A 124,474-nucleotide genomic window follows, 5' to 3' on the forward strand; every position below is an offset into this window, starting at 1 on the left:
ATGTATCTTATATTTCTTCATTATACTGTAAACCATTTTAGTTTCGCGTGCGATTTAAGATACCGCGAAATTGTTCTGGTCATAGATAAAGTAGCACCACGTGACTCTAAACCGCGAAAAAAAAATCGGCGTGAAAACGTTTTTAAGCATGAAAACGCGAAATTAAAACATCACAGAAATCCAGGAATGGACTAGACAGGTTAGCTAGGCTATATATATAGGCTAATACCTATGTATCAAACATGTTACGGTACATTCATAATGAGAACAGATAAGGTAGGCTAGTATCTTAAATAGGTATCTGTATTACATAATGAGAACAAATTAGGTAAGCTAGTATCTTAATTAGGTATCTGTATTACATAATGAGAACAGATAAGGTAGGCTAGTATCTTAATTGGGTATCTGTATTACATAATGAGAACAGATTAGGTAGGCTATTATCTTAATTAGGTATCTGTATTACATAATGAGAACAGATTAGGTAAGCTAGTATCTTAATTAGGTATCTGTAGTACATAATGAGAACAGATTAGGTAGGCTAGTATCTTAATTAGGTATCCTTATTACATAATGAGAACAGATTAGGTAGGCTAGTATCTTAATTAGGTATCTGTATTACATCATGAGAACAGATTAGGTAGCTAGTATCTATTACTGTTAGTATTGTATACTTAATAGAACGATTAGGTAGGCTATTTAGTGCTATATCTTATTAGGTATCTGTATTACATAATGAGAACATTTTAGGTAGGCTAGTATCTTAATTAGGTATCCGTATTACATAATGAGAACATTTTAGGTAGGCTAGTATCTTAATTAGGATTGTATTACATAATGGAACAATTAGGTAGGCTAGTATCTTAATTAGGTATCTGTATTACATAATGAGAACAGATTAGGTAGGCTAGTATCTTAATTAGGTATCTGTATTACATAATGAGAACAGATTAGGTAGGCTAGTATCTTAATTAGGTATCTGTATATCTGTATTACATAATGAGAACAGATTAGGTAGGCTAGTATCTTAATTAGGTATCTGTATTACATAATGAGAACAGATTAGGTAGGCTAGTATCTTAATTAGGTATCTGTATTACATAATGAGAACAGATTAGGTAGGCTAGTATCTTAATTAGGTATCTGTATTACATAATGAGAACAGATTAGGTAGGCTAGTATCTTAATTAGGTATCTGTATTACATAATGAGAACAGATTAGGTAGGCTAGTATCTTAATTAGGTATCTGTATTACATAATGAGAACAGATTAGGTAGGCTAGTATCTTAATTAGGTATCTGTATTACATAATGAGAACAGATAGGTAGGCTAGTATCTTAATTAGGTATCTGTATTACATAATGAGAACAGATTAGGTAGGCTAGTATCTTAATTAGGTATCTGTATTACATAATGAGAACAGATTAGGTAGGTAGTATCTTAATTAGGTATCTGTATTACATAATGAGAACAGATTAGGTAGGCTAGTATCTTAATTAGGTATCTGTATTACATAATGAGAACAGATTAGGTAGGCTAGTATCTTAATTAGGTATCTGTATTACTTAATGAGAACAGATTAGGTAGGCTAGTATCTTACATTAGGTATCTGTATTACATAATGAGAACATTTTAGGTAGGCTAGTATCTTAATTAGGTATCTGTATTACATAATGAGAACATTTTAGGTAGGCTAGTATCTTAATTAGGTATCTGTATTACATAATGAGAACATTTTAGGTAGGCTAGTATCTTAATTAGGTATCTGTATTACATAATGAGAACAGATTAGGTAGGCTAGTATCTTAATTAGGTATCTGTATTACATAATGAGAACAGATTAGGTAGGCTAGTATCTTAATTAGGTATCTGTATTACATAATGAGAACAGATTAGGTAGGCTAGTATCTTAATTAGGTATCTGTATTACATAATGAGAACAGATTAGGTAGGCTAGTATCTTAATTAGGTATCTGTATTACATAATGAGAACAGATAAGGTAGGCTAGTATCTTAATTAGGTATCTGTATTACATAATGAAACAGGATCTAGGTAGGCTAGTATCTTAATTAGGTATCTGTATTACATAATGAGAACAGATAAGGTAGGCTAGTATCTTTAATTAGGTATCTGTATTACATAATGAGAACAGATTAGGTAGGCTAGTATCTTAATTAGGTATCTGTATTACATAATGAGAACATAGGTATAGCTAGTATCTTTAATTAGGTATCTGTATTACATAATGAGAACAGATTAGGTAGGCTAGTATCTTAATTAGGTATCTGTATTACATAATGAGAACAGATTAGGTAGGCTAGTATCTTAATTAGGTATCTGTATTACATAATGAGAACAAAGCTAGTATCTAATTAGTATCTGTATTACATAATGAGAACAGATTAGGTAGGCTAGTATCTTAATTAGGTATCTGTATTACATAATGAGAACAGATTAGGTAGGCTAGTATCTTAATTAGGTATCTGTATTACATAATGAGAACAGATTAGGTAGGCTAGTATCTTAATTAGGTATCTGTATTACATAATGAGAACAGATTAGGTAGGCTAGTATCTTAATTAGGTATCTGTATTACATAATGAGAACAGATTAGGTAGGCTAGTATCTTATTAGGTATCTGTATTACATAATGAGAACATTTTAGGTAGGCTAGTATCTTATTAGGTATCTGTATTACATAATGAGAACATTTTAGGTAGGCTAGTATCTTAATTAGGTATCTGTATTACATAATGAGAACATTTTAGGTAGGCTAGTATCTTAATTAGGTATCTGTATTACATAATGAGAACATTTAGGTAGGCTAGTATCTTAATTAGGTATCTGTATTACATATAATGAGAACATTTTAGGTAGGCTAGTATCTTAATTAGGTATCTGTATTACATAATGAGAACATTTAGGTAGCTAGTATCTAATTAGGTACTTATAATATAAATTTAGGTAGGCTAGTATCTTAATTAGGTATCCTTATTACATAATGAGAACATTTTAGGTAGGCTAGTATCTTAATTAGGTATCTGTATTACATAATGAGAACAATTAGGTAGGCTAGTATCTTAATTAGGTATCTGTATTACATAATGAGAACAGATTAGGTAGGCTAGTATCTTAATTAGGTATCTGTATTACATAATGAGAACAGATTAGGTAGGCTTAGTAGTATCTTAATTAGGTATCTGTATTACATAATGAGAACATTTTAGGTAGGCTAGTATCTTAATTAGGTATCTGTATTACATAATGAGAACAGATTAGGTAGGCTAGTATCTTAATTAGGTATCTGTATTACATAATGAGAACAGATTAGGTAGGCTAGTATCTTAATTAGGTATCTGTATTACATAATGAGAACAGATTAGGTAGGCTAGTATCTTAATTAGGTATCTGTATTACATAATGAGAACAGATTAGGTAGGCTAGTATCTTAATTAGGTATCTGTATTACATAATGAGAACAGATTAGGTAGGCTAGTATCTTAATTAGGTATCTGTATTACATAATGAGAACAGATTAGGTAGGCTAGTATCTTAATTAGGTATCTGTATTACATAATGAGAACAGATTAGGTAGGCTAGTATCTTAATTAGGTATCTGTATTACATAATGAGAACAGATTAGGTAGGCTAGTATCTTAATTAGGTATCTGTATTACATATGAGAACATTATTAGGTAGGCTAGTATCTTAATTAGGTATCTGTATTACATAATGAGAACAGATTAGGTAGCTAGTATCTTAATTAGGTATCTGTATTACATAATGAGAACAGATTAGGTAGGCTAGTATCTTAATTAGGTATCTGTATTACATAATGAGAACAGATAGGTAGGCTAGTATCTTAATTAGGTATCTGTATTACATAATGAGAACAGATTAGGTAGGCTAGTATCTTAATTAGGTATCTGTATTACATAATGAGAACAGATTAGGTAGGCTAGTATCTTAATTAGGTATCTGTATTACATAATGAGAACAGATTAAGGTAGGCTAGTATCTTAATTAGGTATCTGTATTACATAATGAGAACAGATTAGGTAGGCTAGTATCTTAATTAGGTATCTGTATTACATAATGAGAACAGATTAGGTAGGCTAGTATCTTAATTAGGTATCTGTATTACATAATGAGAACAGATTAGGTAGGCTAGTATCTTAATTAGGTATCTGTATTACATAATGAGAACAGATAAGGTAGGCTAGTATCTTAATTAGGTATCTGTATTACATAATGAAAACAGATTAGGTAGGCTAGTATCTTAATTAGGTATCTGTATTACATAATGAGAACAGATTAGGTAGGCTAGTATCTTAATTAGGTATCTGTATTACATAATGAGAACAGATAAGGTAGGCTAGTATCTTAATTAGGTATCTGTATTACATAATGAGAACAGATTAGGTAGGCTAGTATCTTAATTAGGTATCTGTATTACATAATGAGAACAGATTAGGTAGGCTAGTATCTTAATTAGGTATCTGTATTACATAATGAGAACAGATTAGGTAGGCTAGTATCTTAATTAGGTATCTGTATTACATAATGAGAACAGATTAGGTAGGCTAGTATCTTAATTAGGTATCTGTATTACATTCAATTCAGACTAATAGAAAACTTTGTATAACTTCATGATTTATATCCGAGTCTACACTGTTTTATCGTGATCAGCTATAACACCAGAGACATATTGAAAACAAACTTTCTGTTGTATTTAAAAGAAGTTGATTTCAGTAAATATAAGAAAAAAAACATGCATTGTACATGCTTCTATTAGATTAGAATGTTGACAATAAGTGAGAACGGAGATGAACATGACAGACAGGTATATTTTGTTATGAGCTTATGTTATATATAGTAAGATAGACACTTTGTAAAACATCGATCGCATATATTAACAAGGCAACGTCATATACATATTTATGAGGTAAAAATCAACAGAATGAATTATGACTTGTATGTAATGTTACAGTCGTATTAAAAATATTTAAAAAAATTCTGAATATTTCTTTATACAGTTTACATACTTTATGTAGTTCATATTGACTTGCAATCTTTATGCTTAAAACAGCAACCATTTTCCCGAAAACTCCTTCAACACTATTTTTATTATATATTTAGATTATACTGTATTTACTTCTATTTATCTTCTTTACAAAGTTTTTACTGACATGTTCCTCCAAATTATTTACAATGTATATTTTTAGTATCATTTAACCTCCCTGGACGTAGTCCAATGGGTCGCATTTTTTGTTGCAAAGTTTGACTTTCTCCAGCGATTATTCCGGCAGCACTTACCAGAATAATTAGCGAGTAATTAGGACAAACTTTTATAAAATTTACGCTACAGTATGCATTCAGCGTATAAACTATATTGGAAACTGCTGTACCTTTAAGTTTACAGGGCTTCTAACTCTGGAAATTAGATAACATACATATCCATAATTATGTAGGATGTGAAGTAAATGCTAATTTGGCCACAATTTTTTTTTTCTATGAAACTATAAAAAAATCTTGTTGACTTGTCCAGAGCGGTATGAGGCCAGTGGTCTCTTGTTTAAATATTTGTTATTTTTTTCTCTTCATATTCTTAATGATTATATAACTATATTTTAATACTTGTGTTAATAAACGTATAATCAGCTTAGTTTTTTGTTTGTTTTTGTATGTTTAAATATCAATCTGGTTAAAATACAGATCCTTATAACCACTACGTTCAATAGAGGATGCGACAACATCCCATCAAAGGTCATGTTAGGACGACCTTTTTAACATGTGTACTTCAGATCAAATGCATTTTCCACACATTGTTATGTCAATTGGTATTTCCATTTCGTCCCAGTATGCATATACATTTAGCTTTGTTGTGCTCTTTGGGCGAGATGACTATATACAGGAAAATAATTATGGAAGCTTTTTCAAACTATTTCGTCCCCAGTCAAGATTCTGGCAGTAGCAATTTGAATGTCCATTTTCAAAGGTCACCAGATGTCGATGTCGACGATTATTTGAATCACCTTTGTGGATTAACGCAAGATATTTTGAGCAAAGTCAAACAATAAATCATGTTGCTTTTAACAACCGCTCCAGACGAATTAATGAAATTTTGATTGCATGAAATTGAGTTTTTCGATAGAAATACACGGCCATGGTTTGTAATATTGTTATACATTGCACGGATGATACGAGATCTACTAATGAGGTACCTGAATAAAGTGTCTTAATGTCAATCTTGACGTGCCATATGTCTAGGAGGTAGCGGAAAGCCGGAGTACCCGGAGGAAAAAAAGTCCTGTTGATAAGAAGCACTGAATAACTCATCTCCTCGACTAAAAACCCTCACCTGTTGATACGGAGATCTCATATAACATCAATGGCTGGGATAGCCGTGGTAGTAGTCCTTGTTGGAATATCCATGCCTTGAACTTCCCTTGTAGACCTGTCTTGTCGATATTCCTCAGTCCTTCCCAAACTTGCTGCTCTACCTTGCTGTTATGTTACATGTATTGTTGGAGTCTTTCAAACTGTCGTACCATTTCCCAAAACACTTGATAGGATTACCCACTATAGATCGAGTTTCCTCTCCCCGAGTAAAAAAAAGCGAAATTGTTTCGTCACTCGGCCCTTCTTCATGATCAGACATTTGTATTTTACCGACTTAACTTTCATCCTGGCCCAGGATACTGTATCATCCAGTGCTGTCAGGGTCCACCTTGATTGGACATGTGTTGTTGCGGTGAATGTCAGATCATCCACTATAAATCCCCTGCTAGGTGGTTGTCTGATGTTGGTTCTGGACAGCGAGCCTCTCTTCTGTTCCTCATATTGGTACAAAACGCGTGTTTTCTTTGTAGTAAAAACGTAGTAAAACAAGTCACGTGCTTAAACCTCATTCATGCCGAAATGAGGTACCTGAATAAAGAAATCACAAAAAAAACGTCTGTCAAAAAGTACGAGTCCTACATCAGTTGTACATTTCTAATACTCACGGTCAAGGTCATAGAAAGTTAAACGTTGGGCAAGGGGACAAGGGAGATTATTGAATAGTCGAGAGAGAATAGTAAAGAGAAACAAGTATATGTAATGGACAGAGAAAAATATACTGTAGTACCAAGAAAAATGATTTGATTGTAGCTCAAAAGTAAGGAGTGGATACCATGATAACAGTATGCAGGTATCGTGATAATGCTAGGGGATAATTATAACACGACACTAATGTAATTATTTACAATGGACATGAATATTCAATATTCGGTCTATACATTTAATGTAGCTAAAACAGTCCCCCACTGGTGAACAACTTGTAAATATGAGAAAACGTACCAGAAGATACCGACATCTATATACATAATAATAAATAATATGTACTCAAATATTCATGTGTCACGCAAATTTTACAATACGTATGGTTAGGGATATTATTCAGATGTAAAGTCTAAAATCGACAGACTAGAGACACGGACGGAGATAGACTGACACGTACACAAACAGGCACGGACGCACAACACAGATAGACACTGAGATAATGAGTGTAGACAGACACGGACAAAGACACACAAACAGACACACCGACATCTGACGTGGATACAGACAGACGGACACAGATACTTGCATACTTAGGGACAGACATATGCACAGAGACACATACAGACAAGCACATACAGATATATACGTACGAACATGCGTACATACAGGCATGGACAGATAATCTTGCACAACTAGCTAGTCATTTACATTCTGTACGTATCATTTTATTATTGTAGGTAGTATTTTTTGTTGTAGTATTTAAGACGGAAGTAACATATTTCATTAAATTATATTGAACACAATCATTTTGCATTGTGGTATGGTATTATCTCCCAATATTGTGATATTACATAGTTAGTATCACTAGTAGGTCGTGTCATGGAACTTCATTCCATTATGCGAAAGCGTCGTGCACAATGGATACAGGAAGGACGCCCTCGAGGGCATACCCATCCTCGATACTCCAGGGGTTCCGATCACATACGATCTCTACACCCCTGGACTATCTCATAGTAAAACTGAAGGCAGTTCAGAAGAAAATATCTGACCAATCACAGGCCTGCAAAGATTTCCTTTGAAGACTACAGAGAGAGCGACGCCCAACTTCAAAGCCACACAGTCAACCACAGTGTGCCGTTATACGGTTCTTTTGATGTACATCAAAGGACTAAATTACCTGGTCTTTCCAGTTGCCTCCAGTTTTACTATGAGATAGTCCAGGGGTGTAGAGATCGTATGTGATCGGAACCCCTGGAGTATCGAGGATGGGGCATACCTATTCCTCATACAAGCTATATAAACAGTCGAAACGCGAATTTAGAGTGGCACTGGATGAAGCGCGAGAATCATACGAGAGACAGCAATTAGACGAACTGCAACTTTCTACAAAAGTATCAGAGAGAAGAAGAGTAAGGCATATACAACGTCAGTCGCGATTCAGACGCAAACAGGAAAGCGTGGGCAGAACATTTTAAAAACCTGTCAAAACGAGGTACAAGTCCACATTTTGATGCTGAATTCAGACAAAAAGTAGAACGCAACACCAAGGAAATTTACGCGAACAGCTACAATAACCAAAACACTATATGCAAACGATATATCAGTCTGGACAAGGTTACGCAAGCTATCAACGGAATGAAAAATGGAAAAGCAGGTGGGCATGATAGTATTACTGTGGAACATATTCATTACGGTGGCATCGTGTTGAAGAAAGTGCTGGTCTTACTCTTTAACATCATAATTGACCAGGAAGACTATAAAAAGCACTTCAAAAAAAGGAATCGTCATCACACTGTTCAAAGGTGGGAAGAAAGATCGACTTGATATGAACAATTATCGCAATATAACACTGACACCAGTATTACAAAAGCTATTCGAAAAAATAGTATACCAACGAATATCGAAACAATGCACACGTATTGGATTTCCTCATAAGTTACAACAGGGATTTCAACCGCAATGTGGTAGCATCACGGCTGCTTTTACCGTCAAAGAATCAATTTGTCATTATCTTGAGCGTAATTCAAAGGTCTTCGCAGCGTTTCTTTATAATGCAAAGGCCTTTAATAGTGTTTGGATACCGGGACTGTTATTGAAGGTATATCAACTGGGTTTCAATGCTAAATTTTGGCGGATTCTTCATAGGTGTTGATGTAACTGCATGCGTTCTTTACGATGGAAACACAAGTGAGGAGTACCCTGTAGAGCAAGGAGTCGGTCAAGGGAGGACTCTCTCATCAGCTTGGTTATTTTTGGTCATTGTATATAGAGAATACATGGTTAGTATCTTACAATACAAGGTTTATTTTGGTGCGAGACTTAGGAAAGCCGAGATGACGAGGCTTTGCCTAGTCATCCCGGCTTTCCGTGTCGAGCACCAAAATAAAACTTGTATTGTAAGATACTAACCGTGTATTCTGTTTATCCTGCAACCATTTTGGCATTCAAAACGAAAGCAAATTGACAGTTATTTACTTGGTTTCGCTCGAAGTGAGACGCTTCCTTGATGCGGAGGTAAAGATTCATTCAGTAAACCGAATGAGAGTGTACTCCTTTTTACTGCCGTGGGAAATTAAATAAGCGCATTCACAAACAGTATCCGTAATATTATTCAGTGTGATATATCATCGAAACAAAACGAAAATACTAAAAAAACAATAAATACCCATTAAAGAATTACTTTACAATACATACCTTTGCCATGAGCCAAGAAAAAGACGACGCCGCCATACGAGATTTTCGATAGCGTAAAAATGACGTCATTTCGGTGAATGTTACGTCACGTTTTAGCGGGACTGAATGACGTTTCATTCACCGGAAGGTTCAAGTTCTGGGTCAGGTTAGAAAAAGTTCCGTCAGATATGGAACAAATTCACGTGATCGTTTTGACGGATAAAGCACAAGTTTATCCGGCAGTAGTTATCGGTCAGTATGTGGGACAGTTGCAGGATAAACACCAATGTTAATGTTATAACATTTCATTCATGACATGTAATCTCAATATTGAGGAAATAAAGAACCTGTCTGTCTGTCTGTCTGTCTGGTAAGCCTACAAGTTTAATACCTAAAATGAACATTATAAGTCGCTTTAGACAGGTTTCATAGTAACTCAAGGGGTTTCCTTAAAGTATTATGCCTCTAATTCAGAAGCGGTTACCTCCCTTTCCACATAGCCTAAGGTGATGTACGCGTGTTTTCATTTTACACAGCTACTGTACGTAAACAAATAAATAAAATACTATCTATGTAGATTTTATGAATAAAAAGTGAACCAAAACCGATGTAAAATATAACGACGATTAAGGATGAGGATTGGGCTCGAAATTCTACCGCTTGACTAGGCTTAAATGGGTTATTAGCAGCGCTAGTAGCGGCCGCGGCCGGAAGTGGTTTTGTTGATGTGCACATGGTTCGGACAACAACCAAGTTTGGACCAGGAAAGTGACCCAATGTTTTCCAAACAACAACAATGACAACTTCAAATCGGGAGCTCAATGTTTGGTAATAACTGTTCCATAACTTTATATGGAATCTATTTGTCCCTAAATCATTTGTTTCTGTTTTAACAGTGTTTTACACTGTCCATAGAGCTACAAATTATGTACAATGACTTATAGGGATGATGTACAATGTAAAGGTTTTTGCTGAAAAATGCACAAGGTAATTCTATGGTAATTTCTCAGGTTTATTTTAATGTATTTTGACACTGAAAGAAGTAGACAGATTAAAATTAAATATTTAGCATAAGATTGGCACTTCCCAAGAAGACTTCTGACTTGGTAAGCTAATTAATAAGGTGATGACAATATTGAGTTGAGTTGACCTGAGCCAAAACCTTCCACTTGGGTGTATATTTCTCTTTCATATATGGATATGATCGAAGGCTGCCCTATGATTACAAAATGTAGTAAAACCGAAGACTTCGTTGTACAATGGACCCTCGATATGGCAGATTATTATTATAGGAGAGTCTAGTAAGATTTCAGTATTAAACGTTGGGTACAATACCCTATCATTCATATCCATATATGAAAGATTCTCACATTGCTAGCCATGTAAGATAGAGTTGTCCCATGAAAGACAGCTATGTAAGATAAATCTATCTTACATAGCTGTGACGTCACAATTGCCGAACAATCAGATGACGTCATATCAGCCAAAGTTGACATCATTTTCTTCTATTTCGATTGATTTGCCGGATTTATTTACCATTTCATTTGTTTAATTTGCATTTCAAACCGTTTTACCTAAGATTTCTTGTTTATATTTATTAATATAAACCAAACTTTGATGAGCACTTTCGAATGGCGTTTTTATTTTTAAAATCGATCAATTATTTAAGAAGTTAAGATTTTGTCACAAAATGACTGCCTCACCTTTCGTGCAAGTAACTCGACAAGCAATGTGAGAAAATAACTCTTTCATATGTAAATTATGTAGGATAGAACTATTCCACCCTCGGGTACAGAATTTTGGGTCAGAAACCTCGGCAAGCCTCGGTTCTGACCCAAAATTCTGTACCCTCGGGTGGAATAGTTCTATCCTACATATGTTCATATGAAAGAGTCATACAGTCTTATCTATATTCTTCCACCTTTGGATGCAATTTTGAATCTGATGTCACAGTGGGGCAGATGTAAGGCATGATAAATAGATCACTAAGAGCAGCATGTGAGACAGGACACCTCAATTAACTTCAAGCCTTGTGACGTCATAATAGTATTATTACGCATTTGTCTTACAATATTCATGACATGGCTGTATGACATAGCTGGACAGGCCAGATATCTGACATTATGTACATATACCATGTATATTTGTTTTTCAGATTATATACAAATGACTGTTCCGAGACCAAGAAAGTATACCAATGTTTTAACAGAGACCAAGAAAGCATGTACCAATGTTGAAGACAGCTTCCTTTATCATCTTTAAGGTATGTACATCCATCTTTGTAAAAACTGATAACTGAATGTGACTCGCTACAAATGTCACTGTCCATCTACACATGAATTTACACTAACACATTCAAGTGAACAAGAGTGTGATAGTCAAAATATGCCTTAAGTTATGAACTCAAATTATGGAAAATTTGAAAGTTAAATGTGATATTGTTTGTTAACCAGCTGTATGCCTTGGTGTTTATGACATAAAAATCATGGGTAGGAAAATCCAAATAGAAAAATTAAATCAATTTTTGGTAATCACAGTTTTAAAATGACCCTTCTCAAAAAACAAATGGAGTCCATACAAAAATTGCATGAGTACACAGCTCATGATGCACGTAATAAAAACATGTCCAATTTAACATGGAAATAAATTCATCAATAAATATCTTGGTTGGGTGATGGGTTAAAAGAGGTCTCATATCCCATCCTACCTCACCCCATCACATCACATGCCACCTCGACCCATAACATCACATCCTACCTCACCCCATCACATCACATCCTACCTCACCCCATCACATTACATCCTACCTCACCCCATCACATCACATCCTACCTCACCCCATCACATTAGCCACCTACAATCACATCACATCCTACCTCACCCCATCACATCACATCCTACCTCCACCCCATCACATCACATCCTACCCCACCCATCACATCCTATCCTCACCCCCATAACATCACATCCTACCTCACCCCAACACAATCACATCCACCTCGACCCATAACATCATATCCTACCTCACCCCATCACATCACATCCTACCTCACCCCATCACATCACATGCCACCTCGACCCATAACATCGTATCCTACCTACCACCCCATCAAACATCATATCCTACCCCACACATCACATCATACATCACCCCACATCACATCCAACCTCGGACCCACATAACATCATATCCTACCCCACCCCCATAACATCACATCCTACCACACCATCCATCACATCACATCCTACCTCACCCCATCACATCACATCCTACCTCACCCCATCACATCACATCCTACCTCACCCCATCACATCACATCCTACCTCACCCCATCACATCACATCCTACCTCACCCCATCACATCACATCCTACCTCACCCCATCACATCACATCCTACCCCACCCCATCACATCACATCCTACCTCACCCCATCACATCACATCCTACCTCACCCCATCACATCACATCCTAACCCCACCCATCACATCACATCATATCCTACCTACCTCACCCCATCACATCACATCATTACTCACCCCATCACCCCTTCACATCACATCCTACCTCACCCCAATCAACATCACATCCTACCCCACCACCCCATCACATCACATCTACCTCACCCCATCACATACATCCTACCTTTCACCCCATCACATCACATCCTACCTCACCCCATCACATCACATTCTACCCCACCCCATCACATCACATCCTACCCCACCCCATCACATCACATCACCTACCCACCCCAATCACAACACATCCTACCATCACCCCATCACATCACACATCCTCCCACCCCACCCCATCACATCACATCCTACCTCACCCCATCACATCACATCCTACCTCACCTCCATCACATCACATCCTACCTCACCCCATCACATTACATCCTACCCACTCCCATCCATCACATCACATCCTACATCCTACCCATCCCCATCACATCACATCCTACCCCACCCCACCCCATCACATCACATCCTACCTCACCCCATCACATCACATCACATCCTACCTCACCCCCATCACATCACATCCTACCTCAACCCCATCCATCACATTCCTACCATCACCCCATCACACCTACCTCACCCATCACATCAACAAACCCTACCATCACCCCATCACCATCACATCCTACCTCACCCCAACCACATCACATCCTACCTCACCCCATCACATCACATCCTACCCTCACCCCATCACACACAATCCTACCTCACTCCCCATCACATCACATCCTACCTCACCCCATCACATCACATCCTACCTCACCCATCACATCACAATCCTACATCACTACCTCACCCCATCACATCACTACTCCACCCTCACCCCATCACATCACATCCTACCTCACCCCATCACATCACATACCCTCACTCGCAATCACATCACACCCTCACCCCATCACATCACATCCTAACCTCACCCCATCACATCACATTAACATCCTACCTCACCCCATCACATCACATCCTACCTCACCCCATCACATCACATCCTACCTCACCCCATCACATCACATCCTACCTCACCCCATCACATCACATCCTACCTCACCCCATCACATCACAATCCTACCTCACCCCATCACATCACATCCTACCTCACCCCATCACATCACATCCTACCTCACCCCCATCACATCACATCCTACCTCACCCCATCACATCACATCCTACCTCACCCCATCACATTACATCCTACCCTCACCCCATCACATCACATCCTACTCCTCACCCCATCACATCACATCCTACCTCACCCCCATCACATCACAATCCTACCCACCCCATCACATCACATCCTACCCCACATCACACATCACATACATCCTACCTCACCCCATCACATCACATCCTACCTCACACCCCATCACATCACATCCTACCAATCACCCCCATCACATCACATCCTACCTCACCCCATCACATCACATCCTAACCTCACCCCATCACATCACATCCTACACCCTCACCCCAAGTCACATCACATCCTACCTCACCCATCACATCACATCCTACCTCACCCTACCATCACATCACATCCTACCCCTCCCCATCACATCACATCCTACCCCACCCCATCACATCACATCCTACCTCACCCCCATCACCCATCCCACCTTACCACATCACATCACATCCTACCTCACCATCCATCCAAACCCACCCACCCCATCACATCACATCCTACCTCACCTTCCATCACATCACATTACATCCTACCCACACCCCATCACAATCACATCCTACCTCACCCATCACATCACAGTCCTACCTCACCCCCCATCATCACATCCATCACATCACACCTCACCCCATCACACCACCTCACCCCATCCATCACACACATCCTACCTCACCCCATCACATCACATCCACCTCACCCCACATCACATCACATCCTAGCCTCACCCATCAACATTACATCCTACCTCAACCCCATCACATTCACCTCACCCCATCACATCAACATCTACCCACACCATCACATATCACATCCTACCCCACCCCATCACATCACATCCTACCTCACCCCATCACATCACAATCCGTACCTCACCTCACCCCAATCACATCACATCATCTACCTCACCCCATCACATCACACCTCACCCCATCACATCACATCCTCACCTCATCACTTCCTATCACCCCATCACATCACATCCTACCTCACCCCATCACATCACATCCTACCCACACCCCCCATCACATCAACATCACCTACCTCAGCCCCATCGACATCACAATTCCAACACCTATCGACTCACACCACATCACCTTCATCACATCACATCACATCTACCTCACCCCATCACATTACATCCTACCTCACCCCATCACATCACATCCTACCTCACCCCATCACATCACATCCTACCTCACCCCATCACATTACATCCTACCTCACTACATCCTACCTCACCCCATCAACATCACATCGCTACACCTCACCCCATCACATCACAATCCTACCTCACCCCATCACATCACATCCTATCCTACCTCACCCCATCAACATCAACATCCTACCTCACCCCATCACATCACATCCTACCTCCACCCCATCACATCACATCACATAACCTCACCCCATCCCATCACATCACATCCTTACCTCACCACCACCATCCCATCACATTCACATCACTACACCCACCCATCACACATCACATCCTACCTTACCCCACACCCCACATCACATCACATCCTACCCACACCCCATCACAATCAACATACCTACCTCACATCACATCACATCCTACCCCACCCCATCACATCACATCCTATCACGACCAACCCACCACATCACAGCCCACCTAACCTCCATCACATCTCATTCCTACCATCACGCCCATCACATTCACATCCTACCTACGTCACCCCATCACATCACATCCTACCATCACCCCATCACAATCACATCCTACCTCACCCCATCACATCACATCCTACCTCACTCCCATTCACATCACATCACATCCTACCACTGCCACCCCATCACATCACATACCTACACCCCACACCCCATCACATCACATCCTACCTCACCCCATCACATCACATCCTACCTCACCGCTCACATCACATCCTACCTCACCCCATCACATCACTACTTCCTCACCCCATCACATCAACTTCTACCTCGACCCCAATGACATCACATCCTACCCTCACTCCATCACATCACATCCTCACCTCACTCCCATCACCTATCCCCTCACCCCATCACATCACATCCTACCTCACCCCATCACATCAACATCACCCCATCACATCAATCCCCACCCCATCACATCACATCCTACCTCACCCCATCACATCACATCCCTAACCTCACCCCATCACATACGTCATCCTACATCATTTTCCCCATGAAACATCACATCCTACCCCACCCCATCACATCACATAACCTACCTCACCCCATCACATCACACTCCTACCTCACCCATCAACATGCCATCACATCACATCCTACCTCTCACCCCACATCCATCACATCATCAATCCTACCTCACCCCATCACATCACATCACATCCTACCTCACCCCCATCACATCACATACTCACTACCCTCACATCACCATCACCCCATCACATCACATCCTATCACTCACTCCCCATCACATCACATCCTACCTCACCCCATCACCACATCACATTCACATCACCTCCTACCCCACCCTCACACAACCTATCTCACATCCTTACCCCACCCAATCACATCACATCCCTACCTCACCACATCACATCCACATCCCTACCTCACCATCATCACATCACATTCTCATACCTACCCCACCCACATCACACCTCACATCACTATCACTCTCACCCATCACATCACATCACACACCACCTCACCCCATCACCACATCACCATCCTACATCCACCCACCCATCACATCACAACCCCACACATCACATCACCATCACATCACATCCTACCTCACCCCATCACATCACATCCTACCTCACCTCACCCCCATCACATCACATCCTACCATCACCCACCCCATCACATCACATCCTACCTACCCCCACCCCATCACATCACATCCTACCCTCCCCCCATCACATCGACATCCACAGTCCTACCTCACACCCCTCCCACACATCCACATCCTACCTCACCCATCACATCACACATCACCCCACATCACACTACCTCACCCCATCACATACATCACATCACATCCTACCTCACGCCCATCACATCACACATCCTACCCACCATCACCCCATCACATCACATCCTACCTCACCCCATCCACATCACATCCTACCACACCATCGACACCACCACCCCCATACACCCCAACCCCATCACATCACATCCACCCATCCACCCCATACCACCCACCCACACATCACCCTACCACCTCCGATCACCCCATCACATCACATCACCCATACCATCACCCCATCACATCACATCCACCCCACATCCTACCCCTACCCATCACATCACATCATCCACATCCACCCCATCACCCATCCTCACCCCATCACCCCACCCCATCACATCACATCCTACCTCACCTCACCCCAACCATCACATCACATCCTACCTCATCACATCACATGAACATCACTACCCCACCCATGACCTCAATCAGCACATCCTATCACATCCTCTCCACCCATCATCACATCACATCCTACCTACCACCACCCATCATCACATCACATCCTACCTCACCCCATCACATCACATGTCCTACCTCACCCCATCACATCACATGCCTACCTCACCCCATCACATCACATCCTACCTCACACCCCATACCACATTACATCACATCCTACCCCCACCCCATCACATCACATCCATACCACCACGATCCCCATCACATTCACATAATGCCTAAATCCTCACCCCATAAGCATCACATCCTACCTCTACCTCACCCCATGGGCACATCACATCCTAACCTCACCCCATCGAATCACATCCTACATCCTGTCAATCACCTCCACCCCATCACAATCACATCCTACCTCACCACCATCACATCACATCCCTACCTCACCCCATCACATCACATCCTATCCTACTCACCACACCCCATCACATCACATCCTCCTACCTCACCCCATCAACATGACACTCATCCTACCCCACCCCATCACATCACATCCTACCTCATCCACCCCATCACATCACATCCTACCTCACCCCATCCACATCACACTCCTACCTAACCCCACCCCATCACATCACATCCTACCCCACCCCATCACATCCTCACACCCCACCTAACTCCTCACCCCATCACATCACATGCACATCCTACCTCACCCCATCACATCACATCCTAACCCCACCCCATCACATCACATCACATCCTAACCACACCTCCATCACATCACATCCTACCTCACCCCATCACATCACATCCTACCTCATCCCCATCCACAATCACATGCCACCTTCACCACAACACATCCTACTCACCCCATCACATCACATCCTACCTCACCCCCATCACATCACATCCTACCTCACCCCACCCATCACATCACGCCAACATCACACACATCCTACCCCACCCCCACCCATCACATCACATCCTACCTCACCCCATCCACATCACATCACATTCCTACCTCACCACATCACACCCATATCCCATCACATCCTACCTCACCCCATCACATTACATGCCTCACCTCACCCATAACATCATACATCATACCTCACCCCATCACACCCTCACATCTCTCAATCCTACCTCACATCACATCACCACATCGACATCCATCACCCCATCACATCACCCATCCTATCCTACCTCCCGACCCCATAACATCACATTCCTACCTCACCCCTCACCCCATCACATCATCAGGACCTCACTCGACTCCATAAACATCTTACCTCACCCCACCCATAACTTCATCAATCCTACCTCACATTCATTCCTACCCACCCATTACATCACATCACACATCCTACCTCACCCCACATCACATCACATCACCTACCTCACCCCATCACATCACATCATACCTACCTCACCCCATCACATCACATCCTAACCTTCTACCCCATCCGATCACATCACTATCCACTATCCTACCTCACCCCATCACATCACATCCTACATCACATACCCCATCACATCACATCCTACCTCACCTCCTACCCCACCCCATCACATCACATCCTACCTCACCCCATCACATCACATCCTACCTCACCCCATCACATCACATCCTACCTCACCCCATCACATCACATCACATCCTACCTCACCCCATCACATCACATCCTACCTCACCCCATCACATCACATCCTACCTCACCCCATCACATCACATCCTACCTTCCACCCCACCCATCCATCACATCCTACCTCACTCCATCACATCACATCCTACCTCACCATCACCCAACAATCCATCACATCACATCCACATCCTACCTCACCCCATCACATCCATCTACCTCACACACTCACATCCTAACCTCACCCCACATCACATCACATCCTACCTCACCCCATCACATCACATCCTACCTCACCCCATCACATCACCAACTACCTCACCCATCACATCACATCCTACCTCACCCCGAATCAACATCACATCCTACCTCACCCCATCACATCACATCCTATCCTACCTCACCAACATCCTCATCACATCACATCCTATCCTACCTACCCCCATCACGATCACATCCTACCTTCACCCCATCACATCACATCCTACCTCACCCCATCACATCACATCCTACCTCACCACATCACATCACCATCCTACCTCCACCCCATCACATCACATCCTACCTCCCCCACCCCATCACATCACCTATTAAAACCTAACCTCACCCCATCACATCACATCCTACCTCACCCCATCACATCACATCCTACCTCACCACCCATCACATTCACATCCTACCTCACATCCATCACATCCATCACCCCATGCATCACATCCTCTACCTCACCCCACCCCATCACATCACATCCTACCTCACCCCATCACACATCACATCCTACCTCACCTACCCCATCACATCACATCCTACCTCACACCCACCCATCACATCACATCCTACCTCACCCCATCACATCACATCAACTATCCTACCTCACCCCATCACATCACATCCTACCTCAACCCCATCACATCACATCACATACCCCATCACATCACATCCACCCCAATCACATCACACACCCCTCACCTCACACCACCCATCACATCACATCCTACCACTCCCATCACATCACATCCTACCTCACCGAATCACATCACATCCTACCCTCACCCCATCACATCACACATCCTACCTCACCCCATCACATCACATCCTACCTCACCCACCCCATCACATCCACCTCACATCACATCACTCCTACATCACATCACACATCCTACCTCACCCCATCACATCACATCCTACTCACCCCATCACATCACATCCTACCTCACCACCATCACATCACATCCTACCCCACCCCATCACATAACATCCCTAACCTCACCCATCACATCACATCCTACCTCACCCCATCACATCACATCTACCTCACCCACATCACATCACATCCTACCTCACCCCATCACGATCACATCCTACCATCACCCCATCACATCACATCCTACCTCACCCCATCACATCACATCCTAACCTCACACCCCCATCACACCTCACATCCCACCTCACCTCACATCACATCACATCCTACCTCACCCCACCACCCCATCACATCACATCCTACCTCACCTCCACCCCATCACATCACATCCTACCTCACCGCCCACCCCATCACATCACATCCTACCTCACCTTATCACATCACATCCTCACCCCCATCCACACACATCCTACCTCACCCCATCATCATCCTACCTCACCCCATCACATCACATCCCTCACCCCATCACATCACATCCTATCACTCACCCCATCACTTAACATCCTACCTCACATCACATCACATCCTACCTACCCCACCCCATCACATCACATCCTACCCCACCACCCCATCACATCACATCCTACCTCCCACCCCATCACATCACATCCTACCTCACCCCATCACACATCACATCCTACCTCACATCACACACCTCCACCCACCCATCACATCACATCCTACCTCACCCCATCACATCACATCCTACCTCACCCCATCACATCACATCCTACCTCACCCCATCACATCACATCCTACCTCACCCCATCACATCACATCCTACCTCACCCCATCACATCACATCCTACCTCACCCCACCACATCACATCACATCCTACCTCACCCCATCACATCACATCACATCCTACCTCACCCCATCCCATCACATCACATCCTACCTCACCCCATCACATCACATCCTACCTCACCCCATCACATCACATCCTACCTCACCCCATCACATCACATCACACCTCACCCCATCACATCACATCCTACCTCACCCCATCACATCACATCACATCCTACCTCACCCCATCACATCACATCCTACCTCACCTCATCACATCACATCCTACCTCACCCCATCACATCACATCCTACCTCACCCCATCACATCACATCCTACCTCACCCCATCACATCACATCCTACCTACCTCACCCCATCACATCACATCCTACCTCACCCCACATACATCCTACCTCACCTCACCCCATCACATCACATCCTACCTCACCCCATCACATCACATCCTACCTCACCCCATCACACATACATCCTACCTCCCACCCCATCACATCACATCCTACCTCACCTCACCCCATCACATCACATCCTACCTCACCCCATCACATCACATCCTACCTCACCCCATCACATCACATCCTACCTCACCCCATCACATCACATCCTACCTCACCCCACCACATCACATCACATCCTACCTCACCCCATCACATCACATCCTACCTCACCCCATCACATCACATCCTACCTCACCCCATCACATCACATCCTACCTCACCCCATCACATCACATCCTACCTCACCCCATCACATCACATCCTACCTCACCCCATCACATCACATCACTACCTCACCCCATCACATCACATCCTACCTCACCCCATCACATCACATCCTACCTCACCCCATCACATCACATCCTACCTCACCCCATCACATCACATCCTACCTCACCCCATCACATCACATCCTACCTCACCCCATCACATCACATCCTACCTCACCCCACCACATCACATCACATCCTACCTCACCCCATCACATCACATCCTACCTCACCCCATCACATCACATCCTACCTCACCCCATCACATCACATCCTACCTCACCCCATCACATCACATCACATCCTACCTCACCCCATCACATCACATCCTACCTCACCACATCACATCACATCCTACCTCACCACATCACATCACATCCTACCTCACCCCATCACATCACATCCTACCTCACCCCATCACATCACATCCTACCTCACCCCATCACATCACATCCTAACAAACCACAACACATCACATCCTACCTCACCCCATCACATCACATCCTACCTCACCCCATCACATCACACACATCCTACCTCACCCCATCACATCACATCCTACCTCACCCCATCACATCACATCCTACCTCACCCCATCACATTACATCCTACCTCACCCCATCACATCACATCCTACCTCACCCCATCACATCACATCCTACCTCACCCCATCACATCACATCCTACCTCACCCCATCACATCACATCCTACCTCACCCCATCACATCACATCCTACCTCACCCCATCACATCACATCCTACCTCACCCCATCACATCACATCACATCACATCCTACCTCACCCCATCACATCACATCCTACCTCACCCCATCACATCACATCCTACCCCACCCCATCACATCACATCCTACCTCACCCCATCACATCACATCCTACCTCACCCCATCACATCACATCTTACCTTGGCGAGCAAAAATTAAAACTTTTTCATAAAATATCATATGAAATGAACACAAATTTAAGATGCTTTTTATCACATATTTACAATTACCAACATATTAAAGAATTTAACGTCAAAATGTATTTAAAAAATCCAGAGACCGGTATTTCATATTTTCTCACCTCATTTTATTGTTTTTGTCTGACGTCACAATGAATTTCCAGCCAATGAAAATCGCTCCAGGTCATATTACACTTGTGACATATGCAAAAATATTACACAGGCGAAATCGCTGGATATCAGGCGGATTATGCGATAAATTGTTAGACTGAATATGGTTTTGGATAATGATAAACCTGGTCTTAATAGCTGAAATGGAATGTCTTTTGTATTGAACCTTGTTCACCCAGGGACACATTTGAACTCTTCTAATTTAAATGATAGATTAGTTCATTGTGAAATTTCAGGGATGAAGTGACCCAGACACTGGAATATTACTATAGGGGTTAATGGCTTTATGTATTACAATGTTCTTTACTAGAATAGAGAGATTTTATTAATCTAGTTGTCATGGTAACAGACAAGTTATATGAAATGTCAAAAGTGTATACTGAAAGGCCTGTTGATCAAGTCTTAAGTGCCTATTCTATGACAGGAAACTGCCTATGTAAAAAAGATCCATTAAGTTTATTGTTAAATTAAAGTCCCGATTCCTCTTGATCTTTCACAGGGTATAAAGGTTACATTACAAAGGTTTCGTTTTTCTTTTTTTTCTTTTTTTGATGATATAAAGAGATTTTGTAGCATCAAATTTCAAGCATGTACAGCAAAGTACTTTAGGTACCTTACATAGTACTTTAGGTATCTTACCTGGTTCAAGGAGTGCATCAGTACCTATACATGTAGGTGCTGCCTTCGTCCTCAGTACTTATACATGTAGGTGCTGCCTTCGTCCTCAGTACCTATACATGTAGGTGCTGCCTTCGTCCTCAGTACCTATACATGTAGGTGCTGCCTTCGTCCTCAGTACCTATACATGTAGGTGCTGCCTTCGTCCTCAGTACCTATACATGTAGGTGCTGCCTTCGTCCTCAGTACCTATACATGTAGGTGCTGCCTTCGTCCTCAGTACCTATACATGTAGGTGCTGCCTTCGTCCTCAGTACCTATACATGTAGGTGCTGCCTTCGTCCTCAGTACCTATACATGTAGGTGCTGCCTTCGTCCTCAGTACCTATACATGTAGGTGCTGCCTTCGTCCTCAGTACCTATACATGTAGGTGCTGCCTTCGTCCTCAGTACCTATACACGTAGGTGCTGCCTTCGTCCTCAGTACCTATACACGTAGGTGCTGCCTTCGTCCTCAGTACCTATACATGTAGGTGCTGCCTTCGTCCTCAGTACCTATACATGTAGGTGCTGCCTTCGTCCTCAGTACCTATACATGTAGGTGCTGCCTTCGTCCTCAGTACCTTTACATGTAGGTGCTGCCTTCATCCTCAGTACCTATACATGTAGGTGCTGCCTTTGTCATCAGTACCTATACATGTAGGTGCTGCCTTCATCCTCAGTACCTATACATGTAGGTGCTGCCTTCGTCCTCAGTACCTATACATGTAGGTGCTCGTCCTCAGTACCTATACATGTAGGTGCTGCCTTCGTCCTCAGTACCTATACATGTAGGTGCTGCCTTCGTCCTCAGTACCTATACATGTAGGTGCTGCCTTCGTCCTCAGTACCTATACATGTAGGTGCTGCCTTCGTCCTCAGTACCTATACATGTAGGGTGCTGCCTTCGTCCTCAGTACCTATACATGTAGGTGCTGCCTTCGTCCTCAGTACCTATACATGTAGGTGCTGCCTTCGTCCTCAGTACCTATACATGTAGGTGCTGCCTTCGTCCTCAGTACCTATACATGTAGGTGCTGCCTTCGTCCTCAGTACCTATACATGTAGGTGCTGCCTTCGTCCTCAGTACCTATACATGTAGGTGCTGCCTTCGTCCTCAGTACCTATACATGTAGGTGCTGCCTTCGTCCTCAGTACCTATACATGTAGGTGCTGCCTTCGTCCTCAGTACCTATACATGTAGGTGCTGCCTTCGTCCTCAGTACCTATACATGTAGGTGCTGCCTTCGTCCTCAGTACCTATACATGTAGGTGCTGCCTTCGTCCTCAGTACCTATAATTAGTGCTGCCTTCGTCCTCAGTACCTATTCTAGGTGCTGCCTTTGTTCTATCTTGAATTTAAATCTAGGAATTTGATGTCAGATCATCGAGATTATTACTTTGATGTCAGATCATTGAGATTATTACTTTGATATCACATCATCGAGATTATTACTTTGATATCAGATCATCGAGATTCTTACTTTGATATCACATCATCGAGATTATTACTTTGATATCACATCATCGAGATTATTACTTTGATATCACATCATCGAGATTATTACTTTGATGTCAGAACATCGAGATTATTACTTTGATGTCAGATCATCAAAATGATTAAATCAGACCTTGATTCTCCACCATCTACCAGAAGAGGTGGAGATTACCACTGGATTAACCAGTTACATACATTACATCCTGTCGGGATCAATGCCTTGAACTGGGATCCCAGTCATTCCACTTGAAGATATGAATTTACCATAAAACGATCATTGTTTTTTTTATTTTGTTTCTTTTGCAAATTTGTTTGTGGGCTAGTTAATGTGCTTATTATGCCAAAATCCAGCGATGGCTGCTCTTTTTTCCTGCCATCCTAGAAATCCTGACGTCATTTTTCCTGATGTCATTTAATTTTTTCTGTTTTGACATTACAACGAATTTCCAGCCAATGAAAATTGCTCCAGGTCTGTATTACACTATAGTGCCAAAATATTACATCACTGGATATCAGGCAGATTATGTGACAAATAGGGGATGTTACATGAGTGACTATTTGATATGAAATTTATCAAAGAGCTATAACTGGTATGTCATGAGCCTTTAGGCAAGTGGCATATCAAATTATTTAACAAGTTTGATAGATTTCATATCACATAGTCACGAGTGTAAGATTCTATTTATCATATAACTTGTATTAAGAGAAATATATGTGAAACTTCTTAATTTTGTCTTTATATAATAGAATTAAGAAATCCGGCTTCGTCTTACTGATCATGAGACTATCATGTGACATCATATAACGATTATGATATCAAATCTAGATGTGACATCACAATAGTGTGATTACACATGTGTCTTAATTACCATATTTATGACGTATGACTGTATGACTTGGCTGGACGGGACAGTTATGTGTTAAAAGAAGACACAACATTGATATACCACAGCCTCCCAAATCATACAGATTTTCACACACACAACTCATTACATACTGAGGAAATCGTCTTTAACTCACTCATTCCTGAAGACTCATTTAGGCACTTCTTAATCACAGACCAAGGCAGACGATAGTGAAATGTCAGGGGTGAATGATGGTTAAATTATTTATGTTAATACTGGGCAGGTATATTCAACTTCTCTCTTGATCTTCCTCAATACTCCAGGGGTTCCAATCACTTAAGATCTCTACACCCCTGGACTATCTCATAGTAAACTGGAAGCAGGTCGGATATGTAGAGATTACATGTGATCGGAACCCCTGGAGTATTGAGGATACCTCTCTCTTAATCTGTAAACTTTTCACATTATACCATGGCAGTTATATTATATTTGTACTGAAACTATAAACACAGGAATATAAGCCAATGACAAAGTCTTATTTTATCACATGATCTGTCTACATGATAATCCTGCAGTGATTTCGCCCGTGTAATATTTTTGCATATTTCACTAGTGTAGCGATTTTCATTGGCTAGAAAATCACTTTGACATGACGTGACAGGAATGATAAAGTGAGGTCTGCAACTTATTTTCCATTGCTAACATGCAGAGCTGATGTAGGAGTGTTATTATAATTAAGATGTAATGATATTTCTTATCGAAATATAAAAAGGTATTATGTTGATGTAAATTATATGTTATATTGTGATCACTTATAAAATACATTTTGAAGATATATATATAATGAACGTACAACTGGTACAGTGCGTTAATATTGATAACTGTTAAATTTTCTGTATTTAGAAATATAATTATTAGCCTAAATTAGCTAATTATACACATAAGAGTATAATGGGATTTCAAATAAAATGAATTGATCAAATGAAAAATATTGGCAGGATTTGATATAAACACATGAACTTAATTATCCTGGTATGTATAATGGTACATAGCTTCTACAATTAAAATGATTATTTGATCTATCTGTTCTTATTCTGACCAATTCATCCATCATTTTATATGAATGAATGTACACTTATCTAAATGTCTCAGATTGATGCAATTCCTTAAAGCTAAAATTATGATATTTAGAATAAATGATAGAAATTTTTGTACAAATTTGTTCAACATAATTATTAGATGATAATTTATGTTTTTATACAAAATTAACTGAAACAAAAGCTTATTAATTTAATTTGGAAAATGTAAAGATAAAAATATGTTCCGTCATTATTTAAACTTCTTTTCTAACTGTGCTGAATTGATTTGTTACCTATATATAATAAAAGCAGCTAGAATACAATGTTTACCTTCTCCAGAATCTGTAAACAATTACCCCTTGTGGAGCCCCTAGCCTCACATTTCAACAACACTCTTTGATAAGAACATTGTAACCACTCCCTGTTCAGCCAATGGGAGCCTGGTTACCATGACTACAGCCCTTTAATCAATAGAGATTAGAGCTAAGCTCCGCCCATTTGACTCAGACTGACACAGCAGATATTTATAACAGCTGAACTAGCCTGAGCCACAGACCAGGGTCAAGGTCAACAGAGCTGAAAATCTAACACATGTGTCTGCTAGCTAGCTGAGTACATAGACAAGATGGAAGACTGCAAAGAAGAGTAAATCAGGAAAGAAATTTGACAGTCACAGAGTTACTGACGACTTATAAATGGTATAGAATGCTAAGTATTCAATGTAAGGTGTAATAACTGTGTGTTAAGTGATACATATGTGAGAGTGATATTTATATACACACAGCATGGTATAATGTATTAGTGGACCCGGGGATTATTTACAACATATACAGGGACACATGATAGAGTTGTAGTCCAAAAGTGAAAGGATCTTTTATACTGCTAATAAGTCCGTTTATATCTGTAGGAAAAGTTGAATTGATCAAGATACAATAATTGTTTTTTCTAGAACATTTTGCCATTTCAATGTTGTAATATATATCGCACAATTAAACGCATTATATGGTTAATTTCCTGTATTTGTTTAATTATAATTAAGATATGTCATTTAAATGCATAGGTATGATATATTTATGGGTATTATATGAAGACATTTATTATGTCGATTCAATATCTGTTATGAAAATGAAATGATTGATATATATATATTTCAGATGTGAAATTATCAATATTTCGCCTGCAATTTAAATTCGTAAATTTGCAATTTATCATTATATTGCAGAAAGAAAGTATGGAATTTGGGATACATTTACTTGCGGCATATGATAAATAATAATTATTCAGGTCTGAATATTCCGTATAAATATTACACAATTTTAATTCTTATTATATTTTTAATACATATTACATATGATCATGATCTAGATTACCAAATTGGGGCCATATGGCATGTTACTTACGTGTTTCAAAAAATAAAATAATGTTACAGATCTTCATAGCAAATTGTAATCCAAATAAAATTGATTAGGCAATTAATGGAAAGCATCGATGATTGATATATTCTTGCATCACTTCATATAGAAATATATTTCCAAAACAAATCTAAGTAAATTTTTCAAAGTTTATCAGGATTATTTATCTGTCAAACCTGTCTTAAGTGACCTTCCAAGGGAAGTTTAAAACAAGTTAAGCATAAGACAAGTGGTCGCTTAAGACAGGGTAAATAATGAAAATGATTACGTACCAGATGCATGTTTAAAATGCTCCATTCGGACACATAATTGCGTTGTGATTTACATGTGAAAATCAAATGTTTTACTCACCGATTTATCATTTAAAGTTATACATCAGAATAATCTAGGTAAAAGTGTCTAAAAGAAATATAATCAAGGTGGTGGTAGAATACAGGTCATTTATATAGTAAATATTATTGGGAGGAATAATTAAGATCGCATATATAAGACAGGAAGTCGGTGAATACAAGGGGCTGTTAACACACGTTTGACTGTATTGTAAAACGTTTAACATACAAACATATCTCTGAACAATATTATAGCTAAACTAACAAAAAACTGCTCCGGTCCAATTAAAATTGAGATAACACAAAATTACACTTCCTTACTGTATATCTTTTGTTATCTTTTGTCAGAAACATCTTGTGTGGATGTATACATATGTGTCGGACAGTCCAAATGTGTGTGTGGCATGAACTTAATTGTAGTTATGTTGTAGACTTTGACAAGTGATGAATAAATACAGTATACCTGCAGGGCATAAATAATATATCAATAATTACTGGTACATGTGATCAATAATTACTGGTACATGTGATCAATAATTACTGGTACATGTGATCAATAATTACTGGTACATGTGATCAATAATTACTGGTACATGTGATCAATAATTACTGGTACATGTGATCAATAATTACTGGTACATGTGATCAATAATTACTGGTACATGTGATCAATAATTACTGGTACATGTGATCAATAATTACTGGTACATGTGATCAATAATTACTGGTACATGTGATCAATAATTACTGGTACATGTGATCAATAATTACTGGTACATGTGATCAATAATTACTGGTACATGTGATCAATAATTACTGGTACATGTGATCAATAATTACTGGTACATGTGATCAATAATTACTGGTACAATGTGATCAATAATTACTGGTACATGTGATCAATAATTACTGGTACATGTGATCAATAATTACTGGTACATGTGATGAATAATTACTGGTACATGTGATCAATAATTACTGGTACATGCGATCAATAATTACTGGTACATGTGATCAATAATTACTGGTACATGTGATCAATAATTACGTCATGTACATGTGATCAATAATTACTGGTACATGTACAAGTGATCAATAATTACTGGTACATGTGATCAATAATTACTGGTACATGTGATCAATAATTACTGGTACATGTGATCAATAATTACTGGTACATGTGATCAATAATTACTGGTACATGTGATCAATAATTACTGGTACATGTGATCAATAATTACTGGTACATGTGATCAATAATTACTGGTACATGTGATCAATAATTACTGGTACATGTGATCAATAATTACTGGTACATGTGATCAATAATTACTGGTACATGTGATCAATAATTACTGGTACATGTGATCAATAATTACTGGTACATGTGATCAATAATTACTGGTACATGTGATCAATAATTACTGGTACATGTGGTCAATAATTACTGGTACATGTGATCAATAATTACTGGTACATGTGATCAATAATTTCTGGTTCATGTGAGTATGCATCCAGTGTTGTCCTCTTCACCCCTAAACATTCATAATGAACTGTTCCAGCCTTTGATTTATGAATGAGTTCAAATGTGTCTTCAGTGATGAATGAGTTAAAGTCATGTATATAAGAAATGTATATTTTAATTAGCCAATTGCCCTTGACCTTGGTAACACAAGTTCAAATCCCATATGAGGGAGTAATGTATATTTGTCAGGTACTAACTGCAAGACAGTGGTTTTTCTCTGGGTACTCCATGTTTGTTAACCGGGCATGTCCATGAAGGACCCTGTATAAAATCATCACTGTGTCAAGTTTTTCAAAATAAATTATATCAGTTTTGATAAGGGCAGCTAGTTTTCATGCTGTGAAGATTTATAATTATGACAAAATTGACATTATACTAAATTGGTAAATACAATTATTATTTAAAAGTTTGGATGTAAAATAAATTGATAAGATTGAAAGTAATGATGAGATAGAGTATTATGAGTCACAAAGTACCATTACATACCAAGCTCACATGTGGGGTTACTGACAAGGTGACTCTGCTTATAGAGACCTCCTTACTGTGATCAAAGCAGCTAGGACATATTCTTGCATCTTTTCTGTGTTATATTCATCCTCGATACTCCAGGGGGTACTATCACTATCATTATGTCAACTCCTGGAATATGTCATTGTAAACTAGTGACAACAGAAAACACAGGCAATTTGGTCCTTTGGCGTATATCAAAAGAATTGAATTAGTACACTACTGTGGTTGACTGTGTGACTTTGAAGTTGGCCCTCACTCTCTCTGTAATATTTAAAGGGAGTCTCTGCAGGCCTGTGATTGGTCAGGTTTTTTCTCCTAAACTGCATACCTTCAGTTTCACAGATAGTCTAGGGGTGGATATGATAGTAGTGATAGTAACCCCTGGAGCATCATAGATGTCTTATCCTTAGCTTTGTGTTTATGTCCTCATAACACCAGTCATTTACCGACGTTTCAGGTTAAGAAGGCAGAAATAAACCCAGAGTACCTGGAGAAAAAACCACCAGTTATGGTCAGTCAGTACCCTAAATGTGTAGGTTGTGAACTCTAACCTATAGATTATATAAGGGTCCGTGCAGGCTAGAGGTCAGTGGCTTAGAATTAACTGACCACTGACCAATTCAGACCCTGCTGTGTGACATCGGCCAGTAGCTGGTAAAAGAAAATTAAATGGACTCCCACTTGCTTTAAAAGGTGATACTACTGACCTAGTTAGTACCATTAAAAATCTCCTGTTATCATTCTGGAGTCAGAAAAATGGGGTCTGTGTGAAGAAGAAGGATGACCTGGGGTCAGTTTCTAACCCCTTTTGGTGAAACTCCAAATCCCCTCCCCTTGATCTCTCTGAACCACATGCATACACTACACTTACCCCAAATCTCATGTCCTATAAAAACAGCATTAAAATGCTTCAACCAATTAAAATGCTATTCTTGATATATCTTATTTTAGATGTTCTAATGCAGAAGAGAGTGATACAGATATAATAGTGGCCCATTGACCTCTGACCCTGAATAATTATTAGATCTTTAATGTGAAAATAAAACCTGAAGGTGAATTTAACTGTGTATTATAGTTGGGTTATACAATATTTGAGTGGGTGAGAGGTTCACAGCTGGATCAATGTGACTTAAACACCACTACATTACCAAATTACAATACCAAGAGTATATAACTGACAGTGCTTTCAGTTTCCTCTGACCCTAATAGCAGATTTTGACGTTCTGATGAATATATATATATACTACTCAAAATTTGTTAAGGATCAAGTTTATTTTGTAGTATATCAAATTCATTTTATTGTACATTATTCATAAAAAATAATTTATTGATGTCTTTAAGATGTCTAAACACAGGTTCCAACAGAAAAATTATGAAATTTCCACGAGTGTTCGATACATTTCTTGCGAAACAGATCTACCCCCAAAAATGAAAAAAAGGACAATGGGAGCGAAAATGAACTATATGCATTAAAGACAGTTTTCTCTTGTAATTTTCTTTTCAGTATCTTGAGTGACGTCCCCTAGCTTCAATAACACTGCGACATCGCCGACGCATGCTCACAATTTACTGGATGGATGTCCATTCCTCTTGCAGGGTAGTTCCATGTTTCTGCAGTGACCTTTACTTGGCTGGCAAACACGAGAAGAAATGGATTCCTGTAGAATGTCCCACACGTGCTCTATCGGATTTAGATCTGGGGAATGAGCTGGCCAGTCCATGTGTTCAATATTTTCCGTTTGAAGCTCGTCGTCAGAGGTTTAGTAACACTACCTTACTATGAAATGACTTTATAAACGCCACTAGAACTGGAATATCCACGCAGTCTGTGCATAATAGACTTCATCTGGCAGGTCTGAGGCCCTGTAAACCTGCAGTGAGGATTTCTGTGACCGGTAGGATGCTCAGGCTTAACTTACATGAGCCTGCGATCATGCGAGATGGACTATGGTAGACTGAACTCCTTTTCTGTTCGCAGACGAGTTCAGATTCTGTCTCAACTTCACAGACAGAAGTGCTAATGTGTGGAGACTGCCGACATGGCGATGGGTCTGTAATGGTCTGGGGCAGTATACAGTGTCCAAAATGAAACAAACCGCCATGTCTTGATTCAAATGGATGATAAGGCTCACCCACATAGAGCTTGGGTCTCTGATGCCTATCTTCAAAGGGAAATTATTGAACACATGGACTGACCAGCTCATTCCCTGGATCTAAATCCAATATAGCACATGTAGGACATGCTACAGGAATCCATTTCGTCCTGCGTTAACCAACCAAAGACACTGCAAGAACTTGGAACTGCCCTGCAAGAGGAATGGACATCCATCCAGCAAAACCGGAAACGGGACTTAATTGCGAGCATGCTTTGGCGATGTCGCAGTGTAAATGAAGCTAAGGAATGCAACACAAGATAATGAAATGAAAATTACACGATTTAAACTATCTTAAACGCGAATTTCATTTTTGTCCTCATTGCCATGATTTTGTCATTTTTGGGGGTAGATCTGTTTCGCAAGTAATGCATCGAGCACTCGTGAAATTTTCAGAGTTTTTCTGTTGGAACCTGTGTTTAGACATATTAAAGACATAATTAAATTATTTTTTGATCCTTAGCAAATTTTGAGTAGTATATATACACTCCCGATACTCCAGGGGCTTGATCACCTACAATCTTACACTCCTGGACTATCTCATAGTATAACTGAAGGCAGCATGGGGGGGGATCTGAACCAATAACAGGCCTGCAAAAAATTCTTTGAAGAATACAGAGAGAGCAACACCTAACTTCAAAGCCACACATGTAGTCAACCACAGTGTACAGTTATATGGCTCTTTTGATGTACAACAAAGGACTAAATTACCTGGTCTGTTGCCTTCAGTTTTACTATGAGATATATGTAAAGTCCAGGAGTGTAGAGATTGTAAGTGATGGAACTCCAGGAGTATGGAGGATGGGGTTTCCTTTCATGAAAATTGTGAATTAACTGCAGTACTTTCAGGTTCCTTTAACCCTAATTACCACAGATTGGGACATTCTGAATAATATATGTATTTGATGTAGTCCGAGTTTCTTGATATGAATATTCTAATTGTGTTAATGGTAAAAGAGGTAAAATCATAGAAAATGTACTGTACTACATCCTCAATATTCCAGGGGTTACTATCACTGTCGATATATCCACCCCTGGATTATGGCATAGCAAACTTAAGGTATTTCAGGGGGAAAAACTGACCATGCAATCACAGGCCTATACAAAGACTTCATTTGAGGATTACAGAAAGCTATACCCTTAATTCAAAGCCATATACACACATGTACAGTTTATAATAATTTAATTCTTTTGATGTTCATCAAAGGGTCAAAGTAACTGTCTATCTGTTGTGCACACAAAGCCTTCAGTTTTGCTATGACATATGAAAGTTATAGTAGTAATTCCTTGAGGATGACTACGTCTTTGTGGACCAAACTGAACCGATACAAATGGTTCATGTCTTGAGGATGACTACGTCTTTGTGGACCAAACTGAACCGATACAAATGGTTCATGTCTTGAGGATGACTACGTCTTTGTGGACCAAACTGAACCGATACAAATGGTTCATGTCTTGAGGATGACTACGTCTTTGTGGACCAAACTGAACCGATACAAATGGTTCATGTCTGGAGGATGACTACGTCTTTGTGGACCAAACTGAACCGATACAAATGGTTCATGTCTGGAGGATGACTACGTCTTTGTGGACCAAACTGAACCGATACAAATGGTTCATGTCTTGAGGATGACTACGTCTTTGTGGACCAAACTGAACCGATACAAATGGTTCATGTCTTGAGGATGACTACGTCTTTAATATTACAATATTTGATTTATTTTAAATTTATTATTTTTCAGATTCAACATGAGCCAGGGACGCCAAGACAATAGAGGTGAGAAAAAAAAACAATAGAAAATTAACTAGGAGCAAAATTTTAAAATGTTGTTTACATGCAGGTACATACAAATCTGAAACAGCTTTAAATTTTTGTTTAGTTATTTACCAATACCGTATTCGCTGTATTTTAGTGCCCCTCCCCTTTTCTGGAGAAAGAGTTGAAGTTGTAAAAACGCCCCCATCTGATGAATTTAAGGATGTTTTACAACATGTGATGCCTCTAATATCAGCATTGTATTCCATATTACATGAACTTGTGAGACTTTTACATGTGAATCATGGCATAATATAAGACTCTTTCATATGTGGATATGGCGGATAGGGATATTCTACCGGAGGGTCACAAAATGTAGTAAAACCTGAGGCTTGCCAAGGAACCTGAGGCTTGCCGAGGGTTCTGCAACATATTGTGATGCCGAGTGTAGAATATCCCTATCCTTCATATCCACTTATATGCCGAGGGTAGAATATCCCTATCCTTCATATCCACTTATGAAAGAGTATTTTTCTTTCATACCTTGACGTTTTATTGCAATTTTACAACTATAATATCCTGCCATTTTGAAACAAATTCGAAGAAATCCACGGCTAGAGGTCAATTTTTCATACATGAAAAATAATGTGATATTTTCAACAAAAATGCTGTTGTTTGAATCTTTTATAGTAAAACTAGTAAAGTTTGTGAAAAAAATTAAAAAATTTATTTGATCTATTTGTTACATAATATATCTCGTCGGTCGCCCCATTAACTTTGTTTATAAATTACAAGTGCAGTATTAAAGACCAGTCCAAAGCATAGTCATATGAACATATGTTTTTATATAACATCATTGGCAGCCTTGTGACACGACGTCAATGATCATGACGTGATGATTTGACGACGCTAATTTTGTCATTATGAACGAATGTACATGTTAATTGCTTCATTTAAAGTTGCATATCTCTGAAATGCTTCGTCCTACGACTTTAATATTTTGTGGACGTGATCTACACACCATGAAGTAAATAAAAATGTGAAAAAATGAAAATGTGATTTTTCCTCATCTGGCCTGGGCCCATTTTGTCAGTCGCCGTCACATATATGAATATGGGATTACCGTTATTTGTTTTCAGTGTAGCTTTTGTACGTTTCTAAAGAAAATGTGCAAATATTCATAGCCTTTAACTGACTTAATTCAAAATATTTGGATAAATTATATACAGGTACTCAACTAACTAATTTGTCAAAAGTATTAAGGGGGAAAATAGGACAGGCTTTGTCATTGGAAAATTTGGACTGAAGTTTAATTAGCTCAGCTTAGATATTTCATATAAATTCCCTCAATTATTAAACTGATTATTGTTTCTTAGCAATTAAAAAAATTAGATAAATATAATGTTTTCTGGTGTCAATAATTATGATTATCATATGATAGCTTAGTTATAATTACTGTAATATAAGCCAATAAGTGCCCAGGGTGCTCAGTAAGTCAGGGGGCGCTTAAAGGAAACACATATGGACTTGCCTTTCATAAATTTATTTTACAAAGTATGCCATAAATCAATTTGCAAAAGATATCAGTCAGAAAACCAACACAGTTTTCATATTTTCAGTCTGCAATTAATTCAAAATATTTATAGTTTGCACTGACATGGACTCAATAACCATGCATGCTTTCTTGTATGATCGATTCCATTGTTACGAGAATAGTCGCTGGCGAAGCAACGTGGGGTCATGACCTCACTTTTGGTGGGAACATATGAATGACTCGATTCCAACAAGCTGTTCAATAAAATTCGTTGACGATGACGGAAGGGTAAAAAATATGTGTATTTTAATAAAAATCATGCAACTGTTGCGAGAATAAATAATATTCATATTCAACAGGAAAAACTGTAAATATAAGGAATATCTATAGATTTTTAATTTATTGAGGTTATGAGGGTATGATGATAATGGAGCCTGTGTAAATTTTATGTAACCCTGTCTGCCGGGGTTACATAATTTACATGTACTCCATTATCATTATACCTCATATAACTACAACAAAATAAAATCTTTTCCTTACGTAAGTGAAACTGAAGCCTAAAAAAGAGAGGGGTCGCTTATAGGAATGTGGGTGCTTATTGAGTCAAATACAGTATGCCACATATAATGAACTGTTAATATTGAGATCTGATATTAGCAGTATATATCTATAGTTACCCCGTTGGGGGCCCCTATCACAGATTCACATTACTAGTCTGACTGGTAGCTGCCAGGGTCCTTGTATACATGTGTTTGTTTGAGCCCCTGGAGAAACTAGAGTATAAGGACTTCAGCACTATAAATAGCTTCTGATCTGGCCATATCCAATAGCCCCTAGCCTGTCTCCTTAGGTTTTGGGTGGCGACTTTTCTTATCGATAACAATTCATTTTCAAGCAATATCAATAGACATAGATTTTCAGATGACAGAGAATACAGAATTATCAATGACCTCAAAAACATGCTGTGTATGCATTAAGAAAAAAGTCGAGGCTTTTAAATAATTTTCACTCAGTATGATTATAATGGATATGTGATTCATATGGATAAATAGTCTGTACCACAGTCTGTATAAAATACTGTATTTGTTGTAGTTATCGGTTATTGTGTTAAATACCCTATTTGTTACCATATTTGTTGTAGTTATGGGTAATTGTGTTATATACCATATTTGTTGTAATTATGGGTAATTGTGGGTGTAATATACTGTATTTGTTGTAGTTATGGATTATTGTGTCAAATACTGTATTTGTTGTAGTTATGGGTTATTGTGTCAAATACTGTATTTGTTGTAGTTATGGGTTATTGTGTCAAAAACTGTATTTGTTGTAGTTATGGGTTATTGTGTCAATTACTGTATTTCATTTAGTTATGGGTTATTGTGTCAAATACTGTATTTGTTGTAGTTATGGGTTATTGGGTCAATAACTGTATTTCTTTTAGTTATGGGTTATTGGGTCAATTACTGTATTTGTTGTAGTTATGGGTTATTGTGTCAAATACTGTATTTGTTGTAGTTATGGGTTATTGTGTCAAATACTGTATTTGTTGTAGTTATGGGTTATTGTGTCAAATACTGTATTTGATGTGAATACCAGATATTCTATAAAATACCGTATTTGATTGTAATTACCACATATTCTGTAAAATACCATATTTGATGTAGCTAATACACTTGCATGTGCATGCATGCAACGTTTATATTTATTGTATCACAAGTGCTTTCGTAAACAGGGTTTTTTTCACCAATGACAATTATAACACTTCTAAATATTTTCCCAATTGAAACCTTATATTTCTAAAAATTAAAGTAATGAACATCAAAGGACCAAACAACTTGCTCATCTGTTGTCACACACTGAGCCTTCAGTTTCACTATGACATAGTCCAGGGGTGGATATAACCTCTTACAGTGATAGTAACCCATAGATTATTGAGGATGATCAATTAAATGGTAAAAGAGCATTATTTGATAGAAAATAAAACGTTATTGTAACCATTACCTCAGAGTTATGAATACTTTTTATCAGCAATTTTTTTTTCTCCATTTAGCAGATTCTATATCCCTTCGTAAACGTCCAGGATTACAGAGATGTGTTACAAAGAAGGAAGCAGAAAAACCAAAAGATGCAGAAAAACCAAAAGAAAAGGAAAAAGAAGTAGAAAAAGGTGTGAAGAAAATTTGTACAAATTATTTTTAGTCTTAAAAAAACTTGATAGTTAAGAATAGTTGAATATTTCTATTTTTGTTTCACAAAAAAATTTAAAGATGCTCCACCGCCGTCAGAGCATAAACGATGTTAATCATTTGAACAATAATTGGTGTTTAATCGTGTATATATATGCCTAATTAACAGAAAAAATAATATAAAATAATTCATTTCGCCTTTGGTGCATGCGTAATCAGTACTTCATTCCATATAGGATATAGTGTCACGGATTTTTTTTCGGGATGCAATTAATTATTTTTCATATTTTTAACTTGAAGTAAAATTAGAAGCTCAAACTTTTCAATGGTGGTAATGGTGTAAAGTAAGTAGCTATTGTAACTGGAGAAAAATACTAAATTGTCTGCTCCGGTTTTTTATAGTGAAAAAAATACCATTTGACAGCGGTGGAGCATCTTTAAAGAGATCTTCAGAAAGTAGAATCATTGAATATTTCTTTTATCTTTTAACCAAAAAAAGGAGATCTTCGGAAAGAAGGAACAAAATATAAAATGTTTAGAAATACTTTGAAAACCAGTTTCACTTTGAGTTAGTAAATTGCAATAATTATTGTTTTTAATTCACTTTATTTCTTTACAGTTGAACAGATCCATGAATCTCCACCGACGGCTGGAGGTCGTGGTATACGGACACGACTTTCCACGGGGAGTATACACATGAATGGTACATACACCGTCGCTGTCGCCAAGGAGATAGAAAACAACCAGAATTTAGGTAAAGGTAAGCCCAGTATATACACAGTGGCCTCGTGGCATAACATGTACCGATAGACTCTATCAAGGATTTATTAGTGAGAAGGATTCGTGTCTGTCTCTTTACACTACTAAACACCACGCGCGACGCCTATGAACCGGTAATACAAACCGTTTTTCTCAACAAGTACTTGTCTTATCGAGTCAAACGAAACACCTATGTAAAGTTTATTAAATTTCACAACGTTTATAACTTGTTTTAAGGACGGAAGATTTAGAGGCTATGTCTTAAACTTTCGTTAAAAAAATACGACAGCTCATGAAATGACGGCTCGCTTCAGAAAGTAAGACGGTAACCCTCGCACCCGCAAGCTACATCAAAGGCTGCGTCGGCGGATATCAAAGGAAAATCAGTCGTCGCCCAACGTCACGGTCACTGCACAAACACAAAAACTCCTGCCTTGTACTCCCCCAAAACCCAGTGTGACTTATCCTTCTCATATACGTCCTTGACTCTATAAAGCATAAAATGTGTATGACCGATTGCAAATTGAAATTCTGTTTGTTTGTAAGCTGACAACTCTTATTTGATCATGCTTGTTTGATTTCTGTAGATCCTGACCTGGATCAGGCAGTCTCTGGCTATGATTCATGGACAGCGGAAGAAAAACTCAAAATGGTGGACTTCGCGGAAAAATTCGGAAACAGAGCAGCTGGGCGCAGGTTCAATGTTGGTGAAGGAAACATACGAAACTGGAGAAAGCAAGAATCTGAACTGATGGCCATGCCGCCGGGCAAAAGGTCAAATCGAGGTAAACAGGCCGCACATCCAAAAATGGAGGAAGAGCTTTTTGTTTGGATTCGTGATCGCAAAGCAGAAGGCATTGATGTGGGTTCGACAGATATCAGAAATTATGCAGTCAAGCTCTGCAAAACCAAGTTCCCAGACCCCAACTTCAAAGCTTCACTTAATTGGTGCTACCTGTTCTTACAACGCCACCATCTTAGACTGCAGAGTATGTTGATTTGAGTGATTACTGACAGTAAAGTTCTGGTCTGTCTTAAAGCTGAGGGAGCTGGGGGCTCAAGAGCCTTTGTCCAATAAGAGGCTGCCTAAAACTGAGAAATGGGAGGTGGGGGCTAAAGAACCTTTGTCCAATAAGAGGCTGCCTAAAGCTGAGAAATGGGAGGTGGGGCTAAAGAACCTTTGTCCAATAAGAGACTGCCTAAAGCTGAGAAATGGGAGCTGGGGGCTCAAGAACCTTTGTCCAATAAGAGGCTGCCTAAAGCTGAGAAATGGGAGGTGGGGGATCAAGAACCTTTGTCCAATAAGAGGCTGCCTAAACCTGACACATGGGGGGTGGGGGCTAAAGAGCCTTTGTCCAATAAGAGGCTGCCTAAAGCTGAGAAATGGGAGGTGGGGGCTAAAGAGCCTTTGTCCAATAAGAGGCTGCCTAAAGCTGAGAAATGGGAGGTGGGGGCTAAAGAACCTTTGTCCAGTAAGATGCTGCCTAAAGCTGAGAAATGGGAGGTGGGGGCTAAAGAACCTTTGTCCAATAAGAGGCTGCCTAAAGCTGAGAAATGGGAGGTGGGGGCTAAAGAACCTTTGTCCAATAAGATGCTGCCTAAAGCTGAGAAATGGGAGGTGGGGGCTAAAGAACCTTTGTCCAATAAGAGGCTGCCTAAAGCTGAGAAATGGGAGGTGGGGGCTAAAGAACCTTTGTCCAATAAGATGCTGCCTAAAGCTGAGAAATGGGAGGTGGGGGCTCAAGAACCTTTGTCCAATAAGAGGTTGCCTAAAGCTGAGAAATGGGAGGTGGGGGCTCAAGAACCTTTGTCCAATAAGAGGCTGCCTAAAGCTGAGAAATGGGAGGTGGGGGCTAAAGAACCTTTGTCCAATAAGAGGCTGCCTAAAGCTGAGAAATGGGAGGTGGGGGCTCAAGAACCTTTGTCCAATAAGAGGCTGCCTAAAGCTGACAGATGGGGGGTGGGGGCTAAAGAGCCTTTGTCCAATAAGAGGCTGCCTAAAGCTGAGAAATGGGAGGTGGAGGCTAAAGAGCCTTTGTCCAATAAGAGGTTGCCTAAAGCTGAGAAATGGGAGGTGGGGGCTCAAGAGCCTTTGTCCAATAAGAGGCTGCCTAAAGCTGAGAGATGGGAGGTGGGGGCTAAAGAACCTTTGTCCAATAAGAGGCTGCCTAAAGCTGAGAAATGGGAGGTGGGGGCTCAAGAACCTTTGTCCAATAAGAGGCTGCCTAAAGCTGAGAAATGGGAGGTGGGGGCTCAAGCACCTTTGTCCAATAAGAGGCTGCCTAAAGCTGAGAAATGGGAGGTGGGGGCTCAAGAACCTTTGTCCAATAAGAGGCTGCTGAAGCTGAGAAATGGGAGGTGGGGGCTCAAGAACCTTTGTCCAATAAGAGGCTGCCTAAAGCTGAGAAATGGGAGGTGGGGGATCAAGAACCTTTGTCCAATAAGAGGCTGCCTAAAGCTGAGAAATGGGAGGTGGGGGATCAAGAACCTTTGTCCAATAAGAGGCTGCCTAAAGCTGAGAAATGGGAGGTGGGGGCTCAAGAACCTTTGTCCAATAAGAGGCTGCCTAAAGCTGAGAAATGGGAGGTGGGGGATCAAGAACCTTTGTCCAATAAGAGGCTGCCTAAAGCTGAGAAATGGGAGGTGGGGGATCAAGAACCTTTGTCCAATAAGAGGCTGCCTAAAGCTGAGAAATGGGAGGTGGGGGCTCAAGAACCTTTGTCCAATAAGAGGCTGCCTAAAGCTGAGAAATGGGAGGTGGGGGCTCAAGAACCTTTGTCCAATAAGAGGCTGCCTAAAGCTGAGAAATGGGAGGTGGGGGATCAAGAACCTTTGTCCAATAAGAGGCTGCCTAAAGCTGAGAAATGGGAGGTGGGGGCTCAAGAACCTTTGTCCAATAAGAGGCTGCCTAAAGCTGAGAAATGGGAGGTGGGGGCTCAAGCACCTTTGTCCAATAAGAGGCTGCCTAAAGCTGAGAAATGGGAGGTGGGGGCTCAAGAACCTTTGTCCAATAAGAGGCTGCTGAAGCTGAGAAATGGGAGGTGGGGGCTCAAGAACCTTTGTCCAATAAGAGGCTGCCTAAAGCTGAGAAATGGGAGGTGGGGGATCAAGAACCTTTGTCCAATAAGAGGCTGCCTAAAGCTGAGAAATGGGAGGTGGGGGATCAAGAACTTTTGTCCAATAAGAGGCTGCCTAAAGCTGAGAAATGGGAGGTGGGGGATCAAGAACCTTTGTCCAATAAGAGGCTGCCTAAAGCTGAGAAATGGGAGGTGGGGGATCAAGAACCTTTGTCCAATAAGAGGCTGCCTAAAGCTGAGAAATGGGAGGTGGGGGATCAAGAACCTTTGTCCAATAAGAGGCTGCCTAAAGCTGAGAAATGGGAGGTGGGGGCTCAAGAACCTTTGTCCAATAAGAGGCTGCCTAAAGCTGAGAAATGGGAGGTGGGGGCTCAAGAACCTTTGTCCAATAAGAGGCTGCCTAAAGCTGAGAAATGGGAGGTGGGGGCTCAAGAACCTTTGTCCAATAAGAGGCTGCCTAAAGCTGAGAAATGGGAGGTGGGGGCTCAAGAACCTTTTTCCAATAAGAGGCTGCCTAAAGCTGAGGAAAGCCTTTTGTCCAATAAGAGGCTGCCTAAAGCTGAGAAATGGGAGATGGGGGCTAAAGAGCCTTTGTCCAATAAGAGGCTGCCTAAAGCTGAGAAATGGGAGGTGGGGGCTAAAGAACCTTTGTCCAATAAGAGGGTGCCTAAAGCTGACAGATGGGGGTAGGGGGTCAAGGAAGGGCTATGAAGCCGTTGTCCAATAAGGAGCTGCCTAAAGCTGAGAAATGGGAGGTGGGGGCTCAAGAACCTTTTTCCAATAAGAGGCTGCCTAAAGCTGAGAAATGGGAGATGGAGGCTAAAGAGCCTTTGTCCAATAAGAGGCTGCCTAAAGCTGAGAAATGGGAGATGGGGGCTAAAGAGCCTTTGTCCAATAAGAGGCTGCCTAAAGCTGAGAAATGGGAGGTGGGGGCTAAAGAACCTTTGTCCAATAAGAGGGTGCCTAAAGCTGACAGATGGGGGTAGGGGGTCAAGGAAGGGCTATGAAGCCTTTGTCCAATAAGGAGCTGCCTTAATGCAGAGAGAAGTGAGGTGGGGGGAGTAAAGAGGTAATGTTCTGGTCAGTCATAATGCTGAGAGATGGTGGGTGGGGGGTGGGTGGGGCTAAAGAGCTTTTGTCCAATAAGGGGGTTGCCTTAAAGTTGAAAGAGGGGGAAGGGGAGTGAAGGTTATGTTATGCTCTGCCTTAAAGCTGAGAGAAACATGTGAGTGGGGGTTGGAAAAGGGCTATGGAGCAATACAGGGTTAAGTTGAGAGAAGTTAGGGGAGAGAGGTCATGTTACGCTCTACCTTAAAATTGAGAGAACTAGGGAGAGTCAAAACTGTCGTATTGTGCGCTGTCTTTTTACATCATGTTATGTGTCATGGTCGTCACCTTGAAAAAGAGACATGAGTTGCCACTAGGTTAAAGTTATTGCCATGAAAGTGAGGACGAATATGGTGTTGTAAGTCCCGCATCTGTATCTTCTTGTCCCATCCCGTCCCACTTTAGTAGATAGAGTCTAGGTGGGGACAGTTATGCCCTATAGAGGTTTAAGGAGCCTCAGATCTCTTAGTCTTGGTCCTCGGAGACTTATCGGTTAAATTTAGCATCAGTCTGTCAAGTGAATATAGGGATAAATCGATTGTATAATGTTAAAAGTATCCGCTTGTCAGCATCAAGCTTGCTGAATGCTAACCTGTCAAAATCTCACTTTGTTGAGCACAGGTTGTGGGTTAAACAGAATATTTGAGACACTCTTATTAAAGTCCTGTAAGTTGATTGATTGATTGATTAGATTAATTGATATAATGTCTTCTTCAATTTATCTATGTCCATGTTTCAAGTTTCCTAAGTTTCGCTATGACCAATTTGTCAAAAGTTGTCAACATAAAGTACAAGATCAATGGAAACTATAAGTTACTGATGCTGCTAGAAATATTGCATAAAAGCTGCAAAAGATTTCTGACATGTATTATTACATCTGAGGATCATTGTTTTATAAAGTTGCAAAACAGGCATACATGGTATATACCATACTGTACTGTAAAACAGATATATATGGTATATACCATACTGTACTGTAACAAGGTGCCAACCAAGATTAATTGATGGCATTTGGAAGAAGTCAAAAATATTTGTATCAACCATTTAGTCACCAAGTTATAATGAAAGTGTGAAGAAACATTCAGGAATTATTTGAAAGAAAAAGACCAACATATTGTATTTCTATTGAATCTTATATTCATAGAGCCAATCACTCCACCCTCATCAGCCTCCAGTACTCCTACAGCAACCCCGAGTGGCAGCGGGAGGAAACGTACACAGACTGTGGAGGGGATCCACGCCCAGGGCCCTGGGGGCCACACGGTGCCACCCAAACGCCGCAAAATTGGACGAAACGATGGATCAGGGGAGGTATATGTCGCGTAATGTTTGATATCACATTCTGCAGCAATTTTCTCAGAGATAGAATAACAATCATTGTCAAAAAGATGCTTAGAATACAGGGAAGGGTCTTTGCTTGCAATTTTTTAAGGACGTGTCATTATTTGATTCAGTAAGCTAAGAAAGTATAACAAGAATCAACTTTTGATAAAACAAGAACGTTATGGTCAGTCATGACTTAAAAAGGGTATGGTTTTTCATAAAACTCTCCACTATCAAACCTGGCACATCCTTACATGTCCTAATGGCTGTTCATAGGATGTAAAACTAAGTAAATCAATTGCTACAAATGTGTTTATCTTCAATAGAAATAGTTACCTATACCCTGTATTTATTTACAGCTTGTCTTGTTTATTATTACAGGATAATAGAAACGATTACTTCTGCTGGCTCTGTCACAAGGAGGGAACAGTGATCTGTTGTGAACTGTGTCCTCGTGTGTACCATACAAAATGTCTCAACCTCGGACTCAAGCTTCCAAAAGACTGGGTCTGTCCGGAGTGTGAAGTAAGTATCTCGGACACAAGATTCCCATTGACCTTAATGAATAAATAATCTCAATAATATTTTGTCTTTTCTTGTAATAACACAGGCTACTGACACATTTTCATGTTTGTTTTTACAGAAAATAATGCGAGCAGAGTGTATTGATACGCGTTCTAAGGCGATGTCGATGATCAGCATAGATACACTGTGTACGCTGCTGAAGTATGCTTTAGAAAGGATGACGCACCAAGGGGTAAGTTGTATGGAGCGTGATATCAGTATAGATACACTGTGTACACTGCTGAAGTATGCCATATAAAGGATACAGCACCAAGGGGTAAGTTGTATGGAGCGTGATATCAGTATAGATACGCTGTGTACACTGCTGAAGTATGATCTAGAAAGGATGACGCACCAAGGGGTAAGTTGTATGGAGCGTGATATCAGTATAGATACACTGTGTACACTGCTGAAGTATGCTATAGAAAGGATAAAGCACCAAGGGGTAAGTTGTATGGAGCGTGATATCAGTATAGATACGCTGTGTACACTGCTGAAGTATGATCTAGAAAGGATGACGCACCAAGGGGTAAGTTGTTTGGAGCGTGATATCAGTATAGATACACTGTTGTGTGCACTACTGAAGTATGTTCTAGAAAGGATGACACAAAGTTGTGGAGTGTGATATCAGTATAGATACACTGTGTACACTGCAGAAGTATGCTCTAGAAAGGATGACGCACCAAGGAGTATGTTGTGTGAATTGGAGCACAATATCAGCATACTGTTTTGTAAATTATATATATATACAACCATGACTTTAGTGAGTTATCAAATGATGCGAATTTGGGTGAAAACATCATTTTAGCAAAATTGAAACCCCCAGTAATATTGCTGTATGGGGTATAATTTCAGAATAGATATGCTGTTTAATTTTCTGAAATTTACTCCAAAAATGAAAACTTATAGTTTTGTGGCAGATATGATATCAAATTATATGTTTCCTCTGTACTGTTTACACAATTATTGATGATTTCATCTGTTTTGTAGAGTAACCTGTTGACCTATTTTACATCATTATTGATGATGCCATCTGTTTTGTAGAGTGACCCCTTCACGAAGCCTGTTGACCTCAGTGCTGTTCCCTACTACACAGACTATATCTACAATGCTATGGACCTTGGCCAGTTAGAAAGGGTAGAGTATTACTTGAGTTGATTTAAACTTTGTTTTTGTCAGCAAATTGTCAGTATAATTTGTTTTGAAGGTGTCTTATCAATCTACTTGCTCCAGTGAGGTCAATATTTGTATGGTGTTTTAGTCTATTGAAAGTTAATGTCATTTAGGACTGAAACATAATCTTTGAAAAAACCTCAGTGAGATTACATTTTCATTCATGACTACTTAATTTCATGATTCTGTTTCAAAGCATTTTTGCAGAGATCAAGTTTCCCAGACTTGAAATTGAATGGGCATACAATGTACTTTTGAATGTAATTGTGCAAGAGTTGTGGAAGATGTTAGTTTGCGTAGATAAACTTCTGTGAATTTACTTTGATAGCAAGATACACGAAAAAAAATTGCACACGATAAAAGGTTGTACATTATACAATTTATTTATTAGACCCAGTTTCACAAATATTCCTCAACTTTATGGAAATTCCTTTACTTGATATTTGCCATCGTAAAGCATTTGTTAAGGGGAAAACAAATGTTTAGTACTCATCCACCCCTGAATTTTTATAATGGACTCTCCCAGGTCTTGAAAAGGAAGATTTCAAATGTGACTTCAAGGGTGAATATGGAACTTTAAAAATGATCTATTTATATGGGCAATAGTAAACTCTAATTTTTCAGAACATCAAAAAGAAACTGTATGGATGTACTGAGGCGTTTTTGGCGGACGCGAAGTGGATCCTTCATAACTGTATAATCTTCAATGGCAGTGAGTATTGATTTCATGACAGCAAAATGTCAAACTATGTTGAGTTATATCTCTTTACAAGAACTCTTTGCTATTGTGATTTTGTGATAATAGTGGTTCGCTCATGAAGATATAAAATGTTAATGATGACATCTTAAATAACTTTATATTGATTCCTATGGTGCCTCACTTTGTCAATCATAATTGGAATTAACTGTAAAGTTCTATGATCTTATCTAGGTACAGGAACATATTTCATTGATGGATTAATGTGTCATATGAATGGAAAGTGTTAAAACAAAGTACAGGTATATTTCAAATCCTTTTTAGCTCACCTGGTCCGAAGGACCAAGGTGAGCTTATGCCATACCGTGGCGTCCGTCGTCCGTCATCCGTCGTCCGTCCGTCCGTCCATCCGTCAACAATCGACTTCTTCTCCATAACCGCAGGTCGGATTTCAACAAAATTTGGCTGGTAGCATCCTTATGGGCTACTAACTGAAAATTGTACAAATGATGGGGCTGACCCCCCAGGGGCCTGAGGGGCGGGGCCAAAAGGGGTCAATTTGGCTATTTCCATATAAACGACTTCTTCTCTGAAACCAAGCATGGGATAGCACCCATAATGCAATGGTAGCATCCTTATAGGGTGGGGATTCAAAATTGTACAAATGATGGGGCTGACCCCCCGGGGGCCTGAGGGGCGGGGTCAAATGGGGTCCATTTGGCTATTTCCATATAAACGACTTCTTCTCTGAAACCAAGCATGGGATAGCACCCATAATGCAATGGTAGCATCCTTATAGGGTGGGGATTCAAAATTGTACAAATGATGGGGCTGACCCCCCGGGGGCCTGAGGGGCGGGGTCAAATGGGGTCAATTTGGCTATTTCCATATAAACGACTTCTTCTCTGAAACTAAGCATGAGATAGCACTCATAATGCAATGGTAGTATCGTTATAGGGTAGGGATTAAAAATTGTACAAATGATGATGGGGCTGACCCCCCGGGGGCCTGAGGGGCGGGGTCAAAAGGGGTCAATTTGGCTATTTCCATATAAACGACTTCTTCTCTGAAACCAAGCATGGGATAGCACCCATAATGCAATGGTAGCATCCTTATAGGGTGGGGATTCAAAATTGTACAAATGATGGGGCTGACCCCCGGGGGCCTGAGGGGCGGGGTCAAATGGGGTCAATTTGGCTATTTCCATATAAACGACTTCTTCTCTGAAACTAAGCATGAGATAGCACTCATAATGCAATGGTAGTATCTTTATAGGTTGGGGATTCAAAATTGTACAAATGATGTGGCTGACCCCCGGGGGGCCTGAGGGGCGGGGTCAAAAGGGTTCAATTTGGCTATTTCCATATAAACGACTTCTTCTCTGAAACCAAGCATGGGATAGCACCCATAATGCAATGGTAGCATCCTTATAGGGTGGGGATTCAAAATTGTACAAATGATGGGGCTGACCCCCCGGGGGCCTGAGGGGCGGGGTCAAATGGGGTCAATTTGGCTATTTCCATATAAACGACTTCTTCTCTGAAACTAAGCATGAGATAGCACTCATAATGCAATGGTAGTATCTTTATAGGTTGGGGATTCAAAATTGTACAAATGATGGGGCTGACCCCCGGGGGGCCTGAGGGGCGGGGTCAAAAGGGTTCAATTTGGCTATTTCCATATAAACGACTTCTTCTCTGAAACCAAGCATGGGATAGCACCCATAATGCAATGGTAGCATCCTTATAGGATGGGGATTCAAAATTGTACAAATGATTGGGCTGACCCCCAGGGGGCCTGAGGGGCGGGGTCAAAAGGGGCCAATTTGGCTATTTCCATATAAACGACTTCTTCTCTGAAACTAAGCATGGTATAGCACCCATAATGCAATGGTAGCATCTTTATAGGGTGGGGATTCAAAATTGTGCAAATGATGGGGCTGACCCCCAGGGGGCCTGAGGGGCGGGGTCGAAAGTGGCCAATTTTGCTATTTCCATATAAACGACTTCTTCTCTGAAACTAAGCACGGTATAGCACCCATAATACAATGGTAGTATCCTTATAGTGTGGGAAGTCAAAATTGTGCAAATGATAGGGCTGACCCCCTGGGGGCCTGAGGGGCGGGGTCAAAAGTGGTCAATTTCCATATAAATGACTTTTTCTCTGCAACTTAACATGGGATTACGCTCATAATGCAATGGTTACATCCTTATAGGGTTTGATTCAAAATTTTGCAAATGATGGGGCTGACCCCCCCGGGGGCCTGAAGGGTGGGGTCAAAAGGGGTCAATTTAGCTATTTCCATATAAACGACTTCTTCTCTGCAACTAAGAATGGAAGAGCACTTATAATGCAATGGTAGCATCCTTATAGGGTTGGGATTTGAAATTGTACAAATGATAGGGCTGACCCCCGGGGCCTTAGACGGCAATAGATGCGAGGTCAAAAGGTCAATTAGGCTACTATTTTCATATAAATTACTTTGTCTCTGAACCTATGTATTGGATAGCATATTTGTATGGTATCAATAGCATCATTGTATGGTTGTGATTCAAAATTAAACTTTGGGAGTCAATTTTGCTTAATTTTCTTATTGTCTGAGTCTTGTGATAATTACTAACAAAAAACCAGGTGAGCGATACAGGCCCTCTGGGCCTCTTGTTATTAAATTTGAATACATTTTATGGGGTTTTTTTCTCTGTAGCTCATCATAAACTGACAAGTAGTGCCAAGATGATCATAAAGATTTGTAAACATGAGGTAGGTATTGTCTTTATTTATGGCCTCAGAGTCACAGACAAAATAATTAACAAGTAAATTCCCCAGGTGCTTAAATACTTGTAGAAAAACATTGAAAAATATACACGATTGCTGTCAAGTGCCCTGACCAGAAATTGAACCAGGGTCGTTGGTATGAAAAACTACAGCTCCACTGACTGAGCCAAAGAAGCATGCTCCGTCAGCTGAGTGACAGAGACCGTATTTTACACTATGTACAACATTACTATGAAAACAAAATAACTTTTGGCTATTGACAGGACCAAGTCTAGAAATATATACCGTATTCGCTGTAATTAGCGCCCTTCCCTCAATAAGTCCCCATCCCCTTTACTGGAGAAAAGATGAAGTTGTATAAACGCCCCTTTCAATGGATTTCATAATGTTTTACAACATGTGATGCCTCTAACATCAGCATTGTATCCCATGTTGCATGAACTTGTGAGTCTTTTACATGTGAATCGGGACATTATTATGCATCTCAATGGATAAAAGACATATGAATGTTTACTGTAACAGATTAATGTACCATGAGTACAAAAAGATTTGACATATTGCTTATTTTTTCGTCCACAACTTACATTTTGGTTCATTAATATGCGCCCCCCTTTTTACAATTATTTAAGCGCCCTGGGCGCTAATTTCGGTGAATATGGTAGTTATTTCTACCTTTCTGTGCAGAATTGTGATGTTTTTACCTATATATATAATTTATACAAGATCTAATTTTTAGACAAAATTTCTTTTCTCAGATGAATGAAATTGAGTTGTGTCCTGACTGTTATTGGAATTCCTGTGTACGAAAGAATGACGAGTGGTTCAGCGAAACTTGTGTAAGTATTTCTGTAGATTATCAGTATATTTTTAGCAAAAAAAAATCAACTATTTTATTCAACTTAAATTGCAAGAGCAATAATTTTTAAAAGCTAGATTTATAATTATAAGCATTTCCTAAATATTGGTTGTAAATGTAATTATAATCCATACAAAATTGATTTATTTAATCCAAATTGAATTTTCCTGGAAAATTTAATGGAGGTTTGTTTGAATCAAGTATAGAATTTCCTCATGTCAAGACAAAAACATCAGTCAGTTTCAGTTGAAATTTTTTGCAGATAATTAAGAATAAAGGAAGGTAATAATCTAGCACATAGAAAAGATATAATATGGGTGTTTATTATTGCAGAGGACTCCTCACACACTTGTCTGGGCCAAACTCAAAGGCTACCCATTCTGGCCGGCAAAGGTAAGTACTGACCAAAAACAAGGTAAACACTAAGTGTAGACGGTAAGGCGACGGGGAGGGGGGTGTAGACGGTAAGGCGAGGTAATCACTTGTACAGTGGGGGGCTGTAGACGGTACTGCGAGGTAATCACTTGTACAGTGTGGGGGGGGGATGTAGACGGTACTGCGAGGTAATCACTTGTACAGGGGGGGGGGGTGTAGACGGTACTGCGAGGTAATCACTTGTACAGGGGGGGGGGGGGGGTGTAGACGGTACTGCGAGGTAATCACTTGTACAGGGGGGGGGGGGGGTGTAGACGGTACTGCGAGGTAATCACTTGTACAGGGGGGGGGGTGTAGACGGTACTGCGAGGTAATCACTTGTACAGGGGGGGGGGGGGTTGTAGACGGTACTGCGAGGTAATCACTTGTAGGGGGGGGGGGGTGTAGACGGTACTGCGAGGTAATCACTTGTGGAGGGGGGGGGGGGGGTGTAGACGGTACTGCGAGGTAATCACTTGTACAGGGGGGGGGGGTAGACGGTACTGCGAGGTAATCACTTGTACAGGGGGGGGGGGTAGACGGTACTGCGAGGTAATCACTTGTACAGGGGGGGGGGGTGTAGACGGTACTGCGAGGTAATCACTTGTACAGGGGGGGGGGGTGTAGACGGTACTGCGAGGTAATCACTTGTACAGGGGGGGGGGGGTGTAGACGGTACTGCGAGGTAATCACTTGTGGAGGGGGGGGGGGTGTAGACGGTACTGCGAGGTAATCACTTGTACAGGGGGGGGGGGTGTAGACGGTACTGCGAGGTAATCACTTGTACAGGGGGGGGGGGGGGGACGGTACTGCGAGGTAATCACTTGTACAGGGGGGGGGGGGACGGTACTGCGAGGTAACACTTGTACTGCGGGGGGGTAATCACTTGTACTGCGAGGTAATCACTTGTACGGGAGGGGGGGGGGTTCATTTCAACATTATCACAGGAACGTTGTTATGTATCAAGATTGTTACCGTCTTTGACAATGAATGCAGCTCATACTGATGATGTTACATCATTGTCTAGTGAATCAGCAGGATAATCCTGTGTCAAGTATGGGAGAGATAGTCATCTTTCCCTAGCAACCACAGCAAAACCCTGTAACATATGGGAAAAAACATTCTCAATGAACTTGTGCTTAATTCTTCCCAGTCTCTAAGAGTGCTAGATTCTGCTTCTGCATAGTGCTCAGCATTAAGGGCATTTGGACAACTGGCTTGCCCATTATCAGTATACAGTCAAATCTGTCTTAAGCGACCATTCAATGGAAATTGAAAAGTGGTCTATTAATAGAGAGTGGTCTCTTAATAGAGAGTGGTCTCTTAGTAGAGTAGCTCAGGTTAACGAGGATATATGGCTGTTAAACCTAATAAAACAAACAATTAAAACTCTTCATTTGTTAATTTTTACAGGCCCTGAGAGAAGAAGATGACCAGGTGGATGTGAGATTCTTCGGCGCTCATGACAGGTATATCTTACAATTCACTAAAGGTACTGATTGGTTATCCTGGGGTATTCTGACCATCAATAGACAGGCACACTAATTTAATGTTTAGGGGGGGGGGAAGCAATGAGAGACCCACGGTTGATCGCACAACTCTTATCACTAATTGCAGTGCAGCATAGTGTGATCAACTGTGGGTATCTGACGATGGCAGGCGGTCAGTTGGAGGATAGGGGGTATTGGAGGAATGCATGTTCTCGTTAGAGGGGATATACTGTATTACAGAGGTAAATAACTAGCTATCAGGTGATTACATGTTATGAATTTGTTTTGTTTTATAGGTCGTGGGTACCTACATCACAGGTGTACATGCTATCCAAAGATATCCCGACTCCGGCCAAAAACAAAAGGGGAGGATTTGAGAACGCCATGGACGAGCTGGAAATACACATCAAGAAGATAAGGTACTGAACACTCTTCACATTTTATTTGCAATTTTTTTTTTTAATTCCTTATAATACTTTCATGCATTATGAATAAAAATCATAATACTGTATTCGACCCAATAGGCACCGAGGGCATTTAAAACTAAAAAAAAAGAGATGAAAATGCTTAATAAGACAAAAATTTTGCAAACCTATAAAGTTTTGGCCTTTATTTATGCCTGGGCAATTGAAATTGGGGCCTCAAAGGGGAATTGGCGCTTATAGGGACATGGGCGCTTATTGGGTCGAATACAGTATGTTGTTAAATCATTTTTAGTCAAGCATATATACAAAGCTTTCTATGAAGGACACGAAAGGGTCACTGCAAGAATTTTCTTTATAGACAGAGGTTGATTATATAGTAAATTGTACTGTATTGGGTTGATGAGTCATAAATTTATAGAAAGATGTCTTTTACAAACATGTGTCCTTTATAGACTGGTGTCTTTAATAGACAGGTTTCTTTAATAGACATGTGTCCTTTATAGACATGTGTCCTTTATAGACCGGTGTGTTTAATAGACAGCTGTCCTTTATTTTAATAAGTTAACTAGGGACAGAATATTGATTCAAAGCAATTGATGAACTTCCAAGTTTGACCCCAACCATTCCTCTTACAACAAAATGACTTTTGCGTAATTAGTGTAAATTTCGATGCTAACGTAATCAAAGGTATCTTTTGGTTTGCTTTTCAGAGAGAAATTTGGTAGCTTTGAATACGCCAGTTTTAGGATGCCATACGACAAAAATCATGTGTACTTTCATAACAAGATGAAACAGCCGTTCAAGAAAGCACGACAGGGCATGAGGGGACAGAAATTTGCTCCGAAACAAAAATTGTACACTGTCAAACATGTTTATACGGACAGTCCAACGAAGGTCGAGAAACAATCTGTGATGTTGAAAACAGCGGATGCTGTTAGAAATAAATACAGTACGATGGTATCAACACGTCGTGCCATCGACACAGGATCCCAGAATAACACAGAGTCTCTAAAAAATCCGGGGGTTACATGTAATAAGACTGAGCTTTCCACTGGTCAGACAAATTGTTTGAGTGTTCAGCCTGTGACAACAACGATTTCTCCGTCAAAAGTTTTCTCGTCAAAGGTGATTCCAACAAAACTCATAAAAGTGGTGAGACTTTCTCCAGTGAAAGCGAAAACTATCTTAGGTGAACAGAAAGGAGATACAACAAAGGCCGCATTACAAGAGATGGACAGCCAGGACAAAGTCAGCATTGTGGACAAAGTCCAGGACAAAATCAAACAAATGAACGCAGATAATGTAGATGATGAAATGAACACAAGTATGTCAAATAAAGACAGTGATAGTGAAAATGGTAGTGATGTTTCTGAGCAAAAGGACAACAAAATGCAAATAGAATGTGCTCAATCGACCATGAATCCGAAAATTGAGAAAGACACATTGGAAGAGAAACCAGAAGTGTTGGACACTGTTGATAAAATGGACACAGATGATAGTGAGGTTGCCATGGAAACTAGACACAACAAAGAGAGTAGTATGTCGCCATCTAAAGAGATCTATCTCGCAAATTTGCAAAAGACAATACAGTCGTGTAAGGAGAAGTTGGGATTAAGCGATGATTCTGTTTTATCGGATGAGGTTGTGGATGATGAGGAAGATGAGGAAGATGAAGATGCTGATGATTTAAAAGGAGATGAGGATAAAGGCGATTTGTGTGATGAAAGCAAGAATGAAAATGATTCTACAGAAACGGATGTGTCTAAAGAGGATAATTCAACTGAAACAAAAACAATTAGTGACGATAAAACTTCTGAAAGTTTAGATTCATCAAAAAAGAAAGTGTTAGAAAAGAATACCTTATCAGAGTCACAGGAAAGTGCTAATTCAATATTAAGTGATCATGAAAAAGAGAGAACAGAAGGAGAAACGGAAGAGAAATCGAGTGTGATCAAATCCGATTTAAAAGATGAAAATAAATCTGTTGATGGTACAGAAACTGATAATTCTAAAGATTCCTCAGACAATCCTGTTGATGATGCAGAAACAGAAATTTCTAAAGATTCCTCTGACTATCAGAAAGGGAGTGCTGAAGTGGACGTAGATGAGAGTAAGGATTGTTCAGAGGAAAATAACAAAGATAGGAAAAAGGAGGCTTCATCATCCGAGGAAAATGTGCAGTCGGACAAAAAAAATTTAAGTAAGATTGTAGAGCAGGAAAATTCTCTGTCAGAATCAGAAGCAGAATCAAAGGATAAAAAAGTGAGAGCAGTGACTGTTCATCCTCCATCAATGGAGGTTGACGAGGAGTCAAATCTGGTGATGGAGGTAGAATCCGACTCAGATTCGGACAATTTAGTGATGGATCTTAGTGACGACGATGAGACGTCAAAACCTCGGACTATAACTCCGACGAAACCGCCTGTGAGAATATCACCTCCTGTCGTAAAGCCAGGAAATAAGACAAATGATAAGTTTAAACAGCTTGACTTAACGGGTGTGAATAAAGTGGTGATCATTAAAAAAACTTCATCGTCGGGTGAAAAGACATCATCGTCGGGTGAAAAGACTTCAAAATCTCCATCTAGTTCGACTGCCAAACCCTCTGCTGTCAAATCACCTCATTCCAGGTTTGTATATATATATATATATTCTGTGTTTCCTTATTGACAGAATTACTGCATGAATTGTGTAATTAGAGCTATATTTTGTTTTACAAAGTTAACATGAACTGGTCAAAGTATACATTATTATAATTATGTCTTATTTTATGTAATAGTGTAATAAATTAGGGATTATTATATGACTGCTGCTTTTGCTGTCTTTTGATTGGCCGATACGCTTCTCACAAGTATTTATCAACTGCGATATCAACCCCGAAATCAGCGGCGAAAAGCACGCAAGGTTACTGGACTCAGTAACCTGTACGTGTGTCAAAAATAGATCGAGGAAAACTCCCTTGAGATGTGACGTCATAATCACTTTTGGCGTCGATTCATACCCAAATATAGCATAACAGGAGTTTCCCTCATTCAATGACGTCGGGACAGTCTATTGTGACGTCATTATTATGGCGGAGGCAGCAAGGTTACTGCGATCAACGGTTATCAAAGAAAAATGAACTGCAAACTTCAATTTATGGAAAACGTTCAAGAATGCCACACGGGCTGCAGTTGATACAATATTCCGGTTCTACCAGTCTACACCGTTAGCAAGGAGCATTTGGATATTTACCATTAATACTACATGTAACTACTTTTGTAAACAGAAAGTTTGCAAATACCATCCTGTTTTTGTAGCTAATTCTTTTTGAAGAGCCGGGTAAATATATGTAAGTTTCATATAATAAAACGGTTATCGACCTATTTTCAGGTGGATTCAGTGAGTTGTCAACCCTCGTAAATGATATAACCCTCGGCCTCTGGCCTCGGGATATATCACTTACTCAGGTTGATAACTCACCGTATCCACCTGAAAATAGGTCGATAATTGTATAATATCAACTTTTTGTTTCAAAAAATAGTAACATCAATATGATATGCTAAATATCGACCTCCACGTGACAGTGTATGTATTAGCCAATGAAAATGGTGGAAAATCAGAGCATATCTAATATATATATTTATTGTGACATTTAGTTGTGAAACTTATATATAATAAACAAATGACTAGTCTGAATGTCTGAAATTTGAAATAAACCATTCCAGCTTTTAGATGGAAAGAATTTAAATGCGTTAAAGCTATGGGTTGTAGAAAATTCAGAATACAAATAAAGTAATGAATTTCGAGAATATCTCCCATTTATCAAGAGAATTTTATGTATATTTGCTGAACATGTTTGTCTCATTGAAACTGGATTCGAAGTTGAATCTTTACAGTTATTTATGATTATGATTACCTGAAGAGCCCATGAATGGGCGAAAAAGTTCACAAAACATATATTCATATTTGGTATTTTTCTTATATGGTTTATGTTATTTATATAAAAAATAACATTTAAAACAGATGACATTTTAAATGTAGAATAAATTGTTATAAAAATTGTTGTTTGTATATTCAATAGGAAATCTCCCTCAAGGATCAACAAACAGCTGCCGTCTGCTGAGTTCTTTCAGAATGCCATTGAGAAGACGATGAAATCTCCCAACACCAGCTCAGAGAAGATGGTGGATGTAGAACAAGACATTGATGTGGATACAGGATCCGAGTCTGTGGTTCCTGCTCACTCAGAAATAATCTCAAAGTTTACAAAGAAGGTAATGTGTCTGATTAGCTGCCATTTTTAGTTCACCTGAGCTTATGTTTCAATTATCAGACGGTACTCAGAACTTTTTACCACTTAAACCTGGGTATGGTACCGCCTGATTTATAGGCTAAATTACATTAGATAGCATACAGTTGGTATAGAAAATAACCTCCTGAAATTGCAATTGTACTGCCTCTCCTGAAAGATAATGAAACCCCTGGTCACGTGGAGCTTCATATGTCCAGCAGTCTGTCTGGCTGCCAACAGGGACAGAGACTAATAGGGGGAATAGAAGTAATTTCTTTAAATTGTTGTAAGTCATACATTTCTGCAAGGATTGTAACCAAATTTATTTTTGATCAGAAACGGCGCTTGTATTGATCTTGGCCTTAGACCCACTAGGAGTGATGATGATGTGTGGTTTTCTATTTCCAGTTAATGGGCTCTATTCAAGGAACATTTGAAATGATGTGTAGTGAATTTATCTCTCAAGAACTGCAACCCAAGGTTTGTAGTATTATTCATTTAGTATTCTCGAGATGCCAACCTAAGCTATCATCCATTTCACAGGAACTTAAAGTCAAAGTTTGCAGTGATATTCGTAAAAAGTTTGGAATTTTCTTAAAATGTTTATATTAATCCAAGCTAACATCGCTAAAAACACCAGTCGTCAGTTACGAACTTAGTTAAAGAAAGTAAAACTTGATTCGCTGTCTTCTATATTGAGCAATAATATTTTATATCTCAGAATGTGACTAAAGATCTGCAGGCAGAAATACAGAAGATACGATGGGAACAACATCAACAGATTTTAGAACTCAAACACAACTTCCGTAAGTGACTAAACACCATAAATATGTAACCCATTACTAGCCTCAATATACGGCTCAGTTGAGCGTTTGCCCTGTAATCCAGTGATCCTGAGTTTGATCCCTGGTGGAGGCAGTGATTATATATTAGTCTGTGCTAGTTACATTGGTGCCCATGTAGAGATTCCAGAATGATACGCAATGATACCTGCGAAGGAATCGTTGTGACTCTTGGAAACTCAAGACTGAGTTCATTCTTTGAGGGTTAGTATGTAACCCTGGTCAATATACCACTCGGCTAGAGAGAACTTCTCTTTAGCTCAATTAGTTGAGCGTAAGACTAGTAATCTAGAGGTCTCGAGTTTGATGCCTGGTGGAAGCAATGGTTTATTTTATATGAAATTCTATACAATGTTGTAAATAGATTAAGATTTTATATTGTTAATAGTTCATTAACAGATTCTGGGCCTCAAAGACCATGCAAGATTTTATAATTAGATCAGAGTGATTGAATGAATGAAAATGTGGATAAACCCTTGATCAGAGTAATTAATGAAGATATGCATGTTTAAGTAGTAATTAATGAAGCATGAATATGCATGTTTAAGTAGTAATTAATGAAGTATGAATATGCATGTTTAAGTTGTAATTAAAGAACAAATATTTAATTTGCATCACAGAACTCACGATGGCTGAGATGAAATCTTGCTGGGAGGCAGAGAAACAGAGAATCGTCTCTGAAATCAACACTTTAAATAACAAAGACAAGGAAAAGGCCATTAATGAAACGAAGAAAAAACAGTGGGTAAGTCCATTTAAAATGCTAAGTTCCTGGTACAGACACCAAGAACAACAGTAAGTAAGTCTAAATAGACAAAGAAAATGAAACCCAAGAAGAAATGGGGGCAAGTTAACTTGTTTACCCCTTAAGTTTCATAATGGACTGGTCCAGTCTTTAATTTAGAAGAGCCTAAATGTGTCTTCAGGGATGAACAAGGTAAATCACATTACCTTTTTTCAACCACTGACATATAAAACTTTCCATTCTGGCCGACAATCATAATCAACCACTGAGATATAAAACTTTCCATTCTGGCCGAATATCATAATCAACCACTGAGATATAAAACTTTCCATTCTGGCCGACAATCATAATCAACCACTGAGATATAAAACTTTCCATTCTGGCCGAATATCATAATCAACCACTGAGATATAAAACTTTCCATTCTGGCCGAATATCATAATCAACCACTGAGATATAAAACTTTCCATTCTGGCCGAATATCATAATCAACCACTGAGATATAAAACTTTCCATTCTGGCCGAATATCATAATCAACCACTGAGATATAAAACTTTCCATTCTGGCCGAATATCATAATCAACCACTGAGATATAAAACTTTCCATTCTGGCCGAATATCATAATCAACCACTGAGATATAAAACTTTCCATTCTGGCCGACAATCATATTCAGTCACTGAGATATAAAACTTTCCATTCTGGCCGACAATCATAATCAACCACTGAGATATAAAACTTTCCATTCTGGCCGAATATCATAATCAACCACTGAGATATAAAACTTTCCATTCTGGACGACAATCATAATCAACCACTGAGATATAAAACTTTCCATTCTGGCCGAATATCATAATCAACCACTGAGATATAAAACTTTCCATTCTGGCCGACAATCATAATCAACCACTGAGATATAAAACTTTCCATTCTGGCCGACAATCATAATCAACCACTGAGATATAAAACTTTCCATTCTGGCCGAATATCATAATCAACCACTGAGATATAAAACTTTCCATTCTGGACGACAATCATAATCAACCACTGAGATATAAAACTTTCCATTCTGGCCGAATATCATAATCAACCACTGAGATATAAAACTTTCCATTCTGGCCGACAATCATAATCAACCACTGAGATATAAAACTTTCCATTCTGGCCGAATATCATAATCAACCACTGAGATATAAAACTTTCCATTCTGGCCGAATATCATAATCAACCACTGAGATTTAAAACTTTCCATTCTGGCCGAATATCATAATCAACCACTGAGATATAAAACTTTCCATTCTGGCCGAATATCATAATCAACCACTGAGATATAAAACTTTCCATTCTGGCCGACAATCATAATCAACCACTGAGATATAAAACTTTCCATTCTGGCCGACAATCATAATCAACCACTGAGATATAAAACTTTCCATTCTGGCCGACAATCATAATCAATAGAAATATATACACTCTACTGTAAAAAGAAATCAACTTAAGTACAAATGCTTTTAACAAATGATTAAAACTTGAAATTTTTTTAACAACATTTAAGTGTGCAAACTGTGGGAAGGAAGCCATTTTCTACTGCTGTTGGAACACCAGTTACTGTGACTATCCGTGTCAACAAGCACACTGGCCTAAACATATGCCCACCTGCATGCAGACGCAGCAAGCACAGGCATCCGCCAACGAGAAGGAATCAGGGGATAAGGATAGTCAATCAGCAACAACGCCTACATCTGAAATCAAAACAAGTTCACAGGATTCAATCAAGATCATGGAGACAACTAAGTCTTTGGCCGGGAGCGGTATGGTGACGTCTATGGCCAAGCAGTCAGCCCCGGTGTTGGGGAGCGGGGAGAGCCCCATCAATGTAGAGGTAGGTATATTCTACATAGATTTTAGATTATATATTCATACATGAATAAAGACAGCATTTTCAGAAGAAAACAAATTTCCTATGAAAAATGACATTTTTATGCGGTTGCTGATCTTGGGTAAAGCATTTGCCCCTGTGAAGAAGATTAGAGTTCAGTCCCTTTACCAAGACGTACAGACAGTCTATATGTTGTGAAAGATGATCGAATATTCTTTATGATATACCCAATAACTAGAGAGCTTGTAATGGCACAGCCTCTGATAACATAAAGTATATTGGTATAATATCTCTCAGGGGCTGCGATGGCCGAGTAGTTCAGATGTCCCTAAATATTACCACAGGCCCTCCACCTCTGGGATCGGGGTTCGAATCCCAAGTGGGACAGTTGCCAGGTACTGACCGCTGGTTGGTGGTTTATCTCCAGGTACTCCGGCTTTCCTCCACCAACAAACCTGGCACGTCCTTACATGACCCTAACTGTTATTAGGACGTAAAATGATAAAACAAGTATAATATCTCTGATTACGAGCAAGACAGATGTATAGACCTAAACTTTTTTCGTACTCGTGGGACATAACTCCGTCAAGGAGATATGTCTCTGTATCCTTCATGACATTCTTCCGTCACTGAAACACAATACACCCAATACACAAAGGATGACACCTAATTTTCTTCTGGTAGCGAACAGAAAATTTGAATACAGAAAGAGTTATATAGGAGTGTTCTTACAATGTATATAACCTAACAAATCCCGTCCTTGTCTACTCTGTGTACCAAATATGGCAATCCCAATGACATCTGATTTTGCGGAGTGAGATTTGTATTATAAAACTGATCTTAATTCAGATTTCATGACAGATTGTCTACAAAGTAAAACCATGTGTGTAAACAGCATTATAATTTTGTCGTTCAGATGGAGCCACCTCGTCCACAACTCTGGGACCAGACCGGTGCACAATCCGTACATCAGAACAGTACCTCGTACATGTGTCCTCCACAACAAACAGCCCCTCCCCCAGGGACAGTACAGGTGCCCCAGGGGGGACTTCAGTTCACCTCCATTGCCCCCAACACTGGGGCACCATCTCAGATCAATCAGGTTGGTATAGAAACGGCAAAGGTATTTTTAACTCATTCACCCCTAAAATTTCATATTGGACTGATCAAATCTTTCAATTAGAAGAGTTCAAATGTGTCTTCAGGGGTGAAGAGTTCAAATGTGTCTTCAGGAGTGAATAAGGTAATGAGCATTTCACATATTTCACATGTAGGAGTACATGCAACATGTTTTTATGGGTCAAGAAAACTGAACTGAAGTGGTAGTAGTGACATTTATACTCACATAATTGGCAACTGAATGCACTTCAGTGCTTTTGTAGATAAATCGTATCTGCATTGTTTCCATACATGTATTTACAATTTGTTAAAGCAAATATTGCAGATTCATTTTCTTTCCTTAAATAGCAACAGATGGTTCAGAAAAAGAAACCAAACTACGATTGGTCGGAGCAGAGTATGAGCGAGGCTTATAATGCAGTAATGACAGGCGGGATGTCGGTCAACAAAGCCGCCAAAGTCTTCCAGGTCCCAAGGGTCCGGCTAGCTGACAGGATCGCTTCAGTTGGAAAGGTTGGTCTTATTGATGCTAATGGCAACTCAGAATTTTCTTTCATGACCACATATTATGCTTATTGCAAGAGTTATCTGCCCTTGTGGGTAGGTATGAAATGTTACATAATGTATTTGTGAGTGCTATGAAGAGAAAATGACATAATCTGTGCTTGCAAAGTAAGGATATCACAATTGAGACCTACCCACATGGGAGATTACACTGTATTATGTAAGGATGTCACAATCGAGACCTACCCACATGGGAGATTACTCTGTATTATGTAAGGATGTCACAATCGAGACCTACCCACATGGGAGATTACTCTGTATTATGTAAGGATGTCACAATCGAATCACTGATTATTATGTAAGAGATCGTCACATTGACGAGACCTACCCACATGGGAGATTACACTGTATTATGTAAGGATGTCACAATCGAGACCTACCCACATGGGAGATTACTCTGTATTATGTAAGGATGTCACAATCGAGACCTACCCACATGGGAGATTACACTGTATTATGTAAGGATGTCACAATCGAGACCTACCCACATGGGAGATTACTCTGTATTATGTAAGGATGTCACAATCGAGACCTACCCACATGGGAGATTACTCTGTATTATGTAAGGATGTCACAATCGAGACCTACCCACATGGGAGATATTACTCTGTGTTATGTAAGGATGTCACAATCGAGACCTACCCACATGGGAGATTACTCTGTGTTATGTAAGGATGTCACAATCGAGACCTACCCACATGGGAGATTACTCTGTGTTATGTAAGGATGTCACAATCGAGATTACTCTGTGTACATGGGAGATTACACTGTATTATGTAAGGATGTCACAATCGAGACCTACCCACATGGGAGATTACTCTGTATTATGTAAGGATGTCACAATCGAGACCTACCTACATGGGAGATTACTCTGTATTATGTAAGGATGTCACAATCGAGACCAACCTACATGGGAGATTACTCTGTATTATGTAAGGATGTCACAATCGAGACCTACCTACATGGGAGATTACACTGTATTATGTAAGGATGTCACAATCGAGACCAACCTACATGGGAGATTACTCTGTATTATGTAAGGATGTCACAATCGAGACCTACCTACATGGGAGATTACTCTGTATTATGTAAGGATGTCACAATCGAGACCTACCTACATGGGAGATTACTCTGTATTATGTAAGGATGTCACAATCGAGACCTACCCACATGGGAGATTACTCTGTGTTATGTAAGGATGTCACAATCGAGACCTACCCACATGGGAGATTACTCTGTGTTATGTAAGGATGTCACAATCGAGACCTACCCACATGGGAGATTACTCTGTATTATGTAAGGATGTCACAATCGAGACCTACCCACATGGGAGATTACTCTGTATTATGTAAGGATGTCACAATCGAGACCTACCTACATGGGAGATTACTCTGTATTATGTAAGGATGTCACAATCGAGACCTACCCACATGGGAGATTACTCTGTGTTATGTAAGGATGTCACAATCGAGACCTACCCACATGGGAGATTACTCTGTGTTATGTAAGGATGTCACAATCGATACCTACCCACATGGGAAATTACTCTGTGTTATGTAAGGATGTCACAATCGAGACCTACCCACATGGGAGATTACTCTGTGTTATGTAAGGATGTCACAATCGAGACCTACCTACATGGGAGATTACTCTGTATTATGTAAGGATGTCACAATCGAGACCTACCCACATGGGAGATTACTCTGTATTATGTAAGGATGTCACAATCGAGACCTACCTACATGGGAGATTACTCTGTATTATGTAAGGATGTCACAATCGAGACCTACCCACATGGGAGATTACTCTGTATTATGTAAGGATGTCACAATCGAGACCTACCCACATGGGAGATTACTCTGTATTATGTAAGGATGTCACAATCGAGACCTACCCACATGGGAGATTACACTGTGTTATGTAAGTTACACTGTGTTATGTAAGGATGTCACAATCGAGACCAACCCACATGGGAGATTACACTGTGTTATGTAAGGATGTCACAATCGAGACCTACCCACATGGGAGATTACTTTGTATTATGCAAAGATGGAAGGAATACTGTACAGTGTTGTTATATAGAAATTTACTTCAGTTTCCCAAAACACAAAATTAATGCACGATTTGTCGTCAAGCACATTCACCTGTCTGTTGGTAAAACTTTTAACAAGGGTAGACTTAAGGTTACCATTAACATACCCGGTACTTATGTTACTGTATATATGGTAGCTAGCACTGTCCCCAGGTACTTATGTTACTGTATATATGGTAGCTAGCACTGTCCCCAGGTACTTATGTTACTGTATATATGGTAGCTAGCACTGTCCCCAGGTACTTATGTTACTGTATATATGGTAGCTAGCACTGTCCCCAGGTACTTATGTTACTGTACATATGGTAGCTAGCACTGTCCCCAGGTACTTGTGTTACTGTATATATGGTAGCTAGCACTGTCCCCAGGTACTTATGTTACTGTATATATGGTAGCTAGCACTGTCCCCAGGTACTTATGTTACTGTATATATGGTAGCTAGCACTGTCCCCAGGTACTTATGTTACTGTATATATGGTAGCTAGCACTGTCCCCAGGTACTTATGTTACTGTATATATGGTAGCTAGCACTGTCCCCTGGTACTTATGTTACTGTATATATGGTAGCTAGCACTGTCCCCAGGTACTTATGTTACTGTATATATGGTAGCTAGCACTGTCCCCAGGTACTTATGTTACTGTATATATGGTAGCTAGCATTGTCCCCAGGTACTTATGTTACTGTATATATGGTAGCTAGCACTGTCCCCAGGTACTTATGTTACTGTATATATGGTAGCTAGCACTGTCCCCAGGTACTTATGTTACTGTATATATGGTAGCTAGCACTGTCCCCAGGTACTTATGTTACTGTATATATGGTAGCTAGCACTGTCCCCAGGTACTTATGTTACTGTATATATGGTAGCTAGCACTGTCCCCAGGTACTTATGTTACTGTATATATGGTAGCTAGCACTGTCCCCAGGTACTTATGTTACTGTATATATGGTAGCTAGCACTGTCCCCAGGTACTTATGTTACTGTATATATGGTAGCTAGCACTGTCCCCAGGTACTTGTGTTACTGTATATATGGTAGCTAGCACTGTCCCCAGGTACTTATGTTACTGTATATATGGTTGCTAGCACTGTCCCCAGGTACTTATGTTACTGTATATATGGTTGCTAGCACTGTCCCCAGGTACTTATGTTACTGTGTATATGGTAGCTAGCACTGTCCCCAGGTACTTATGTTACTGTGTATATGGTAGCTAGCACTGTCCCCAGGTACTTGTGTTACTGTGTATATGGTAGCTAGCACTGTCCCCAGGTACTTGTGTTACTGTGTATATGGTAGCTAGCACTGTCCCCAGGTACTTGTGTTACTGTGTATATGGTAGCTAGCACTGTCCCCAGGTACTTGTGTTACTGTGTATATGGTAGCTAGCACTGTCCCCAGGTACTTGTGTTACTGTATATAATGGTAGCTAGCACTGTCCCCAGGTACTTGTGTTACTGTATATATGGTAGCTAGCACTGTCCCCAGGTACTTGTGTTACTGTATATATGGTAGCTAGCACTGTCCCCAGGTACTTGTGTTACTGTATATATGGTAGCTAGCACTGTCCCCAGGTTCTTGTGTTACTGTATATATGGTAGCTAGCACTGTCCCCAGGTACTTGTGTTACTGTATATATGGTAGCTAGCACTGTCTCCAGGTACTTGTGTTACTGTATATATGGTAGCTAGCACTGTCCCCAGGTACTTGTGTTACTGTATATATGGTAGCTAGCACTGTCCCCAGGTACTTGTGTTACTGTATATATGGTAGCTAGCACTGTCCCCAGGTACTTGTGTTACTGTATATATGGTAGCTAGCACTGTCCCCAGGTACTTGTGTTACTGTATATATGGTAGCTAGCACTGTCCCCAGGTACTTGTGTTACTGTATATATGGTAGCTAGCACTGTCCCCAGGTACTTGTGTTACTGTATATATGGTAGCTAGCACTGTCCCCAGGTACGTGTGTTACTGTATATATGGTAGCTAGCACTGTCCCCAGGTACTTATGTTACTGTATATATGGTAGCTAGCACTGTCCCCAGGTACTTATGTTACTGTATATATGGTAGCTAGCACTGTCCCCAGGTACTTGTGTTACTGTATATATGGTAGCTAGCACTGTCCCCAGGTACTTATGTTACTTATATATGTAGCTAGCTGTTATGTTACTGTATATGGTAGCTAGCACTGTCCCCAGGTACTTATGTTACTGTATATATGGTAGCTAGCACTGTCCCCAGGTACTTATGTTACTGTATATATGGTAGCTAGCACTGTCCCAGGTACTTATGTTACTGTACATATGGTAGCTAGCACTGTCCCCAGGTACTTATGTTACTGTATATATGGTAGCTAGCACTGTCCCCAGGTACTTATGTTACTGTATATATGGTAGCTAGCACTGTCCCCAGGTACTTATGTTACTGTACATATGGTAGCTAGCACTGTCCCCAGGTACTTATGTTACTGTACATATGGTAGCTAGCACTGTCCCCAGGTACTTATGTTACTGTACATATGGTAGCTAGCACTGTCCCCAGGTACTTATGTTACTGTATATATGGTAGCTAGCACTGTCCCCAGGTTACTTATGTTACTGTATATATGGTAGCTAGCACTGTCCCCAGGTACTTATGTTACTGTATATATGGTAGCTAGCACTGTCCCCAGGTACTTATGTTACTGTATATATGGTAGCTAGCACTGTCAAATTTTTGTGCAAATACAAAAAAAACCTTTATGTTATGATTTATAAGAGAGGATATAAATTAGCCCTATTCAGTGGTTCAATACTGGGAATACCCTTTTACACAATTTGGCGCTGTACATGTATCAACGCTTCATGGACAGCATGAAAAGGGCTAAAATAAAACTACCGCTAAAATCAGTATGTTTATCACATAACTGGCCCATCCAGCCATGTCATACGTCCATGTCATCAATATCGTAAGACACATGTGTAATAACACTATTGTGACATCACATGTCATAATCTACCTAATGACCTCGCATGATTGTCTCAGTAAACAGAAACGCCACATCCGAGCCAGATTTCTACTGCTTCATATAGTTTTACTTATATTTCTGTTTATAAAAGTTATGTGATAAATAGAATCTTACACTCGTGACTATGTGATATGAAATTTATCAAACTTGTTTAACAATTTAATATGCCACTTGCCTAAAGGCTGGTGGCAAATCTGTGAACTGGTTTGATAGATTTCTCATCACATAGCCACTCATATCAGATCCTCTATTTTGTATTGGAGTACACCCATCTAGGTCTCATTGCTATTGTGTGTATATATATGTCTAACTAACACAAAAACACATTTAACATATTTTTTCAAAACATTTACGATATTATTATATTGTAGGCTGCACAATTCCCACCGGGTAATGGAGTACAGCAGCCACAGCAGGGCTCCAATAACAACCTTCAGATGATACACGGAAGTTCTCCCCAGATGTTGTCAGGCAGTTCTCCTCAAACGTTGTCGGAAACCTCACCTCAAATGTTACCCGGGAGCTCACACATCGTGACCAGTCAGCCCATTCTACAATACGTCCAGTCTCCGCAGTCCATCATCTCATTACCACCCAGCTCCTTACCGGTACAACAATTCACACCTCAGGTAAATTTATAATTATTAAAGGACCGGTGAATAATACACATTAGACCACCTGCATAATATGACCTCTTTTCTAGATCAATTTTAACATAATTCAACCAAGGTATAATGACCTCTCTGTTCAGGTTCACTGTACAGTTCCACTTTACAATTACTGACTTTTTAAAAGGTTTAGTTTAAAGATTTATTAACCCAAGAATAGGGAGATTCACAGAGGCTACAAAATATATCTCTATGTCACCATTCACAAAATGGTATCTGTTTGTCATTTTACAGATGGGGATGCAAACAGTTCAAGTTCAAGGCCAGCCAACACCGACAGGTCTCGTTCAGAACCAGCAGGCAATTGTCCAAAACCGCCAACTTGTTCAGCCCAACAGTTCAGTGCTCTTCCCTATGAATGTCGCGGGAGGTGTCATGCCCGGTAATATTGTCTTCTCTCAGTCTGGTCCACGCCCTCCGTACCAGATCCAAAGACCGTACTAGAGTTTGAGTCATTCTCTGCATATTAGAGTTATCTGCTCCTGAGGCTGGAAGCCAACTCAACACGTCCTCCTTTACTTCTAGAATATAACGCCTGGGCCATTTTCGTTTATACAGTTGGCCTGGTTGGGCCATTTGTAAAAGTAATTATTTGAAGATTTTGATATGGTTCTATGAGGGGTCTTTGTCAAGACTCGTCTAAAAAAATATAAAGTCACCAGGTCTGTTATTAATCAAAACCACATGACTAGGTCCAACCAGTCAAATAATATAAATGAAAACGGCCCTGGTCATTTAAATTTGTAGCTGTTCTATTGATCTGCTTCTGGAAGGTAATTTTATATCACCACTTCATTTATGAGAGGCCCTAAATGACCTTAGTTGTTAATGGGTCGTAAAACTCAAACAAACAAATCATTTATGAGCTCAAGATCTTCTGGAAAGACAATATGAAAAACACAAAATGAGTTACATTTGAATTTAATATTGATACAAGGTTGTAAGCTTCATATTTCTAAGATAACGGTATAAACAATTATGTCAACTTTTAAATATGTAATGGCTACATCAGTTTTGTTTGAAATTTTTTGAAATTTTGGAAAAATCAAGAAAATTTCAGCATATTCTGTTTAAGTTTTTGTTTTTTTTAGATATAACTTGTATTTTCAGTTAGATTTCTGAAAATGTTGAATTACATGTATTTTGAGTTAGATTTCTGAAAATGTTGAATTACTTTTAATTTCAGTTAGATTTCTCAAAATGTTGAATTACTTGTATTTTCAGTTAGATTTCTCAAAATATTGAATTACTTGTAATTTCATTTAGATTTCTCAAACTGTTGAATTCTCTCTTTTGTAAATGATGTTATTATTGGTGCTATTTTTGTTGAAGGAGACCCTTAGAGCTGAAATTATATACTGTAAATTTGTTAAATTTCGCAAGTGTAAAATCTTACAATTTACACTTTGAACTTATTGGGAGGGGACTGTACTTTTGCAAATCACAATGCAGCCATTAAAAGCGTCATTGATACGACAGGGTGTTTTATGTAAACATGAATTTTGGAAAATTTTGTGAGGTAATAAATTTTGAATCTGTAAATTTTAGCAAAATTAAATCCCCAGTGATTATTAGTAACTATACTAAACAGTAGAGCCCTATGTTTATGTCAAGGTACAGTAAAACCTGTCAAAACCGACCAATGTCTAATCCAGATACCTGTAGATTCCGGAATTTTTGTACGGCATGTTTCTCAACATGTATCGTAATTAAAACCTTTATAATCCGGAACCTGTGCGTACAGGCCGATATGCTGATCTCGAAGACATCCAGATTTAGACAAGTTAAACTAAAGATTTGTAGATGTCATACGAACAAACAATTGAATAACAATCAATACTTTCTCCCAAGGGCAGATTTGCATTGATATGTAAAAATAAAAAATAATCCTGATGACGTGGAAACACATTGTAAGTGAATCTCTACTTCTATAATTGTCGATTGTATAATACAGAGTTTGATGTATTTCAAGAACAACTTTCCGAAGTGGAGTTGATTTTATTGTTTATTGTTAAACCACTTTATTCTCTAAGACACAGATTTTCACGTAATTTCACGATTGAGCTCGAAGGTGAATTTAAATGTTTTGCAAGTAATTGTGTAAACAGTTTTTATCACATAAGTGGCCCGTTCAACCATGTCATAAATATCGTAAGAGACATGTGTAATAACACTATTGTGACATCACTGCTAATTTGACATCATAATCTAAATATGACGTCGCATGATTGTTTCAGTAGACGAAAACGTCACATCTGAGCCAGATTTCTTCTGTTTTATCTAGAGACGAAATCTGAAGATTTACTTACTTCTCTATTATTAAGTTATGTGATGAATAGAATCATACACTTGTGACTATGTAATAAGAATTTTATCACACTCGTGACTCTGTGATAGTTAAATTATTACATTCATGGCTATGTGATATGAAATTTATCACATTCGTGACTATGTGATAGGTAATTTATCACACTCATGACTATGTGATATAAAATTTATCACACTCATGACTATGTGATATAAAATTTATCACACTCATAACTATGTGATATAAAATTTATCACACTCATGACTATGTGATATAAAATTTATCACACTCATGACTATGTGATATAAAATTTATCACACTCATGACTATGTGATATAAAATTTATCACATTCGTGACGATGTGATATAAAATTTATCACACTCATGACTATGTGATATAAAATTTATCACATTCGAGACGATGTGATATAAAATTTATCACACTCATGACTATGTGATATAAAATTTATCACACTCATAACTATGTGATATAAAATTTATCACACTCATGACTATGTGATATAAAATTTATCACACTCATGACTATGTGATATAAAATTTATCACACTCATGACTATGTGATATAAAATTTATCACATTCGTGACGATGTGATATAAAATTTATCACACTCATGACTATGTGATATAAAATTTATCACATTCGAGACGATGTGATATAAAATTTATCACACTCATGACTGATAAAAAATTTATCACGCTCATGACTATGTGATATAAAATTTATCACACTCATGACTATGTGATATAAAATTTATCACATTCGTGATGATGTGATATAAAATTTATCACACTCATGAATATGTGATATAAAATTTATCACATTCGAGACGATGTGATATAAAATTTATCACACTCATGACTATGTGATATAAAATTTATCACACTCATGACTATGTGATATAAAATTTATCACACTCATGACTATGTGATATAAAATTTATCACACTCATGACTATGTGATATGAAATTTATCACACTCATGACTATGTGATATGAAATTTATCAAACTTATTTAATAATCTGATATGCCACTTGCCTAAAGGCATATCAAATTATTGAACTTGTTTGATAAATTTCATATCTCATAGTCACTCATGTAAGATCAACTGTAGATATGAATGCACGATTGTCAGTAAGAACTCTTGACACTATTGTCAGTAAAAGACGTCGGGAATTCATGTTTTCACAAATATGTTGAAAAATAGAGAAAACACAAATTATTGTTAACATTAAAGGGACAATTCACTCAGGTTAATTCTTTTACATAACAAAGAAGCAAAATATGGCATAAATGTATTGTTCTACATTCCTTATGAAACATATGACAAGAAATAGTGACAAATTCCACAACATGGTTAAGTATTTTGATTAATACTATTGAAATTCCAAATCGTTGATCAATACGATTAAACAGGTACAACATGTAGGCTGTACCCTTACCCGAGTCAAATTCACGCATGTTAAACAAATGCAATACATAACCACTGAGGAGTTGATGAAATTATTTTTAGACAAGAACATGCATCTTATAATGTTAACGCAACTGTAAGAGCGATTTGAGTAGTTCTAGACAAAAAATTCTTTACTACACAGGCAAGGGTCAGGGTTCGGCATACAAGGCTATGTGTAATGGCGATTGAACTTTTCACTTACATTTGACTACAGTGAGCTTTTCTGACATATCACAGTTAAACAAATTAATCTAATTTCCCTTAGAACTAGTTTGTTTTCGAAATATGTGCAAGTTTAAATGTACTCTTAGACCGAATTGTCCCTTTAAAAAGAAGTGGTTAAAAGTAATATGAACCTAGCTAGATTAAGTATAAGTTCATGTCCTCTATATACATGGTATATGTGTAAAAGGATTGTAGATGTGAACACTTATCTGTCCCAGGTACGTGCAATTACAAATTCTTTTGTGGTTTGTAGAGCATTTGCCAAATAGTAAGGAAATTTAAAAGTGATTGAAGTAAATTTTCTTTCTTTTTGTTACTTTTCTTACTCTTAGTATGAAGCTTAGTTTTCTGTTGGACAGTAAATTTGTTAATGTAGATAAAAGTTGATTAAATCTTAATTTTTACCAAATAAATGTATTGACATTTGTTGCCCGCTGCCAAAATTTTATAAACCTTTGCATCAAACTATTTTCTTCATTGTTACATTATTTTACTATCATTAAACCATTGAATTCATCATTTTATCATTGTGTTCAGATCAAACAATTGTATACATCATTTTATTCACCAATTGTGTTCCTTATGATACAAATGTATACACCATTTTATACATCATTACATCAATTTGTACGTTATTATGTCATTTTGTACGTCATTTCATTTATTTGTACATCATAATACAAATGTATGTCATACTTCAATTTGTACATCATTATACAAATGTATACATCATTATGTCATTTTGTGCATCTTTATATCTGTATAATATTTTACAATAACGTACACATGTAACAATTATACACGCCTTTAAAATGTTGTGTTTATTGTGTACATAGGTAAAATAATGTGTAGTGGATGATCAGGAAAATATTTCTTTAAGCTTAACCTGTTGTCACAACAACAGAAGATAAATTATGCTGAAGTAATGAAAATATTGAGTACACATCATGTTAAAATACCATGTTTAATATGTACACAAACTTTTTTGTAAACCATGAAAATAATGTGTTCACCATCGTATCATACTCATTCACCCCTGAAATTTCATAATGAGCTGTTCCTGGCATTGTATTAGAAGAGTTCATATGTGTTATTAGGGGCGAATGTGCATTAAAAAGTTAACAATTATAAACACCATTAAACTATTGTACAAATGCAAATGAAGCATTCACATGACAATCTGTTGAATTAGTTGTATGAAAATTATCTGAAATATACTTCAGAACAGTTGTTAAGATTTTCTTCACTAGACTTATAACATATTTTCTGGGAGAGAACATTTATTGTTACTGTAATGAAATGGTACAGGCTAACACTTGGAATAAACTGACTTAAATGATTATCTCTGTGTTGTTGTTTTTGAAAGATAAATCGCTACTAAGTCATCTACACAAAGTGTAACCAAATTTGGCAATAAACATCTTTGGGGGAAGGGGAGCAGAGTTTGTATATCTTGCCCTTCACTCCATGGGTCAGGAGGGACGGGGCCCAATAGGGGAACCTGTGATAAATCATTTACATCACTACTACATGGAATGTAACCAGATTTGGCCGAGACATCCTTTGGGGAAGTGGAACAGAGTTTGTATAAATTTTAGAATTATAAATTAACCTTAAATCTTTGAAGAAATAAGTACCGAACCTGTAATCAAATTATTTCATGGCATAACAAATCATTTGAGTGATACAGGCCATCTAGGCCTTTTGTTTCTGTGGCCATGCATGTGATCTAGCTTTTGTTTATTAAAACAAAACCAAGTAACAGTTAGATTTAGTGAATGAAACTTGTCAGTTAATGACGTAGGTAGTTAAAAACAAAAAATGATAGAACAAAACTTTTATTCAAGACTAGAGAGAGCAGTCATTATTCTATCATTGTCAGAATTCATCATGATCATGCGATAACCATCTCTTTATGATTAGTAAAGATGCTGCCAAAAACTCCAGAAACATTCCGATGATGGTAAAACCGAATGACCAGGCGAGTTTTACTGACGAATTGGAGCCGTAAATCGCCACAGCCAACAAGATGCAGCTCACTGGAACACAACATGTAACACTGACATCAATTTTTGGTATCATATTCACAATTACATAATTCATATTCTCTCATACCTACACGTGTAATACTGGCTGATCTAGGGCTATACATGTAAAATGTATGTACACTCATGTCACCTGAGACTGTATTGTATAGCTACCTAGGCATTAATTAAACTTCATGATGTCGCAGCATTAACAAAGATTACTATTTTTGGGGTACAATTTAACAATTTTTTCCGGAAACTAGGTAAGATTTACTTTAAAAGGTACAAACAACAGAATTTAAGTTGGAAATATCGCACAATTTTCATGTATGTTAATAAAATTGCAATAAAATGTCGAGGTATGAGAGAAAAATACTCTTTCTTTCTTATGTAAAGCCGACGGTTTTACAACATTTTGTGATCCCTCTGGTAGAATATCCCTATCCTTTATATCCACATATGAAAGCGTCTTATAATAAGATGAAAAGGTATAGTTTTTTTAAAGATGCTCCACCGCCGACAGAGCATAAATGATATTCATAATTTGAACAATAACTAGTGTTTAATCGTGTATAACACAAAAATAACATAAAATAATTTATTTTGCCTTTGGTGCATGCGCAATCAGTAGAAAGATCATTCCATATAGGATATAGTGCAACGGAATTTCTTAGGGATGCAATTAATTATTTTCGATATTTTGAACTTGAAGTAAAATTAGAAGCTAAAATTTGTCAACGATGGTAATGGTGTAAAGTAAGTAACTTTTGTAACTGAAGAAAAAAATTAAATCGTCTGCTGCTGTTTTTGATAGAGAAAAAATACCCTTTGTTAGTGGTGGAGAAGTATATTAAAGTGAACAGTCAGGCAAGGATGGCTAAAGTAGGTAAAAATGGTGTGAATGTATCCAGTATTATTTCTTATGAAATAGAAAAATAAAATCTCTTGTCAAAATCTGTCTGAGTATGCAGAAATTAATTTAAAGTATAGGAATCTTAAAACGTCCTCCCGACTGACTATGTCCGTGGTTACATTTCCACGCAGCCTCGCTTTCAATGCTTTCAACTTTCCTTTATTTCAATGGTCAGAACTTGGAAACTTAAGCAGAACTTGACCTTCGTATTAATATGTGAGGACTGTTGGAAGGCTAATGAAAGCATTTAGACTGGTTTTCTTTGCCCGACTATTCACTTTAAGTAATTTTGGCAAGGAATGGAAATTACTCTGTTATATCATAGCTATAGCCAACCAATTTGCTGTATGCATGTTTGTAATAAACTTACTGTACACACATGTCTTGTGATGAAAACATTACCTTGTACCAAACTTGTGACAATAATATCTAGATAGATAATATCATTGTGTGTCCGGTCAACAAAGATGTAAAGTAGGAACAAAATGGTGGACATGATGCCGGCGAGTAGACCAAGTGTGGCAAAGGCACGAGTGGCTAGCAACCAACCTGTAACATAGCAACCAGTCTCTTACATAGCAACCAGTTTGTAACACAGCAACCAGTCTGTAACATAGCAACCAGTCTGTATCATAGCAACAAGTCTGTAACATAGCAACAAGTCTATAACATAACAACCAGTCTATAACATAGCAACAAGTCGGACATCACTAATTTGGGAAAACTTGTGTCCAATCCCTCTTGTCAATAATTGATGACAATAAAAATATGTTTAAAATCAAACAAGCCGGTAACATAACATGTCGGTAACATGGCAGCAATTTTGTTACATAGCAACAAGTCTTTTACATAGCAACCAGTATGTTACTAAGGAGCCTGTTATATAGAAACCGGTATGTTACTTAGCAATGTGTGTGTTACATACCAGTCTGTAACATAGCAACCAGTCTGTAACATAGCAACCAGTCTGTAACATAGCAACCAGTCTGTAACATAGCAACCAGTCTGTAACATAGCAACCAGTCTGTAACATAGCAACCAGTCTGTAACATAGCAACCAGTTTGTAAAATGCAACCAGTTTGTAACATAGCAACCAGTTTGTAAAATAGCAACCAGTCTGTAACATAGCAACCAGTCTGTAACATAGCAACCAGTCTGTAACATAGCAACCAGTCTGTAACATAGCAACCAGTTTGTAAAATAGAAACCAGTCTGTAACATAGAAACCAGTCTGTAACATAGAAACCAGTCTATTACATAGTAACCAATATGCATATTAAAACAACTAGTCTGTAGCATAGCAACCAACACATAACCAAACAACTTGTTGCTATAATAGCAACCATGTTGTATCATAGCAACAAACATGTATCATAGCAACCAATCTTACACATAGAAATCAACCCGTAAATTAGCAACCAATTTGTAGCATAGTAACCAGTCTGTAAATTAGCAACCAGTCTCTAAAACAACCGGTTTTCAGTGTATCGTGTGTTCTGTAACATAACAACCAAGCATTAAAGCAATTAGTCTGTTCTTGGAAATATGAACCAGTCGTTGCATTCATCGGTTGAATCATGCAGTGGCCCACATGTGACATATATAGTAACCAATAGCCTGTATACATATCATAGCTACTTGTCTGTTGATTGCATATAGTGATCATTTGGGAAATAGTCAGAGATTCAACACTCTATAGAAATTCTTTTCGTGGTTATTATATTTTTGCTACATAATAGGCCATTTATATTCTTATGATCAAGAACATTTGGTATTGTATTTTTCGGAGATTAAGTAGCGACTTTTCGGGAGTGCGACCTATACACCAGTGCGACTTATACGTACTTGCATTTCAACGAGTGAATATGGAATGTAAATTGGATATTCAAAATGATTCACTCTGGTATATTCTTTTAAAGTTATGGCTTTTTCATTATAAATCAAAATTGTATAATTTTGACAAATGCAAACATCAAGGAATGCTTATAATGAACATTCCCCTAGAATGTTTAATTAAGGTTGTACGTACCATTTTCTATTTTCACTGGTCCACAAATCCCATCCACGCATGCGCGCCACAGCCCTGCCGTCACTCGTGACGTCAAGGAATCCCCAAATGGCGTTGGTAGGGGAACTTCGGCAGATGTCCACGCGGGCGTGGCGAATCCTATCAACGTCACTAGCAGTGACGTCAGCATCAGAAGCAATATAGATCTTACGTATTTAGGGGAGAGTTCGGGTCCCGGCATTCTTCTTCAAATGTTACAAGATTCCAATGGAATTACAACCAATATACTGGTGGTTCAAACACACAATTTTGTTCAAATCTGCTATGTTATTTCCCAGTACGTATTGTAGTAGCACAGTGAAATTAGCAGTACACCGATGCCATATTTAGAGCGCTAATTCTGCTTTGGATTTTGACGATTTCAATTAAAATATTGAAAATCAGCAATTAAATCCCTACAATGCAATAAAAGAGCAAATTCTTTAGATTTGTGTAAGTAAATATTGTTTAATATCCGCTGGTGTAATCATAAGCTCCCCTTAGGCACATTAAGTCAGTTCTTTGAATGCTAATCACAACTTTTAAGTACAAAACATTTGAATCGCAGTTTGAATATTCACCTTTTGAATAAGACATCCAACACTCCAAACAAATTACAAAAATGTAAATTTTCCCTTTATGTATGCCACATGCACCTTGCTGGTATTACATTATCATGTATAATGAATGTTGGTTAATTGTTTTATCACAAAAATCAGTAAAAGCCTGCATACTAACATAGATGATAACTACTTAAAGTGGTCACATATGGGCCAGTTGACCTTTGACATAGAAGCTATACCGTATTCTATCGAAAATAAGCCCCATCTCAGCAATAAGCCTCCACTCGACTATTTTCCGAGTTTGATTGCTTGTAAGTTTGTTATGAAAAACGTGAATGTATGTAGATCAAAATCATTGTGGATACTTTCTAATTGATAACTAAAGGTCACTTTTACGACGATAATTGTTATGAATGTCCCATAACTGTCCTAATTGCCGGTATATATTGTCTTTATTTTTGCGTATACATGTACTATATATATTTCGCTTCTTTGGAAGTACTAGCATCCCTTTATATCAGAATTGATCCCTTAATCTCATTGAATGAGCATAACACACAAATAATTTGGGGTTATCTAAGTTTTCTTTCATTTCGATAGAGTTTACCATAATTTACCTAATAAGCGCGCAAATACTTCACTGCTCTTGACAAAGTAAGAAACTGTTATAATAATATGTGGTGTTAATAGTTTCAATCTACATTTAATTAAGATCTTTATCCAATATCAATGAACTTGGGGCCTCCAAAGGGGAAAACCGGGGAGCATATACGTAGGCACGGGCGTTTATATTATTGAGCTGAATACAATAATGCGATTCACTTTGGTGGAGTATCCAATAACATATATTTCTACATATTGTTGACAAAATTGACAGAAACCTAACATCATGCAAGTTTAAGTAGCTCACCATCATCGTGATCTATATATCGTCCTCGTCTGTTTATAATTCTCGTAATCGCAAATTCTCAGAAAGTATTGAAGCCCAAGGGAGCGTTCTCAAATTTCTTACGCAGGTTCCCTTTTTTGTGTAATTAAGCATATTGCATCTAAGGCCGATCGGAAATACAGATGCCGAAACGCATTTATCTTTAATTTTGTCACATGAAGTTTATTGTCGCTGTTACTCAGAGCGTTTGAAGTAGATAATTTTTATATTTTATGTGCACATTCGGATTCCTTTTGGTGTATTGTTAGATATACATGTATTGTATTTTGGAACCTATCAGAAAACATAAGACCGTCAAACAGCAATTTCGGATTTTGACAACTGAAGTTTTCTATCAATATTTTTAAGAAAGGGTAAATGGTAGTTCCTAAAGTTAATGTGTACGTTCCATTTGATCTTAACATTTCTATGAATTAGGTTATTTTGAATGATCAGAATTAAACATGGCTGATAATTAAGCAACTATCTTGTATTTTGTCATTTTCTCAGAAAGTATTAATGAGGTCTTCATGCCTTTTAAGTTGCATGATGTGCTTGGTCCCTACATGTAGTTCTGCATATCCATTAAGGATGAATTGTGGTGGACAGCAGCCATTTTGAATTTTGACACTTGCAGTACGTTGCTACAATGAATACATGCAGACTTTAAATGTGCATTAAATATTTCAATGGGAGTGGGGAAAGAACAAAGCCGTGAAAAGATCCCTTTTATGGTTGGTGTCAAAATCCCTTTGGTATCTCGTTTAGTTTGTAATCTAATCCATCTTCACATATCACACAATTATCTCCCCTTGCTGAAGATATCGATTGTGACACCATTATTATGTTGTTGCATTTATAAGATGTGATGTTACACTCATAGACTCATGGTGTAACAATGGATAGACTAAACAGAGATTTATGAAATTCAGAATATAAATGTCACACAAGAAACGATAAGAACATTTGCTTACATTTATAACTTAAATATATTTATCATTATCAAATTGAACAATAAAAAGACCAAAAACAAAAGAAAAATCTTTCATATATTTATTTTATAATTATTTTCAATGTTATGGAAATACAGAAATACAATCTGTTTCATGACACTATGGTAACCATAACAACCAATGAACTGCATATATACACAGAAAAGGGTGTAAAATAACTTACAATATGTTATATGAATTTGTTAAAAATGGACAATTGGAATCAAGTGGACCATTGGGTTGAATTTTAATGCTGATAGAGATTGATGTAATAACTCTGAACACTAAGGGAAGTAACTCTACATTATTCACAGAGAAACACATCTGAAAATGTCATAACTGTAGTGAAACACCACAACATGTACCAGGTATTTTTCTTTAGATTAACATGGCAACAGTGGAAATAGAAAAATAACTAAGTCTTAGCGAATCAAATCAACAAATGACTGTCTCAACTGTTTCAGTTATCACTAATAAAGTGACTTAAAATTAAAAGATAATTAAAGAAGAAAATATGATAATAACAATTGATTTACAATATTTTACAGTGACTAGAAACAGAATAATTAGCTTAAAGAAGTAGCAGTATCAGATTCTTGAAAAATGAGGAATTATTTTAATTCTGAAACATTCACCTTACAAATACCAACAAATGAAGACATCCAGTATGATATTGATATAATTGATGAAGAATTCTTCCCAATATCATACATTCAACACAAGTGATATTACATATAATTAACATTTTTGAAAATCAAAAATAACCATTTTTCAACAATCGTTCTTTACTGATAAAATTCTCATGTCATCAAGTCCAATTTCCTCAGTACTTCCAGTACTTTGATTTTCATTAATCAAACATACAGATATAGTAGCTTAGGGACTTGACAGAAATGCTCCATCCTACATACCAATAACACCTAATACACATATAGCAGTGTAGGAATTTTGTGTCAAGTCCCTGCACATATGCATGAATTTAAAAGATATATAAATAACATCAATATATTAACATTGTTTTACCAGTATTTCAAGTTGATACTGTAGATATTGTACAATGTACATGTATTAATGAGAGTCCATTTAAAATAGGATGTAATTAACTGAAGCTTATAGGATGCGAGTTTTATGAAGTACATGTAATTTGAAAAACACACTACAGAATTTTTTGATAAATACTATCTATTATACATCACTTGCCAAAATTGACCTTTTGACAGGCCTAAATTTGTTAGACAGAGTCAATATCAGAAGTTTCAATTTTTATCCTTGTGAAACCCTCTTATCTTAAACTTGTTTAAGCTTGTGATAGTCTAACCTATCTTAACGACCGACCACTTCTGTAGAAAGACCAACTTCCGAATAAGACCACTTTCTAATAATTGTACATATTTATGATTATAATGACTGCAATTTATTTCTATCTATCATCAAAATTTCTTATGTCATCATAATCTTCAAACCATTCACAGTTTAATTCATATTTGAACTTTTCCAAGTCTGAAGATGGAAATAGCCTAAAATAATTAAAAATGAAACTTCAGGGGTGAATGTCTGAATGATTTACATGTGATAAGTAAAGTTAATTTTAAAATTACTATAGACAGTTAACAAAAATCTTGTAGGTACAAAACTCTCATAGATAGTCTGTATAATTATACATAATGTATACATGTATTAATAATCTTAAATATATTGCACCAGATTTGCCACAAAAAAGTACTGTATAGCTGATTTTAGTCTTATTTCTGTAGGAAAAAATTAGTGATTTTGAATTAAAATGGGAAATTCAATTTCGAGATGTGTGATACAGCTAGAAAAGAAAGTATGATTGATACATTAGTTAACTCAGTTACTCCTGTAATTTCATGTCAATGGACTGCTAAATGGCTGTTTAATCTTTGATTTAGAAGAGCCTGCTTCTGTTTTCAGGATTTTTTTAGAAAGAATATAATCCTGGAAATAAAATTTAACAGACTTTTAAAGATTTTCTGTCTAGGCCTAAATCAAATCTTTAAATAATGCTTCTAAAGGACAACAAAGCTATTTTTAGACACGTTAGTAAATCAGGTAAGATAACTCCATACTAGATACATAATCACACATGTAATGATCATGCCGCCAAACAGAATGTATTTATCTTGATAACTCCGTTTCTCTATCAGCCGCATCACCGTGTTACTTAGTCCTAGCACATTAGCCACATCCAACATCTTTTTGTGAGCACCTTTGAGAGTTATTCGCTGATCCTTGAGATTGTCTATGATGCTGTTACCAGAACCTAATAAGTTATCAATGTCACGGTGGGAGTTCCGAAGACGTTCATTGTGGGCGAATCCGGCGTCTATCTGGATAGAGGTGTCTCGGTCTTGGTCATTGGTGGTAAATGTACGCGTTAGGAGTGCTTCTCTCTCTCTTTCTTCTTCTTCTCTCACATAGCTGGAAAGAAAGAAAAGATTTATGCTTAAAAAGACAAATGCCTAAGTTAACTGTCTCCGTGTTACAGAAATCATGCCAAGAAACTCTTGTCGGATCCACAAATATGATATAAGTATATAGAGGCCTAGGGATATACCTTTTAATACTATAATTGTGTACTTATCAGTAAGAAAAAAAAACCAGGTCTGTGACAAATAGTGATTCAGCGGGAGGGCTTATATAGGCATAGCCTGCTGCCCAATCCCTATTAAATCAAATAATTTAATAAAATATTTTGAAATGAAAAACAGTCAGAGCTGGGATTTTCTTGGTTGGTACTGATACAGCACTTACTATTGCAGTGGAAAAGGATTATGGAGCTAGGATTTGTTTGGTCGACTTCATAAACTAGCAGCAAAAACATATAATACATAGGATATGTTGCATCCTAAAACCCTCAAGGAACTACGCAAGCAAATAAGTAACCCTCTAGCAGAATTTTTTAACAGATCACTCCAGGAAGGCAAATTACCAGAAACTTGGAAAGAGGCGAATATAACAGCAATTTCCAAAAAGGGCTCAAAATTTGGGGCAGGAAACTACAGACCAGTCAGCCTTACAAGCATTATTGGAAAAACACTGGAAAAATTAGTAAGAAATAGCATTGTAAATCACATGTACAAAAATAATCTTTTGAGTAATAAACAACTTGGTTTTATAAATTGGAGATATATGCAACTTCAACTACTAATGATTTTGGAAGAATGGACAAAAATAATTGATAATGGTAGTCAACTGGATGTAATTTACATGGACTTCATGAAAGTGTTTGATAAAGTTCCACACCATCCGTTTGATAAAGTTCCACACCATCGTCTAATAAAGAAACTTAGAGGATATGGAGTGAGTGATAGGACTACTAACTGGATAGCAAATTTTCTTAGCAATAGATGCCAAAAAGTCATTGTAAATGGAGAAACATCAAAGATATATCCTGTATTTATTAAAGCGGCATACCCCAGGGAAGCGTCCTTTGACCAATTTTATTTGTACTCTACATTAATGATTTACCAGAAAATACAGAATCCCTGACATCACTTTTTGCAGACGATACAAAATTACACAGAGAAATCAAAAGCATAGAAGATAAAAAGTATTTTGCAAAATGACTTGATCAATCTTGAAAAATGGTCTGAAAAGCGGTTACTTAAATTTCATCAAAATAAATGTAAAGTCCTTGTGATTAAATTCAAAGAAAAGAGAGTATATAGTATGTCTGCAATTAGATCTGATAATATTAAATCAGAAAAGGATATTGGAGTAACAGTGGATGAAGATTTAAATTTTAGAACACGCATCCAATTACCCGGTAGGAAATAAAGCAAACAGCATTTTAGGACTGATAAGAAGAACCTTTACCTTCCTGGATGAAAAAAATGTTTAAACTATATATATATACTGTTTTAGGCTCTCGTGAGACCCCACCTGGAATATGCCTCAAGTGTGTGGAGTCCATATATGATAAAGGATATATATAGAACTTATAGAGAACGTCCAACGAAGAGCTACAAAGCTCATACCAGGCTGTAAAGACTTGCCATACCCAGAGCATCTACATAGACTAAATCTGACTACCCTAGAACATCGAATGAAAAGTGGGGACCTGATAAATGTTTTCAAAATCCTGAAAAATATTTGTGATGAGTGTGTCACATCGTTTATTTTCCAAATGGATACCAACAGCAGGACAAGAGGACACTCCTTAAAAATATTCAAAAAACGATGTACATTTAACACAGATATTCGAAAAAATTTCTTTAGTTTTCGAGTTGTAGATACCTGGAACAATTTACCTCAGCATGTTATAGATGCAACAGATGTCAAGAAATTTGAAATTCTTTTAGATAATCATTGGATAAACTGTCAACAAACATTTTAACTTTAATACATGCTTATTAACTCAAATGTACATTAAATTACATGTATATAATATATATACTGTATACTCTACATATAGCGAGTAGAAGAATATAGATACAAAGAACATCTAAAATTACACTAGAGGCTAAAAGCCTGCATCCCTAATATGTCGTATTAAATCGAGTTAGACGATGAGAAAATTCTGATAGGCATATTCGAAAGGCCATCAGAAGTTTCTCAATATCGACATCTAATATTATTGGATTATTATCGTCTGTAACAGAGCTAAAATTTGATTGGTCAACACTGATACAACGATTACCGTCTGTAAAGGAGCTTAAAATTTTATTGATTGACTCCGATACAACACTTACCGTCTGTGTTGAATTTGACGTAACGCAGCCTGGATATGTTGACAGTCATACTTCAGTTGGTCGACTCTCAGCTTGGCGTTTGCGCGTCGTGTAGGTGGCTCCTTATTGACGAGTATCTCCAGACGCTCGCAGTTACTGACGATATGATCGATGTGAGCCTGTATTTCATTCTCAACTAAATGAACATGATCACCGACTGTCTTTTCTACTCTCCCCAAGTCGACTTGAACTTCCTGTATTAATTTGTTCGTCTGATGATATAGGGATTCCATTTTGTCTTTTATCACTATCTCTTCTTAAAATACTGTCTGTATACAACTATATCCGAAATTCACCATTCCAGTTGCTCAGAAAAGTCGACCATATGATTGACGAAAGTTGGACCGACGTGTCAGCAACTTCCAGATCAAAATCCAAAAATCAACGTCAATTTTGCGCTCTAAATGCATAAGATTTTTGACATATTGCTATCAAACATTTTAATGCACACGATTATATCAGACACTTCTATGACCTAACTTCCGGTTGTTTACATGCTTGCTGTGGAAAACATATTTCATAATATTAGTGTTTATTCGATGTGTTTAAGGTAAAAAATTTGCCGCCAAATGTGTTAAAATAATGTAATGAGATGTTTAGAATAATTTTTGCTCGGTAAAAAGTAGTGTCATATCAAACAAAAGCGTTTACCGCCCACTTCCATCAATTTTATTTAGCAGCCCGAAACGTGCAATCGGCGTCACGTGCATGCATACTGAAACTGAATTAATTAATTATCATAACGTCATGAAGCTTCAATGCTACGAGGGGTATTAAAAAAAGCAAAATGGTACATCATTACAAATCAGCAAACGTCAGGCCGAAGAGTTGCAGATAATTTTTTTCTTCTAAAAACTTGCTTCAAAATCTGCCTTCAAATTCAATTTATGGAATTATTGATAATGTCAGTTACTAATGAATGATTAATTCATTATAGATGCAAAATCTCGTGGTATTTCAACATGAAATTGTTACCAAATGAAAATATAAGCATTGAAAGTCTTTCAGTTGGCATTCATAGCTGGACTCTTCATAACCAATATGAATGCCAATTGGACAGAGGCAAATTCAACATGAAGCGCTCAATTCTTAAATGTCTGCAAATATGTTGCAACATGCCGAGGTCAGGGCCTGACCAGCCACTCGAGCGATCAGTCGATCACCCATCCAAGAGTGGGCCTTGCTCACAGTTGCCTACTACGATACACAGTATGAACACTCATCTGCACAGTCGCAAAAGCTAGCTGATCAATCTCGATTTTAAGATACCAAAACAACGGGTAAAGTACAGCTCGTTGCGGATTAGCCCCACATTCTGATGATTCTGACGTCATATTTTGACAAGATTTTTACGACGTCATAATCATCGAAATGTGGGACTAAATGATGGTAAATTGTACTTAACCCGCATAGTTTTGGTATCTCAAAATCAATATATTGATTATATATTGTATTATATTAATCAATTAATTCTTTTCAGAGAAATAAACATATTGATGACGAGACTTCAAATTACTGGGTCATACAAATTAAACACGTTCATTATGATGAAAACTTAATGAAAGGAAATAACAACTTCAGTGTAGTTTATTTTAATTCATTATAGGAAAAGAAAGTATTAAGAATGATTTTTTTGCCTGTTTTGTCAGAAGAACTTTTTATCTGTTCCAGGTAAAGGATGCGTGCAGGCTGACATCATTCAACAGCAATGGGGAAAGACAAGAACATCCTGTACCTTGGAAACCTTCGTAGAGATCTGCCTCTTATAGAGCTGAAAAACAATCTTTTGGAACTCTTCTGTAATTACATTGGTGTTGTTGTAGACTGGAATGACATTGACATTAAAAAAGGTAAACAGGCTTGGTTCGCATTCGTAGATCTCCACGACGAAGGTGAGGCTTCGGAAACACTTGAGGAACTTGCGTCCTGGGAAAACCGTCGTAACCTTCGATATAATTTCACTTACATAGTACAGCCGTATGAGTCTCTAACTGTTGATTATAAAAAGGTGAAAAAGCCAAGGAAAATCAAGAAGAAGCCTAAAGCTGAAGAACTGATTGATGATCATTCACCGTCAGGCTCCAGAAATAACAACGCTGTTGGAAAAGATGACAGCAAAGATGCGAAAGCGCAATCTGCTGTGAAAAAATCTGATGGACCTGTGTCAAACAATGACAAAAAAGGAATGGCAAAGCAAAGTGACAAAGATGGAGAAAAGACTCCAAGTCATTCAAAGCCAAAGACTACAACCAGTAAAACAGAAGGGCTGGAAACTGCGAGAGCTGGTTTAGCAAACTTAAGTCTCAGTGAAAATCACTGCTCAACTTCAACCTCCATGACCGGCTGTCCAGCGGTCAAAGGGTCTCTTGCTGCGACTTCCACCACTGGACTTGTACAGACGTTCAGGCGCCACTACATTATTGACCAGAAAATGGGACCAGAGACGCGGAGTAGAGAGTATAAACTGGGCTCTGGTAACTATATGAAGAAACAGCTGAACAAGGACGTAGGGAAGTATGTGTGTGGCTTCCTCAATAGCAGAGAGGCAGGGTCTTTGATGATCGGTGTTAATGATTCGGGTAAGTATTTGGTATACTTTACTCATTAACAATTGACTAGAAATAGTATAACTGTAAAATTTTGGAGCGGTGGTCGGGCATTATTATTCGATTGTCGCATATTATCTGTTGTCGATCGATGATCAGTGTTCTCCCCAGGCCCTTTCCGCATAACGGTCCCGTTACGTGGAAATTTTTAGCCGTTGCACACGAATTTCTTCCGTAGCGCACTTTCGGCCTCCCGTTGCACATCAATAAATCAGACCCCCATTTTCTCTAAGTAGGTCTACTGAATATAAACCTCATAATAAATCCCTCCTGCTACCTAACAAGTAGTATTCTTATAAATTTACGGTGTCTGTCATGCTGCTATGCCATGGGATTGGGTCCATTTTTACGACCGTGACCGTGTTGATTACTTGTGATCCGCAGGGGTGTCCTGCCAGATTGTACTGTTAAATTGCATTGATAAGTAAACAAAAGAGGTGTGACTAGTCCCTAACCAAGACCTCACTTGTTCTATTTAGCAGTCTGGGGATATAGGTCAGCTAGAGAGAGGAGAAATAACTGATCAAATCACTTTCAATCATGTGAGCTACGGCGACGTAACTGAAGTGCAGCACATCGGCAGTTTAGGAAACAAACTGACACCTTTTCAACAGATGTTTTGATTATAGCTAGTGAGCATCATCCCAAAAACAAACATTGCCTGCAATTGTAAATGATGTACTCATGTTTTTAATGTAATATACTGCTGAAAGATACCACAAACTTTGCAACCGAAATGGCCGCCATTTTGGTGTTAGGTAATTGTAATAATAGAGCCAGCTGGGTGTAAGAAATCCGGATTTGAAAAAATTTCCAAAATTTGTAAATTTTAAGCATAATTGGATGATAATAAACATGTCATACAAGTCACACAACAAGTGTACAGATATGTGTTATAAAAGACTTAAATTTTAACAATGATTTTTTATCTCTTTCAAAAGTTACATTTACAGTACCATACAGTAACTACAGTCTGTTTTAAATATTTTAAATACACAAACAGTGATTGGTGCATAATCCCATAATAATCTAGAATTGTGAAACACATTAAAATAATTTTAATTTAAATTTTTTTAAATAATTCTAATAATTTTTAAATGCAATTATTTTAATCTGGATTCAGTAAATGTGACAGTGAGATCAAAATGTTATTATTTTCTGTTATTTTTATTTTAATTATAACACTAGGTCATTATAATTAATTGTGGCACAAAAAAGATCGCGCTGCGCCGCGCAGTTTGCAACGGGAAAAAAATTACCATAGCGCAGTGAAAAAATCCTGGGGAGAACACTGATGATAGTTACCTATTACAATAATCAATTGCTGTATTGAAATCAATCCTCGGTAACCCATCTAGTAGAACGCAACTTGACATTTTCCACTCAAATGCTAAAAGGGATGCTGCTCAAATCAACACTGCACAGTCATACTTGTGGTGTTGTTATTAATGTGGTGAAATATCTTCATAAACTTTCAAATATATAAGATTTTGGCTGGTCAACCCTCGGTAAGACTTATGCTAACCAGCCAAAATCTTACGCTCAATTTGAGATATCCCTGTTAACTTCACCGACCCATGTAAGATTCTATAATCAAAATTGCAGAGTATTATTACCATTCCTTATTGTCTATTCATAATATATTTCCCCACACACTTTATGAGCAGGTCTTACTGATACTTGTTTTATATTTACATTTTAAAAATTAAAAGCCTTGTTAGTTTAGGTATACATGTGACTTAAATGCTGTTAAGTGGGTTTTGCTGATGTTAAATAGAAATGATATTGAACAGTTTAGGTATACATGTGACTTCAATGCTGTTAAGTGGGTTTTGCTGATGTTAAATAGAAATAATATTGAACAGTTTAGGTATACATGTGACTTCAATGCTGTTAAGTGGGTTTTGCTGATATTAAATAGAAATTATAGTGAACTAACTGCTTGTTACCAAATATTTATATTTTGCGTTTTACCAGGTCATGTGAAAGGAGTGGAGTGTAGCCAGTCACAGGAAGATAAAGTCAGACTGGACATTGACATGGCCATTAAAACAATCAACCCTGCCATCTTTCCTAACATGTACACTGTGGAATTTGTTCCGGTCCTAATCAACTCTTTACAATCAGGTAAGTACCATCTAGCTGTCTGATATCATTGAAAATTATGCATTTTGAATTTGATTTAAAGGATTTGTGCAGTCAAAAATGATAATTTCAGTTTATGCTAGAAATGGCTTTATTAGCATGTATAGACACCTCTCTGTGTCGCGCGCGACTGGAATAACCTGTAAGCCGTCGATATCGAGGTTAAATTTTCTGACTGCCCGATTATGCATATTTTCTAGCCCTAAACCGGAAGTGACGTTATGATAGTCCGTAGTTAATAGCTGTGCTATAACTGATATGCTATCACTTGTATCGTTTCAACATGTGGTAGAAAGAATTTATTTTTGATATTATAAAAAATATTGAGATATTAAGCAAAACAAACAAATTATTTTTTTCAGACCGTGCGGTTGCTTTCAAATTTTAATCGATATACAAGTAGATATACCGATATATATATTATATAATTAGCCATGCCTTTGGTTTGATGGTTATGTATTACCTAGAACAGGATGTTGTTACCTGTACACAACGCCATTTATCGAACTCACCAGTAATTACCTGGCCGCGGGCAATTGGATTGTGATTTGAATTATGGAAACCCCGTACCTCTATGCTCAAGGGTATTTATTGTCGCCTCCATTTTTAAAAATAAGAAGTAAAAGCAAATGGAAATAAGATATCCCTGATCATACCTAGGAATATATATTACATATATATATATATATGTCGTACACAGGTAAAACAATAATGGAATTTGACTTATTCAGAAACAAAAGTGGTTCTAAGAATTATTTCAACTAAAGGTTTAACCTTAAAAATTATTCCAGTCAAGCACTGTAATTACGGAATCGTAGCATATAGCAATCTTCCTTAATTTCTAAGGTATTAGTAAGTTCTAAGTATGTAATTTCACCATTTCGAATCTACGTGTATAGTCATACAGGAAGGGTTACAGCATAACCACACTAAATATACGTATCTAAATATCAATAAGTATATATTAAATAATGCCTGTATACATTTCATTTTAACACTTTATGTGGTTACTTTTTGGATTATATGATAAATGTTCATATATTATACTATATAAATCTTGGTATGATATACAAAAGGATCGATAATGAATATACTATTTTAAGGAATGAGATTTAGTATAATTTTGAAATAATGAATTTAAATCTGCACTTATACTGTAATTCAGAAACATATATCAGAAATATCATTGATGTATTTCTGCTTTTTAGTTAACGTTATGGATAAAGTTTCTAAGACAACAATGTAGATATACATATTATTTTTGGTATAAGTTCGGTACTGTTACTCCAATATAACATAACTGAAAACCGTCAACATTTAATTTTTGCAAAAAAACTAGCTGTGCTGTGTTTGCATCATTATGGCAGACGTTTCAAATAAAAAACATGCATTCTAGATATATTTACGCTTATTTTTGTGATTTTACTCCTAAAAAGATAGTGTTAATCATACTGTTTTTTATTTCACAGAATTTTACATAATATGCTATCTAAATCCCAGTCCAGACTGATCCAAACATCATTTTGATATCACTATCAAATTGGACTGATTATCTAATCTAAAGTATATGCTTGTTTGAATGTTTGAAACGGTGTAAATGAAATGTTTTGAAACTGAAAATATCGACATCATAAAGCTAGAATAACCATTTACTCGAATAACTCAAATTGTAGATCTAACGTATACGTATATATGCTGTATACATGTATAGTACTAGGCTTACCTTGTGTAGCCGTGGACTACTATGACATCACAAGACCATGTGACCGCCTAGCTCATTATTTCTAGACCGTAGTCGACTCTACCCGTAAACCACGACCAAAAAACAATCGACAGGGCTAAAAGCTAGGCGATTCGTTGGGTGGAACTTGATTTTTCATTTATCCAAAACAATATCCTGTGGTATTATCAAAAACAATTTTTGGCTGCACAAATCCTTTAAAAATAGACGTGCTTGTCTCTTTTTACAGAGCCACCGTTGTTCGTGCTGGAGATAACTGTCAAGTCTATAGACGATACAGATGTACTGTATGCCACGTGTGGTGACGTGTACGTCCGGCGGGACGGCAGTGTCCAGGGGCCACTAAAGGGAGCAGAAATCCAGGAATGGACTAGACAGGTTAGCTAGGCTATATATATAGGCTAATATTTAGGTATCAAACATGTTACGGTACATTGATAATGAGAACAGATTAGCTAGGCTGTACATGTTACGGTACATAATGAGAACAGATTAGCTAGGCTGTACATGTTACAGTACATAATGAGAACAGATTAGCTAGGCTGTACATGTTACGGTACATAATGAGAACAGATTAGCTAGGCTGTACATGTTACGGTACATTGATAATGAGAACAGATTAGCTAGGCTGTACATGTTACGGTACATAATGAGAACAGATTAGCTAGGCTGTACATGTTACGGTACATTGATAATGAGAACAGATTAGCTAGGCTGTACATGTTACGGTACATAATGAGAACAGATTAGCTAGGCTGTACATGTTACGGTACATTGATAATGAGAACAGATTAGCTAGGCTGTACATGTTACGGTACATAATGAGAACAGATTAGCTAGGCTGTACATGTTACGGTACATAATGAGAACAGATTAGCTAGGCTGTACATGTTACGGTACATAATGAGAACAGATTAGCTAGGCTGTACATGTTACAGTACATAATGAGAACAGATTAGCTAGGCTGTACATGTTACGGTACATAATGAGAACAGATTAGCTAGGCTGTACATGTTACGGTACATAATGAGAACAGATTAGCTAGGCTGTACATGTTACGGTACATAATGAGAACAGATTAGCTAGGCTGTACATGTTACAGTACATAATGAGAACAGATTAGCTAGGCTGTACATGTTACGGTACATAATGAGAACAGATTAGCTAGGCTGTACATGTTAGGGTACATAATGAGAACAGATTAGCTAGGCTGTACATGTTACGGTACATAATGAGAACAGATTAGCTAGGCTGTACATGTTACGGTACATAATGAGAACAGATTAGCTAGGCTGTACATGTTACGGTACATTGATAATGAGAACAGATTAGCTAGGCTGTACATGTTACAGTACATTGATAATGAGAACAGATTAGCTAGGCTGTACATGTTACGGTACATAATGAGAACAGATTAGCTAGGCTGTACATGTTACGGTACATAATGAGAACAGATTAGCTAGGCTGTACATGTTACGGTACATTGATAATGAGAACAGATTAGCTAGGCTGTACATGTTACGGTACATAATGAGAACAGATTAGCTAGGCTGTACATGTTACGGTACATAATGAGAACAGATTAGCTAGGCTGTACATGTTACGGTACATTGATAATGAGAACAGATTAGCTAGGCTGTACATGTTACGGTACATTGATAATGAGAACAGATTAGCTAGGCTGTACATGTTACGGTACATAATGAGAACAGATTAGCTAGGCTGTACATGTTACGGTACATAATGAGAACAGATTAGCTAGGCTGTACATGTTACGGTACATAATGAGAACAGATTAGCTAGGCTGTACATGTTACGTACATTGATAATGAGAACAGATTAGCTAGGCTGTACATGTTACGGTACATAATGAGAACAGATAGCTAGGCTGTACATGTTACGGTACATATAATGAGAACAGATTAGCTAGGCTGTACATGTTACGGTACATAATAAGAACAGATTAGCTAGGCTGTACATGTTACGGTACATTGATAATGAGAACAGATTAGCTAGGCTGTACATGTTACGGTACATTGATAATGAGAACAGATTAGCTAGGCTGTACATGTTACGGTACATTGATAATGAGAACAGATTAGCTAGGCTGTACATGTTACGGTACATTGATAATGAGAACAGATTAGCTAGGCTGTACATGTTACGGTACATATAATGAGAACAGATTAGCTAGGCTGTACATGTTACGGTACATTAATGAGAACAGATTAGCTAGGCTGTACATGTTACAGTACATTGATAATGAGAACAGATTAGCTAGGCTGTACATGTTACGGTACATAATGAGAACAGATTAGCTAGGCTGTACATGTTACGGTACATAATGAGAACAGATTAGCTAGGCTGTACATGTTACGGTACATAATGAGAACAGATTAGCTAGGCTGTACATGTTACGGTACATAATGAGAACAGATTAGCTAGGCTGTACATGTTACGGTACATAATGAGAACAGATTAGCTAGGCTGTACATGTTACGGTACATAATGAGAACAGATTAGCTAGGCTGTACATGTTACAGTACATTGATAATGAGAACAGATTAGCTAGGCTGTACATGTTACGGTACATAATGAGAACAGATTAGCTAGGCTGTACATGTTACGGTACATAATGAGAACAGATTAGCTAGGCTGTACATGTTACGGTACATGATAATGAGAACAGATTAGCTAGGCTGTACATGTTACGGTACATAATGAGAACAGATTAGCTAGGCTGTACATGTTACGGTACATAATGAGAACAGATTAGCTAGGCTGTACATGTTACGGTACATTGATAATGAGAACAGATTAGCTAGGCTGTACATGTTACGGTACATAATGAGAAACAGATTAGCTAGGCTGTACATGTTACGGTACATAATGAGAACAGATTAGCTAGGCTGTACATGTTACGGTACATTGATAATGAGAACAGATTAGCTAGGCTGTACATGTTACGGTACATAATGAGAACAGATTAGCTAGGCTGTACATGTTACGGTACATAATGAGAACAGATTAGCTAGGCTGTACATGTTACGGTACATTGATAATGAGAACAGATTAGCTAGGCTGTACATGTTACGGTACATAATGAGAACAGATTAGCTAGGCTGTACATGTTACGGTACATAATGAGAACAGATTAGCTAGGCTGTACATGTTACAGTACATTGATAATGAGAACAGATTAGCTAGGCTGTACATGTTACGGTACATAATGAGAACAGATTAGCTAGGCTGTACATGTTACAGTACATTGATAATGAGAACAGATTAGCTAGGCTGTACATGTTACGGTACATAATGAGAACAGATTAGCTAGGCTGTACATGTTACAGTACATAATGAGAACAGATTAGCTAGGCTGTACATGTTACGGTACATTGATAATGAGAACAGATTAGCTAGGCTGTACATGTTACGGTACATAATGAGAACAGATTAGCTAGGCTGTACATGTTACAGTACATTGATAATGAGAACAGATTAGCTAGGCTGTACATGTTACAGTACATAATGAGAACAGATTAGCTAGGCTGTACATGTTACAGGGTACATAATGAGAACAGATTAGCTAGGCTGTACATGTTACAGTACATTGATAATGAGAACAGATTAGCTAGGCTGTACATGTTACAGTACATAATGAGAACAGATTAGCTAGGCTGTACATGTTAGGGTACATAATGAGAACAGATTAGCTAGGCTGTACATGTTACAGTACATTGATAATGAGAACAGATTAGCTAGGCTGTACATGTTACGGTACATTAATGAGAACAGATTAGCTAGGCTGTACATGTTACAGTACATAATGAGAACAGATTAGCTAGGCTGTACATGTTACGTACATAATGAGAACAGATTAGCTAGGCTGTACATGTTAAGTACATGATAATGAGAACAGATTAGCTAGGCTGTACATGTTACAGTACATAATGAGAACAGATTAGCTAGGCTGTACATGTTAGGTACATAATGAGAACAGATTAGCTAGGCTGTACATGTTACAGTACATAATGAAACGATTATAACATAGAACAGATTAGCTAGGCTGTACATGTTACAGTACATGATAATGAGAACAGATTAGCTAGGCTGTACATGTTACAGGTACATAATGAGAACAGATTAGCTAGGCTGTACATGTTACGGTACATAATGAGAACAGATTAGCTAGGCTGTACATGTTACAGTACATTGATAATGAGAACAGATTAGCTAGGCTGTACATGTTACAGTACATAATGAGAACAGATTAGCTAGGCTGTACATGTTACGGTACATTGATAATGAGAACAGATTAGCTAGGCTGTACATGTTACGGTACATTGATAATGAGAACAGATTAGCTAGGCTGTACATGTTACAGTACATAATGAGAACAGATTAGCTAGGCTGTACATGTTACAGTACATAATGAGAACAGATTAGCTAGGCTGTACATGTTACGGTACATTGATAATGAGAACAGATTAGCTAGGCTGTACATGTTACAGTACATTGATAATGAGAACAGATTAGCTAGGCTGTACATGTTACGGTACATAATGAGAACAGATTAGCTAGGCTGTACATGTTACAGGTACATAATGAGAACAGATTAGCTAGGCTGTACATGTTTACGGTACATAATGAGAACAGATTAGCTAGGCTGTACATGTTACAGTACATAATGAGAACAGATTAGCTAGGCTGTACATGTTACGTAATTGATAATGAGAACAGATTAGCTAGGCTGTACATGTTACGGTACATAATGAGAACAGATTAGCTAGGCTGTACATGTTACGGTACATAATGAGAACAGATTAGCTAGGCTGTACATGTTACAGTACATTGATAATGAGAACAGATTAGCTAGGCTGTACATGTTACGGTACATTGATAATGAGAACAGATTAGCTAGGCTGTACATGTTACGGTACATTGATAATGAGAACAGATTAGCTAGGCTGTACATGTTACAGTACATAATGAGAACAGATTAGCTAGGCTGTACATGTTACAGTACATAATGAGAACAGATTAGCTAGGCTGAGTACATGTTACGTACATTAGTACATTGATAATGAGAACAGATTAGCTAGGCTGTACATGTTACGGTACATTGATAATGAGAACAGATTAGCTAGGCTGTAATGTTGTACATAATGAGAACAGATTAGCTAGGCTGTACATGTTACGGTACATTGATAATGAGAACAGATTAGCTAGGCTGTACATGTTACGGTACATGATAATGAGAACAGATTAGCTAGGCTGTACATGTTACGTACATAATGAGAACAGATTAGCTAGGCTGTACATGTTACGGTACATTGATAATGAGAACAGATTAGCTAGGCTGTACATGTTACGGTACATGATAATGAGAACAGATTAGCTAGGCTGTACATGTTACGGTACATTGATAATGAGAACAGATTAGCTAGGCTGTACATGTTACAGTACATAATGAGAACAGATTAGCTAGGCTGTACATGTTACGGTACATAATGAGAACAGATTAGCTAGGCTGTACATGTTACAGTACATTGATAATGAGAACAGATTAGCTAGCTGTACATGTTAGGTAATGAGAACAGTTAGTGTACTGTAGGTACATGTGAGAACAGATTAGCTAGGCTGTACATGTTAGGGTACATAATGAGAACAGATTAGCTAGGCTGTACATGTTACGGTACATAATGAGAACAGATTAGCTAGGCTGTACATGTTACGGTACATAATGAGAACAGATTAGCTAGGCTGTACATGTTACGGTACATAATGAGAACAGATTAGCTAGGCTGTACATGTTACGGTACATAATGAGAACAGATTAGCTAGGCTGTACATGTTACGGTACATAATGAGAACAGATTAGCTAGGCTGTACATGTTACGGTACATAATGAGAACAGATTAGCTAGGCTGTACATGTTACGGTACATAATGAGAACAGATTAGCTAGGCTGTACATGTTAGGGTACATAATGAGAACAGATTAGCTAGGCTGTACATGTTACGGTACATAATGAGAACAGATTAGCTAGGCTGTACATGTTACGGTACATAATGAGAACAGATTAGCTAGGCTGTACATGTTACGTACATTGTAATGAGAACAGATTAGCTAGGCTGTACATGTTACGGTACATAATGAGAACAGATTAGCTAGGCTGTACATGTTACAGTACATTGATAATGAGAACAGATTAGCTAGGCTGTACATGTTACTGTACATTGATAATGAGAACAGATTAGCTAGGCTGTACATGTTACTGTACATAATGAGAACAGATTAGCTAGGCTGTACATGTTACGGTACATAATGAGAACAGATTAGCTAGGCTGTACATGTTACAGTACATAATGAGAACAGATTAGCTAGGCTGTACATGTTACAGTACATTGATAATGAGAACAGATTAGCTAGGCTGTACATGTTACTGTACATTGATAATGAGAACAGATTAGCTAGGCTGTACATGTTACAGTACATAATGAGAACAGATTAGCTAGGCTGTACATGTTACAGTACATAATGAGAACAGATTAGCTAGGCTGTACATGTTACAGTACATTGATAATGAGAACAGATTAGCTAGGCTGTACATGTTACAGTACATTGATAATGAGAACAGATTAGCTAGGCTGTACATGTTACTGTACATTGATAATGAGAACAGATTAGCTAGGCTGTACATGTTACAGTACATAATGAGAACAGATTAGCTAGGCTGTACATGTTACAGTACATAATGAGAACAGATTAGCTAGGCTGTACATGTTACAGTACATAATGAGAACAGATTAGCTAGGCTGTACATGTTACAGTACATTGATAATGAGAACAGATTAGCTAGGCTGTACATGTTACGGTACATAATGAGAACAGATTAGCTAGGCTGTACATGTTACAGTACATAATAATGAGAACAGATTAGCTAGGCTGTACATGTTACAGTACATAATGAGAACAGATTAGCTAGGCTGTACATGTTACGGTACATAATGAGAACAGATTAGCTAGGCTGTACATGTTACAGTACATTGATAATGAGAACAGATTAGCTAGGCTGTACATGTTACAGTATTGATAATGAGAACAGATTAGCTAGGCTGTACATGTTACGGTACATAATGAGAACAGATTAGCTAGGCTGTACATGTTAGGTACATAATGAGAACAGATTAGCTAGGCTGTACATGTTACGGTAGATTGATAATGAGAACAGATTAGCTAGGCTGTACATGTTATGGTACATAATGAGAACAGATTAAGCTAGGCTGTACATGTTACGTAGTAGATTCATAATGAGAACAGATTAGCTAGGCTGTACATGTTAGGGTACATAATGAGAACAGATTAGCTAGGCTGTACATGTTACGGTAGTATTCATAATGAGAACAGATTAGCTAGGCTGTACATGTTACGGTACATGTTACGGTACATGTTGTACATAATAAGAACAGATTAGCTAGGCTGTACATGTTACGGCATAATGAGAACAGATTAGCTAGGCTGTACATGTTACACTGTATTGGTACATACTACCAGACCCTCCACACCCACCCCAGACATTGTTTGTTTGTTGTAATCCACTGTGTTTCTGTATTGTGTACTCATACTACCAGACCCTCCACACTTCCACCCCAGACTTTGTTTGTTTGTTGTAATCCACTGTGTTCTGTGATTGTGTACATACTACCAGACCCTCCACACCCACTGCCCCAGACATTGTTTGTTTGTTGTAATCCACTGTGGTTTCTGTATTGTGTACACTACCCAGACCCTGTACATACTTACCAGTGCCCTCCACACACCAACAGGTATCCATTGTGTTCTGTATTGAGTACATAATACCTAGACTCTATCTTTGTTTGTTTGTTGTTGTAATCCACTGTGTTCTGTATTGTGTACATACTACCAGACCCTCCACACCACCCCAGACTTTGTTTGTTTGTTGTAATCCACTGTGTTCTGTATTGTGTACATACTAAACCTACCAGACCCTCCATATACACCCACCCCAGACATTGTTTGTTTGTTGTATCCACTGTGTTCTGTATTGTGTACATACTACCAGACCCTCCACACCCACCCAGACTTTGTTTGTTTGTTGTAATCCACTGTGTTCTGTATTGTGTACATACTACCAGGACCCTCCACACCCACCCCAGACATTGTTTGTTTGTTGTAATCCACTGTGTTCTTGTATTGTGTACATACTACCAGACCCTCCACACCCACCCCAGACTTTGTTTGTTTGTTGTAATCCACTGTGTTCTGTATTGTGTACATACTACCAGACCCTCCACACCCACCCCAGACTTTGTTTGTTTGTTGTAATCCACTGTGTTCTGTATTGTGTACATACTACCAGACCCTCCACACCCACCCCAGACATTGTTTGTTTGTTGTAATCCACTGTGTTCTGTATTGTGTACATACTACCAGACCCTCCACACCCACCCCAGACATTGTTTGTTTGTTGTAATCCACTGTGTTCTGTATTGTGTACATACTACCAGACCCTCCACACCCACCCCAGACTTTGTTTGTTTGTTGTAATCCACTGTGTTCTGTATTGTGTACATACTACCAGACCCTCCACACCCACCCCAGACATTGTTTGTTTGTTGTAATCCACTGTGTTCTGTATTGTGTACATACTACCAGACCCTCCACACCCACCCCAGACTTTGTTTGTTTGTTGTAATCCACTGTGTTCTGTATTGTGTACATACTACCAGACCCTCCACACCCACCCCAGACATTGTTTGTTGTAATCCACTGTGTTCTGTATTGTGTACATACTACCAGACCCTCCACACCCACCCCAGACTTTGTTTGTTTGTTGTAATCCACTGTGTTCTGTATTGTGTACATACTACCAGACTCTCCACACCCACCCCAGACATTGTTTGTTTGTTGTAATCCACTGTGTTCTGTATTGTGTACATACTACCAGACCCTCCACACCCACCCCAGACTTTGTTTGTTTGTTGTACTCCACTGTGTTCTGTATTGTGTACATACTACCAGACCCTCACACACCCACCCCAGACATTGTTTGTTTGTTGTAATCCACTGTGTTCTGTATTGTGTACATACTACCAGACCCTCCACACCCACCCCAGACTTTGTTTGTTTGTTGTAATCCACTGTGTTCTGTATTGTGTACATACTACCAGACCCTCCACACCCACCCCAGACATGTTTGTTTGTTGTAATCCACTGTGTTCTGTATTGTGTACATACTACCAGACCTCCACACCCACCCCAGACATTGTTTGTTGTAATCCACTGTGTTCTGTATTGTGTACATACTACCAGACCCTCCACACCCACCCCAGACTTTGTTTGTTTGTTGTAATCCACTGTGTTCTGTATTGTGTACATACTACCAGACCCTCCACACCCACCCCAGACTTTGTTTGTTTGTTGTAATCCACTGTGTTCTGTATTGTGTACATACTACCAGACCCTCCACACCCACCCCAGACTTTGTTTGTTTGTTGTAATCCACTGTGTTCTGTATTGTGTACATACTACCAGACCCTCCACACCCACCCCAGACTTTGTTTGTTTGTTGTAATCCACTGTGTTCTGTATTGTGTACATACTACCAGACCCTCCACACCCACCCCAGACTTTGTTTGTTTGTTGTAATCCACTGTGTTCTGTATTGTGTACATACTACCAGACCCTCCACACCCACCCCAGACTTTGTTTGTTTGTTGTAATCCACTGTGTTCTGTATTGTGTACATACTACCAGACCCTCCCACACCCACCCCAGACTTTGTTTGTTTGTTGTAATCCACTGTGTTCTGTATTGTGTACATACTACCAGACCCTCCACACCCACCCCAGACTTTGTTTGTTTGTTGTAATCCACTGTGTTCTGTATTGTGTACATACTACCAGACCCTCCACACCCACCCCAGACTTTGTTTGTTTGTTGTAATCCACTGTGTTCTGTATTGTGTACATACTACCAGACCCTCCACACCCACCCAGACTTTGTTTGTTTGTTGTAATCCACTGTGTTCTGTATTGTGTACATACTACCAGACCCTCCACACCCACCCCAGACTTTGTTTGTTTGTTGTAATCCACTGTGTTCTGTATTGTGTACATACTACCAGACCCTCCACACCCACCCCAGACTTTGTTTGTTTGTTGTAATCCACTGTGTTCTGTATTGTGTACATACTACCAGACCCTCCACACCCACCCCAGACTTTGTTTGTTTGTTGTAATCCACTGTGTTCTGTATTGTGTACATACTACCAGACCCTCCACACCCACCCAGACTTTGTTTGTTTGTTGTAATCCACTGTGTTCTGTATTGTGTACATACTACCAGACCCTCCACACCCACCCCAGACTTTGTTTGTTTGTTGTAATCCACTGTGTTCTGTATTGTGTACATACTACCAGACCCTCCACACCCACCCCAGACTTTGTTTGTTTGTTGTAATCCACTGTGTTCTGTATTGTGTACATACTACCAGACCCTCCACACCCACCCCAGACTTTGTTTGTTTGTTGTAATCCACTGTGTTCTGTATTGTGTACATACTACCAGACCCTCCACACCCACCCCAGACATTGTTTGTTGTAATCCACTGTGTTCTGTATTGTGTACATACTACCAGACCCTCCACACCCACCCCAGACTTTGTTTGTTTGTTGTAATCCACTGTGTTCTGTATTGTGTACATACTACCAGACCCTCCACACCCACCCCAGACTTTGTTTGTTTGTTGTAATCCACTGTGTTCTGTATTGTGTACATACTACCAGACTTGTTGTTGTGCCTGTGTTCTGTATTGTGTACATACACCAGACCCTCCACACCCACCCCAGACTTTGTTTGTTGTAATCCACTGTGTTCTGTATTGTGTACATACTACCAGACCCTCCACACCCACCCCAGACTTTGTTGTAATCCACTGTGTTCTGTATTGTGTACATACTACCAGACCCTCCACACCCACCCCAGACTTTGTTTGTTTGTTGTAATCCACTGTGTTCTGTATTGTGTACATACTACCAGACCCTCCACACCCACCCCAGACTTTGTTTGTTTGTTGTAATCCACTGTGTTCTGTATTGTGTACATACTACCAGACCCTCCACACCCACCCCAGACTTTGTTTGTTTGTTGTAATCCACTGTGTTCTGTATTGTGTACATACTACCAGACCCTCCACACCCACCCCAGACTTTGTTTGTTTGTTGTAATCCACTGTGTTCTGTATTGTGTACATACTACCAGACCCTCCACACCCACCCCAGACTTTGTTTGTTTGTTGTAATCCACTGTGTTCTGTATTGTGTACATACTACCAGACCCTCCACACCCACCCCAGACTTTGTTTGTTTGTTGTAATCCACTGTGTTCTGTATTGTGTACATACTACCAGACCCTCCACACCCACCCAGACTTTGTTTGTTTGTTGTAATCCACTGTGTTCTGTATTGTGTACATACTACCAGACCCTCCACACCCACCCCAGACTTTGTTTGTTTGTTGTAATCCACTGTGTTCTGTATTGTGTACATACTACCAGACCCTCCACACCCACCCCAGACATTGTTTGTTTGTTGTAATCCACTGTGTTCTGTATTGTGTACATACTACCAGACCCTCCACACCCACCCCAGACTTTGTTTGTTTGTTGTAATCCACTGTGTTCTGTATTGTGTACATACTACCAGACCCTCCACACCCACCCCAGACTTTGTTTGTTTGTTGTAATCCACTGTGTTCTGTATTGTGTACATACTACCAGACCCTCCACACCCACCCCAGACTTTGTTTGTTTGTTGTAATCCACTGTGTTCTGTATTGTGTACATACTACCAGACCCTCCACACCCACCCCAGACTTTGTTTGTTTGTTGTAATCCACTGTGTTCTGTATTGTGTACATACTACCAGACCCTCCACACCCACCCCAGACTTTGTTTGTTTGTTGTAATCCACTGTGTTCTGTATTGTGTACATACTACCAGACCCTCCACACCCACCCCAGACTTTGTTTGTTTGTTGTAATCCACTGTGTTCTGTATTGTGTACATACTACCAGACCCTCCACCCACACCCACCCCACTTTGTTTGTTTGTTGTATCCACTGTGTTCTGTATTGTGTACATACTACCAGACCCTCCACACCCACCCCAGACTTTGTTTGTTTGTTGTAATCCACTGTGTTCTGTATTGTGTACATACTACCAGACCCTCCACACCCACCCCAGACTTTGTTTGTTTGTTGTAATCCACTGTGTTCTGTATTGTGTACATACTACCAGACCCTCCACACCCACCCCAGACTTTGTTTGTTTGTTGTAATCCACTGTGTTCTGTATTGTGTACATACTACCAGACCCTCCACACCCACCCCAGACTTTGTTTGTTTGTTGTAATCCACTGTGTTCTGTATTGTGTACATACTACCAGACCCTCCACACCCACCCCAGACTTTGTTTGTTTGTTGTAATCCAATGTGTTCTGTGATTGTGTACATACTACCAGACCCTCCACACCCACCCCAGACATTGTTTGTTTGTTGTAATCCACTGTGTTCTGTATTGTGTACATACTACCAGACCCTCCACACCCACCCCAGACTTTGTTTGTTTGTTGTAATCCACTGTGTTCTGTATTGTGTACATACTACCAGACCCTCCACACCCACCCCAGACTTTGTTTGTTTGTTGTAACTCCACTGTGTTCTGTGATTGTGTACATACTACCAGACCCTCACACCCACCCCAGACTTTGTTTGTTTGTTGTAATCCACTGTGTTCTGTATTGTGTACATACTACCAGACCCTCCACACCCACCCCAGACTTTGTTTGTTTGTTGTATCCACTGTGTTCTGTATTGTGTACATACTACCAGACTCTCCACACCCACCCCAGACTTTGTTTGTTTGTTGTAATCCACTGTGTTCTGTATTGTGTACATACTACCAGACCCTCCACACCCACCCCAGACTTTGTTTGTTTGTTGTAATCCACTGTGTTCTGTATTGTGTACATACTACCAGACCCTCCACACCCACCCCAGACATTGTTTGTTTGTTGTAATCCACTGTGTTCTGTATTGTGTACATACTACCAGACCCTCCACACCCACCCCAGACATTGTTTGTTTGTTGAACTCCACTGTGTTCTGTATTGTGTGCATACTACCAGACCCTCCACACCCACCCCAGACTTTGTTTGTTTGTTGTACTCCACTGTGTTCTGTATTGTGTACATACTACCAGACCCTCCACACCCACCCCAGACATTGTTTGTTTGTTGTAATCCAATGTGTTCTGTGATTGTGTACATACTACCAGACCCTCCACACCCACCCCAGACTTTGTTTGTTTGTTGTACTCCACTGTGTTCTGTATTGTGTGCATGCTACAAAGCCCTCACACCCACCGCAGACTTTGTTTGTTTGTTGTAATCCTCTGTGTTCTGTATTGTGTGCATGCTACAAAGCCCTCCACACCCACCGCAGACTTTATTTGTTTGTTGTACTCCACTGTGTTCTGTATTGTGTGCATGCTACAAAGCCCTTGACACCCACCGCAGACTTTGTTTGTTTGTTGTAATCCACTGTGTTCTGTATTGTGTGCATGCTACAAAGCCCTTGACACCCACCGCAGACTTTATTTGTTTGTTGTACTCCACTGTGTTCTGTATTGTGTGCATGCTACAAAGCCCTTGACACCCACCGCAGACTTTATTTGTTTGTTGTAATCCTCTGTGTTCTGTATTGTGTGCATGCTACAAAGCCCTTGACACCCACCGCAGACTTTATTTGTTTGTTGTAATCCTCTGTGTTCTGTATTGTGTGCATGCTACAAAGCCCTCCACACCCACCCCAGACTTTGTTTGTTTGTTGTACTCCACTGTGTTCTGTATTGTGTACATACTACCAGACCCTTGACACCCACGGCAGACTTTATTTGTTTGTTGTAATCCTCTGTGTTCTGTATTGTGTGCATGCTACAAAGCCCTCCACACCCACCGCAGACTTTATTTGTTTGTTGTACTCCACTGTGTTCTGTATTGTGTGCATGCTACAAAGCCCTTGACACCCACCGCAGACTTTGTTTGTTTGTTGTAATCCTCTGTGTTCTGTATTGTGTGCATGCTACAAAGCCCTCCACACCCACCGCAGACTTTATTTGTTTGTTGTACTCCACTGTGTTCTGTATTGTGTGCATGCTACAAAGCCCTTGACACCCACCGCAGACTTTGTTTGTTTGTTGTAATCCTCTGTGTTCTGTATTGTGTGCATGCTACAAAGCCCTTGACACCCACCGCAGACTTTATTTGTTTGTTGTAATCCTCTGTGTTCTGTATTGTGTGCATGCTACAAAGCCCTTGACACCCACCGCAGACTTTATTTGTTTGTTGTAATCCTCTGTGTTCTGTATTGTGTGCATGCTACAAAGCCCTTGACACCCACCGCAGACTTTATTTGTTTATGTTGAAGAGACATCAGAAGGAGATTCAACAGCTTCGTAAGACTGTTTTACTACAGGAAGAACGGCTGCTGAAGCAGGAACAAAAGAATAAGTCCAAAGTCTGCGTCATTTCTTGATGTTGGACGGGACCGGTTTCGTCATTTCCAAAGTTTTTCTCTATCTTTGTTTTAACATTAGTCAATGTACTTTTTGTGTCATGGTACATTGATTTTATGTACTTTTTGTGTCATGGTACATTGATTTGATGTACTTTTTGTGTGATGGTACATTGATTTCATGTACTTTTTGTGTCATGGTACATTGATTTGATGTACATTTCATGTCATGGTACAATGATTTGATGTACTTTTTGTGTCATGGTACTTTGATTTGATGTACTTTTTGTGTCATGGTACATTGATTTGATGTACTTTTTGTGTCATGGTACATTGATTTGATGTACTTTTTGTCTCATGGTACAATGATTTGATGTACTTTTTGTGTCATGGTACATTGATTTGATGTACTTTTTGTGTCATGGTACATTGATTTGATGTACATTTTATGTCATGGTACATTGATTTGATGTACTTTTTGTGTCATGGTACAATGATTTGATGTACATTTTGTGTCATGGTACATTGATTTGATGTACTTTTTGTGTCATGGTACATTGATTTGATGTACATTTTATGTCATGGTACATTAATTAGTTGTACTTTTTGTGTCATGGTACATTGATTTGATGTACTTTTTGTGTCATGGTACATTGATTTCATATACATTTTGTGTCATGTTACATTAATTTGATGTACATTTTATGTCATGGTACAATGATTTGATGTACATTTTGTATCATGGTACAATGATTTGATGTACATTTTATGTCATGGTACATTGATTTGATGTACTTTTTGTGTCATGGTACATTGATTTGATGTACTTTTTGTGTCATGGTACAATGATTTGATGTACATTTTGTCTCATGGTACAATGATTTGATGTACATTTTATGTCATGGTACATTGATTTGATGTACTTTTTGTGTCATGGTACATTGATTTGATGTACTTTTTGTGTCATGGTACATTGATTTGATGTACATTTTATGTCATGGTACAATGATTTGATGTACTTTTTGTGTCATGGTACATTGATTTGATGTACTTTTTGTGTCATGGTACATTGATTTGATGTACTTTTTGTGTCATGGTACATTAATTTGATGTACTTTTTGTGTCATGGTACATTGATTTGATGTACTTTTTGTGTCATGGGGCATTGATTTGATGTACTTTTTGTGTCATGGTACATTAATTTGATGTACTTTTTGTGTCATGGTACATTGATTTGGTGAGTCTGACATTAATGTATAAATTTGAGATATGGCCCAATGATCATGCACATGTATGTTATTAACTCATGAGGACTGAAGACACATTTAGACTAATAAGGACTGAAGACACATTTAGACTCTTCTAAATCAAAGACTAGACTAGTTCATTATGAATTTTCAGGGGAGAATGAGTTAAGTTAAAGATTAATGTTCAGGAGTGATGGGTAGGGCTAGATACAATTAAGAGCAAAACAGTATGATACCATACCGTACCAATGAAGCGATACCACCGGTCTTTTAATGATACCGATACTTTTAATGATACCGATACTTTTAATGATACCGATACTTTTGTAGAACTACACTGGTTGTCTTACATATAAATATGTAGATTTCATTCTGCATTAACATTGACAGAATAAATTGCTAGTGTTTTAAAGATTGTGTTTTTACACACAGTACCTGTCTCCTTCATTTAGTCACTTTTACATGTGGATATCCTCAGAATATTTTGTGTTTATATTTTTTTCAATAATATTTTGTGTTTATATTTTTTTCAATAAGGACGAGAGTATCAAAAGTTTTTATATAGGTACGTGTCACCGGCACTGTTAAAATAGGTACGTGTCACCGGTATTGTTAGCTCACCTGGCCCAAAGGGCCGGTGAGCTTATGTCATGGCGGCGGTCGTCCGTCCGTCCGTCCGTCCGTCCGTCCGTCAACATTTCCTTTAAATCGCTACTAGTCATAGAGTTCTGCATGGATTGTAACCAAATTTGGCCACAAACATCCTTGGGGGAGGGGAAATAGAACTTGTATAAATTTTGGCTCTGTCCCCCCCGGGGCAGGAGGGGCGGGGCCCAATAGGGGTAATAGAGGTAAATCCTTTAAATCGCTACTTGTCCTAGAGTTCTGCATGGATTGTAACCAAAATTAGCCACAAACATCCTTGGGGGAAGGGGAACAGAACTTGTATAAATTTTGACTCTGGTCCCCAGGGGGCAGGAGGGGCGGGGCCCAATAGGGGAAATAGAGGTAAATCCTTTAAATCGCTACTAGTCATAGAGTTCTGAATGGAATGTAACCAAATTTGGCCACAAACATCCTTGGGGGAAGGGGAACAGAACTTGTATAAATTTTGGCTCTGGTCCCCCGGGGGCAGGAGGGGCGGGGCCCAATAGGGGTAATAGAGGTAAATCCTTTAAATCGCTACTAGTCATAAAGTTCTGAATGGAATGTAACCAAATTTGGCCACAAACATCCTTGGGGGAGGGGGAACAGACCTTGTATAAATTTTGGCTCTGACCCCCTGGGGGCAGGAGGGGCGGGGCCCAATAGGGGAAATAGAGGTAAATCCTTTAAATCTCTACTTGTCCTAGAGCTCTACATGAATTGTAACCAAATTTGGCCACAAACATCCTTGGGGGAAGGGGAACAGAACTTGTATAAATTTTGGCTCTGATCCCCCAGGGGCAGGAGGGGCGGGGCCCAATAGGGGAAATAGAGGTAAATCCTTTAAATCACTACTTGTCATAGAGTTCTGAATGGAATGTAACCAAATTTGGCCACAAACATCCTTTGGGGAAGGGGAACAGAACTTGTATAAATTTTAGCTCTGCTCCCCCAGGGGCAGGAGGGGCGGGGCCCAATAGGGGTAATAGAGGTAAATCCTTTAAATCGCTACTAGTCATAGAGTTCTGAATGGAATGTAACCAAATTTGGCCACAGACATCCTTTGGGGAAGGGGAACAGAACTTGTATAAATTTTGGCTCTGACCCCCGGGGGCAGGAGGGGCGGGGCCCAATAGGGGAAATAGAGGTAAATCCTTTAAATCGCTACTAGTCATAGAGTTCTGCATGGTTTGTAACCAAATTTGGCAACAAACATCCTTGGGGGAAGGGGAACAGAACTCGTATAAATTTTGACTCTGGCCCCCCGAGGGCAGGACGGGTGGGGCCCAATAGGGGAAATAGAGGTAAATCCTATAAATCACTTCTTGTCCTAGAGTTTTGTTTGGATTGTGACCAAATTTGGCCATAAACATCCTTGGAAGAAGGGGAACAGAACTAGTATAAATTTTGGCTCTGACCCCTGGGGGCGGGAGGGGTGGGGCCCAATAGGGGATTTAGAGGTTAATATTAAAATTCCTTCAGAAAAGAAACAATGAACCTGTATTCAGAACATTACTTGGCATTACAAACCAGGTGAGCGATACAGACCCTCTGGGCCTCTTGTTAAAATAGGTACGTGTCACCGGTATTGTTAAAATAGGTACGCGTCACCGGTATTGTTAAAATAGGTACGTGTCACCGGTATTGTTAAAATCGTTTGAAACGTGTAACAACGATTTACTTAATCAGTATTGAGTACTGGTATCCACCGCTCTTGATGGGTTTTGAATTTCTAGGTCATAAGCCATATTTGTGTATTACAAGCCTGTAAACCGCTTTCATGTGACATGTTAATGTTGTTATGAAAAGGGTCCAATATTAAATTACCCGGTATTTGCTGATTGGCAGATTGGCACCTTATATCTTCAATTTAAATTACGGTTGAATTTCAGTGCATGGTGATAGGGCTTGTAGAATGATTTATATCATATTTGTCTGCCTGATATAGTCTGTAAAAATATATTTTGTTTTTGTTCTAAAGACTTTTGATTTCTTTTATTTTTGCAGTTGTACTAGGCTAAGTCGTCTACCTCAGACTCAAAGTAAAAATGAAGGTTGAGAAAATTGAGCATTTTTTTTTCTAAGAACTTTTTAATTGACTGAGAATTTTATTTTAGACAAATATATATAATTTTATTGTTTATCAAACTTAAATCAAGCAGAGACAATAGGACCATATATATGTTGGTTAGATCATATTATATATAATTATAGTAATGTATGGTTTATAGAAAGGACAATCATGTCTACATTAACCAAAGTTTCCTTACAAAAATTTTATAAGGGATGTATTTTTGTGAAACAAAATTCACTCTAGAATTTTTTTTAATTTTTTTATTTTGTGTGTTCTCGCCAGTACATTTTTAGCCCACCATCATCAGATGGTGGCTATTCAAATCGCCCTGCATCCCTGGTCCGTCCACAGGGACCTGGAACGAAAATTTTTAACCAATAGTATACATATATATATTATAGTATCAAGGGTATGAACTCGGCGGTCGAGAAAAACGGACCTATTTTTTTAAAACCGTAATTATTTTAATAAATGGGTTATATACAACATTGACGGATATCTTACCTTAAAGAGAAATAATTTATCTTTCTATTGAGTGCTTGATGAACAAAATTGGCCAAGTATTGACGAAGTTATGACTTGATGAATTGGGAAATTTACGAAAAATATGCTAGGTAGACATTTCCCTGTCCGGTCGAAATGTCGTCTCGGCTCTAATGGGTTACCGGTACCTCAAAAACCAAGCCAAAATCACAAAATCTACGCTTGTGGTGGTAAACAGTACCCGGAACTGTGTTCATCCACAATCTCCTTTGGAGGTGTCATGACCTGTACTTTGTAGAAACTCCATTTAAACATTGTGTAGCTCACTTACTTTAACCGTCACAGCCATGTTCATTTTTCTCTCAGAAAGCTTCTCGACTTTACATATCGTGACTACATTATGCAAATTATGTTATGTTGTGCTTGTGTGTAAACTCGAGAAGCGTTCCGAAGAACAAAATGAACATGGCTGTGACGGTTAAAGTAAGTGAGCTACACGATGTTTAAATGGAGTTTCTACAAAGTACGGGTCATGACACCTCCAAAGGAGATTGTTGATGAACACAGTTCTGGGTACTGTTTACCACCACAAGCGTAGATTTTGTGATTTTGGCTTGGTTTTTGAGGTACCCATTAGAGCCGAGACGACATTTCGACCGGACAGGGAAATGTCTACCTAGCATATTTTTCGTAAATTTCCCGATTCATCAAGCCATAACTTTGTCAATACTTGGCCAATTTTGTTCATCAAGCACTCAATGGAAAGATAAATTATTTCTCTTAAAGGTACGTTATCCGTTAATGTTGTATAGAATCCATTTATTAAAATAATCACGGTTTTAAAATAATAGGTCCGTTTTTCTCGACCGCCGAGTTCATACCCTTGATACTATAATATATATATATGTATACTGTTAAATTAAAAAAAAATGTGCAAGGTCCCTGTGGGTCCGTCGTCCGTCGTCCGCCGTCTGCCGTCCGTCCGTAAACAATGCTTGTTATCACTATTCCTTAAAAACTACTGCAGGGATTTTGTTCAAACTTTACATGCAGGGTCCCCTTGATCCATATTTGTGCCATACAGATTTTGTGGCTGATCAGAAAAACAAGATGGCCGCCAAGAAGCCATCTTTGATTTTGGCAGTTGAAGTTTGTTATCGATATTTCTTGAGAACTACTGAAGGGATTTTGTTCAAACTTCACATGGAGGTTACCCTTGGTCCCTAGTTGTCCCATACAGATTTTGAGGCTGATCGGAAAAACAAGATGGCCGCCAGGCAGCCATCTTTGATTTTGGCAGTTGAAGTTTGTTATTGATATTTCTTGAGAACTACTGAAGGGATTTTGTTCAAACTTCACATGGAGGTTACCCTTGGTCCCTACTTGTGCCATACAGATTTTGAGGCTGATCGGTAAAACAAGATGGCCGCCAGACAGCCATCTTTGATTTTGGCAGTTGAAATTTGTTATCGATATTTCTTGAGAACTACTGAAGGGATTTTGTTCGAACTTCACATGGAGGTTACCCTTGGTCCCTACTAGTGCCAGTCAGATTTTGAGGCTGATCGGAAAAACAAGATGGCATCTTTGATTTTGGCAGTTGAAATTCGTTATCGATATTTCTTGAGAACTACTGAGGGATTTTGTTTGAACTTCACATGGAGGTTACCCTTGGTCCCTAGTTGTGCCATACAGATTTTGAGGCTGACAGGAAAAACAAGATGGCCGCCAGGCCGCCATCTTGGATTTTGATAGTTAAAGTTTGTTATCGCTATTTCTCAGATAGTACTGAAGGGATCTGTCTCAAATTTTATATGTTGGTTCCCCTAGGGGCCCTATTTGTGCATATTGCATTTTGGGACCGATCGGTCATTAAGATGGCTGCCTTTGTTATTCAAAATTTGTTATCGCTTTTTCTCAGAAAGTACTGAAGGGATCTAGCTGTCTAAAAATTCATAGGTAGGTTCCCCGAGGGCCCTAGTTGTGCATATTGTGATTTGGGACCGATTGGTCAACAAGATTGCTGCCAGGCAGCCATCTTGGATTTTGATATTCAAAGATTGTTATCGCTATTTCTCAGTAAGTATTGAATGGATCTTTCTCAAATTTCACATGTAGGTTCCGCTAGGGCCCTAGTTGTGCATATTGTGATTTGGGACCGATTGATCAACAAAATGGCCGCCAAGGAGTTATCTTAGATTTTGATAGTTGAAGTTTGTTACCGCTATTTCTCAAAAGGTACTGAAGCGATCTGTCTCAAATTTTATATGTAGTATGTTTGAAAAAGTTTAAAAAGTAGAGAAAAGATCCATCTTTCCTTTGTCAGATATAGATCATTCTTTGGTGGGCGCCAAGATCCCTCTGGGATCTCTTGTAATTTACTCAATTTACCGCCATTTTTATAAGCGTCCATCCCCCTTTTTTTTACACCTTTGGCTTAAATTTCACAAATAAATTTTTCATTTTTGCACACAATCAAGCCTCTTTGTATTCCCACTCATTATATCACATATCCAGTCATTTGGGTTCGTATGAGTCACATATAGTAATGATTTAATATTCTGAATAATTATTGCTAATTAGTCTCTGCATATTACAGAGTTATCTCCCCTTGTGGTTAGGTATTGATTGTGACTTCATGTGTATGTGAGCGTAGCCTTCTATTTTTCAGAGAAAACAATGTGAGTTTCTCTCACAAAATCGTAATACCTTCATGTAAGTTGGATAACTCTGTAATATGCAAAAATGGAAACGTACATGAATGCACATAAATATTATGTTGTTGTAGACACATAATATCCACATAAATATTATGTTGTTGTAGACACATAATATCCACATAAATGGTTGTTGTTGTAGACACATAATATCCACATAAATGGTTGTTGTTGTAGACACATAATATCCACATAAATGGTTGTTGTTGTAGACACATAATATCCACATAAATGGTTGTTGTTGTAGACACATAATATCCACATAAATGGTTGTTGTTGTAGACACATAATATCCACATAAATATTATGTTGTTGTAGACACATAATATCCACATAAATATTATGTTGTTGTAGACACATAATATCCACATAAATATTATGTTGTTGTAGACACATAATATCCACATAAATATTATGTTGTTGTAGACACATAATATCCACATAAATATTATGTTGTTGTTGTAGACACATAATATCCATAGACACATAATATCCACATAAATGGTTGTTGTTGTAGACACATAATATCCACATAAATATTATGTTGTTGTAGACACATAATATCCACATAAATATTATGTTGTTGTAGACACATAATATCCACATAAATATTATGTTGTTGTAGACACATAATATTATGTTGTTGTAGACACATAATATCCACATAAATGGTTGTTGTTGTAGACACATAATATCCACATAAATGGTTGTTGTTGTAGACACATAATATCCACATAAATGGTTGTTGTTGTAGACACATAATATCCACATAAATGGTTGTTGTTCAGTGGATTCAGCTTTTGTTATTGGTACCAAGTGTACATTAAACAGTTCAGTCAACTACAGAAAAATGATTTTAAAATATTCTTCATAATCATTGTTATGGTACATGTACTTGTTGTGAACAGATTATATTGTCATAAAAGTTTGTTGTTTATTGATTTATAGTTTTTGTTAGAGTGGTACCAAGTGTACATTGAAAAAATCAGTGATTCTATTGTGACTAAAGTTGACCATTCTGATCTGAGTTATTTCCCTTTTCAAATGTTTCACTTCTAATTTATCAAACAAATACAAGAATGTACAAAATCAGTGTTAGAAAGAGCCCTGGATTGTAAATTTATGTACATGTATTCTTGAATATTTTGAAAATAATGAAGATGTGAAATATTATACACGAAACTATAGTGATTTACAGTACATTTAGTTATGAGATTTGCAAAACGTTACTCTGATGTATTAGAGATGTAAAGCATTGGATTGCAGTGAGATTTAATTGACATATCAAATAACAATGTAACTACTTAGTATTACTGAATTTCAAACTAGCAGCATTATTATATTACTTGATACAATATCACAAAGGAATAATTTATTGATTATTGATGAATTTTTACATTTTGTACTCACACTTATTCTGGGTGTTTTTACAGAATTGTATGTTTGTATAAACTCAGTCTTGTTGATCGTTATTATACAATGATATACTTCTGATGTTTCTTGTTAAAAGATGTTTAAGGCCCATTACCATTCCAAAATAGTTTTTAGTTTAAAAAATGGAAATGTGAAACAAGATTGATAATTTTGTGGAGTCGCAAAAGATATAAGCTTATCCTTAATACTACTCAAGTCAACATTTTTGAATAATTTAATTGAAATAAATCATGTGATAATTTTGAAAATGCGGGTCGTCGTATGTTTCCCGCTGTTGTCTAATTACCATCCATTACTTGACTATCACTATGCCAGACGGCAAAACAGAATAAATTTCAATGTTAACATATATTACACAGGGAAACTGGCATTAATTTTGTTTGGTGTTGCAATATCATTTTAAGCCATACATATTAATTTTCTTTTATTACTGTTATTTTAAAAACTTTTAATTTCTGTTTTGGAAAGTTAGTAGGCCTTTATATAGACATTGTAATGTTTAGCATTAGATAGCAAAGCAGATAAAGCTAAGGAAGTGAAATACACATTACTTCATATGTATTTATAAAGGATTTTGATAATGATGACAGTGTACTTTCTACACTGTATTACCTTAAAAGAGCATTCATATTCAAAAGTGGTCTTTCATGCAGAGGTTTAAAATTGTTTGAAATTGAATAAAGTTTTAAGTTATTAATATGATAAAAGCATATTGAGTTAAGAGGTTAGCAATGATTCAATAGGTTATAAGCTAGTTAAAAGTCAAGAGAAAACAAGCATCAAGCTTAGAGGTTTGCTGAGAGTTAAGCTTGTAGCTGAGAGCTAAGAAGTTAGCTGAGAATTAAGAGGATAGCTAAGAGGTTAGCTGAGAGTTAAAAGGTTAGCTGAGAGTTAAAAGGTTAGCTGAGTGTTAAAAGGTTAGCTGAGAGTTAAAAGGTTAGCTGAGAGTTAAAAGGTTAGCTGAGAATTAAGAGGTTAGCTGAGAATTAAAAGTTTAGCTGAGAGTTGAAAGGTTAGCTGAGAGCTAAGAGGTTAGCTGAGAATTAAGAGGGTAGCTGAGAATTAAGAGGATAGCTGAGAGCTAAGAAGGTAGCTGAGAATTAAGAGGGTAGCTGAGAGTTAAAAGGTTAGCTGAGAATTAAGAGGATAGCTGAGAGCTAAGAAGGTAGCTGAGATTTAAGAGGGTAACTGAGAGCTAAGAGGGTAGCTGAGAGCTAAGAGGGTAGCTGAGAATTAAGAGGGTAGCTGAGAGCTAAGAGGTTAGCAGAGTTACGCAGGTTAGTAGTAAATTGAGCAGTTAGAAGTGACTTATGAGGTTAGCAGTTAGTTGAGAGATTAACAAAGGATTGAGAGGTTAGCAGTGATGTAAGAGGTTAGCAAACAGTTACATTGTAACAGCTTATGATCTAGAGTTAAGAGGTTAGCAGTGAGAGAAAAAGTTAAAAGTAAATTAAAATGTTAGCAGTGAGTTTCATAGATTGATTCATCATTGGTATGTTTAAGCTGAATTTAATATAATAGTTAAAAAAGGAATTGATTAAGAGTTAAGTGATTTAAGAAGATTGATATTTGATTCCTAAATAGGATGAATTAGTGCCCCCGAGATTTTGTGATATTGTAATTAACTGAATATTTGACAGACAGGCCCTTTGTATTGTTGAATCTTCAATATATAGCGTTATTGTACTTGAAACACGTCGTGTTGCCTATCATTGTTCACTATGTGTAAAATTACTTTGTTTTGAATGTGACTAGTGTCGCTGTAGTGCTACATCCTGTGATGAAGTCAATTGCCTTAAGATATTTAGAGATATGCTCCTTTGTTAAATTCACAAAAAGAGGAAAGGGCTCAATTATAATGTGTGTGACATTGTATGTGTTGTGATAAGGTGTTTGGGATAAAATTGTACCCGGTAGTACATATATATTCTGTCAGAGGAAGCATCGCTGGTTTGGTAACATTGGTAAAATGTATTTCAAATAAATTAATCAGTGATTATATTCAATCATCTTTTTAAAAGAGTTTGGCGAATCATGGCATAATGAATCATAATTGATGTTGATTTCATAGTAACGTTATTTTCATGCATTTTCATGCTACCAAAATGTGCATACTCATTTTTGTGTTTTCAAAACGTTTTCTTCAAATTCTTGCAGTTTGTAAATTACTTCTAATCTCTGTTTGTTAATTTGAAATTGACTGAAAATTTTTTTTTTGAGTTCTTTTAAGAAAATGAATGGATTCATAATCTTTTGTAATATTCTCAGTAATATGCACTAATTACTGAAATTGATTTTGATTAATTAAACGTTATATTTTGAAATTAAAGAGCACCAAATATTGGCCTACATTGTAGCATAATTCACATTTTTCAGCTCTAGTCATGCATTTTTCATAAACATAAACTGCTGTTTGCTACATTTTAATGAATTTCAAAAAAGAACTTTAAAATTGCTGAAAGTGTAGTTATCAGATTAATATTCAACTTTGTTTTATTATTTTCAAGTCATAATAATTGCCCTTTGGGCTATCAAATTTTGTTACTTTTATAACATTTATAACTTTTATTTTTCTTTATCATTTTAAAGGGTTTTTTTTGGAAAAGTTTCTCATATCATTTGTTTCCTGATAGAATCTGCTTGTGATGTAGCTCCAGTCCTGCTGTGATGAACGCTTTGTTGAATTACAATGTGTTTAGGCTTTGTTTTCAGATCAGTAAAGCTATGTTAATACAGAACATTAGTGTGTTGTCTTTTACGAGAAGGTGAGGTAATATTCAAATCATGTATCAATTCTTGAGAAATATACAGACTAAGGACAACCATGCTCAACATTCCAGGGGTTACTATCACTGACATTATATCCACCCCTGCACTATCGTAGTAAAACTGGAGGCAGCACAGGATAAACAAGAGATCCCAGAGGGATCTTTTCTCTGCTTTTCAAGCTTTTACTACATATTACTACACATGAAATTTCAGAAAGATCCTTTGACTGCTTTCTGAGATATATAACAGTAACAAACTTCAATTATCAAAATCCTAGATGGCTACCTGTCGGCCATCTTGTTCACCGATCGGTCCTAAAATGCAATATGCACAACTAGACCCCTTGCACATACAATTTGAGACAGATCCCTTCAGTACATTCTTAGACATAGCAGAAAAAAATCTTCAATTGTCAAAATCCAAGATGGCGTCCTGTCAGCCATCTTGTTCACTGATCAGTACCAAAATGCAATATGCATAACCAGGGACCTAGGGGAACATGCACATGCTATTTGATACAGATCCCTTGAGTACTTTCTGAGAAATAGTGGTGACAAGCTTTAACTATCAAAATCCAAGATGGCGGCCTGTCGGCCATCTTGTTCATCAATCGGTCCCAAAATGCAATATGCACAACTAGGCCCCTAGGGGAACCTGCACATGCAATTTGAGACAGATCCCTTCAGTACTTTCTGAGAAATAGCTGTAACAAAGTTCAATTGTCAAAATCCAAGATGGCGGCCTGTCGGCCATCTTGTTAACCGATTGGTCTCAAAAAGCAATATGTACAACTAGGCCCCTAGGGGAACTTACATGTGAAATTTGAGAAAGATCCCTTCAGTACATTCTGAGAAATAGCGGTAACAAACTTTAACTATCAAAATCCAAGATGGCTGCCTGGCGGCCATTTTGTTGACCGATTGGTCCCAAAATACAATATGCACAACTAGGTCCCTAGGGGAACCTACATATGAAATTTGAGAAAGATCCCTGCAGCCCTTTACGAGAAATAGCGGTAACAATAATTATTAACGGACGGAAGGACGGACATTGGACCACGGACAAAAAGCGATTTGAAACGCCTACCATCTGTTGATGGTGGGCAAAAAATCTGAACAAATCACAGATTCTGCAAAGATTTCCTCTGAAGACTACAGAGAGAGCGATGTAACTTCAAAGCAAAACTGTACTACAGTGTACCGTTATACGGCTCTTTAGATATATATCCATCCTCGGTAACCCAGGCGATATATACACTAACGATAAGTGTAGCGTAGTGTAGTGCGATCATCTGTGGGTCTCCGACGATGATATATATCAAAGAACTTAATTACCTATGAGATAGTCTTGGGGTGGATATAACGTCAGTGATAGTAACCCCTGAAATAATCTCTCTGTTAAAATGTCTTTACATATAAAAACAGTAAATTAACCATGTAACATACAGTAAATTAACCATGTAACATACAGTAAATTAACCATGTAACATACAGGAAATTAACCATGTAACATACAGTAAATTAACCATGTAACATACAGTAAATTAACCATGTAACGTACAGTAAATTAGAACTCGTCTTGATTGTGAAATTATCCATGAAAACGTCCTTAGGTATAAAAACATAACATTTAGTTGCCGCGAAAATAAGTTGGTTCATAGTAGAGATTCGTATGAAGACAAACTCGGTTAAGTATATTACAAAGCTTTAATGCATGACAAACACAATAAATACATCATCATTTCATTTCATTGATCACATGGCTCAACATTTAATTATCAATTAAATCAGATTTATATAATTAAGCTATTGTCCAAACAATAATCATTAATACACATAAGAAGCTAGGTTCTGCTTAGAACAGAAATGCATTGCTTTGTGACATTGATGAGTATCAAAATTCCGTCTTGACTTGGACTAAACTGCATGATTGATGTGATGATGTGGACTCTTTCATACAAACCTAAATATTAAATTTTAGCCTCCATATTTAATTACATCAAGTCTTGGCATTCTTCATTAAAAGGAATGTATGTCTTTTGTCTATATGATTTCTAAGTCATCCGACCCCAAGCCTAATTTATGGTAACTTTACACTCCAATACAGTCATTTAAATTCTTACATCGCTGCAAATTTTGAAACCTCTTAGAGTGACCTTTGATCTCCAAGTTTTTCTTTGTTGGAGATGTCCTTTTCCATCTCTCAATAAAATACAACTTAACCTCTGACCTCTCCTGGTGACCTTCACCAATTTAGAGACTAATTATGCTATAACTTAAACTTTTACCTATGAATGTATCCTGAATATGTGATCCTAAATGGCTTCGAACTACAACCCTTAACCTCTGACCTCTAGTTTTAACCCTTGATCTTTGATATCTTTAACAACGACTAACCCCTATCTGCAGTGTTCTCCCTTAAGGATTTTTTCCTGCTGGTCCTAAGGACAGGCTGACCCTAAAAGTTACCGGTCCTGACTGATAGTTACTGGTTCTTACGAAGTTACAGTTCATTCTTATAGTTTATATGATCAATAGCAAAGTCATAGTTTTACTAACAAAATATACTTGCATATCCGGATTAGTACCGTAGGCTCTCAAAGTTGACCTAAAACCAGAATACTAAAAGTTCCCAGTCAAAGGACCAGCTACATGGTAAAAATTGTCTGCCCACGAAAAAGTTGCTGGTCACGGGCAGGCAAACAGGCGTTAATTTTGAACACTGCCTATCTGACCTATGACCCTGATTTCTAGCATTCACCAGGCTATAAACAATATTTTAGTACTGACAAACTATCAATCTAAACAATCATTCTTTTAAAATAGATAGTCTTCTTCTCTTGATCTGACTTGTCTCCCTTTAATATTCTAAACAGATATTGTATACTTGCTAGTATTCGTGTGACTTTAATTTTTGCTATATTCGTGATCAAGTAAAGTTCTGCGAATTTAAATACCTGCCAAACAAAATAATGACCAGTGTAGATTACTGATGTTAGTAATTGACCAATGCATGAACGTTTCTCCTCGGAAGTATGAAAGTATCCTCGCTACTCTAAGGGTTACTTTATGACAGCGAAAGTAACCCCTGGAGTATCGAGGATGTTATAAAAGAGGGAACCATGAAATGTTGGCTATACGAAACTTAACAACTATACAGAATCCAAATGTAGTTAATGGTGTGAGGTTGCACACAACATACAATGAAGCCAATTAACTGAGGACGCCTTCATATTAAGAAATAAATTTTACATCCACAGAACTGAACTTACACTTACTAAATAATGAGATGCTTGGTATTTATATAGTAATGGACAACAAAATATTTCATTAAATGACTTCAATAAACATGTATAATGCAGATTATCATTTCCATTACTTTACAAAAAATCCTTTCCAGATATGGAAAAAAACCCAACCAATTTGCAAATGTCTTTGACATAAACAAATATCACTGATAGCGCTGACTTTTATACAGTATCACTGATTTCTGTAATGATAAACATTAATTCTCATGATAAGAAACTGATTTAATACAAAAACATAAAGAATGCATTAATAAACACATCCACACACAAAGACATTGATTTTCACACAGTTTTCATAATTGTATACTTTGTGCCATAAGTATGACATTGTCAATGCAAAATTTTTAATTTATAAGTTACACAGTTTTCATAATTGTATACTTTGTGCCATAAGTATGACATTGTCAATGCAAAATTTTTAATTTATAAGTTTTAATTTATAAGTTAAGTCGTAAAAGGAAAAAAATATCCAGCCCATCTTCTTTGAACTTTATCAAACCTATCTATAAATACATGGGGAAAGTGGTCTCTGTAGCCAAGTGGTCTTTATACTCAGGTTAACATGTGTTATAAATGGTCATTTGAGAATCTAAGAAAGTGGTCTTACTAAACAGGTGCTCCTTATACAGAGGTGGTTGCCAAGACTCTGATTTTCTTAACAGGCCATTTCTGAATTTGAAATGGACTGACAATATCTGTATTCCACAAACTAAGATAGTATGCCTATGTCAACTTAATTATGTACATATACTTTTTAAAAGCATACATTTTAGTTAAAAGTTCAGCAAATGGCACAATTACAGCATACAGTCTTTGGTACAAATATGCTTCAATATGGCTATATCAAAAAGCTTAGGGATTCGTTACACCTTTATAACATATTTTGTAATCATTATATAAAGAATGTCTTCATATGAAGAATGTTAGAGAAACTAAGTCTACTTACACTAGATTTGTACTCTCTGAAATATTTTCATGTTTTAGGACATCTGAAAATATCTGCCAGACATATACACCTCCAACATATATACACCTCCAGTCAAACATTACAAAAAACCCCTCCCCACTTATTAACACCAGTCTATAGCAGGACATGTACTGGAAGCGTTCTAATTAAGTTTTTTGTTGGGTATCTGGACAAATGCTATATTTTAGATAAGCATTACACACACCATAGGCATTCTTTACCAGTGGAGGAAGGTTACCCTGATGCTGTTTATAAACTCTGTTCTATTGTAGATGCGTTTATTGAGGCTGAATACTAAATCATTCATTCACACACATCCCTCCTTAATTATGATAATAACATTTACACAATATTGCATTGATTACATGTATGACAAAACCGCAGAAATAAATCTATAGTTACCATGGAAACAACAAAATATGGCTGCTCGTTTTAATACCATACAGTACCTAATTGCATTGATGATTGAACTAAAATGGACTTGTGCACTGTAGATATCTTATATCATGTAGTTAAACAGGCTTAATGAAAACCCTTTACTACTACTAACAATAATAATATGTTAAAATGTGCATAGGAAAGAAGAAAATGTAGCAGCCAGGCAGAGACTCGAACCTGGGACCTCCAAACACTAGCAAGATTCTCTACTGATTGAGCTAGCTGGTCACCGATGATCGGCCTAGTTCCCTTCCAATATATAAACTTATAATTAAAGATCATCTCATAACAAGTTAAAATACAACTGAATCTCTGCTACACCATATACCACAGTTGTTTATTTCAAAATTAGTTTAATGTCATTATTTGACAGATAAAACTTTCACAATTCAGTGCAAGTTCGGCAAAATCATGGAAATATCACCATGTCTAAAATAAGAAGCTATACATACCTTTTACAACTAAAACTTTGGTTCCTTTTCCCTAACCTATAAATAACCCTTCTTGCAACTAAAAAACAATGAAATGTATTTATCATGAAATTAACAAAGATTGAATCTCATATGACTACACATCCAACTGGATATTATTCTCATAACCAAACCTTTTGATGATGGAAACACCATTTGTTATTATGGCAACAGTTGTGGATCTATTTAGTATGTGATCACTAAAAATACAGCAAGCCAACCTGTTTATAAGTGGAGTTACTAAAAATAATAACACTAAGAATATGTAAGCATGATTGATAAAATTGGATCATGATTCTGTGCAAGAAATCTCTGACATTTAATTTCTGTCCTGATTAACTTAACTCTACCCTAGTTGTCTCCCCTTAAGTGTATGACCGATAACAAAAGTACACTGTGATTAATATATATCATACAATTAATGACTCTGTCAACCTTAAAAATTTACAGATAATACCATAACTGCAAGACATATGATATTGGTTTAAAATTAAGAAACAAGTCTCAAATATTCAAAAATTCTAAAATCTTAAGCGATTTGGACGTGACTTGTAACAAGAATACAATATGGTACATGTTCCAGTACCTTTACGATATATATATATATATACATAAATACACAGAATATACATTGTAGGAATGAAGTGTAGAATTGAGAATAAATATTATTTTTGAAATATTCAAGACTACAAAAATACTGGCCTATAAGCGGTCATATCTTATATTCATAAAATACTCCAGACTGAAAACTAAGAGTTATCTGCCCTTCTGAGCAAGCAATGTCATTGTTTTTGGAGTTGAACTCCATAAGTTAAAAATCCAAAATTAAAAAAAAAAATAAAAAAAATCATGAATCTTTTTCTCTAAAAATGAATGACTTCAAGACTTCTATCTGCTCTGAGGATTAGAGCATTTCTGATATTATAACAAAATACCAATGTTTAAAAGAAGTGAGCTGTGTTTGGTTTAAGACCTACTTGGCTGGGAGTAACATTTTTCTCAGACAAAGATATGTTTTTAAGAAAGTTGACTATTTAAACATAAAAAGCTAATACACTTGCAGCAATAAATCTGCCAACATCAATCATTTATCAGTCAACTTAGTACGCCCTTAAATTTCATAATAGGCATTCCTATCAATAGATTTAGAAGAGTCCAAATGTTTCTTCAAGGGCGAGTAAGTTGATCTATACATATTAAGCAAAACTATATACAAGCAGGCACAGTTTATCAAGAGCATAGTGTTGATAATGTTCATTATAAAAGCACCAAAGTTAATTTTCAGAAGATAAGTTTACTGTATTTGACTTTAACCCATTTACCCCTGGAGACACATGCAAATGGACTGTTCTAATTCAAAGGCTGGAACAGTTCATTAAGGATTTTCAGGGGTGAATGATTTAAATACAGGTTTTTGCTAATCTTAATGATGTCCAAGAATACTTAAATAATATATTCTATATCAAAACTGACTTACCAGGTAAAGTTCATCATGTAAAATAAATACATTTCATGTCAGTCACATTTTATACATTAAAATTGTCAATTAATTGTACACTTAAACATCAAAGCGATTGAAAAGCCATGAGAAGGGCACTAACAAAGCATCACACTTAATAATGTCAAATCAATTTCAATGCCCAAAGATGAAAACAAATTAATTGATATTCTAGTAAAATTTTAATTAAAGCTAATATAAGCTCTATATCTACATAGTATTAACAAGTGCTTTTTGTGTCTCACTGATACTTAACTTAACAGTGTTAGGAATAGATTGTGCAAGCAACTGGAGAAACAATGTCATTTCCATTAGAAGGAACCTTAAATACATGTAAAACAAGAATTCAGATTCTTAAATACCCTGGTAAACAAATATACTTAAAAC

At 38.1% G+C, this 124,474-nt stretch overlaps 5 protein-coding genes across 14 annotated transcripts; 3 read left to right on the forward strand and 2 right to left on the reverse strand.

The window, feature by feature from the left end:
* Positions 1 to 10,401: 10,401 nt before the first annotated feature.
* LOC138309546 (MYND-type zinc finger-containing chromatin reader ZMYND8-like) lies at positions 10,402 to 74,066 on the forward strand. 9 transcript variants are annotated; one of them, XM_069250775.1, is made up of 26 exons: positions 10,402 to 10,547; positions 11,875 to 11,982; positions 35,136 to 35,170; positions 38,734 to 38,850; positions 39,489 to 39,629; positions 40,216 to 40,617; positions 44,957 to 45,123; positions 45,517 to 45,660; positions 45,779 to 45,892; positions 46,744 to 46,836; positions 47,497 to 47,584; positions 50,274 to 50,329; positions 51,100 to 51,180; positions 51,534 to 51,593; positions 53,028 to 53,083; positions 53,401 to 53,523; positions 54,240 to 56,159; positions 57,593 to 57,785; positions 58,211 to 58,282; positions 58,524 to 58,608; positions 59,265 to 59,389; positions 60,945 to 61,271; positions 62,185 to 62,370; positions 62,736 to 62,900; positions 68,425 to 68,682; positions 68,956 to 74,066. In XM_069250775.1, the coding sequence occupies exons 3-26, from the start codon at positions 35,143 to 35,145 to the stop codon at positions 69,163 to 69,165; spliced, it is 5,211 nt and encodes a 1,736-aa protein (XP_069106876.1). In that variant the 5' UTR covers positions 10,402 to 10,547; positions 11,875 to 11,982; positions 35,136 to 35,142; the 3' UTR covers positions 69,166 to 74,066. The 9 variants fall into 9 exon arrangements, with proteins under 9 accessions (XP_069106876.1, XP_069106883.1, XP_069106879.1 ...); XM_069250782.1 differs by having other exon boundaries at positions 39,489 to 39,623; XM_069250778.1 differs by having other exon boundaries at positions 38,737 to 38,850.
* LOC138309630 (uncharacterized) lies at positions 16,699 to 18,447 on the forward strand. The gene has a single exon (XM_069250852.1). It carries the CDS (start codon positions 16,699 to 16,701, stop codon positions 18,445 to 18,447), a length of 1,749 nt encoding a protein of 582 aa, XP_069106953.1.
* Positions 74,067 to 74,599: 533 nt separating the features above from the next.
* Positions 74,600 to 79,575, reverse strand: LOC138308852 (uncharacterized). Its single transcript, XM_069249882.1, has 3 exons — positions 77,697 to 79,575; positions 76,069 to 76,215; positions 74,600 to 74,765 (listed from the first exon to the last, which is right to left on the reverse strand). The coding sequence occupies exons 1-3, from the start codon at positions 77,914 to 77,916 to the stop codon at positions 74,605 to 74,607; spliced, it is 528 nt and encodes a 175-aa protein (XP_069105983.1). The 5' UTR covers positions 77,917 to 79,575; the 3' UTR covers positions 74,600 to 74,604.
* A 669-nt stretch (positions 79,576 to 80,244) lies between these two features.
* Positions 80,245 to 85,326, reverse strand: LOC138308851 (Golgi SNAP receptor complex member 2-like). Its single transcript, XM_069249880.1, has 2 exons — positions 84,910 to 85,326; positions 80,245 to 82,636 (listed from the first exon to the last, which is right to left on the reverse strand). Exons 1-2 carry the CDS (start codon positions 85,179 to 85,181, stop codon positions 82,264 to 82,266), a joined length of 645 nt encoding a protein of 214 aa, XP_069105981.1. The 5' UTR covers positions 85,182 to 85,326; the 3' UTR covers positions 80,245 to 82,263.
* Positions 85,327 to 85,411: 85 nt separating this feature from the next.
* Positions 85,412 to 107,787, forward strand: LOC138309543 (uncharacterized). 2 transcript variants are annotated; one of them, XM_069250773.1, is made up of 5 exons: positions 85,412 to 85,498; positions 86,620 to 87,527; positions 89,532 to 89,681; positions 91,670 to 91,818; positions 105,930 to 107,787. In XM_069250773.1, exons 2-5 carry the CDS (start codon positions 86,657 to 86,659, stop codon positions 105,981 to 105,983), a joined length of 1,224 nt encoding a protein of 407 aa, XP_069106874.1. In that variant the 5' UTR covers positions 85,412 to 85,498; positions 86,620 to 86,656; the 3' UTR covers positions 105,984 to 107,787. The 2 variants fall into 2 exon arrangements, with proteins under 2 accessions (XP_069106874.1, XP_069106873.1); XM_069250772.1 differs by having other exon boundaries at positions 105,952 to 107,787.
* Positions 107,788 to 124,474: the final 16,687 nt, after the last annotated feature.

The sequence above is a fragment of the Argopecten irradians genome, chromosome 15 (genome assembly GCF_041381155.1).
Source record: "Argopecten irradians isolate NY chromosome 15, Ai_NY, whole genome shotgun sequence".
In the NCBI taxonomy this organism is placed as follows: domain Eukaryota; kingdom Metazoa; phylum Mollusca; class Bivalvia; order Pectinida; family Pectinidae; genus Argopecten; species Argopecten irradians.

Excerpts from the sequence above, each read along its gene's own strand:
- LOC138309630 (XM_069250852.1), top strand. The coding sequence starts at position 16,699 with ATGCCATCACATCACATCCTACCTCTCACCCCACATCCATCACATCAT.
- LOC138309546 (XM_069250775.1), top strand. The coding sequence starts at position 35,143 with ATGAGCCAGGGACGCCAAGACAATAGAG. Across the intron at positions 35,171-38,733 it reads GGGACGCCAAGACAATAGAG|CAGATTCTATATCCCTTCGT; the intron begins GTGAGAAAAAAA and ends TTCTCCATTTAG. Across the intron at positions 45,124-45,516 it reads GAAACGATGGATCAGGGGAG|GATAATAGAAACGATTACTT; the intron begins GTATATGTCGCG and ends TTATTATTACAG.
- LOC138308852 (XM_069249882.1), bottom strand. The coding sequence starts at position 77,916 with ATGCCGGGACCCGAACTCTCCCCTAAATACGTAAGATCTATATTGCTT. Across the intron at positions 76,216-77,696 it reads ACCAGTGAAAATAGAAAATG|GTTGGTTGCTAGCCACTCGT; the intron begins GTACGTACAACC and ends GCTATGTTACAG. Across the intron at positions 74,766-76,068 it reads TGTCACAAGTTTGGTACAAG|TGAGCTGCATCTTGTTGGCT; the intron begins GTAATGTTTTCA and ends GTTGTGTTCCAG.
- LOC138308851 (XM_069249880.1), bottom strand. The coding sequence starts at position 85,181 with ATGGAATCCCTATATCATCAGACGAACAAATTAATACAGGAAGTTCAA. Across the intron at positions 82,637-84,909 it reads CGTCAAATTCAACACAGACG|CTATGTGAGAGAAGAAGAAG; the intron begins GTAAGTGTTGTA and ends CTTTCTTTCCAG.
- LOC138309543 (XM_069250772.1), top strand. The coding sequence starts at position 86,657 with ATGGGGAAAGACAAGAACATCCTGTACCTTGGAAACCTTCGTAGAGAT. Across the intron at positions 87,528-89,531 it reads GATCGGTGTTAATGATTCGG|GTCATGTGAAAGGAGTGGAG; the intron begins GTAAGTATTTGG and ends GCGTTTTACCAG. Across the intron at positions 91,819-105,951 it reads TCCAGGAATGGACTAGACAG|AGACATCAGAAGGAGATTCA; the intron begins GTTAGCTAGGCT and ends TTTATGTTGAAG.